General features: G+C 39.1%; 1 long non-coding RNA gene across 1 annotated transcript; it reads left to right on the top strand.

Moving 5' to 3' along the window:
- The first annotated feature begins 44,906 nt into the window (after positions 1–44,906).
- On the top strand, positions 44,907–143,954 carry LOC137096515 (uncharacterized). Its single transcript, XR_010909519.1, has 3 exons — positions 44,907–45,052; positions 105,772–105,858; positions 143,863–143,954. It is a non-coding gene; the product is annotated as an uncharacterized lncRNA (long non-coding RNA).
- The last annotated feature ends 225 nt before the right edge of the window (positions 143,955–144,179 follow it).

The following is a 144,179-nucleotide window of genomic DNA, read 5'->3' as shown; positions in this document are numbered from 1 at the left end:
GGCTTTCTCAACATCTGTTCTGGTAAGTTCATGAATGAAACATCCCAGCCAGTATACTATGAGATAGTATACTGTGCCAATTCTGACATCACAAATGGGATTTGAGCAACATCTTCCTAGTGTAATGTTGCTAAAAATAAATTCATAATTGATAAATGGCTTCAAGTGCATAGTTTGAGCAGATAAGCAGTAGACAGTTTGTACTGAAGGTATAGGTAAAACAATGCACACAGATATACATGCACACTTTTTAAAAATGTCTGATTCCAGAAAAAATATGTGAAGACTTATGTGACTTCCAAGGCCTCCCCTTCTGATTGAATCTGTGCTAGCTAAACATTTCTCATACATTTTGAAGACTGGTCAGAGGCAACCTCCATCAATACAGCACAAACTGCTGTGGTCAGGAAAACATGGAAGAAAACCTTGTGACTACATAGACAGAGACAGTGTGTTTCATGGTTCTCAGTCAGGATATCCTATCATTTGCTTTTTTCTTTTTCTTCTTTTTCTTCTTTTTGCATGGAATTTTGATAGTGCTGATCAGTAGGATAGCCAATTATATACTTTCCTAAAGGAAAGTATATAAAGGAAAGTATATAATTCCCCCGAAATTCTCATGGTGGTCTGCAAAAAGGCCTTACTGATACATTATTTAAACTGTTATGTTTATTCATATCATGATCTGATTACCATGCTCAATATATCCCATATGCATGGGGGTATTGGGGTAACGATACAAAAGGTTTGCTAGGGTAGACCCTCTTTCACTCAGACTCAGCCCCCCCGAATCAAACTTAGCCCCCCCCCCCAATTCAAAATCCTGGCTACGGGCCTGCCTCCAGCTGTTTTTGGATTACAACTCTCATTATCCTGCACCATTGGTGAAAGGGTTGAGAGAGTTTGCATTCTAACAACACAGAGGGAGCTGCACATTTCCCATGCCTGAAGCAGAGGAATTCTTAAAAAGTTTGTGTGTGTGTAGTTTTTCTGTTGTTGTGCTTATTTGAATGCCATATGCCGTGTAACTATAACAACCCCCCCCCCCCCCCAATTAGTATCTTGTGAAGCATCTTGTAGATACTCACTCATACTGGAATGCTTTGTAAAATTTGGAGCACATGAACAGGTGGTTGACAAAAAATTCCCCAGGGGCAGCAGGGAGGTGTAATTTATTACCTCCCTGCTATGTATTACCCCCACATCGATATCTTAGGGTACCGCATATTTAATCTACCAGCCACCAAATCCAAGAGCCTTGGCCGCCCCAAGGGTGGGTTGGCCATAGCCATCGCATCAAACATAGCTGCCTCCAGTCTAACAAACCTCCCACCATTGGCACAAGCAGTCCAGCTAACTCTCGCATCAAGAAAAATCGTTCTTGTCAACACCTACATCCCAAGCAGCTTGGGGAAAAATGAAACAGCCAACCACTGGGACAAACTAACATCCTTCATATTAGGCTTAAAGTCCGAGAATCCCTCTTGTGATTTTATTATTGCGGGCGACTTCAATGCTAGGGTGGGGGCTAGCCTGGAAAACCTGATGAGAGAGGAGGGCTTGGATGAAGACCCCTTCTACTCCTTACTAACTCCAGAAGCCCGACACTCTAAAGACCAAGTATGCAACCAAGCCGGGAAATGCTTGCTCAAAATGGCCACACAGCTTAACTTATTTTGGCTAAATGGGCTTATCCAATTTCCCAACGCGGACGAATATACCTTTGTGTCTTCAAGAGGTTCCAGTGTGATAGACTATCTTTTGATCTCACCCTCTTTGACAAGCAGCATTGACTCATTTGCTGTAGGAAACTATTTACTAAGTGATCATCTCCCCCTCCTCCTCACCCTGGATTTAGAGCAAGGTAATTTCCTTGCTCCCGAACAATCACATCAACAACATACTAGACTGAAGTGGAATGAAAGGACGAAGGAGATGTGCCCCAACTTATTAAGCTCTAACGAAGCGATGTCCATGGAAGCTAGGATTATCGAAAGCTCAGATTGCGAGGTGGCAATCATTGGGTATGAATCCCTTGTCAAATTTATCTCTTCGAAACTATATGACGGGCAAAGAACTTTGAAGCAACCTACCGCCAAACCAAAAAACTGGTTTGATAAAGAGTGCATAATGATAAATAAACAGATTCGCTCACTTTACAATGGCTATCGCACCACCTCAAACACCCTCCTTCTTATAACAATTAGAGAGTCTAAGCAACAGCTCCAGCTCCTTATGGGCCAAAAACAGAAGGCACGCATCATAGCTGACTGGAAGCAGCTGCTGGAGGCATCACAATCAAACGACACCAAGAAATTCTGGTCAATAGTAAACAAAACAAACTACCCCCAGGAACCACCCAGAGCAGATATCTCCCTAGAGAGATGGGGCGAGCACTTCTCGAAAGTGTTCGCTGGAATAAACCCTCCCCAAGAAAACGAGGACAGTGGAGAGCTAGTGGGTCCAAGCTGGGAGCCGGTTACATCTCAGGAAATCATCGATTTGATAAACAACCTAAAGACAAATAAGGCCCCAGGTAGCGATGCCATTATCCCTGAAATATTGAAGGCAAACCCACTGTGGTGGGCAAATCTACTAGCAATCCTCTTCACAAGGATCAACGAAACGGGGTACATGCCAAACGCATGGACCTCCTCTATAATGGTCCCAATATTTAAAAAAGGAGACCAAAACGATCCAACGAACTATCGGCCCATTAGCCTGCTCTCCATAATAGGGAAGATGTATGCCAAGCTCCTGAAAACCAAGCTAGAATCATGGGTCAACCAAAACAACATAATTGGCCCAGAACAAGCAGGATTCGCTAAGGGGAAATCAACATTAGACCAGACTCACATCTTGGCCCACCTAGCCAACAAATACTCAAAAAATTGCCCTAATAAGCTAAATGTGGCCTTCTTGGACCTGAAGGGGGCATTTGACTCTGTGAACAGAGAAAAGTTGTGGGAAAAACTAGCAGCCCTCAACATAGACCCAAGACTCCTCTTCTTGATTAAGAAATTGCACAACCAAAACCTCTGCCAGGTGAAAGACCACAAGGGATGCCTGTCAAAACCGATCCTGGTCCAAAAGGGAGTCAAACAAGGGTGTGTACTAGCCCCACTCCTCTTCAACATCTTTTTGCACGATCTCCCTACTGCCCTGGCTCAAGTTGACGGGCATAGCCCCAAGATTGGCCCAAAGCATGTCCCCCTCTTGCTATTTGCGGATGACGCAGCCCTATTATCCCTCTCTCATGTGGGCTTAAAAAGACTCCTGCATAAATTTGTTGACTTTTGCGAGGCGAACGAACTGCAGGTGAACTACGACAAAACCAAAATCTTGGCGTTTGGGAAAAGCAACAAAAGACAAGTCTGGAAGATAAAGGGCCACTATATTGAGCAAGTAAAACATTTCAAATACCTAGGTCTCTGGTTTAGCAACAACTTGTCATGGTCCACCCACTTAAAATATACACTGGCCCGGGCCAAATCGAGTGGCTGTGCGACCAGGAGGTTCTTCCACTCCAGGGGTAATCAATATATCCCCCTAGCTCTGCAAGTATTCAAAGCAAAGGCGATGTCACAACTTCTCTATGGAGCACCCATCTGGTTAACCCCCAATAACAGCGCCATCAGATCTTTTCATTCGAAATTCCTCCACAAACTATATGGTGCCCCCAACTGTGTCCCGTATGCAGTTCTTTGTCTTGAATCTGGGCAATATTCTATTGAGGCTACTATCTGGCTAATCGTCATTAAATTTTGGCTATCTATACACTATCAAAGTCCCAGAGACTCTCTGACTCAACTCACCTTGAGCGAACTCCACCACTCCAAATGGTGCTCAACTGTCCTAGCAAAGATCGGGGAATTGGGCTACGACAGCGATTTCCTGACCCTACTATCTTTTCCCGAGATTTTTACCCTCATCAAAAGGAGGCTGCTAGATAGGGACCACAACCAATTGTTGAGCTTGGCAAACAAATCCTGCTCACCTATTAACTTGGCAATTCCATACACACAGGGAAATCCAGCCTTTTACATCACAGAGCTCACCAACCCCTCTTACAGAAGAGCCTACATGCTGGCTAGATTTAACATCATGCCATCGCCGTTCCATAGAGGAAGACTCAATGGCCTCCCGAGCGACAAGAGGGTCTGCCTCTGCAGCACAGGACAGCTAGACTCCATACCGCATATTCTCCTGCACTGTCCACTCTACCAGGAGCTAAGATCCAGTCTGCTAACACAAGTTTTAGACTCACTGAAGAACCGTAGCGATTCTGACAAAGTGATTTTGCTTTTAAATTGCCAGGACTTTAGCTGCTGCCTTTCAGTGGCAAGATTCCTGAATGAAGTCTGCAAACTGAATGTGTAGCAAACGAGAAGCCCTTTTTTATTATGTGTACTATTTTTTATACTCTCTGCCATGTTATGCCAATAAAGGCTTATTGTATTGTTGTATTGTTGTTGTATTACCCCCACCCCCATCTTTTTTTTTTTGCCCTCCTATGCCTCAGGAGCACTGGTGTGAATCTTTCCAGGAATTGAAAAACTCTATACATCGCAATTTGAGGCCACCTTCCATGTTTAATGCAATCACTATCCTGAGTTCAAAACTGTTACAACCATGACAATCTAATCATCCATACAGCAAACCTGGTTTCTGCCTAACCTGTTCCAAACTGACCTAAGTGGTCAGTGTAAATGTGCCCTTAGTATATTCAGGACAGACACATATGGAATGTTTGAAGGGAACATGTGGTCAGACAGTTTATTATGCAACTGACATATAAAATATGTAAATGGTTTTGCTTTCCAGTGCAGCTGGTTCACATGATTAATTTCATAGAATCGCCTTCAGAATGCTAAACGGGTTCAACCAATGAAGCATCCTCTATAGATGTTGACAAATATCTGCAATGAAAAGGCTGCTAAGACTATCTTTAGCAGTAAGAGCTTGACATTTTATTATTTATAGCATGGATTGTGTTTCTTTAATATTTTACAATTCAAGGAAAACTTGGAGTTAAACTCCAATTAAAATATAAGCTTTCCAAGCATCAATGGCTTTGGCAACACTTTTTCCAAATTAAGGGATGGAAAATAAAATTTAAGCTTTTTTTCTTGGCATAACATTTCTTTTTTGGGGACCAGAGGAGAAAGGGAAGTCAAGCAGAGCATTGTGATCCAACAATTACACAAAAGGGATGCTGGGCTTAGATCCAATGCAAGATGTTCAGCCTCCCCCTTTTCTTTTTGGTTCATTCAACCCAGTTATAAATCTGGGTTAAGAGACAGCCTTATCAATAGTCACATCTTGCCCAGTTTTGTATGGATCCTTTGTGATGGTGGTTCAGTTTTTCCATATATCTAGTCACACAGTGCCACCGACATGTATTCTGGATGCAGGATGAAAGTATGCTTTTTGAAGCTATCATTCTGCCGTGCTACATCGAAAAATAGGGGCTGAAATATCAAAAACTTTATCATGGTTTGTTTTATTGTTATTATTATTTTCATATTTTATATAAAAAAATCTGTATTGTAGCTGTCACGCCTTAGGCAGGGGGTGCTGTTGTGGCTATTTACCAACTTGGGGGAGGGGGGAGGAGGGAGAAACCCCTTTATTTAATTTTAATTTTTGGTTATTTTTTGTTAGTTTTATAATTTTATATTGAGATTGTATTGTCGAAGACTTTCATGGTCAGAATCACTGGGTTGTTGTAGGTTTTTTCGGGCTATATGGGCATGTTCTAGAGGCATTCTCTCCTGACGTTTCGCCTGCATCTATGGCAAAAATCCTCAGAGGTAGTGAGGTCTGTTGGAACTAGGAAAATTGGGTTTATATATAAATATATATATATTGAGAATATATTGAGATTGTTTTATTCACTGTTTTGATTTGTTATTTGTTTGTTTTTGACACTTTGTTACTTTGCTGGAAAATGCCCTGAGTTCTCTGAGTTATAAATAAAGTATTATTATTATCATTATTATATAAAAACAGGCAGCACTGCAGATGTGAGGAGCACTGTTTTGTAGCTTTCTCCTTCTCTCTCTTGCTACAGCAGTTTCTCCCAGACCTGACAGCTGTTGTTGATAGAAGATAGGACGTTTTGGATGCATGTGATAAACTCATGAATGATTCCTTGCCCATGCAGTGTTAAGAACAAGACATATGCATTACTATATCATGTGTTATCCATGTGTTTAACATTGATGGGATACGTGCCAATAAACTATTTGAAAAAGCTAATAAAACAAAAAGAGCCAGTGGAAAGTTCCAATGAGAGTAGACCCATTACATCAAAATGTAAGACAATATGGATGTAAAGCTCATTGATGGCACACTAGTGGATACATTTCACACATGGAGCCTGCTTAATCTCAAAAGAGATGTCATTTCATATGGTGGAAAAGAAAAAGAACAATCTCCTCTATACTGTGACAATACAATAGATTCAAAGAACTCTAGAATTTGAAGGTACCCCAAATGTTTATTCCTGAAAATGTAGAATTCGACAACCGAACCATGCCCATAGATGGCTATTCAATCCCAGTTTGAAAGTCTCAAGACTGAAAGAGTGAATCTAACATCTTCTAAGGTAATTCATTACACTGTCAAACAGCTCTTTCTGCCAAGCCATTCTTCCTAATGTGTAGTCTAAATCTGTTGATTCAGGTTTTACCCTCTGGATCATAAAGCAAAATAACAGATTTCATCTTCAATCCCTGTACACACGTCAGACATACCTTTTAATCTGAATTCACACTGTGAAAAGATCCCAATGTAACCTTACTGCAAAATCAGATTAAAATATTTCAATGTTGCTTATGATAAGCAAATCAAACTAAAAAATAAATAAATAAAGGCAGTTCAAAAACAGATTTATGACATATTGTGATATACATTTGCTGATCAGTATGGCATGGCTTAATTTTAAGAAATCCATTGTTGCTGCTGCCGCCATTGTTTGTCTTCATGTAGTGACCCTAAGGTGATCTTGCAAGTATATAACTAGCCCAGGAGCATACAGTGGCTTTCCATGGCTGACCAGAAAATTGAATCCTGGTCTCCAGAATTGTAGTGCAATGCTCAAACCACTACACCATGCTGGTTTCCAGAATATCACAGAATTCTGTTCTAAATTCTCACTGACCAAATGTTTAATGATCTGTTCTAAGAACACTTCATAAGTTTTTGGCTTTACCCAGAAAGAAACGAGGTAGGAAGATGAAACTTTACACTTATTCCACATATTCTCCACTGATATCAACACACTTCTAACATTGGTATTCCAAGTTCCTTAAGCCTTGCAAAAATAAGGATTTTTGTTGTGCCTCAAACCAGTCATCCGTAGCAGCCATGGCATCAGAAATAGTGTGAAATTTGGTACCCTTGAGGTGTTTCTTCAGATTTGGAAACAGATGATAGTTGGAGGGAGCTAGATCCGATGAATAAGATGGGTGGTCAACCAGCTGGAAGCCTAGTTCCACCAGTTTTGCCATGGTTGCTTGTGCTGTGTGAGCGGAGGTGTTGTCTTGCAGGAACAAGATTCCTTTGGACAGCTTGCTGCGCCTTTTGGCCTTCAGAGCTACCTTCAATTGATCCAAAAGTTCAGTGTAATATCTTGCATTGATGGTGGAACCATTTTGAAGGTAGTACACTAGAAGCACACCCTCCTTATCCCAGAACACAGACGCCATCACCTTCATGGCTGAGTTTTGCACCCTGAACTTCTTTGGACAAGGAGAACCACTGTGCCTTCACTCTTTCAATTGTTTCTTGATTTCGGGGTCATACAAATAAATCCAGGTCTCATCCATAGAGACCAGCTGAACCAGAAAGTTCTTGTCAGTCTGGAAACACTGACAAATGGACTGGGAAGTTTTCACTCACATGCTTTTCTGATCTGTTGTCAAACATTTGGGGACCAACTTTGCAGAGAGAGTCTTCATGTTCAAATGTTCATGGATAATGACACGCACACATTCACAAGAAATCCCCATGATGTCTGCTATTCCTTTCACTGAAATTTGCTGATTCTCCAGTATGAGGTTGTGCACAGCATCAATGATCTCTGGAACAACCACTCGCGGTCACCCAGGATTGTTGCTAAAGTGGCCCATTTTACATTTGACAACCCAGTTCTTAACTGTAGAACGTGAAGGGCATTGATCCCCCAATGTCTGCAACATATCACAATGAATATCCTTTGCTGACTTTCCTTGCAGAAACAAGAATTTTATCACTCCTCTGCTTTCATTTGCTGTGAATATCGCCTTATACTCTGCCATTTTGTTTTCATAGAATCATAGAATCAAAGAGTTGGAAGAGACCTCATGGGCCATCCTCCTCCCTATGACTTCCAAGAAGCAGGAATATTGCATTCAAATCACCCCTGACAGATGGCCATCCAACCTCTGTTTAAAAGCTTCCAAAGAAGGAGCCTCCACCACACTCTGGGGCAGAGAGTTCCACAGCTGAACGGCTCTCAAAGTCAGGAAGTTCTTCCTCATGTTCAGATGGAATCTCCTTTCTTGTAGTTTGAAGCCATTGTTCTGCGTCCTAGTCTCCAGGGAAGCAGAAAACAAGCTTGCTCCCTCCTCCCTGTGGCTTTCTCTCACATATTTATACATTTAACTACAATCTCAGCTAAATGAATCTCTCATTCACAAACGGAGCCATATGATGGACATAATAGCTAATTGCTGGATGCTAGCAGGTTCTCAGTTCACTTGCCCCCATTTCATAAATATTTTTGATTTGGAAAACTTTGATTAAACAAAGAAGCTTGGTAATCCTTTGGTTTTACTGAATATGGATGAGTACACCGAGAAGAGGAAAGAGGTGTTGCATGCACTTTTAATTCAAGAAGTCTATATAAGCTCCAAGGAAAATGTAATTTAACCTACTAAAGGGAAATTTAATTGTAATTAACTTTACAAAGATTAATGAGAAGGACTTAAACTGTATAGTGAGAACCTGCCTGGCTGGGACAACGAGATTAGATATTGGTGGTAGAAGACTTACACTAATCACTGTGAACTGCTGTGAATGTGTTTAGGGACCAAGTTGCTTTAAGTCATATTTTTATCAGCAGTTACAAATGTCTTTTGTAAAGAAATACTACCATCCAGTGGACCAAATCTTTTAAAGTTTAGAAAGTATTTTAAAATCTCAAAGCCACCAAAACCAGAAACCCATTGAAGCCAGGAGATCATGAGTGGAGACATCATGTGAAAAGGCAACTGGAAATGGCTGAAATGATGGTTGAATAAAAAAAAACAGATAAAAAGGACACGATGAAATAGTTTGAGAAATAAAAAAATATCAAGACCTAAAACAAGAACTAAAGCTGGAAATATGGCAGTAAATTAGAAAATAAGGAAAAGAGATTAAGGAATCAATTGGTCTTAGGCTAGATGCCTAAAATGATAAGGGAAAAAGTGGAGATGCTGGAATCGAAGGTGAAAACATCACATAAAGAGGAAGAACAACAACTGGACAATATCCCCTTACTTGAGTTGGAGGAGAAGAAATATTGCCTATGAAATAGGTGTATATTTGATGACACAGCAGAAAGTATAAAAATGAAAATGATTGAAGCCGGGGTGAATCCATGGGCTTGCGGGAGAGGGCATGCAGAAGTTGCTGCCCCAGGCTCTGCATTTCCCACCTTACCTTCCTCCTCATCCAATGGGGAAAGCATTGCCAACCAGCTTCTTCCAATTGGAGGGAGGCAACACAAGGGTTCCATGTTGCTGCGGTGACAGCATGTGCTGCTTTACCTTTCTTTTTGGCATGGAGTCGAGTTGGAAGTCCCTTTATATCATGTGAAGGGCTCTGTGCCAAAAAGGGAGATGAAGAAGTGTCTGGCAGGCAAATCTGCCTGTCTGATGAGGTTGTTTGACTTTGTAGACCAAGGTCTGAATTGTTGGCCAGCCATTGAAACACACTGTCATACTCTTTCAGCCTCAAGGTAAGATCACTGCACACCCCCCCCCCCCAGCAAGAAACCCCTGTAAAAAGATTTCCTTGGGTCACCATAAGTAAGAAACAAATTAAAGGCACATAACAACAAGCTTTATTAAAGTTATGCATGCTTAGGTGTAGGGTCGCAGGCCAAATCATATTAAATGTATAAATGCATGAAGTATTTTTCATGTAAAAACTAGTGCATAAAGGAAAATAAAACAGTTAATGTTAACTGGTGAAAGAAATTCTCTTATAGTAAAATTTATAGCAACTTTATTATATTTGATAGTAGATACACTGCTCATAAAATGTTACTGGTGTAATGAAGGAAGGGTTTTCTAGAAATCTTGCTCCTCTCTGCTGCCTACTGTGGATTTCCACAGGTTTGAAGGAGACTCCTAGTCAAATTTCAAAGGGCACATGGTTGTAAAGAAATACTACCATCCAGTGGACCAAATCTTTTAAAGTTGTGTTTGGATAGGCAAGAGGTTGTTTTTTTCCCATTCTTCTGGCAGATGTTTTCCATTTCCACAATTAAACATAATAGATACTATGAGATTAATGAAAAAGCACAATACCTTAAAGTAGTCATTTATTTCCTAATTCTTTTCTTCTTGCTATCTCTTCTTCCTTCTTATATTATGCACTGCTGTTGAGACATTTGTTATTTTAGAGTCTAAAGACTAATAAGATTTCATTGGAGGTTTTTTTTTTTTAGCAAAAAGCTAATGAATGTGTATTGTTCACTGCAGAGCAAAAAAGCCAACAAAATAGGTCAGCCAACAGGACCATGGGTAAAAGTTAAGCTATTAGCTATGACATTTCATACACAACAACATCTGTAGCTCTTTGCTTTGTTCTCATTTTATTTGCCTTGGGGAGCTGCAACCACTTCTGAAACCTTGTGATGCTGGTGGTAATAATCATACCTGCACAGTTTAATGAATGTATGATCCACTTTTCATTCCAAAAAAGAAGTTGTCCAAGGTCACTTCAAAAATGTTAAAAAATGCATTAGAAACTCTAAAATCAGAGTTCTAAATTGTGCAGGGAGTCTCCATATGCATATTAAATGATCTCATTGTATGCAGTCATCCTCAACATTTGAAGAGAAATTAAAACAGACATTTTATTAATTTATCAATTAAAATCATAGAATCCTAGTATTGGAAGAGATCACAAGGGCCATCCAGTCCAATCCCTGTCATTCAGGAACACACAATCAAAGCAATCCTGACATCCAGGCCCTGTTTAAAAACAATCTGAGAGGAAACTCTATCACACTTTGAGGCAGCATATTCTACTATCAAATAGTTCTAACGGTCAGGAAGCTTTTCCTAATATTTGGGCATAATCTTTTCTGCAGTTTGAATCCATTCCTTCACATCCGAGCCCCTAAAGCAGTGCAAAACAAGCTTGTCCCCCTCCTCAATGTGACATCCTTTCAAATATCATAACCCCCCTCAACTTTCTCTTCTCTAAGCTAAACATACCTAGCTCCCTCAGCTGCTCCTTATAATATCCTCCTAATGGCTGACTGGACAGGGGGCAAACAGATCCCAACACTGTCCCTCCTTTAATAAGGAATTCACACCACTTTGGCACTTAGATAACACTTGAGGGGATGACTCTCTATTTAAACCTTCGCTGCCACCATAAGAATAACGGAACAGGAACCCTCTAGCTATTGAAGATGTTAAAAAAGGTTGTTTAAAACACCACCAAGTACTGTCTATTAAAAGGGCTTCTTTGTAGGAAAACAGATGAGGTTGAATTAAAAAGGAAAGGGACTAAATCCACAAATGGCACTTGACTCAGGCTTAAGTTTTAAAAATAACAAGGAAAATTTATTGAAGTAAAAGTTACAGAATGAAGAGAATGCAGTTTCATAAGCTTGGCTGTTACAATTAAAGTGTTCTTGTTCTTAAAAGCGTAACGGTTGCATGAGAGAATGGTTCTATCTTTGTTACAGTTCCTATACAAAACCCAGCTATTTCTACTCCAAAATAGCTGAAACCAGTCTGCCACAGCCTACTTTGCTGTGCAAACTTCAGGCAAGTTGCCTATTCCTAACAGGAACTCCTAAAAGCCTTCTATAATCTTGCTCTATCTCTAACATTAACCAGAACTGAACTGAACTGACTAAAAGCAGCTTCTTACTTTCCCTCCAACAGGCTAACTCCGCCCCCCTTTAACAAACCAATCCTGGCTGTTTCAGGGCTGGCCCAGGCCTAGGCCACTCCCCCTCTCTGAACTGGAGCTTTTCCCTAAACCAAAATGGCTCCTGCCGCTCCCTGCCAGGCCTTCTAAGCTGAAACTACCTAGCCTGTCTCTCCTAGGCCCTGCCACCCCGGCTGGCAAGGTAAGGGATCTTCACACTCCTCATAGGGCTTGGCTTTCAGACCTTTGACCATTGTGGTTGCTCTTCTCTGGACATGTTCTAGCTTCTCAATATCATTTTTGAATTGTGGTGCCCAGAACTGGACACAATATTCCAGGTACGGTCTGACCAAAGCGGAATAGAGTAGGAAAATGATTTCCATCAATCTAGACACTATACTGCAGCTTAGAGTCACATTGGGTTTTTTTAAGCTTCTGCATTACACTGTTGATTAAGTGGTGGTCTATAAGACATACATCCCTTTTTGGGTTCAGCTGGTTAACGAATTCCCAGTAGCATTGTCTTGCGCCCAAATTTTACTAGCCCTTTTGGAGATAATATCATGAACATTGGACATTGCCAAAGGCCTTACTGAAATCAAGATATCCACAGCACTCCCATCACCTGCCAAGCTTGTAACTCTATCACAAAAAGGAGAGAGATAAGGTTTGTCTAGCATGATTAGCTGACTTTTAGTGAGCATGACATACTGGTCTGTTTAATGATCTGCTCTAGAAGCCTTTCTGGTATAGATGTCAGGCTGACACAGCAGTAGTTGTTTGGGTCCTTCCCCCCAACCCATTTTAAGACCCTTCCCCCCTAACCCATTTGCCCTCCAGTTGCTGGAACTTCTGTTCTTCAGGAATTCTCAAAGATGATTGCCAGTGGTTCTGAAATTATGTCTGCCAGTTCTTTTAATACTCTGATGTAATTTATCTAGCCTTAGAGACTTGAATTCATTTAGAGTAGACAGTTGTTTCTGTACTGTCTCTTTACCTATTTTATGCTGTATTTCTCCTTCTGCATCATCTGCTCCATTATTCCCAACTTGAGTACTATTTAAATTTTGGGAGAAAAATAAGGCAAAGAAGGTATTGACACAAGTTATTTAGCCTTATTTTCCAAAGAGTGCTACTGTCTCATCACACCCCAAATCCCATGACTTCTCAGCATTCAACCATGGCCATTTAAATAATACCTAACTGCATTAATTCTACAGTGTAAATGTACCCCTAAGGCACATCTACATGACACTATAATGAAGCTTGGAATGGTTTTGGAGAAACTGGTTTTGCTGTGTGGGAGATTCAATTGCCATTCCTGGAACTGGTTTGAGGCAGGATGGTAATTATATTGAACACAGAATGTAGCTTCAAACCACTGTGCAGGGTTTGTATGGTTTTTTTAAAAAAAAAAAATCCTGCAGAAATGTGCATCCGCACTCCAGAGGCAGATTGGATTAAAATCAAAGAGGAAAGTGATAGTTAAGGGTGGATGTACTCAATTGGCCTTCCCAGAAGGTCTGTTAGTCCCCTGCTGCCCAGCCATAACTTTGGGGCATTTTTGGAAGCATCCAAAAAATGCTTCAGCAGGGGCAGGTCTTTACAATGCACTCCACATTTTGTGGAGCCAATTTTGCCCTAGATCATGGTTACACTGGGATCTGCTGCAGCACATTATTTAGCTTAACTTGGACCCTCCTGCAACTTCTAAAATATGCAGTAAGCATTGGAGGTGTACATTTTGTGGCCACTGCGGTTTTGAGTCATCTTGGAGTCACATTATGGTGTCAGTGTAGATGTGCCCCTAGTTAGCTAATGAACTAATTATTTTCAAAAGCTGGAAAGGATTCCCAATTAGTACATTTAAATGTGCTTACAAAGGTTTTTAACAGTGCCAGGGCGGGAGTTTGGTTGCATGTGAAATCATTATGAAAGAGATTCAAAACAGCTGACAATGCTAAAAACAACACAATGTACAACTTAAGACCTAAGACATATAAACACTAAAATAGAATTAAACAAAGGAATATTAAAATAAATAGTTAATATCAGTAAACCAATTAAAGACCTATTAAAATACATAAAACATTACACAGCACCCCTTCAGATACGTTTTAAAATCTGTCTTCTTTAAAAGCTGCCTAGAGTGGATAGGAAGCTTCTAGCCTGCTGCCAGAAGGCCAACAGGGATGGGGCCATTCCCTAGGGAAAGAGAGAGACCCAGACTTGAGGGGCTAATCACTGAGAAGGCCCTCTCTCATATCTCCCCCAACATGTTTGTAATGGCGGTGGGACTGAGAGAAAGACCTCTCTTGAGAATCTCAGTCCCTGAGCATGTTCATATTAGCCACCTAATCACATTTGCTGCAGGAATTGCCATGGATTGTGGTGAATCCAATGGTACTCCATGCCCTGCATCACTCACCTTACCCCTTAACCCATCCCACTGGGGGAAGCATCCACCACCTAGCTCCCCCCCCCCCCCCCGCAGTTGATCCTAATGCAACATGGGAAGCTTCTCATGTTGCCGCGTCATTATACGTCATACTCTCTCCTGACTGTGAGAGCCATTCAGCAGTGGAACTCTCTGCCCCAGAGTGTGGTGGAGGCTCCTTGTTTGGAAGCTTTTAAACAGAAGCTGGGTGGCCATCTGTCTTTTGAATGCAACATTCCTGCTTCTTGGCAGGGGGTTGGACTGGATGGCCCATGAGGTCTCTTCCAATTCTTTGATTATTTGATTCTATGATTCTATGATTCCTCTTTGGTTTTGCCATGGAGCCCCACCAGAAGTAGATGTATGTTATGAGATGGGAGCCAATGGGCTCTGTGACAAAACTGAAGATAAACCAGCATACACCACTGAATTTTGGACCCTCTGGTGAGGTTGCAGAAGATGCGATCTGCCAAATAGTGTGGGCATGAGCCATACTTGCTACTCATTTAGCAGTAAAAACACCAGCAACAATCATTTTGTTTGTTACCCACCTCTTCTCATGGCTTGAGGAAGGGCAAAGCATAGTTAAAATACATAGATAAAACTTGTACAAATGTTCAGTCCACTGAATAATAGAGGGAGAACATTTATTTTTCCTCTGGTGCAATACTCGTTTAAGTTGCTTAGCTACTGAAAGGCAACTAGGAATCTATTTCCACTACCTAACATTAATTTCCAGGATGCAGGCAACAGATTCAGAGCACGTGCAAAAGGTCAAATGTAAAATGAATTGGATTTGATAACCTTTGCTCAAAGGAAACTATCACTAGGGATTGCCTGTGTTGAGGATGCATATGGAGAACTACAGCACCAGCAATTAGCTAATGTATCCTAACTTATATTAAGTGAACATTATGAAATTCAATATATATGAAATATGAGTTTTTGCTGTATAAGTCAGAGTTAAAACCCAAAACTATATCAGGCACAGAAGCAAAATAGCCATGATCCATTGGTTAGACAAATTAGGGATAATTTATTATTTCATTAATTCATAATAACATCACTGGCACCTACCACTGAGCAATAATAACCTAATGTTTACTTATAGTTTTATATGGACTATAAATAGAGGATGTGTATTGCTTATGCTCCTTGACCAATCATCCGTTCAAGCCAGCAGCATCCAGCTTTCATGAACACTGTATCACACCTATCATCTTTATGGTCATGCTTTTTATTCAGGCTGTCAGGAAAGGTTTATGCCCTTGTATATGACAAGCTGGGTATACCACAATTATTAAGAGGAAATTATTATGCTTAATAAAGATATTCAAATTACAAGATATATCCCAATAGATTCATTAAGTCTTTTAATTTTTAATTTGCTCAAGCTTCAAGCCAGTTTTGGTAACACCCCCAGAATTTCATTATTGTATATTTTTGAGCACAAAAGCATTAGGATCAAAGATTTGGCCTCTTGTTTAAACATCTTAATATCATAGAGGAAACACAAGCAAAAAAGCTAAAAGAAGAATTTACTAGGAGGAAATCCTGAAAAAAGAACATTTCCTTTTTATTTTATACTAGCTTGGGGACCCAGCGGTGCCCAGATTACTTGAGAAAGGCATTGCTTGTTTTTCAAATCTGGTAATATCAGTTTGGTAATGTGTAATGCTATTTTTTTTTAGAAAAAGCCAGTCTTTCTTTTTGTTTTTTATGAATGTTCCCATTAGAAAATGCATAAGTATGTGGATGAACTACAGTTCCCAGAATCATGGACCAATCTATTCCCAAACCCTGCCATTATTCAAAGTTTGCCATGTTGGGTCTGTGTACCAAATTTGGTCCAAATACAATATCAGCTGGGTTCAGTGGTCTCTGGATAAGGGTGAACTACAACTCCCAGATTCCCAAAGCAATCACCCACAAACCCAGCCAGTGTTCACAGTTTCCCATGTTGGTTCTGTGTGTCAAATTTGGTCCAGATCTGTCATTGGCTTGGTTCAATGTTCTCTGGGTAAGGGTGAACTACAATGTCAATTCCCCCAAACCTGGTCATGAGAGTTCTATGTGCCAAATGTGGTCCAGGTCCATTATTGAAAGAAGTCACAGTTCTCTGCCTTGATGCAGGCTGAACTACAACTTCCATTCTGTTGAGTCCCCACCAAACTCCTCCAATCTGTTCAGTTGCTGATAAATTCCTCTGTGTTTGCTGTGTGTGCCATAGGAAAGGGTAGGAAAGGGTTAAGGGAGAGGCAGTGGGTGGGGTGATGCAAATTCCACACAAGGAACCCCGAGATGCCTGCTTGTGATGGAGGAAACATGACAAATCTAGGATGAAATTCTCCCCGAATGAAAGCATTCCTTGAGTGGTGGGCCACAGTGTTTGGGGAGCACAACAGCAGCGTTTGGCCTACATGTTCATGGCGCTCGCTATAACCTGCAATGTCAGTTGAGGGAGTGCCTTTGGAGGCTTCTCAGCACTTGGAACTCCAGTTTGTAGAGGCGGGAGGCTGTCTGTGTAAGTGGACACCTCCACCACCTACTCACATACACATGTATCACTTTTATTATGTGTATAGATGAACTCTGAACATTTCTAGCAAAATCAGCACTTTCAGTTTTGAAGGCAAGCACAATTGCTTCCCAAAATAAGTAGTCATAGAATCACAAAGTTAGAAGAGACCTCATGGGCCATCCTGTCCAACCACCTGCCAAGAAGCAGAAAAATTGCATTTAAAGCATTGCTGACAGATGGCCATAGTCATCTTCCTTTGCAAGGGATAATAGATTAGATACAGCCTGGATCGGCAGTGAAGATTTCTGATGTAAGCCCTTCATTGACTTTTCATTCATCTTTGAACTCCATTAAATGTTCATTCCTATTTCTATCTCCATTAAAAACTGGCTGCAATGATTCAGTTAGCTGTTTGGTGAAGCATGGCTGGGTAATGAACAATAGCTTTGCTTGGCTTGTGGAATGTTATGTCTGCAACTCAAGCGGTATGGCAAAAAGGTTTGCAGGTCTAGAAAAAATAAGCCAATTGTCTCAGTTAAAAATTGACATGAAAATAGGTTCTGAAAGAGCTGAAGATGGCTTAACAGACCCTCAGTCCTCCCCCCCCCCCCATTTTATTATTTATTTATTTATTTATTATTTGCATTTGTTAACCGCCACTCTCAGCCCATGGCGATTTTGCTACCAGCTTTGCTCAACAATATTTCAAGTTTTCAGTCCATTTCAGAAAATATCAGTAGGAAGAAAAGGAAGAATGCTACCAATGTTTCTTTTGTCAGAATGCCTTTAAAACAACAGTGCCATAAGAGAAGGGATAATTCTGCTCCTTTGGGCCAAGACGGAGTAAAATGAACAGTCTCCCTCACTCAAGCATAGCAGGACATGGCTACCTAATGTCAAAGTAAATGAACTAACATGTGTACGTCCCTTCAAGTCACCTGTCAGGTCACCTGTCAGGTGACTTATGGTGACCCCATGAATTTCATTATTGTCAATTTGACTTATGGCAACCATCTGAATCCTATCATCAACAGGCAGGTTCGGGTATTGCAGACTCAGAGGCAGGGATTCCTTGATCCATCTGGAATGTTGTCTTTTTCTACTGCCTTCTATCTTAACAAGCATGATTGTCTTTTCATGATATGGCCAACTTCATACATTACTATTTAAAGAGAGGAACCCTGAGAAATAATCATAAAGTCTGGAAAATCTAGATTTACAAAATGGATCAGAAGAAAGCAGAGGATGAGATGAAAGCAATAGTACCACTTTGGTCCTGATTACAACTGACAAGAGATGTCATGCTTGCCATGCGCGTGACCTCTACTATGAAAAGGGGCTGGACTGCTCCTTATAAATAATCAATGCCTTAATAAGGGAAAAATCTAGTACCCCTAGCCAAATCAGCCCAAGTGTAGAGGAGGAGATGGAGATATACTTATTGCAAGGTGGAGAACATGGTGGTGGCACTCCTCCCAATAGGAAGGCAAGGATTATCAACAGCCAAGGTCACCTCTGCTGAAGAGAAGCAACACCCAGTCACCAAATCTCCAGGGGCTCTGCTGGGATGGAGGAGTTATTCTCAGCATCTTCTGCTTGAGGCAACCACTCATTTGAGGCTACACGGAGGTATGTGAAGAAGCATTTTATTGCTTTAAATCAAACAAACTGTCCATAAATAGCCCTTTCTTGTTTTCACCCCCAAATCGCTGAGACTTTGCTCTAAATACAAAACTACTTTTACAATAGTTTAAAAAATAAAGTTTTTTTATTATTATTTTAAGGAAAATTATGATACAATGGTTTTAGTTAGTTACACACTATCATCTTAAATCTCACCCCACAAAATTTAACTGAGCTGAACCTTTTGTCATATAATATTCTTCCAAAGAGACAGGATATTTATTTTCATCTGTCCAACAAAAACCATAAAGAGCAATAAGCTGAAACAAGAAAGTATGTGCCCAATGCAGAAGGAGCTGGGTTGGAAAATATGATACTTCTCATGGGACACAAACATCTGATATTTAATGGGTCACTGAAATGGGCCGTTTGGGAATAAGATAGGGATTATTGTCTTCTGAACTTCCAGTCATGAGATGTCTTGGAACAGTCAGAGTGTGCTTTTGTTCCACACCCAATGGACTGTACACTTTTGTGTGATTTTCTTTGAGTATAAAATAGCATCACTAGGAAACCAATGGGAATCTCACATGAAAGCCACACTTGAGTCTCCAGTTGCAACAAACTGTGTTACAACACACAAAAGAACATCCTACTTGTTTTGTGCAGAGATTTATTACAAATAGCACCCCGAGATTCCTTGAACCCTGAATTCTCTTTGTATTTACCAGTTCAACAATACATTACTTCACGATGAGTACTGTCTCATTTTGCCCACCATGACATTGCCACTCTAATGAATGGCTAAGCCAAGCTGAAGCAGTTGGAAACATTGCAAATGTATAGGAAATATGGGACTAAATAAATACCAGTGGCTAAGATAATAGCAACTCACTTTTGAAGATGTTATTCTGTTCTGGTGGTGGTGGTGTGTGTAGATACATACATACATTCACAATATAGTTAAGCAAAATAGCAGAATAACACTTTTTTTCAGGCATAATCTGGATCCTCAAAGAATAAGATAATACCGAGATGTTTTTAAAGATTGTACACAATTTAGAATAAGAGTGATATGGCCTCAAGGGTTGGCTATAAACCATGATTTGGATATTTGGAATATCCAGTCAAAATCTTGGGGTCTGTGTGTTTGACCTTTACACTGGTTATGATTCATAACTCTGTCTTTCCCTTCTTGGGGAATGAAAAGAATAGAGAAGCATCAGTGATATAGGAGCAAAGCATGAATCTTTTAATAATTATAATTATAAATTATAGTTATAATCATTATTATTATTATTTATTTGTACCCTGCCACCATCTCCTCGAAGAGACTCGGGGCAGCTAACAAAGCACTTTTTTTGTCGTATCAAGAGTGGCTTGAGAAACTGGTGTGAGAGAATTGGCCATCTGCAAGGACGTTGCCCAGGGGACGCCCGGATGATTTGATGTTTTTATCATCCTTGTGGGAGGCTTCCCTCATGTCCCCGCATGAGGAGCTGGAGTTGATAGAGGGAGCTCATCCGCCTCTCCCCGGATTCAAACCTGTGACCTGTCGGTCATCAGTCCTGCCGGCACAGGAGTTTAACCCACTGTGCTACTGGGGGCTCCAAAAAAGCACTCAAGATGCCACATATAAAATACAATTACATATCATCAAAACAATACACAATTTGACTAAATATAATTAATGGATAACATCAATCGATAAAATTAAAAAAATAAAAACTTCTAAAACACAGTCATACCTGCAGGTCATTGAGTTTCTTCAAACATGAATCCCAATCCTGCTTTGACCCCTCCCCCACCCCCATTATTATTTGCAACTGTGACAGCGTTCTCTCTAATGTGAGACATTTAGTACCATCTGTCATTGGGCTTTAAAGCTGGTCCAGCTTTTGGCATGTCTGCCGCAAATGTCATGGGCATAAGGACAAAGCTTACAAAACTTATAAGAAGTTGCATGATTATGCTGTGAAAAGATACAAAGGATGCGGGAGAGTTGATTTGGGGACTCTTGTAGTTACGTATCATAGCTGCATCCCCCAATGCAACCTTGGAGATAGCTGCATTTTGAGCTGGGTAGGACCTTCACTTCTTATTGCCCTTGTTCAAACATCAATGATATCTCACTAAAATATAACTGAGTGTTAAGTCTTCTGGAATAAGTTGTGTTTAAATCATGGAAACTCACATCTTACTGAAATCTATTGCAAATGTCTGATTCTTCTGCACTGCACACTTTGATGTGAAAAGAATTGATTTATTTCACATGGACTTGGTTCAATCTACCCTTTGGCTTGTTCTTATCAATAGAACTGAGGCCAGTCTCGCCTTTGATTACAGGCAGATCAAGTGACCTGTTTTCCAAAGGTACATTTTTTCTCTTTTGTGTTTGCCTGGGTAATTATTAGCATCCCCGCTTTAGAATTACTTTGATTTAATTCAAGTAAACAAACTACAATTAGTGGTCTGAATCGTATTTACCTTCACTGGCTATTTGGTGATTTGCACTTCAGTGGGATTTTGGAGCTGCTGTCAATATGGATGAGTTTGTTTTTCACTTCTTTATATAAGCCCTGGAGAAGTTTCAAGTGGATGAATCAAGGGTAAGGTTACTTAATTATCTGCTGGTGGCACAACTGCTGATTGATTGACAACATTATTTCAATCCCAAGTATCCCATTACACGCATCAGGTACTGGCAGAGGCTGATCCAGAAGGAGAGACATAGGTTAATCCAAAGGCAAGGGAATGTGTGAATGGACTTTTAATTATGAAAAGTAGGGAATTAACAATTGTCAAGTTTTAAAACTGGTCTACTCCTGTGACTTTAACTAAAAGACTAACTTGCAGCACTTCGGCATGTGATATTTCTTTTCTGGCCTCCAAATAAAGCAGTGCTTGGAAAAAATGATTGTTGGACCTTAATTTTGGGGTGGTTGTTGGCTTTCATATCAATCCACTTCAGCTTTTAGTCAGCTATGCAGAGATGTTCTATCTAGGCAGAACTCTACTCCTCAAATCATTTCAAAACTTTGAAAGTTTCTTTAAAATTTGGAGAAAAACTTGGAGTAGATTCATCACTTCACTGATCGAAAAACCACCAAGCTGCACTGACTGCAAATCCACCAATCTACCTTTCAGATTCCCGGGCCAAGCTCAAAGAACTGTTTTTGGAGGTGTGGTTGGAGGATGTAGATATTCCTAGAAAGGTGTTTGCTTTAAAAATCTCTTGGTCCTCCAACAGCACTGAAGGAAGTTAACCATAGAATCACACTGAAGGTTGTAGAGATGTAGAGATTCCTAGAGTGAATACCTTTAATTAAATATATAACAGACCCTTGAAAAGTTTGATTGCTACATTTTGTAGGAGTTATAGATATAGACTACAGTGGTATTGCCACATCCTTTTATAGTACTGAAGTTCTAAAGAGAATTTAAATAAAACACATTGTAGTGAAGCATTGTGGAGACAGAGGAAGACCACATGAGTGTTGCAATGTATATGGAAACACATCTGTAGGCAATAGAGGAAGGGCTGTGAAGAACACACAAACCTCAAATGTCATAATCCTCATCACAACCAAGGCATTCAAAAACTATGCTGCTTTTAAAGTGTTTCTTTTTTTTAAAGTCAGGACAGTAGTTGTGTGGTAAAGTAACAAGAAATGTCAAGTCATGACCTTAAATTGTACAGCACATATTGGAATAATTTGCAATGAGCCCATAGTGTGATCTTATTAAGAGACCTAATAGGCAGAAAAAAATTTATATATATTTGGAATCATAGACCCTTACAGTTGGAAGAGCCTGCAAAGTCCATCTAGTACAACTCCCTGCCATGCAGAATTACAACTAAAGGACTCCTGAGAGATAGACACCCAACTTCTCTTTAAAGCCATCTAAAGGACACACACTGCCCAACAAGTAATTCTATTCCATTGTTGAAAACACTTAGACTCTGGTGGCTTTTCCTAATATTTAGATGAAATCTCTTTTGTGGTAATAAATTAGTGAGTGAATCAATAAAACAGCCTGTTCCTTCTGTCAGGGAATATTTCCATTAGAGCACAAGGGACAGGAAAGCAAGGGAGGGTTGGCAGCGTCGACTACCGCAAGGAGAGTCAAATAACCTCTTAGCAGTGATACCCAACCAGCCAGTTTTCTTTGGAAAAGCCAGTGGAGCAGGAGATATTGGCTAACACTTCTAGAAAATTGTCAGAATGTTCTAAAGCAGCACCCCAAAAGTATTCTACTTTATACACATCCCAATAATGAGAGACAGTTGGGTGGTACTTAGGTAAGGGGTGGAGAACATTTTCCAAACGCCTGTGAAAACAATGTCTGGGGGCTTTGGGGGGACTTTGGAAATATAGCTCTCTCAGTCTAACTTTATAGTGTTGTACAAGAGCTAGGAAGACCATAGGTCTTTCAAAGCACACTACAATTGCCATGGCTGCATCTTATGAGTTTCTGGGATTTGCTCTCTAGTTGAGAAGTCTAAAAACCTTACCACACAAACTCTTTCCTCTCACCCCCCGTGCCATTTCACCAACCTCCATGGTGAAATATCAGGGATGAGGAATGACTCTATTGCTCCATCTGCCACTTCATCATGTGATGCTTCCTCCTTCTCATGTGGGAAGCATCACCATCATTGGACTGGTGGGAAATCATCCTAGGATGCTAAAAAAAGTCCCATGTGATAAAGTCATTAGTATGCCTTTCTCTAACCTGCAAATTTTCAGGACTTTCTGGGAAGGAGCAATAACATTAAAATTGGAATCAAAGTGTTATAGTGCTGTAGCCTCTTCTAGCGTGCCTATTCTTCCTCATTAATAACTCTTTCTCTCTTAAACATACTCTGATGCCCTTGGTCACAGATGTCCAACCATCATCTGGGTAAACACCACCATCCCCAAAGTCTGAGTCTTCAATCATGAGGAGAGTATAAGAGAATCTCTCTTCTTTAGACTGGTCACTTTACAGAAAACCCAGCTATATTCTGTATGTATTTTAATCTATTGTTGATGTATGATGTTTTAGATTGTATTGTTAGCATTGAATCCTTGCTGTTAGCTGGTCTGAGTCCCTCTACGGAGATAGAGAAGATCAGGATATACAAGTTTTAAATCCATGCTATTGCTTACTAGAGTGAGGTCATCCCCCCCCCCCCTTCCATAGCCTTTCCAAACTCTACCAATGAGGAAGAAGTATCTTTAGTCAACAGACTATACTTTTTTTCTTTAGTGTTTTGCCTCTTGGTTCTCATGCAAGTTTTCACTAATCTGGTTTGTGCAGATATAGGATGAGATTGATTAGGAAAGGATATTGATAGTAGACCTTTTTTACTACTACTTTTTTTTCGGCAAAAGAGATTGTGTAAGTTGTTTTAGATATTACAGTGGTATTTATTTTATTTTGTGTCAAAAGCATTACATAAGTAAATAAGTATAAAACTGATAAAAATAAAGGGAGCACAAGCAGCTAAATAATTTTCAACCAAAACTGGGCAACAGTGACTGCATTGTCTGTAGCTTTAAACAGTGCATGAGGCAGGGCATTGTGGACCAGCATACAGATGCTGAGTTGTTTGATCTGCTCCACAATCACACAAGGTGGAGGATTCTTCTAGGTAGTGCAATTTTGCCAGGTTATCTGCCAACTCCACTTCTGAGTCTGTTCAGGGACTTCCAACTTTCTCATTCTTAGTGTGCCCTTGGAGTATAGTGGTATTATTTACAAGCTTTCCAGAGTAGGTAGTGAATTGAATTACATGTTGATTAGTTTCAAACAGCTTAACTACCATTCACCTCTGTCGTTTCCTCCCTTAAAACCAAGTGCTAATTACTTCAAGATAGTTTCCCTGCCATGACTTTTCCGATGCAGACGATAATAAAGTATTCCTTACTATCCAACATCTAGGTAATATTTTCCAAATGAGATAGAATTCAGATTATTTTTGAATCCTTGCATACTCCTAAAATTAATGCCAGGTGTTTTAACCTCATCATCATCATCATCATCATCATCATCATCATCATCATCATCATCATTATACCCTGCTTTATCTTGCCCAAAGGGGACTCAAAGCAACTTGACAGAAAATATAACAGCTTGGGGTGGCCCAGGACAGGTTTCTGCCTGAAACAAATGACAAAATATACTAGTATGAAGCTACAAAAGGTGGAATGGGAACATTGATAACCAAGTAAGAATCCTGTCCCTTGTAAAATTTTGGGACTTAAATTATAGTAATTAAAATTTAAATTGAGTATTTTGAAGTACAATTTTAGTATTCATAGAAAAGGGGAAGGTTATGTTGCCATGAGAATATGAACAAATATTTAATTCATAAATTCTAAATAAATATATAGAATGTGAATAAATATGATTGATTCTCCCTCTCAGAAATACCAGAAATTGGAGACTGAAGGAAAAATTCACATGTGTGGTCAGAATTCTTATTTGGGAGGCAATGTCTCATTTGTCTCCCTGCAGCCATGTCTCTGAAATGTAATCTGTCACATTTTATGGAGAAATGCTGACCAAACAGATAGCTGGTTTTTATTTTTCCACAGTACAGCTGAGGAAATCAGGGTAGCTTAGACCTCTGAGATATTCTGGAAAATTGGGCTCTTCATGAGGACCAATATATCAATCATAACACTACTAACTATGCCTTCACTAGTCCTAGGCCACCACCACCACCACCTTATAGCATCAGGTCTTAGACATCTAAGTCCTGCTTAGTTTAATGGTAGGTCCAACTTTATCAAGCTGCCTGGTTTATCTTTAATACTTTTTTCATCTTGCCAAATAAATGGTATGGAGGAAAGATAAATGTTTTCAGAAATGGAAGAATTGACTTCTTATGTCTATATCTCAGCAGTTGAAAGTGTAGATTTAAGATGTCTAGGGTGACTTATTGGAAGAAAGGAGGTATATATAGATTAAATAAATAAATAAATAAATAAATAACCTCACCATTACAAAGCACCTGGTCAAGTCAAATTGGTCTGTGACATTATGACATTGATATCTAACTAGATTCTCTTTCCTCATGAAAAAAACTGCTTTCTTTAGCATGCAGTCGAGGCCACATCTACACTGCCATATAATGCAGTTAGAATTCCGTTGGTGGCACTCATATAATTCAGACCGATCTGCATTGAACTGAATTATATGATTTTATATTGCCATATAATCCAGTTCAATGCTGTTAATCTGCATTCTGAAACTGCATTCTAAAGCAGTGTAGATGGGGCCATAGAGGGCCAGTGTCTTCTAGTGGTTTGGGCATTGGATTGCAACTTTGGCTACCAGGATCTGAATTCCCATTCAGCCAAGAAAATCCAGTTGGCTTTCTTGGACAAGTAACATTCTCTCAGCCTCAAAGGTAAACAAAGACAATCCTCCTCTGAAAGAAATCTTGCTAAGAAAATCCCATAGTAGAGTCACCTTGGGGTTGCCGTAAATCAGAAATGATTTGAAGGCACACAACAACAGTTGACATAGGGTTCTGGAATACCAAGATGTTGGCTCACAATTTAGTGACATTTTTCTCACATCTAATGACACACACCGGAAAAGTACTTCCAAGGGGTCTCTATGACAAAAGTGCCACCCCCTCCTCCCGCTGCTCTTGAACAATAACCATTGGCACATGATGGGAGGCTTCCCATCTTTCCATAGAGAAAGATGGGTTGAGCCATTTTCCTGAATGTGGATAAATATGGTTGAGTCTCACATGTGATGAGGTAGAGGAGAAGCCAGGAAGCTGAGATGGTGTGAGGCACAGTGTGACAAGTCCCTACTTAGCAATTCTGGCGACATGTGTGAGGAGGTCCTAAGAGGGCAAATATTCTATCATCACACTGTAAAAATGCCCTCACACAAGTAAAGAAAACCAGAAATGGCTAGCAGTCCACTCTGATTTTGAAATAATATGGGTGGAGAGGATATTAAACAATGCAGTGGAGTCTTCAGCCTATTTAACAGTTGAATTGTTGATGCTCTTGGGGGAGTGAAAAAAATCACAAACTATTATTTTTGATTTGACAAAAAGGACTGTTTGAAGGAACCTGGAATGTTTGCTTCATGAAGTTGAGGAGAATGCCTTACATATGTTTGCCATTTTTGTAAAGGTAAAAAAAGGTGACAAAGGTAGTAATTATTACAATAGGAAATAAGTTTCTGTCACATTGGGTTCTTTCACACAAATCAGTTACAGCATCTTGATTCCACTTTGATTGCATCCCATGGAATGCTAGAATTTGCAATTTTGGTTGTTATTGTTGACTTTCAGTAATTTCCAATTTACAGTGACCCTGTGGGGTTTCCTTTCTCAGCTAGAGAGAGTTCTTGTACCTCACCAGACTACAAACCCAGGCATTGCATAGGATCCAGCCATGGCAGTTAACTACCTCGATCCTGAGGAAGAATATGACTGCATGACTTATGTACCAGCTCAGTCTAGTACCCAAATGCTAGATGTTGATGACCATTTTCACCATCCATGTTTTTTTGTCTATAACTAGTCTTTGTCTGTAGAGCTCTTCCAATGGAAGATACTTCTGAGGATTGTCCTCAAACAGCCTATCAACTGAGGACTGTGCTTTGTAAAGTAGGACATATGGCCTCCCTATCTATCTCTAGGCCATCAGCCCAGATTATACAATAGGTCCTGTTCAGTGTAAGTATGTGTGAACATTGGCTCCAGCAGTTGCCAAGTTGTTCAATGAATATTTCTGGTTGGATTGTTAAACCACAGGGAGAGAGATGACTTTGTGGAGAAGATAGCTGGTACATTAGCTCTATATTTGTTTTGCTATGAACAGGTCAAATGAGGAGGTCTGAAAGCAAAGAAGGGAGTTATTCAATCAACATTTCTCCTCAGTTTCTTCTACAAAAACAGTTGGTTTAACCAAGGGGAGCTGACCTTTCTGTTTGCATTCCACAGATTGTTATACAATTGCCAAAATCTATTCTGCAGTGGAGATGCAAGAGGAGCAGGCTTTCTGATACAATCAATCAAAATGAAATTGAAAAGAAATGATTCTTAATGAACCTGAAAGGAATAAGACTATGTGGAGAGATAAACTTTTCTTTCTCCCCAATACATAATACTCAAATCTGAGGGTCACCTAATTTAATGGGTCATCAAATGGGCTCAGACCAGACAACAGCAACAATTAACTGCTAGACATACAACTCATAATTGTATTACAGATTTTGTAAAAATAACAAATGATTCTTTGGCATTTTAGAGAAAAGTCTAATATTGAATAAATCTTTGTTGCTGGAAGAAGAGATGTCATGACTTCATATGACTTTTTAAATGAGATCTTAATGGAACAGGACCAGAAATGCAAACATTCATAGAAAATGGTCTGTATTCTCAAAGAAAAATTGCCTGCTGCCTGTTGGTTAATCTTTTTCTTAAGCCAAAGAATATTCCTTTGAAATATAGCCAATAGTACCACCTGGTATTCTTTAGTGGTTCCCATTAATATCAAGAATATCTGAATTTGGTTAATTTTCAAAATAAGATAGGTTCTGATGAAACTGGAGTGTTCAGTTAGTTGTTAACAAACTACAAAAATGTAATTTCAAACTACCATGCACTGTTTTACACCTACATCACCTTCTTTTCCCTTTTGTGAGCTTAAGAGGGAAGACATTTTTGAAAATACAATTTCTCATTCTCCAATTCACCCATTTCATCTCCTTAAATGCAATTCCCTTATTATTTAATTTGCTGATTCCATGTAGATACTGTTGTCACTGGATTTTTCTGAGGCTGAAAGAGTGTGATTTGTCCAAGACCATCCACCTCATCACACAGGGTTTTTATTTGCCCTTTACCATGCTGGGGCTCCTCTTCAGCCATAGAGCCAGATGTATCCCATCCAATGATGCAGACTGTGGTCCCTCCTCATCAGTGGGAGAAATGGTGAGGAAGCATTGAAAGAAGCTTCCTCGTTACCACTGTGAGTTTCCAGTCTTTTGATTAACTCTGAGGGAGCTAGCATGAAGTTTTTATGCTTTACCATGTCTGATGGGGGAAGCACCAATGTGACTTGCTCCAATTCTGCCACCTTCCCCCATGTGATAGGGGAAAGAGGGTGGGAGGGCGTGAGGCTCCCCACAAGTCGCCATACCATCTTCTGTTTTGCAGGTGATTGCCAGTGAAAGAGGACTGGGAAAGGGGAGGGTATCAGTGTGATGAGATCCCATGTCTGAATATGGTTTTGAACCTGGACCTTCCAGAGTCTCAGCCCATCTTTCACACTATTATTGACCTGATCAGACAGGGCTTGGAAAGGGTGATAGGATGCTTCCCGCCAGTCCAGTAATGGATGTGCAGACTGCTCACCACTGTATGATGCTTCCCTCACTACATGGAAGCCTGCCCAACATGCATGATGGGGAAAGTGTCACCATGAAGAAGTGGCACATGGGGTGATGCTCCTCTGTTTCTTTGGTGAAGCAGGATGCTTTGCCTGGCTCATGTGATAAGGTCACTAAACATACTAGCTTATGGTTGTATTAGGAACAAATTCACAGCAGTAACACAGACCACATGCTGAAAAAAAATACAATTTTAAGATTGGTATATTGATAGCTTTCAAGCATAAATCTTAGGAGCCATAGGGGTGTAATGGGTTAAACCCTTTTGCCGGCTGAACTGCTGACCTGAAGACCTGAAGATCAGTGGTTTGAATCCACGAGATGGGGTGAACTCCCAACTGTCAGCCCCAGCTTCCCATGTGGGGACATGAGAGAAGCCTCTCAGAGGATGGAAACACATCTGGGCATCCCCAGGGCAACGTCTTTGCAGACGGCCAATATTCTCACACCAGAAATGACTTGCAGTATATTCTCAATTCTGACATGATTTTAAAAAAAGCATATATCTTGAGTCTTGGATATATTAAAATCTAAAGTGCCATTTTGTGATGTAGTAAAATTTGGCCAAGACCCAATAAAAGTAGAATGAAAAACTTTTGGGAAAGAATTTTTTCTTTCTCCTCTCCCTTCTGACATGATTGGGTGCTTGAAACTGTACTTTTTGCCATGCTTCCAAGCCTCAAGCAGATGCCATGGCACTTCTAATAAAGCTGTAGTCTCTAGATCTGCCAGGCTCAAATTCTGTTATCATCTTTATTGCATTTGAGCTTTAGTGGCATCATATGCTACATCTCAATATTGGATTTTAAACACATACATACACACAGCCTAGCTAGACTGTAATCTTTATTTGGTCTCTGTATGTAATGAAAAGGCCAAAGTCTCAAACACCTCAGAAGAAAGCAATCAGACAGACCAAAAGATAGCAGGAAAGATGAAAAAGTGAAATGAAAAGATGTTGTTTCATATGATTTTTAATTTTGCATTTTGGCACATGATAGCACTCTAACCGTTAGCTGCATTTAAATGTTACTGTTTTAGATTAAGGGTGCATGTTCAGTGTAGAGTTAATGCAGCCTGACACTACTCTCATTGTCATGGTTCAATGCTATGGGGCCATGAGAGTTGTAGATTAACAAGGTTTTTTAGTGTTCTCTGCTAGAGTATACTGCTGCCTCACTAAGCAAGAAATCCCTGGATTCCATCCACAGTCATACACAAGAAACATTTAGCTTTTAGAATCATTGGGGAAATCCTGGGAGTTGTAGTCTTGTGAGGCACCTGAACACTGAGGAGGCAGGAGGGAGCCCTTACCATCCAGCATGGATAGTGACTTGAATAGATTTGAGTGGTTTGACTAAGACCCTAGAAGACTAAGGTTCAAATGTCTGCTCAGCCATGGATATCCTTGAGCGAGTCACAATTGAGGCCTAGAAGGATGGCAATGGCAAAATTCCTCTGGTCAGATCTTGCATGAAAAATCCAAGATAAGGTTATCATAAGTCAGAGTGAACTTGAAGGCACATAACAAGAACAAACTAGCGATCTTAGTTAAACACTGTATGGCCCTCCAGGAATTATTGAACTACAACTCCCAGAAGCCTTAGCAAAGGCAATGGTTGAAAATTGCTGTTCAATGATATGTGGTGGGCTGTATGTTCTCTATCCCATCAAACATGAATTCTACTTGGTTGAGTTACATAATAATAGTTCCATGTTTGGAAGAACAATAAAGGACAAAGAACACAAAGCCACACACCAATGTAAATTGAAAATCAGATGACTATTCTATCATTCATGAACTCACATTCAATTGAGGGTGTGTGCTTTATTTTACAAAGAAAAACATTTTTGTTTAATCACTCTTCTGTTTGAAATGAAGATCACAACTCTTAAACTGTCTACTTTTATATTGAAGCCTGAATGTTGCCACATAACCTCTTACATAAATTACAAGAGCTAAATTTAAAGGTACTCTTCGAAGTTTCAAGACTTAATTTAGACATTTCATCATGTTTGCATTCATTTAAGCATCCCATTTTAAACATTTGTTTTATAGTGAATAATTATTTGTAACCCCTGAAAACTTTTGCATCAGTAAATTCCAGCTGATGAAATGCAACTTTCCTCTCTTGCTGTTTTCATTTTTAAACAATTCTTAGGCATGTGCTACCTTGTCTTTAATTTGAAATATTATGATGTGGAAGGAGCTCCCTCTGGTGGCATGTGACGGGCAGCTGTTCCCATTTGCCGTAAACATATTAGATGGTACACATTCTGAATCTTAGATTGCATTATTTTACCCATGTTTACTTGATTGTATGTTATGGTGATATTTATGGGAGTTTGCTATGAGTAGATGCAGAAAGAATTTGGCACTCTCCAGAGAATAAGTAAAGGTATGCAGTGCATTAAACAGCAATAAATGCTCTAAGTTTTAGGACTTCATTGCAACAACCCACTATTCCAGCACACTCAGGGATGTGCATTCAGGGTAAACCTTAACCTGTTTCATGTCCTGGTTTTTGGTGGTGGCCCTGATTCATTTTTTGGGAGCCTTCCAAAATTGGAGCGCAGATATCTGTTTTTGCTCTAGGATGCCGAAAGATCCATTTTCTATCAGCTCATTATGGGGGAGGGCTTCCCATGCTCCCCTTCCTGTCATTTTAGGAATTTATGCTATTCTACTCTAGAGGAGAGGCGTTCGGCTGCAGGCAGGCACCCACTTTCTCTCCTGGGTCTGTACACCACACACACTCTCTTTCCAAGGCATTTAAAGTAGGAAAGCAAGTTCTTAAAGCTGTTTCTTACTCTAGAGGGGAGTGCATGCCAGCAGCCATGCACTCTTTCTATTCTAAGACATTTAAAGGAGGTTTCCCACTTCCAGGTAAGGAAGAGCAATGACATCCTGGAAGAGGAGAGGTAATTGGTAGTAGTTTTCAGAGAATGAGGGTTTTATTTTTGTTTGCTGGGAGATTAATAAAAAGATTAAACTGTAATGCCAAAAAAGGAAAGGAGGAGCCGGGATCAGCTCCTGCTTACTTTCATGTTGAGCTGATTTTTGTACTGGGAGGAGTCTTCTCGTTACATACTCCCAAAGATAAAGAAAGTAATGAAAGAATGGATGAAACAAAGGAAAACGCTTCCACGCAGAACCCTAATACTCAAGTTAGTGTATGTAATGGAAATATATGATGTTGAGCATCTTCAATATTGCACTGCTCTTCATTAACCCATCAATACCTAGGAATGGTAGAATCACAAGGCAGAAGCAAACCAGCAGTGGATGAACACAGTGTTGTGTTCAGTTGCAAGGTTAGTTTTATTATTTCATGTGATTAAATCTTTAGGCTCAACTTCAAAGAAGCTATCCCAAGTCCTGCCCTTTTAGGCAAGGAGTTTTCAGATTCTTGGATACATCTCTTAAATTTCACACTGAAAAATCACAGCCAATTCATTATCCCACCGATATTGATGCAACCAGCCAAACATTGTTAGCAGTGTGGTTGCATTTGCACATTTGTATCTTTTAAACAGCAACTGTTTGCTGTGATTCAAATTGAGACCACAGTGGGTTCCATAACTATGTGAGGAAAGATGTGCTGATATTTTCTTAATCCTAGAAATAACATTTTTATTTGTTCTCACTAAGTTTAAAGCTGCCAGAAGTAAAAAAAAAAAGTAGTAATAAGGCGGGAAACTAATATCAAGAGAGGAATTGAATTCTCTAACTGACAGCTCTCCCCCAACAGTCCAATGTTGCCAGGTTTATTTTTTCTAGCCAGCACATTGGTTTTGTTCTCTTTCCTTTCAATGAGTTTTTTAATATTAGCCAAAGAAAAGACAATTTAAAATGCAATTAAATGCCTGTAACAATTTTCTTATTTTGCTCTTTCTTTTCAATTTTTGTTAATATCCAGCTGTGAACTTTTCAAAAGCAGTAAACTCCTTAAGGCACAGAGATAATTCTTCCAATATACAGATAATACTTTTCAAAATGAAATGTTCAATGCATTTTGCATGTTGTAGTTCAATTTTACTTTGGATATGGAAAACTAACATTGGGGTTTATTAGAAAGGTCCCACTGTCTGGACACACCAAAACCAGTTCACCTCTCTATACTGTTTGAAAAAAAAAACATGCCCAGTCTGGACCTCAATGGGAAAGAACAGAGTAAGATAGTCCCCTCTGCTTTCCCCCCATTCATGGGATGAGATGGGCTGATGAGAGTTTGGACTCCAGACACTTATTGAGAGCCCTGTGATTCCCACCCACAATGAATCAGGACTAAACCTGATACACATTCCATACACTTCATGATCCAACTTAAAATATACAACTTTTTTGGGGGGGGGGGAGTCCTGTCACATGGATAACCTAACAATGTATCAATTACTTAACAATGAGCAAGTAAGAACCAACCAACCACAGAAGACCATTAGAAGGTTCACATGGAAACCTATATCAGCAGGATGTAGTCACTACTTGAGGGAGAAAGAAAGTCCTGCTTTGTGTTTCAGGATAGTGATTGAATCATCCTACAATCATAAAACTAACATTTAGTTTTCTAATGAATAGCATTACAAAATGCAAGTCTGGGTCATGTTGGGGACATATACTAATAGAAGCATACAAATAAACTACCAATGTTCCCCCTTGTATGAAAAAAAAACCTAAGAGTTTTGTGTGCCCAAGTTCCAATGCACAGCATCTATACAAGTCATATGTGAGAAGTGTTATATCATACAGCTTCCCCCTATCTAGTACATTATCCATGCTAATTACATATCACTTTTACTCATCACAATGCAGGAGGCTATCCATTTTTGTTATCCAGTTTGACATTCACTATCTTCTGTGATAAACAGTTCTTCCCTCTTTTGGGCACTCTTAATTCTACATCTTATTGATTAGTTTTAGCAGCAGAACAGGGGGAGAAATCACTTCTTCTCTTATTAAAATTGTCTACTGAAGCAAGAGCATGATCTCAACAAACACCTCCCACAGAAAATGCCCTTGATAAACTGGGGTTTGAAAGTAGAATCAATATTGAAAATGGCAAAGAAAACAAGATGGTTCACTGCGCAATGTGACAGAATGCATTTTTGAAAAAAAAACTATTTTATAACACTGCAAACTGACTGTCTTCACACCACAGCAGTCTGCACAAGAGCTGAAGAAAACAGTTTCTGCTTATAAGTTTATAGGGTTGTTGTATCCCTGGAGCAAAGAGGAGATCTGTAATGACAAACATGTCTAGCACTTCCTTCATTCCCCCAGTCAACTATATTGGGTTCTGTTTTGTATTGTGACAGTGGAATGAACAGAGCTTGGAAAAGATGATGATGATGACGATGACGATGATGATGATGATGATTGTTGCTGTTGTTTTATTTGTTTATATCTACCTTTTCTCCAATAATGAGATTCAAGGCAGCTTGCTAATTATTTAAATGATTATTATAAATATTGTATAAAATTGCCTTTGGGTTACATGTATAAGCTGTATATGAAACATATATGAACTCATACCTAGACTTGGGTTATGTCTCCAAGATATGTCTTCATATATATATATATGGAAATACATCAGACTCTCAGATAACTAGCACCCAAGGTAAATGCCGGATATATATAGTTTTTGGTCCCTAATAGGCTTAATACTATAATTTTTACTATACTGTGAACTCTGTATTGGCTTCAGTATTGAAATACAGTAAGCAAAAGCAAGTAAGACAACTAAAACAAACCTAACTCAATGTAAAATAAAATAATATATGCTATGCAGTATTATTTTCTTGATTTCCTCCCATTACTTGAGAGTTTTGCTTGCTTGAGATCCAGAACCTCATCACCTGAAAGTGAGGAAAGTAGGGAAGAGTGGAGGGAAACATTTTCTTTCACTCTATTTTGCCTTTCCATCTTCAGGGATAGCAGCCACCCTACATCTTTCCCCCACTCTTTCCCACTTCTATCTGGGTTCTCTCCAACTACTGCTGTTGGGTAGCCCTTGACTCCTTGACTTTTCCCTCTGTTTCCCTGTATTGCTGCAATGGAGTCCCATGGTCAACCACCAGAAGTGATCATACGTCATGTGATGGCCTCTGTGGGATATATTTCAGCAGCACAGAGAAATTGAGAGAAGAATGCATGGGATGCATATTAACTAAAAGTCTAATATACAGATATTCCAAAATAAAAATTTAAAAATCCAAAATTCTGAACACTTATGGTCCCAGACATTACAGATAAAGGATACCTGTGTATCTATACCTAAATGTGAAGTTCCAAAAGGCACCAAAGAGAGAATGAAAGAAAGAAGATGGAGTAATTGGTGGCAGCACATTGTTGGCTGGATGTAGAATATTATGTACAGAACAATATTATCAAAATGTATCAAATTACTTTGCTATAGGAAAACTGCATTTTATAGCAAAAAATGTACATCCTCAGTATGTTTATTTCAGTTCTCATAAAATTTGTTCAGATGGATTTGTCACCTTTTGAAAACAAGCTCCACACATGTGAACTGAACAAATGTCATTTGCCATTGTAGAGAACTGTTATTTTTGTATGTTTCTAATAACCAGCATGATCATATGGGGAATTGTAGTTCAAAATTGAACTACAAATAATGAAGGTAAAAATTGTGTACTCATTGTGTGCCATTGTGGGAGATGGGATCAAGATGGGGTGGCCCTTAATTTCAAAAGATATTTGCAAAGAATAATTCAGTTCTCTGGCAAGAGCGATGAGTCCCTCCGGTACACTACTGAGTCGGAAGGAAGAAAAAGCAAGAGATATTAGAAGATGTAGGTAGAAAGGAATACATTTATATGTTTAATCTATGTGCACATATTTTATATCTTGTGTTTCTATTGACATTGAACCAAAGATGACTTATAACAATACAGATAACACCAAAGAATAGGATATGTCCATCTGCCTCATGTTTTTTTTTTTTATAAGACTGCATGTAGACCCTGGGAAAAGCAACTATTCCTAGGCTGTTGTTTTCTGGTGACATCTGGCTGTCTTCTAGGAACAAGAACATTTTGATCAGACAGGTCATTAGTCCAGACAGAGGAATCTGCCTTGGATCTAGTCGGAGCATTGGCCCAAACAGTTCACTAGTGTCTATACAAGGAGTGGAAACACAAAAGGTAAAGAAACACAAAGCAATAGATCAGGATTTAAAAAGCAGTACTGAAACCAAAAGTTTCAAAATTATGAAAAATAAAATATGTGTAATTGAAATGAAAGCTATACAAAATATGAGAGCCACATAATGTGTAAAAATTGATGTCTTAGAGCATCTCTCACACCAAAGAACCATGGAGAATGACAGAGCAGAATCTGGATGGGGAAGGGATAATAAGGGGCATTTTTTGCAGCCAAAAATTCAAATGCTGGAAAGAAGCAATATGTTTTGCAGCCAACATCTGATGGCCTGCTTCTAGCAGCATCTGTTGTCAATGGGGGTGGAGGTGAAAGAGGCAAAAATAGCCAAAGGCCTGCATGTTGTCAACCCCTAGGCTACACTGACTCATAGAGTTTCAGGTTGAGTCTTTCCTTGTGCTATCTGGAAATGTTAGGGAAAGGGAGCCTTTTCATGTCTAAAGCATTTTCTCAAAGACCAAATATGGCTCAGTTCTTGATGAATGTTTAGGTCCAGAAGACTGGTCATAACAAGTTAGCAGGTTTGATTACTATCTAGAGATTTTTGACTTCTTTTTTTAACAGAGTCTCGAATCTTTACTTGATTCCTAATCAACAGGAATTAGAGATATATATTTTTAGATAGTCAGTGTAGATTAATTGAGTATCGGGCTTGGGGCTTTATCAAATCAGCCTGTTGCCTCACACTAATCATAAAGCAAACAGAAACAAACTGTTGAAGTAAACAGAAACAAATTATTACACTTATTTGTTATTTTTATTTAAAACATTTATATTCCACCCTTCTCATGCTATATGGGACTCAGGGTGAGGCACAACATATATATGGCAAACATTCAATGCTGGGACATAAAACCGTAAATATATACAAACATTAAAATCACTTATATCCACTTTAAAACCAGTTGCTTAAAAACCATTTCAGGACACCATTCTATTATTGCCTCATTGCACTGCCCCAAAGGGTTGGTCCCACAGCTAGGTCTTCACCATCCTTCTGAAAGACAGGAGGGAGGGAGCTGATCTAATATTGCCAGGAAGGGAGTTCCACAATCACTGACAAGGCCCTAACTCTAGAATAATAGACTCATGGAGGTCTCAGTAATTGTGTTATGGTGCTGCTTCTGCATGACCTCACTAACCCCTCTTCCTTCTCATGGATGCTCTACACAGTTTTTGATTTTTTTTATTTACTTTTGTTGCAATTGCACAATTATGGCAAAATGACAATTTTTTCCCAAGGGAAGTTAATGTGTAAAAGAAAAATAGAGTAAAAACAACCTAACTCTGCTTGGAAATAGAAAGGAAGCAAGAAAGAAAATCATGCCATGTGATTGCTAAAATATCAGAACTGCAACAGAAGGGATTGATTGTACTAAATAATAATTATTATTATTATTATTATTATTATTATTATTATTATTATTATTATTTTATTCTTGTATCCCACCAGTATCTTCCCAAGGGGGCAGCTTACACATGGCACAAAGTGCCAAGAACAGAACTTAAAACACAATTTAAAAATACAGTTGAATAAAACATACAGGCATATTAAACAACAACTTAAAACTCAATTAAAACAGCACTCATCAACCAATGGCAATAAGCTACTGTAAACGTGGCCAGACTGTAAATGATCAGACAAGAAATGGGATAAGTGAAAAGCAGTAATCATGGGACGAGGGCATGGGATGAAGTGCAAGGCTGCATAACAATTGCATAGTTCAGCTAGGGAATGAAATGCAAAGCAGCAGTAGGAGAGACATGGAACCATGTGAAAAGTGGAAATCAAAGATGATATTATCCCGCTGTAATTGTGATTTCTAACCTTGGGAGATAAAGCCCTGGAACTTGGGGAGATAAGGGCCCAAATCCCCACAGAGCCATGGAAATGAACTGACTGACTTTGAGCATTGCCTTTCTCTGAGACTCCTCACAAGAAGACAATGGTAAACAAGTTCTGAACAAATCTTGCCAAGAAAACATGACAGGTTCCTTTTGCAGTTGCTATAAGCTAGAAATAATTCAAGGGCATGCATCAACAACTCCAAAGCTTAGAAAAGTGACATTTTGGATCACATGTTCCCCAAGCACCTGACCAACACACAGTTTTATTCCAAAACACACATAAACACACATTTGCCTAAACACTACTTCCCACCACCACCATCATTGCATCTTCCCATTTATAGCTCAGAAAAAAGGCAGAAGCACTCCTCTCTTACTTGCATCCCTTCCTTTTTTTTTCACAAGGTCAACTCAGAGTTCTATATATGAACCCAGTTGCTTCATGGCCCAATATATATACTAGCTACAAGGTTTGCTGTGATGGAACCACATTTGATCTGACACCTTAATTATCAAATTACAGGCTCACTCCTCTACCTGTCTCTGACAGCAAGTAATCAGAGCAAGCAAAGATGCACAAGGAAAGACATTGACAAGGATAATTTTATTTTCATGTGTCATTACAGAATATTTTTCAGAGACGTTCTATCTGTTGATCCTCATGCAAGGCACGGAACACTATCAAAATGCCAGTGCTGATTTGACAAACTGGTTCTATTAAAATACTGAATGACTTTTTCTTCACATTACTATGCAGGAAAGAACATGGCAAATAATGTACAGTACAACCAGTCCTCCACATTTAACTTTTGCAGCTTTATCTGTGAATTTGATTAAAGTGTTCTCTCTAGGAATCTCTAATCCTCCAGTGCAACTCTATGGTAACCTTATGCCAAAGACATGCTAGTAGACCTAAAGAGAACACTTCTCTAGACATTTGTAGGTTATCCAGTGTGATTCTATGGTCAGTCTTTCGTGGAAGTTGACTATACATTTATCTTATAGAATCGAGAGGTTCCTAAAGGGGTATTTTCTTAAGTAAAATAAAAAGTGTTTATTTTAATTGTGTGTTTTTTTCATGGGGGTCCTGTGCCCTTAACTCCAGTGAATGTCATAGGCCTGTTGTATATGCAAAAGAAAGGAGTATTGGAGCTACCCAAAGACCTTATTGCTCTTGCTAGACTTAACACACACACCACTCTTGTAGGCACTTCAAGCAAAGGCCATCTCAAAAATTGCTGTTGCTCTCCCAGTACTGTAATTGGAGCATTGAATAGCATTCTCCCCCCAAATGTTGTTTATTGAACATTTACTAGGAAAGTAGGGGATGGGGGGGGGGGGGGACAGGGAAGGAAAAATTGGGGGGGGGGGGGAGAATAGGTTAAATATTGGTTAGTTGCATCTTTACAGATGTCTATTATGTCATGAGGATTAAACAAGAAGGGTGAAGGCTTCTACGGAATTAGGAGTTCTTCTACAATATTATCATTGTTACAAGTTTTCATCTCTATTTCTTTAACACATATTACATAATATATTGAGGACTCTAACCATTTGAAAGCCATTAGTTGTATCTTCTTCTGTCTTCTCACCTGGTCTTCATATATTTCCAATTCTTCTTCAATGAAAATTAAACTGAATTTTTCATAGCATTTGAATAGCATTTCTTTTTCAGAAGCAATGACCATGAGAATTTCATTGCATAGCAACATAACTATTATCATCTTTTAAAACTCAGACAGAACTTGGAAAGTTATTTCTCCCTCTCCCTCCAAAAAGGAAATAAAATGAATACTTATTAAAAAATAGAAACTTCTTTAAGACTAATGAAACAGATAGAATGTCTACTAACTAATATGAGATACATTAAAAGCTTATATGAAGGGAAGATTAATACAGTTTCATACACAAGAAAAGAAACAAAATCAATGACAGATTAATCAAATTCAAGAAACAATTAAAGAAAAGAGATGGAAAGTAAAATTCAACCAATAAATATTAAAATGATTCAAGAGTTGAAACTGTAATACATTAAATGAACAAACTAAACAAAAAACACTTTGAATTTGCCAACAACAAACCATTTACAAGAAACTATATGTCATCAAAGAAAATTTCTATCAAATGATATACAGATGATATATAACACCAGGAAAGCTAGCAAAGATGTATAAAAGATATGACTTATGTTGGAAGTGTAACCAAAAGACTGAAACTTGCTACCATTTGTGGTGGACTTGTCCAAGAACAAAGCCATTCTGGACAAATATACATAGAGATACTGAAAATATTTTAAAGATGAAAATTCCACTGAAACCAGTTTTTTTTATTTAATACTGTTAAAACAAGTATTAAAACAACAGGAAATATATTTTTTCTTTACATGACAGCAGCAAGAATGGAATATATGCACAATTATGGCAACAGCAAAATATACCAATATCAGAAGAATGGATTACAAAAGTACTTGAAATGGCTTAAATGGATAAATTGATTTTAACTGTACAACAAACAAACGCCCCAAAATTTCAGGAAATGTTATGGAATTTACAAATAATCAAAAGAAAATGACAACAGAATTTGCTGAAGAAAGACATTCTTTTTTGCTCTCTTATTTTTTCATTAAAGTTGTTTTGTTTTCTTTTTTCTTTTCCTCTCATCACCAAAGAGACTTTGAAATCCTTTTGTGACATATTTCATATTTTACATGGTTCAATCTACTAACAATAACTCCTTTCTTTCTTTCTTTCTTTCTTTCTTTCTTTCCTTCCTCCTCCCTCCCTCCCTCCCTCCCTCCTTCCTTCCTTCCTTCCTTCCTTCCTTCCTTCCTTCCTTCCTTTTTTCCTTCCTTCTTTTTTCCCTTTCCTGCCTTTTTTTCTTTTTTGTTGTAAATTTTAAAAATTGTTTGAAGGAAAGTTATTTTTGAAAGTAATTCTTACAAATCTGTTATATTTTCACTCTGATGTTGCCTAACACTTCTAACCTGGTTACATAGTCTGCCCTGGGTTTATACATTTACATTCTCTTATTAGTATTGGGTGTCACTGTCAAAGGTCTATTATGAATTGTATAGAGATGTATGCTTCTAATCAATGGCTTCAGTGGCTTGATATATTAAGTTGTAAAGTGTGTTTTGGACTCTCTCTAGAAATCAAAATGGCTATCATACTTTGAACATAGAATGACATTTTTCTTGAGCCACAGTCCCCACTCCCCTGGGAATACCTACATTTTGCCTAGGGTGCCATAATAAATATATGATTTTTTAAAAAATCAAATCTTTCTTGAACTTTTGCGAGTTTGAAGAATCAGGAGCAGATCCCCCGCCCCAGGACTTTATTGTTCCAACTCTTTAAGAGATTATATCTATTTCTCTTTACTTTCTATGTAACTTGTATATTTATGTGTATTGTATCTATTTCTTATAGCTATAAAATGTATCAAGACATAGCCCAGAGATAGTCAAATCTCCATGACCCTATCAAGGTAATATATTGAGAATAGAACAATTGGACAAGCCCCCTTGTCATTTCCCAAGCCAGGTGCTCATCAGACCCATTGTTCATATATAGGTAAAATAGGTGATTTCCTATGTCAACCCAGAGAAGCCCAGTTATATAATTCATTTGAAGCTGAGAGATTTCTGCCTATGGAAACAGAAGCTCAGGGTATTACATTTGTTAAACCTCTTTATTGACAGCCCAGCACTTGATTGCCCAAGATCATCATCTTTTGTTTCAGGAACCTAGCACTTTTGTCTTCGGAAGCTCCTATCTTTGTCATGGAACTGCTCATTATCAAAAGCTCATTATAATTTCTTTGACATTGTCTTTATGGACTACGCTTCCTCCTGGGGGTGGGGGGCATCATGCCAGCTGACTGGTTCCTTGGCTGGCCAATTCCTAGCCATCAGTTCCCCATGAAAGGGAATCCCCATCTGGAAGTGGCTGTCAACAAAACTCTTGGCCAATTATGGTGCATATCTTGACCTGCCCCTCTTTTGACAAATTAGGGAAAGGAATGGCTTGTCTTCAAATTGGTGAGTTGTTTCTTTGTTCTGGCCCATTCAGTTTAGTATACTCTTGCCAGGAATGGATCCTCTTATCTGTGGTCCTAGCTTATCCACTACAACATGACACATCTCATTAAAAACAATGTAAAAGGCAGAAGAAAAAGGAAATCTACAGGTAGGGAAGATTCAATCAAGGTCACAAACCTGAATTTGCAAGGCATTAATAGCAATTGTAGAGGTCTCTCATTCATAGTGTAACCACAAGCTGAAGCCAACTAGATACTAATTAACCACAATTTTAATGACTAGTTAGAGGAGAAAAGTTTAAAAAAATATGCAAAATAAATATAGGGGGAGCATGAGGTGATCTGCTGCTTTCACTAATCTCCTGAACATTAAAGCCATTCTGCTCTCTGGTGTGGCCCATTCCTCATTTCCATGGTGATCATGATTTTTTTTCTTTCTTCATGTTAGATTTCTGGGTGTTAATGGGGTTTTCCATTAAAATCTGCCTGCTCACATGAGCACCTGGATTTATATTTTATGGATTTGCACAAAAGCAAAGAACAATTTGCTTTCCATTATTAAAATGTAGGAAGCTGACACAGAATTTATGATACTAGTCATGTCCCATTTTGCATTGTGTTGATTGTTTATGTCTTCCTTCTCTTGTTGTTCCACTTGCTTTTGGTGACCTTTGATCATGGTGCCCATGGCAACTCAGAGAAGAGGATGATGTGTTGGCAAGAAGATGTTTTGCTCTGCAAGAGATTCTGTAAGGTTTAATACATGGAAAACAAAAATCCCATTTATTAAGGGAATTGTAGGTGCTTGCAAACACTGAGACTCTGTGAACAAACATTCAAAAAACAATGAATATGACAGCAGACAATACAGATTCATGTCTAGCCTAGTACATAAATTATTGGTAGGATTACAATGGTACAGTCTGTAGGGTGATGATAGCAGCACAAACCATTTTATTCACCACTAATGACTTCTTGTCTGCAGCTCTAGAGGTGTGGACATGGAGCAATGGATTGAAACGCATACATACACACACACACACACACACACAGGCCATGGAATAATAAGCAATTAGAAGTAAACAACACACCAAACTAGCTTGCATTTATATCTATACCCTTGTTCAAAAATGTATTGCAGTCCTTTCTCTTGCTTTTCTATTGTGTTCTGTATTAATCAATATTGCCATAAAACTTACAAATAATTAGCAGCTATGGGTTTACTTAATTTAAAGTACTTTACACAAAAAATTATTTTGTGGAGTAAAATCTCTTCTCTAATTTGTTGACCAGTATAGCCAATTATGAACATACCATCTCATTTTGGCATTTTCTGGCACCTGATCCTGCCTTTCTGCAGGGAAACCATTTTTAGAACAATTTTTAGAGTGTAATCTGGGCAATTCCAATAGTCATTGTACATCATTCCATATCTATCTATTGCAGAAGTTCTCCAAAGGCTTGGTCACAGAGACACATTTTCACTCTCTTGAGATCATGAGGGAGGGGGCTCATCTAATATCCCTGGGGATGGCATTCCACGGCCGAGGGGCCACCACTGAGGGGCCACCATTGAGAAGGCCCTGTCTCCCGTCCCCACCAATTGCACCTGTGAAAGAGGTGGGACCGAGAGTAGGGCCTCCCCCGATGATCTTAAACTCCAAGACTTGCAGGAGAAGGGAGATAAATTTTAACAATAGTGGTCCCCAGATTGTAGGATTTTCCCCCTAAATATTTTAGTTGGCTCCCTATTGAGTACGAAAAATTGGGAAAGATCCCTCTTAACCCAGTTGTGCTTCTTAGCGTTTAACCTCTACCAGTGGCCAAATATTTTATACTGTATTTTTTTTTTTGTGTCAGGAGCGACTTGAGAAACTGCAAGTCACTTCTGGTGTGAGAGAATTGGCTGTCTGCAAGGACGTTGCACAGGGGACGCCTGGATGATTTGATGTTTTATCATCCTTGTGGGAGGCTTCTCTCATGTCCCCGCATGAAGAGCTGGAGCTGATAGAGGGAGCTCATCTGCCTCTCCCCGGATTCGAACCTGTGACCTGCCGGAGTCACAGGTTCTGCCGGAACAAGGGTTTAACCCACTGCGCCACCGGGGGCTCCTTTATACTGTATATAACTATTTAAAAAGTATAAAAATTTAATCAATAAAATTTTAGAATGCACCTTTTGCTCTTTTTTTGAACATTTATTGATGAAGTAATTCTTAATTGGAGAGAAGGTTAGTTATTGTCTTGGAAGCTGCCTTGGGAAGCCCTTTGGAGATTGAAAGTGGAGGCAGGAATTTTCCAGAACAAATAAATATTCTATGTCCATTCAAGCCAAAACATTAGCCTACCTCTTTCTCTTTAAAAATTGTGCATCATGTAAATACTCCTGAGGCACTTGTGCCAGAGAGCAGGACAGAAAGTGCTGTTTTGTCTGGCCAGTGGCTTCTTTCTATTTCATTCATTGTCTGAATGGGAGAAGAGGGGTTCTGTGCAAAGTCCTTGCTTTGCATGCATATAGGCACATAGGTTTGCTGCCAGAGATAATAGACCAACTGTGTTACAGAAAACATCTGTGCTCCAAAAGGCTCTGCTGTCCCAGCTCTCCTGGTGAGTCAGCTGTTTCCCCTGTGGTGCTCCCTTGTGATCTCTGGGCCATCTGCCACCTCGTGCCACTCAACAGCTTTGCTTTGCATACATGTCTCCTCTTCACTCAATATGTCTAATGAAACTGATGGGAATTCAGTGTTTCTGCTTGTTGATGCTTTTCTGTAGGAACATGAGATGTCTTGAATTTGAATTACCCTTTAAGTTGCACCATGGACTTCATCAAGGAATGTCACCACAGAGTAAGTGATTCTGGGAAAGTGGTTTAATTGCACCTGGAATCTGTTTTTTATGGAACCAACAAAGACAAATTCACAGTGATGTTTGGCATGTAATTTGCCTTTGAGAAGCTTGATTAAATTAAGAGAAAAAAAGTATTATTCCATCTGTAAGCGAATGATTGACCAAACTGCTGAACTTTGCAGAATTTGATAAATTGTATTGTTGAAGGCTTTCATGGCTGGAATCACTGGGTTGTTGTTGGTTTTTTCAGGCTATGTGGCCATGTTTTAGAGGCATTTCTCTCCTGATGTTTCGCCTGCATCTATGGCAAGCATCCTCAGAGGTAGTGAGGTCTGTTGGAACTAGGAAAATGGGTTTATATATCAGTGGAATGACCAGGGTGGGACAAAGAACTCTTGACTGTTGCAGCTGGTTGTGAATGTTTAAACTGACCACCTTGATTTGCATTTCTGTTGAAATTGTCCACATGCTTATGGATTTCAATGGCTTCTCTGTGTAGTCTGACATGGTGGTTGTTAGAGTGGTCCAGCATTTCCGTGTTCTCAAATAATATGCTGTGTCCAGGTTGGTTCATCAGGTGCTCTGCTATGGCTGACTTCTCTGGTTGAAGTAGTCTGCAGTGCCTTTCATGTTCCTTGATTTGTGTTTGGGTGCTGCGTTTGGTGGTCCCTATGTAGACTCGTCCACAGCTGCATGATACATGGTAGACTCCTGCAGAAGTGAGAGGATCCCTCTTGTCCTTTGCTGAATGTAGCATTTGTTGGATTTTCTTGATGGGTCTGTAGATATGTATGTTGTGTTTGTATGTTGTGTTTCCTCATCGGCTTCCCTATCAGCTTCAATCTGTGAAATCCAAATTCACATTTTTATTCTGCCATATGCTTAACCGTTGGCTTTTTCAACTTTAGTGTGAAACATACCTTTCCCTGAAGAAGAGTAGAGATGCATGCGTAATCAAAGAAGTATCAAAGAGAGTGCCATTATATGCAAATGTGATAAGTTACGGTGGATATGGGGTTATTCTTACTTTTTCATATCCCCTGTTTTTGTGAAGTGTCAAGACACTACAGTGAAAATGACAGGAAAGAAAAGCTCCTTGTTATGAAATTTGTGACAGCCTTTTAAAATCCACACCTCCACAAAACTAGGCACTATGGATGTGTGAAGGTGTATGTGTGTTCTCCTTGATTTTTCATTTTTTTAACCGTTTAAGGACAGCCACTGTTTTCTCATTTTAAGCAGTAATCAACCCAAATATTGGTCAGTTTAAATGAGCAGGCAAATGATATAGATCAATACACACATTTTATACAGAAGTATAGAAAAATATAGGAGATGCGGTATATGTTAGAGATGTAGGATTGCAGAACAGTGAATGAAGCTTGTGAACTCCAGTATAACCTTTGGCAACTGCCTTATGCAAAGTCAAAATATAGGTTCATCTACTTCAAGTTAAATATAGGTTTGTCTGTTTCAATAACAAAGACCACCATATTCATGGGGGAATATGTTCTGGCCAGACTGTGGTTATCAGAAACTGTGGATACAACAGCACACCATTAAAGTAGTTAATTCCAGTCTCAGCATACTGGAGATTTCCAAAGAGATATTATCTCTGTGTATTTCGTAGCTCCTTCAGTGCAAATCTGGTAACGTCTGGGGAAAACGTATCATAGAATCACCTAAATGATCTACCACATTTCGAGTGAAACATTGCAAGTAGGTGAAACCATGGGCATGGGTACTGCATTGTCTCCACTGGCTGGCATTGTATTGGTTAATCTCATACAAATTAGATCCATTCCTTTTAATCAATTGCTGAATGTTAAAAGAACACATAAATAAAACTCATTGATTCATTTGGTCTATTTTAATCAAGACTAAAACCAGAATTTAGGCCAATGAGTCACAACAATATTTTTCCAGATCCACATAAAGACATTGAGGATTGGAGTGGGACTGCTGCTTGCAAAGCATTTCCTTTGCTACTGAGCAGCAGTCATCTTTATCCTTCTTGTCTTATCAGTGAAGTCAAGCCCCATTGTTTAGCTATGACAAGTGATAAGACTGGAGACTTGAAAGTGGATTTCACATATACTGAGTACATTTTAAATGTACTTGGAACATCCTCAATTCTTTCCTAGGACTTCCAAAGGAACACATGCACATAATGTTTTGATGAGTTGTGAGTGACACATTCCACAGGCATTCTTTTCTTCTTACAGATACAGTGGAACCTCTACTTAATAGCATCCCAACAAGAGTGGTTTTAGTTAAGAGCTGTTGCTGAGGCTGCATTTTGCTTTGACATAAGAGTGGCATTTTGAGTTAAGAGCTAGTGCTAGAGGGAATGCTAGCGTCAGAGAACAGGGCTTTAGGGCATCAAGGGAGCAGCCTCCATGCTTCATGCTCTTGTCCGCTTTGGGAGATTGCTGTCCCCTTTGCTCTTATCTGCTTTGAGAAATTTTGGGTTAGTTGATTTTGTGTGGTTTTTATTCATGGCATGTTTGGCTTCATGAAGGGTGGGGGGGGGGGGGAGAGAGAGGCTGGAATGAATACAGGATCTACCTCATCAGCCTATGAAGAAAATGATGCTTCTGCTTCTTCACTTCGTGCTTTGTGCTTCCTTGCCACAACTTTATGTTTCCACCATTTTAAAGTTGATCTTTCTTTTTTGTTGTTCCATGTGAATGTACATTTACACATTTTTCTTATTTATAAATTGCATTTTCTTATTTAAAACATGTCTTTCAGGGGGGCAGAATGGATTAATAGTATTTCAATGCATTTCAATGTATTTAAGTCAAGGTATCACTGTACGTAAATACTTCTGCATTTGAGAAACAGCATTTTACATACTCACCATTTGGTTTCAAATGTAACACATTAAAAATAAGGTGTTGTTGTTGTTGTTCATTCATTCAGTCGACTCCGACTCCTCGTGACCTCATGGGCCAGCCCACGCCAGAGCTCCCTGTCAGCCGTTACCACCCCCAGCTCCCTCAAGGTCAGTCCAGTCACTTCAAGGATGCCATCCATCCATCTTGCCCTTGGTCGGCCCCTCTTCCTTTTGCCTTCCACTTTCCCCAGCATAATTGTCTTCTCTAGGCTTTCCTGTCTCCTCATGATGATAAGGTACATCTATACTATAAAATGAGTGCAGTTTGGTGCCACTTTAACTGCCATTGGCTCAGTGATATGGAATCATGGCAGTTATAGTTTGATGAGACACCAGTGCTCTTTTGTAGAGAAAGACTGTATAAAAATATAAATCCCAAACCTCCATAGCATTGAGTCATGGCTTTAATGTGGGGTCAAACGGCATTAATCCTACAGTATAGATGCATCCAAAAGTCACGATAAATATTTATATGAGGTGCAATTTGATACATAACAGTGTGAGAGGAAAGAGTTAATCTGATAACAAAGATAATTTAAGAATATTGTTTTTCCTCATATGGAACAGAGAAAAGTACATCATTAATCTGGCTATGTTCTTATTCTTTCAGCCTGAAAAAATAGACTAATGTTATCTGTTATTCACTGTTCTCTGTCACTTAAATTTATGACAGTGAGGAAAACAGCGAGTTTGGAGGAAAAAAAAATGAGTTAATGCACACAGATGGTTTGTTTCCAGCAGTCTACCCAAAGGCTTTGTGTGGGATTTTAATTCTCTGTGCTATAAATGAACTGCTTCTCTAGAGCTACCAATATATTTTGAAATATAACATATTGAAAAACACCAACAAGCACTCACTTTACAGGACTATCTGAAAAAGAGAGAAAGAGGGAGGAAGAGTAAAAATATAGACACTACCCAATCTGGCCTGGTTGATATTGCAAAGTATTTCTTAATAGAAGTATCTTACATATGGCTGTAGAAGCTTCAGCATTGGAAACGCAAGTGCCAATCGAAGTAGAAAAGGTAAGCAGTGTTTTTGCTTCTTTCCCTTTCTTCCTCGGTCTTTTTTTTTTTTTTAAATCCTCTAAAACCGACACAAATTTTCTTGGAGGTATGCCTAAGGACTTGGCATCTGACTCACTGGCATGGCTTTCCAGATTTCAATGTCAGAGTTCCAATGCTGGAGAAAAACCAGGTGCAAAGATTTCTATGGCAGCTGGGAGTGGGGTTCCAAGATCATCTGTCTCATAGAAAGAGGAAATCTCTTCTTCCATCCTTGGAGAGGGGAGCATAGGATTATAGACAAAGGGAAATTTATTTAACAGTAATTTCTTGTTATTTCTCTCATGTCTCTGTTGCAAGCCTGGTCTAAGGCATGGCACTGGAGGTAAAACAGAAGAGATTTGTCCCTAGCAGTTAATGTGGGTTATATGTGTGTGTGTGTCTGTGTCTGTGTGTCTGAGTCTGTGTCTTCAGGTTGTCTCTGACTTTTGTCAACTTTATCTCAGAATTTTCTTGGCAACATTTATTCATAGAAGATTCCCATTGCCTTTCCCTTAGGCTGAGCAATTTTCACTTGCCCATCATTACTCACTAGGTTTCCACTGGTGAAAAGTGGAAGAAGAAATGGAGAAGTCTCCACAAAATGAAACAAAATGATTAGCTTTTTTTCTGAGATTCTCCAGATTTTGTCATTTGGCAGTTGTAGTTGCTGGGATTTATAGTTCACCTACAATCAAAGATCATTCTGAACTTCACTAATTGTGGAATTGAACCAAACTTGGCACACAGAACTCCCATGACCAACAAAAAATGCTGAAATGGTTCGGTGGGCATTGACCTTGAATTTTGGAGTTGTAGTTCACCTACATCCAGAGAGCACTGTGGACTCAAACAATAATGGATCTGGGCCAAACTTGGCACGAATAGTTAATATGCCCAAATGTGATCACTGGTGGAGTTTGGGAAAAATAGACCTTTACATTTGGGAGTTGTAGTTGCAGGGATTTATAGTTCACTTACAATGAAAGAGCATTCTCAACCCCACAAACGATAGAATTGGGCAAAAACGTCCCACACAGAACCCCCATGACCAAAAGAAAATACTGTTTTCTCTGATGGTCTTTGACAACTTCTCTGACACCTCCCTCACAACCTCCCTGGGGTCTGAGAAACACTGGTCTAAAAGCCTCCAAAGATGAAGCTTCCACCATACTCCAAGGCATTCAGTTCCACTGCTGAACAGCTCTTTCAATCAGGAGGTTCTTCCTAATATTCAAGTGGAATCTCCTTTCCTGTAATTTCAACCCACTCCTCTGAGTCTTAGTCTCAAGGGCAGCATAAAACAAGCCTGCTCCCTCTTCCTTATGACATCCTTTCAAATATTTAAACATGGCAATCATGTCTCCCCTCAACCTTCTCTTCTGCAGTATAAACATTCCCAGCTCTTTAAACCTCTCTTCATAGGGCATAGCCTTCAGACCTATAATCATTTTAGTCGCCCTTCATTAGAGTCATTCCAGCTTAGCAATATCTCTCTTGAATTGTGGTGCCCAGCATTGGACACAGTATTCCAAGTGAGGTCTGACCAAAGCAGAATAGAGAGGCACCATAACTTCTATCAATCTAGACACTTTTGATGCAGCCCAAAATTACAATGGTTTTTTTTATCTGCTGCATCACATTGTTGGCTCATTTTTAACTTCTTGTCCTCTAAGATACCAAGATCTTTTTCATATGCACTGTTGTCGAGTCAGGCATCACCCATCCTATATCTTTGCATTTCATTTTTTCTGCCTAAGTATAGTATCTTACATTTCTCCTTGTTGAATTTCATTTTGTTAGTTTTGGCCCAACTCTCGAATCTGTTAAGTTTTATTTATTTATTTATTTACATTATTTATATCCCGCCCATATCAGCACGGAGGTGACTCAGGCACAATTCGGCACAATTCGATGCCATCAATACATACATTCAAAAAGCAAAAACAATTAAGTGCATTTAGACAAAAAAGGCAGTGCAATAACAATTTAAAAAGAGCTATATCCTCTCATTCCAATCCTCATCCATTTCATCGTCTTGGCCATTCCTGGGTCATTCTCCATCTCAAGCTTGACTATTTATTCTGGGGTTCCGAATGCTTGCTCGAAGAGCCGGGTTTTTACTCTCTTCTGAAAAGTCAGGAGGGAGGGGGCTGATCTAATATCCCTAGGCAGGGAGTTCCACAGCTGAGGGGCCACCACAGAGAAGGCCCTGTCCCTCGTCCCTGCCAAGCGTGCTTGCGAAGCAGACGGGATCGAGAGCAGGGCCTCCTCAGATGATCTTAACTTCCTGGAGGGTTCGTAGGAAGAGATGTGTTCGGATAGGCAGGCTGGGCCGGAACCATTTAGGGCTTTATAGTCTAAAGCCAGCACTTTGAATTGAGCCCGGTAGCAAACTGGCAGCCAGTGGAGCTGATGCAGCAGGGGAGTTGTGTGCTCCCTGAGCTCCGCTCCTGTTAGCAACCTGGCTGCCACACGCTGGACCATTTGAAGCTTCCGGGCCGTCTTCAAAGGCAACCCCACGTAGAGCACGTTGCGGTAATCTATGCGGGATGTAACCAGAGTGTGGACTACCATGGCCAAGTCAGACTTCCCAAGGTACGGGTGCAGCTGGCGCACAAGTTTTAGTTGTGTAAATGCTCCCCTGGTCACCGCCGAAACCTGGGGGTCCAGGCTGAGTGATGAATCCAGGATCACACCCAAGCTGCAAACCTGCGTCTTCAGGGGGAGTGTAACCCCATCTAACACAGGCAGTAACGCTATGTCCTGTTCGGCCTTTCGACTGACCAGGAGTGCCTCTGTCTTGTCTGGATTCAATTTCAATTTGTTAGCCCTCATCCAGTCCAATAAAGGGGCCAAGCACCGCTTCAGGACCTGAACAGCCTCCTTAATAGCAGGTGGGAAGGAGTGACAGAGTTGGACATCATCTGTGTACAGATAACACCGCACCCCGAAACTCCGGATTATCTCCCCCAGCAGCTTCATGTAGATGTTGTTTTGAATTTTGATAGTGTCCTCTTGAGTATTAGCTATCCCTCCTAATTTAGTGTCATCTGCAAACTTGATATGCACATCCTCTAAACCTTCATCCAAGTGATTAAAAAAGATGTTGAACAGAACTGGGCCCAGGACCAAAATCTGTGTCACTCCACTAGTCACTTCTTTCCAGGATGAAGAGGAACCGCTGGTGAGAACCCTTTGGGTTCGGCCACTTAACCAATTACAAATTTACCTAACAGAAGCTAACTCGCATTTTACCCATTTGTTTGAAAAAAGATAATGGGAGACCTCGTCAAAGGTCTTACTGAAATCAAGATATGTTATATCCACAGCATTCCCTCCATCTACCAAGCTTTTAACCTCCACAACAACCAAACCAGACATTGTTGCTCAGTGACATCAAATAGCTTCAGACTAATGGTGATCCTAAGATGAACCCATCACTGAGAAAGATTTGTTGCACTGTAGTTTGCCATTGCTTTCCTCTGAGGTTGAGACAGTATGACTTGGGGTCAAGATCACCCAGCAGTTTTCATTTGCTGAATAAAGATTTGAACTTTGGCTTTCTAGAATTCTGATCCAACCGCTAAATCACTACACAATGTCTACTCTGTTCCATAGAATTTCAGGCAATAGCTTAACAACAACAACAACAACAACAACAACAACATATTTCAGGTAAAAATATATTGCTCTTGGAGGCACCAATGATATCTATCTTCTTGGATGTTGGAGCTAATTCTCTGTAATGATGTAATTGGCCCGCTGGGCTACAATTACAGTGGTTGGGATGCAATTTATAAGAAGTGAAAGATGATCGCATCAGTGTGGTAAAGTTAGAGATTATACCTGAGTGCATCTATTTTCTGTCAACACAGTTTGATGGAGGTTTCATCTGAGTGAAATCAATTTGGCAAATCTCCATGCAAATGGATTAGATCAGAATTGTATGCAACGTTCTCCGTATTGGCCTTGTTTTTTCCCCTTAGAAAATGCTTCCAAACATGTTTTGGCTTTGCATTTATTTACTTCCAACCAAAAGCTATTTTCAAAAGTACTTAAGTTTAATTATTATTTATATGAGTTTCCTTTCTTTTAACACTCTCTACTGGACCCACTAATTGTCATATGTAGGTTAGATTTATTTCTATCAGAATAGAAAGAAGGAGTACAGCCTAAATCCATATGGCAAGCTGCCAAGCCAGCTTAGGCACTGGTAGGTGTCTTCATTGCATAAAAGCAAGGTGGCCCAGCTGGCATGATTCAGTAATACCAGAATCCTTCTCAATCTGAACAATGACTATTGGGCACAAATATGGTGGTCGTTGTCTCTCTGTGTCTGTTATGAAGCTAACGAGAACCGCTAAGTGATGTGGGGGGGGGGGGGGTAAGGAATCACTCTCTCTTTCCCCCTTCCTTCTTTGATCACTCCAGTGAGGATCATTACGAATGCAAAACAACTAACACCACCAGCTTTGTGCCCAGTGGTATCTGCAAAGCCCAGAATTACATGGAGAAGGTAAGAGCTATCCCTTGACCCTGGAGTGCCCGAGCCTGGAGAAAATGGCTGTGTGAGTATGTGTGGTCACTTCTGAATAGGAAACAGCCCAAATATTCACACTTCCAGAAAGTGACAATTTTCTAATGCAGAACAAGGCAGTACACTCCCACATTAAGGCAAATATTATTATTTATTTATTTATTATTTATTTATTTATTTATTATTTGCACTTGTTAACCGCCACTCTCAGCCCGAGGGCGACTCGTGGCGGTGTACAAAACATAGAACATAGAAAGACAACAGTTTACAATAGATCAAGACCATAACACAACATCTTACGAATACACAACTAATTAAACTAAAAATCCGCTTCGTCTTGTTTGGGGTCATAATCAATCTCATAGTCATAGTCCATTCCGGTGGTCATTCCAAAAACATAGCACTTAATTGAAGGCCTTTTCGAAGAGCCAGGTTTTCAGGCCCTTGCGGAAGGCCATGAGGGAAGGTGCCTGTCTGATTTCAGCAGGGAGGGAGTTCCATAGCCGGGGGGCCACCACCGAGAAGGCCCGCTCTCTCGTCCCCGCCAGGCGTGCCTGTGAGGCAGGCGGGACCGAGCGAAGGGCCTCCCCAGATGATCTCAAGGTCCTCGTGGGCTCGTAGGCCGAGATGCGGTTCTCAAGGTATTTTGGGCCGGAACCGTTTAGGGCTTTGTAGGATAACACCAGCACCTTAAATTGGGCCCGGTAGCAAATCGGCAGCCAGTGGAGCTGGGACAGCAAGGGCGTTGTATGCTCCCTGCGTCCCGCTCCGGTTAACAACATGGCTGCCGCGCGCTGGACTAGCTGGAGCTTCCGGGCCGTCTTCAAGGGCAGCCCCACGTAGAGAGCGTTGCAGTAGTCGAGGCGGGATGTGACCAAAGCGTGTACCACCGTGGCCAAGTCAGACTTCCCAAGATACGGGCGCAACTGGCGCACGAGCCGAAGCTGTGCAAATGCTCCCCTGGTCACCGCCGAAACCTGGGGATCCAGTGTGTCACGTGGATGCCACAGATAGACTCAGTGTGTCACGTGGATGCCACAGAATCCATTCATTGCTGCACTGGCTCAATAGGCCAATGTAGATGTGCCCTAGGTCAGCATTTGGTCTGCAGAGTGGCCAACCAGATGTCTACAGGGAGTCTAAAAGTAGGTCACAAATGAATACAATGGCCAAAAGGACTTAATGGCACACTATAGTGGATGGCAGGCAATGTTTGTAATTCCTAGGGAATCTCAACTACAATTATTATCTCAATGTTTTGTAGTGCCTGATCATTTAGAACAGTTCTGATTGATAACAACTGAGGAGACCCAACTGCCTAGGAGTCTTGGTGATCAAAATTTGCCAGATCATTTCATTGGTGTCTCCTGAGTAGTGGAGGCAGGAGTTTGTCTGTGTAAGTGGGTACTCCAGCCACACACACATATACATTTTCACTTTTATTATGTGTGTAGATATAGATATAGATTGTAGATGACTTTAACCATAACTCTGCACTGTTAGGGCTTCTGCAAGGGAACAGAATAAGGGATGTTCTTTTTTTATTACATATCCCAGTATCTGCAGGTAATAGGGCCGCAGTGGAAACTATCAATTGGTCAAAAAAAGCTGCATAGCTAGTGGGTGGTTTGAAAATTAAATAAAATACATTAACAAAGAAGGATGATCTAGAGAGATTTAGCAGCTATTTTTACACATGCACATACCCTCCCCAAAACTAAAAGCTTAAAAATGCAAACAGAACTGAAAATAATTCCATTTAATACATTACAGTGGTCTTTGTTGCCAATCAAAAACAAAAGTCACACGTTTTTGAGCACAGGTCTGTTCAGGTTACTCAACTGTTTTGCTTTAAACATCTGAATGTTTAATCTTCTGGGTTTTTTAATTCTATTTTTGCAGTTCTGTGTGAGCTATAAATGGCACCATCTGATGTGGGGGTGGCAGAAGAGCTTTCTAAATATAGCATCATCCACTGAGTTGAGACCTAAATTATTCATTAATTACTGCTGTACCAACATCTTCAAAGACAACGCGGCAAATGCCTGGGAGAACCACATGTGAACGTTTCCAGTGATTACTGTTAAAATGATCAACAACACTATTTTTCTCATATTTTTATATTTAATACCATCAAAGTTTTTAAATATCGCCTACAGGAGAATTCTGAACTGTTCTTTTACAGGTCAGAATATCTCAGCCTTGGAGAAGTACCCCTTCTCTTTCACAGATCTATGTACTCCTCAACTCATTTGCTTTCAAACCATATGGGTTCTGTGTAATTGCCACAAATTGTACCATTCAAGTACTTTTCAGAAAGCTTAACAAAAGACTTTCTAGAACAATACGCTAATGAAGAATAATGGATAGAAATTGTGGGACTGTTTAATCTTTTTTTATTGCGTTTGACGTAATGAATAATGAACAAAATGATGCACTGAGTGTTTTAAACAAAATAATGAATAGTTCTCAGGAAGGACATGGTATATAACAAGTTTATACTTGCTAGTTATTAGTTTGAAGACATTTCTATTTGATGAATGGAGTTGGTGAATAAAGAATCACAATCTCAGCATTGGATTAGATGTATGTTTTTGAGATTTAAGGAGGAACAGGTTATGAGAAGAACAAGTTTAAGGTTAATATGACACCAGCAAATGCAATGTTTCTAGATGAAAATAAGCAGTCTTTAGTGTGCAAATATGTTTTAAAAATTCCATGACATGTACTATAATGTCATGCACCAGGATCTGAAACAATGTTTCTCAACCTTCCTAATGCCAAGATCCCTTAATACAGTTTCTCATGTTGTGGTGATCCCCAAACATAAAATTATTTTCCTTGGTACTGTAATTTTGCTACCCTTACAAATCATAATGTAAATATCTGATATACAGAATGTATTTTCATTCACTGGACCAAATTTGGCACAAATAAAAAATTTGAAATGATCTGGCAAATTTGGATCACCAAGACCCCTAGGCAGTTGAGTCTCCTCAGATATTATGAATCAGAACTGTCCTAAATAATCAGGAACTACAAAATAAAGCCCAAATGTCAATACTGGTGGGGGTGGGGGGGGGGTTGATTTTGTCTTTTGGGAGTTGTAGTTGCTGGGATTTATAGTTCACCTTCAATCAAAGAGCATTCTGAACTCCACCAATGATGGAATTGAACCAAACTTGACACACAGAACACTCATGTCCAACAGAAAATACTGGAAAGATTTGGTGGGCATTAACCTTGAATTTTGGAATTGTAGTTCACCTACATCCAGAAAGCACTGTCGACTCAAACAATGATGGATCTGAACCAAACCTGGCACGAATAGTAAATATGCCCAAATGTGAACACTGGTGGAAAATTGACCTTCACATTTGGGAGTTGTAGTTTCTGGGATTTATAGTTCACCTACAATGAAAGAGCATTCTCAACTCACAAATGATAGAATTGGCCCAAACTTCCCACACAGAACCTCCATGACCAACAGAAAACGCTGTGTTTTCTGATGGTCTTTGGTGACCCCTCTGACATCCTCTCATGATCCCCCCCCCCCCCGGGGTCCTGATCCCCAGGTTGAGAAATGCTGATCTAGGAACTGGTTGTATATCTATGTAACATTCATCTGCTGGAAAATAAGAGCTTACTTCTGTGAAATGGGTACAATGATCTTCAATTGGACACAAATTCATATTTTAAGAAATTTGCCTACTGAATTTACCCCTAGATTACAGATTGAAAAAAATGCCAGTACAAATCATGAAAATGCTACACCAGGGGTCCTCAAACTTTTTAAACAGAGGTCCAGGTCACAGTCCCTCAAACTGTTGGAGGGTCGGATTATAATTTGAAAAAAATTGAATGAATTCCTATGCATATCTTATTTGTAGTTCAAAAAACACTTAAAACAATGCAATAATTAAAATGAAGAAGAATTTTAACAAATATAAACTTATTAGTATTTCAATGGCAAGTGTGGGCTTGCTTTTGGCTGATGAGATAAGATTGTTGTTGTTGTTGTGTGCTTTCAAGTCATTTCAGACTTAGATTGACCCTGAGCGAGAGCTGGGTAAATGACCTTGGAATTGGAGGGCCGTATCCGGCCCCCGGGCCATAGTTTGAGGACCCCTGTGCTACACACTGGAGTGGAGGATTATATGACATGCACCTTGGTAACAGAATTCACATGCACATATTTAAATCCTATTTTTTCATAAACTGTCTGCAAGCTACTTCCAAAGTGAGAGTGGCTTAAATGTGCCATGCCACAAATACCCACTTCCTGTTTTTTTAAAAAATGAATGTAAATATTCTACTTAACAAAATTTAGTTTAAAATATAGTGTTAGATCTCAATATTTTTTTGGCATTCCCTTCAAATCATCTTGGTTGTGTGATAATTTGTGCAAAAGTACAAAAAATAACACTTCATAGTGTGTTTTAAAAACATATTAAAGCAAGGTACATCAAAACCGGCTGAACCTATCAAGAGACTTGGTCTCTATCTGGAAGTCTGATCTGGGTTTTCTGGGAGGGAGGTGACTACATGCCATCTCAATTATAATCATGGTGACAATCAGTTACCCCAAAGCTCCCCAAATTCACCCAAAACTTACCTTGACACAATAACATTTCTCCTTGTGCCCTCCTGGCACAAGGAATTGTTGTGCCTGCTGCACTGAGCACTTCAAACATCATTTAAAAGAACTCTACGCCTTTTAACTAACATTCCAGCTTGGTCTTCTTTTGTTTAGTCTTATTTATTTATTTACTGCTCTTATATACCGCAATTCTCAGCTTCATACAAATATGAAGCAGGAGCAAAAGGAAGTGTAAGGTATCTACAATAAGACATTCTGACATCATGGTACCTAAATCAGAATATTATTGCATTTTCCACTGTGTTTGGCACTAATCAGTGTTAATATATTCAGTAGCAATTAAAGCAATACACTAGATTAGCAAGCCATGTGTTGGTGGTATTTCGTAGGAGATTGATGATTTAAGACATACTCAGAGAAGTTGTTCTAGCCCATGACCTAAATTGATTAGAGATATTAACTCTATCTTGTTCGCATGGCAACACAGTGCAGTTCTGAAATATTAAGTTATCTGCTTGATAAATTAATTTCTCTTAGGGCTTGTCCAATTACATGAAAGTCCTTGAAATGCTTAGTATATGTTCTGTTTGAGTTTTACACATGTACTTATTTGAATATGTAACTTTATGATTGTGTAATTGTTTAATTAAATTGATAGCTTAGGCCATTTTTGTTGTTGTGTCCCTTCAAACTATTTTCAACTTATGGTGAGTGAAAGGAAAACCTATCACAGGGCATTCTTTGCAAGATTTGCTCAAAAAGGGACTGCCTTTCTTTGAGAATGTGACATGTCTAGGGACAACCAGTGGGTTTTGAAAAACATGACATTTCACAACTGTGAAAATAAATAAAATATGGGATGGAAATGAATGAAAAATTCAGAATAGCAGCATTTCCAGAGATATTACCATTCCTCCCAGACAAATATTTTTTTTTCTGTTAAAAAAGAACAATTATCATGATGCTAGATAGATTTAAAGGCTTTTCACCGCTTGCCCAATTGCCATGTTCCACCCCAAAGCACAAATAAACACAATATTGCAATATTAGCCTTTGATTGCTTGTATTTTCATTTCCATTAGTGAGTTGTCTTTTACTTTCTGATTTACTGCTTTGATCTTAATCATTGATTTTCTACTTCATGGTGTTTTCTCTCTCTGTTACACACATGTCCCAGTTTTCATTTGTGAAATGTTTGAAAGAATGCCCTTGTTTTAAGTTAATGTCAGATTTCAAGCCACACTATTCCTAGTTTCTCCCAGGACACTTCCACACAGCACCAAAATCCATGCCCTCCCATCTCATGGCACTTTATATGGCAGCCAGGTATATTTAATTTAATTTAATAGGAGGACATTTAGAGTTTGGGTGAGTGGGTAGGTGCCCTCTTAGTCTTTTGGGCTTAATGAGCCTGAAATATTGAAATGGCTGTGTGACACAGTCCCCGGGTTGAATCTCCACAGGGCCCACACCTGGTAAGACTGGATCTTATCTTAAGATCCAAATCATACCAGGTATTTAGTTAGTTCATTTTTACCAGAGGTGTCATTTTGATGCTTCCAGTAAAAACCCAGACAGGTCTTAGGATATGGGCCTTCTGGATGAGCTCCCAAACATTTTCTCCTTCTTCTGCAACAAAAAAGTGTACAGTGGGCCCTTAGGATCCACCAGGATATAGTTGCAGGGCTTCCCTATGGATACCAAAATCTGTAGGTGGTAAAGTCTCTAACTGTGGACAGTGGAATCTGTGGGTGCACAAATGGAGGGCTGATTGTAGATCATTTCCCTTTACTTTCCGTGCATTGATCTCATGCTGTACTTGGAGGAAGCCTCCAATAACAGGCTCCAGTCAGAGCCACTGAGTGCTGGCAGTCCTGTCCGGGAAACAGATTGGACCATCTAAAACTTACTTATAAAAAGGAGGAGTTAGAAACTAAGGTACTTCATCATCAGGCATGTTTCAGACTACAGCAGTGAACGCACAAGTAAGGGAGTGGCCTGGCTCAAGAGGAAAAATGCTGGGGTAATGAAGTGAATTGTGCTGAGTTACAGCTGGCTCTTAAATTAGCACAGTCAAAATTTTGTCTGTGCTGCAGAACAACAGTTCTACTTTCTTTGGCATTATGGTGGCCCTTGCTCTAAAGTTTCCTAAACTTTGGGATGCTTTTTGGAGACTTCTCTTTGGTTACCCACTACTGGCTTTTGACTCTGCTTGGAGTGCTTGGCCACTTTGCAATTCTCATTGTATGATCCTGGACTGGTTTGGTTCCTCCTTTGTTTGTTACTCAAGCTACTCTCCTGGAAACTTGCCACCCTGAAACTGGATGATTCCAACTGCTGGGGGATTTGTTCCCCCGTAGCCAGGCTTGTCTAACCATTACATGATTTGTCCATTTCTATGGATTAAATCTGTAAAAACTATTTGTTTATTTAATGTATTGTATATCCTACCCTTCATAAGATTCAATACAGCTCTGAAGAATATTTTTTCAAAGGTATGCATAAATGGCAGTAAGTTAGAACACTAAAATACAACAAATCATCATAATAAAATGCAGTTTTTAAAGCAGACCCATAAGAAATAAAATAATCTCACTTGACACTATAAAGCCCTTCTTCAGCAGCCTGACAGTTGTCCATAGCTAGCCTGAATAAAAATATAGCAGGAGAACAAGAGAAAGCTAGACAGCCTAGCATCTTTGGAAGGGCTTTGATACCAATGTTTATAAGTTAACATGCCTAGGCAATTCATGAGACGACATTTCTAAAGCCGGAATTGGAAACAGGTCTTGACAGTGGCCAGGGGAGCTTTTGCACAGTTAAAACTTGTGCTCCAGCTGTGCCCGCACCTTGGGAAGTCTGACTTGGCCATGCTGGTCCACAGTCTGGTTACATCCCGTATAGACTACTGCAATGCTCTCTACATGGGGTTGCCTCTGAAGACTGCCCGGAAGCTGCAATTAGTCCAACATTCGGCAGCCAGGCTACTAATGGGAGCGGGATACAGGGAGCGCACAACTCCTTTGTTGCGCCAGCTCCATTGGCTGCCAATTAGCTTCCGAGCACAATTCAAAGTGCTGGTTTTAACCTACAAAACCCTGTATGGTTCCGGCCCAGTTTACCTGTCCGAACGTATTCTCCCCTATGAAACATCAAGGCTGTTAAGATCTTCTGGAGGGGCCCTGCTCTCGGTCCCGCCACTTTCACAATCATGTCTGATGGGAACGAGAGACAGGGCCTTCTCGGTGGTGGCCCCCTGGCTATGGAACTTCCTCCTGAATGAGATCAGATCTGCCCCCTCCCCCCTGACCTTCAGGAAGTTAGGGAAATCCTGGCTTTGGAACAAGGGATTCCCAGAATAATGGCTGAAACCGGCAATTGACCAAAATTATCAACCACATATGCGGATTTTGGCAAATTGGCTTATATGTAATTATTTTATATAATTTTAATCTCATTGTTGATATATGATGTTTTAGATTGTATTGTTAGCATTGAATCCTTGCTGTTAGCTGGTCTGAGTCCCTCTACAGAGAAGCGGGATACAAAGGTTTTAAATAAATAAACAAATAATTGTGGGATCTATGGGCTGAATATAGCCCTAATCATGAGTTCAATACAACTCTTGTGGCCTCCTTCTTATTTCATTCCCTCTTGTTCCTTGAATTGCCAAATTCATGGAATTTTCTATAATATTAAGCAAGATTTAAAAAAACAAACAAACAAACAAACAAAAACTGCTGATACTGAATGAGATCAGATTTAGGGATTTTATTTTGTATACCACCCTTCTCAGCCTATCGGCAACTGAAGGCGGTCTCTCTCTCTCTCTACACACACACACATTCTGAATCCATCTGCATTCCACAACCTAAAATTTCTACCAAATACATACATTTATTTCTCCATTCTCTCACACAACTGCAACATGAAGTGACTGTCACCATTTTGACAGGGACTGTTGAGGAAGACAGAGGTATTTGCCCTTATTATGGGGGCACAGCCTACCTGGAGGGGTTGGGGGAAACTGACCTTCCCCCTCATCCAGTTTACACAAAATCAGGTGCTGAATCTTGCCCTGTTCTGGTGCATGTCCACCCTTGATCTAAAATGTATTGGTATAACAGAATCGTATCACGGACAAGCAGTTCTTGAAAGTTCTTGCATTTGAATGATACTTTGTTAATTACTGCTTTATTTTCATACTGGAAGAATGTCGAGTAAGACTTTGGCACATAACTGGCAGTTTAGTAAATTAGTGATGGCAAGCAAACATTTCTGAGGCACAATGTTAAGAATGACCTCTGATAAATTTATTATAACTGTCTAGATTCTGCAGTAATGGCTGGTCCATTTATGCTGAAATCAAAACTTGCATATCTTGGCAGAAGTAAAGAAAAGATGTCTACATTTTATACTGAAGTTTTAAAAAACATTTGTATAGTAAACAAGACTTCAACTGCAGATTTGCTGTCTAACTATTTAAATTGCTTAGCTACAACTCCAACATAAAAAAATCACTATGCTAATTCAGGATTTTGTGAGTTTCTTGTGTCACAACAATGTGTGATTTGACTCAAAATTATGCGTAAATTAAACTGAGTCGTTTTCAGGTGAGAATAATTCTTTGAAACCTAATTGGGAACTTCATGTGTGTGTCCAGAGAAGGTAGGCCAAAGAAAATGCTCAAAACTAGAAACATCAAATGGTGAGCCTTGAATGGAACTTTAATATATGTATAATTGTGCAGATATGTTCCTTTTCTTTTAGAATTTGGATAGATGATAGATTAATAACATTTCCTACTGCTGCCAAGAATGCATTGTAGAGCAGGTCTTGTGCTTAGATTTCTTGGAATTCTGCAATGGACAAATATAATAGATAGCTACTTGATTTAGTTCAGCTTCTTTTCTCATCTCTTTTAATAGAGATAAAATTGAAATGTAGAAAGGAATGCTTTTAACAATGCCTCGCTTATTGAAAAGAGCTTCCCCTCCTGCTTTCTTCTAAGTGCCTCTACTAATATCTGGACGGTGCACTCACAATGACCAATAGCTCTTATGGAGCTCTACCATCATCAACGGCAGTAACACATGTCAACAATGGCAGTAACACATGGCAGTTCCATTTCTTTTTTCCTGCACTGTTGAGTGCAGGGGGGAAAGGATGTTGGTAGATGCACATGTAGACAGTGGGCTGGTCCAAATACCCTGAGATAAGCACTGGAAGTTGCAGAATGACATGAGGACAGCCAGGAGACTGTGGAGATTAGTCATAAACCTGATTTAATACAAATAAAGATTCATACCAGTGTTATTGATGTCCCCATTAAAAGTGCCATAGGGCAGTGGGAGGGATGGCAGCAAATAATCCACATATAGTCAAGTCCATGAAGGTTAAACCTATAAATGTGGAGGGATTGTTGCATGCTATATCAGTTACTTAATAATTTTTGTAGCCAAAAATTGCCCCCATCCCCCCATACCCCACACTTGCCATTTCCAATCTGATTGTAAGCAGAAAATATGTTCTTATTTCCATGCATCTGGTGCCCAGTAAAGTAGGGCATCTAACTTTGGTCTTTTAATTTGGTGAATGAATTGCTCTCTAGACTTCGAATGTCCCCAAGTCTGATGACTTTCAGTATATGCTCAAAGTTTCATTTCACATTATCAATATTTACCATTTTGTTGCACCATGTCTAGGCTTGTGAGGGGAGGATGAAAAGACATTTTTTTAAAAAAACTAAGAGTCCATCTATACTGCAATGTTGATGCAATTTTACACCACTTTATCTGCAATGAAATCATGGGCATAACTGTTTACAAGGTCTCTAGCCTTCTCTGCCGAAGAGTGCTGGTGCCTTACTAAAATACCATACATATCCTGGGATTCCATAGACTTGAGTCATTGAACTGGTGTCAATTGGCATTAATTCTACAGTGTAGATGCACCCATAGTGCCTGATCTTAACATTTTTATTTTGCCTCTCTAGTTCTTCACAATCTTTGCTTTACTCCAATGAGCTCACTGGAAGATGGAGTACATGGCTGTCCTCTGTCTCAATTTATTTTCCAAACAATCCTGACAGATAGGTCAACCTCAACAAGTGACTACTCCAGGGTCATCTGATGAATTTTCATGGCTCATTGGGGGTTTAATGCCAGGTCTCCCCCAAGTCTCAGCCCATTATTCTTACTGATGTACTCTAATGGCTCAGAAAGGCAACACAAACTTTTCTATTGCTACTAATACAGAACTACAGTTATGACAACAATGATAGCTTTCCTTGGAGCAAGGTGACAATCAAAGCTGCTGAAAAGTAGTGGGAGCACAGATGAAAATAATGCCATGTGGGGTACAGATGGCAGGCTAGTTATGTAGTACTTTCAGATGTACCTGAATCAATCCAAAGGAGCCTCATTTGCCTCAGACTTTTTTTTCATTCCAAAAAAAATGTACATCCCTAATTTTGAGCATCTGAGTTCAAATTTTATTTTTTACCCAAGTAATTATTTTCTATTGTACTGTTGTGTGGTTTTTCATAAAGGCAGGCTCTGCCCTGGGGTAGGATTTCAGACTAACAATGCATTACTATTTTCCCCTCTAGTTGCATTTTGTTTTTGTTTTTTGTTTTGTTTTTTGGTTTTTTCATGCATGGTGTCACAAGACTGCATAACACAATGACAGTTTCCATAGCAAGTTCTCTGGAGCTCAGATTTGGGTTTACCAATGTAAAAGTTTCCTAAATTGTACAAAGAAAACATCTAGAATATATGTTTTCTTTGTACAATTTAGGAAACCTTTACATTGGTAAACCCAAATCTGAGCTCCAGAGAACTTGCTATGGAAACTGTCATTGTGTTATGCAGTCTTGTCTAGAATATATTTAAAATATATCTAGAATATATTTTTTTGAAAAAGGAAAGTGTACCTGATGCAAAGTAACATAATGTAATCTCACATTTATTTTTGAGTTGCATCTCCCAAGTACAGATGTGAGATTTTTGACAGTCTTTCTCCAGGTACAATTATTCACATCTCTTTTCACCTTTGACACTGTTAAACTGAATAGAGGAAGATTTCAGGTTCAGACCTTGGCAGTATTATGTTATAGTAAATGATTGTTATAAGTAGCATTGCCAGGCTTTCAAAACAGGAATAAGAGACAGCTGATATTCATAACATGCAAGGTTACAATCAGAAAGTAGCTATTAATACATTTATTCTCTAGTGAAATATCAAATAAAGATATTGGTTTTAATTAATTTAGCCATTTGCTTCTCTATAAAGTTAATATATTTTCCAAATTCACAAATTATATGATGCACACATTTATGTTTATATGAGAGGCCCACCAACCAAGATACAGGGCTTTGGGCTCTTCTTCACTCTATATCAGCAGTTCCCAACCTGTGGTCTTAAATTAAAGTATGGTCTGCGGCCTCACCATCATTGCATTTTTGCAATGCCCCATGGATTACACCCCCTTCCTCGTGGCCATGCATCCATGGTGAGAAGGCAAGAGAAAGCCTTTAAGGACAGTGTTTTGAGTCTCATGTTCCATTTTTTCTATTTTTTTTTCAACCTCAGCCTCCCCCCCCCCCCCTTCTTTTTCTTTTACACGATTATTAACAAAATCCATGGAGAATAACACAGCCCAACCAAATAAATTATTGGTGTCTTTGTTTTTAAGGCCTGCTCCTGGGGTTATTTGGGGTGCTGATTCAGAAAATTGCATTGTATAGGCCACATCAGCTCTAGATGATTAAATATGATTTTCTGGGGTGAGCAGATGGTGATTACTGGATGGCATATGCTCCGTATCACAAAGCACAGCTAATGTGGTCTTTCCAATGCAGTTTTCCAAATCAGTACCCCAAATAACCAAACTGAATCTAAAGTTGACCAAAACCTGATTCATAACCCTTTTGGTATTAATGTCGGAAAGTGGTCCCTGGTCAAAAAAAGGTTGGAAACCACTGCTGTATATAGAATTTCAAACCCCTCAAACAAGGGACATCTTACAATGGAAATCAGCTTAAATTAAATAACTCTGTGGATGGTTAAATAGCTTTATTTTACCTCTCCTGTTGTCCAAGTAAGTTTGTTAACTGCAACTTAGTTTAAAGTTTATACTAGGTACAACTAGCAGAGAAATTTCATAAAACAACTGTAAATTTGCACTTTTGTTTCTAATGTATTGTCCATGTAGTAATTAATGAAACCTCTGTACTGCATTGCAAAAGTTAAATATTTTATAGATCTGCATCTAGAGAGACTGAAGCCTGCCTCCATGTTTACTGCTGGTATCACAGTCTTCTAATAGGACGTTTTACACTTAAAATTTCAAGTACATCACAAGAAAAGGTTATTTACTGCATGTGATTGGCACAATAAATGTATCTCTGACAACTTAATAACCGACTTCTACTCTGAATTTCTTTTGTAGACACACTACTATTGTCATCCATCACAATTTGCAACACGAAATAGTTATTGAATGGTTGGCTAGTTTTCTTGAGACAGTTTTGCATTGTGTTAACTGTCACTGAAAATCTTGTCAGAATTTGTAGCCTGTCCTGTCTTTACTGAACTGTTTCAAATGTTTCTGTAAAAACCAGAAAACAAATAATCTTTTCTTTAATCAGAACAATTGGCCACTTACAAAAAGCCAGATTATGGCTATGTACAAGGTTCTTCCAATAACTTATTTCAGAACTCAGGAACAGTGTTCTTTTTTTAAAAAAAACAAAAAAACAAAACAGAATAGAACAGTAGCCATTTTGGCAAAGGAATTCTGGGAGTTGAAATCTTTAAAAGTTACTTTCACAAGCTCCACAATTAATCATTGGAAGAGCTATGTGTGATGCTACTCTTATATACCTTCAAGTTAACCATGACGTTTGGCCACCCTATCCCAAGGTTTTCTACCATGGGGGTTTTCCATTGCTTTCTTTTCATGTTGTAGATTCATATGTCCAGTTAAAAGCAGATAATGTGGATTATCTGATTTGATAATTAGGATTATATAGCAGTATAGATCCAGTCTGAGAGAATGTGATTTGCCCAGGATTCCCCCATGGGTTTCCAGAGCTATGGAAAAATCTGAATCCTCGATCTGAATATATTAATAGCTATACTATGCTGGCTCCATCCTCATTACTTAACCACATACTATGGCACTATTTATTCTGAAGGTCTTCAGGACAACAAAAGATAAAGCAAAATCCTAATCCAAACAGAATCTGGTGGTTCTGATGTGTTGCTGCAAAACTCCAGAAATACTCAGGGCACTGTGTTTATCTCCGTTGTATTCAAAAGCTTCCTATCTAATATTACATTGTGATATTATTGTCATACTACACCTGCGTATGGCAATACAGGCATTCCCCAAGTTATGAACAAGGTACGTTCTGCAGGTTTGTTCTTAAGTTGAATTTTTATGTAAGTCAAAACAGGTACATTTTTAAGTGTGACCCCAGCCATATATGTGTGTGTGGAAGCGCACATATATGGCTGGAGTCACACTTTAAAAATGTACCTGTTTCGACTTGCATAAAAATTCAACTTAAAAACAAACCTGCAGAACCTATCTTGTTCATAACTTGGGGAATGCCTGTATTGTCATACGAAGTTGTAGTATGGCAATGATATCACAATATAATAACATAATAACATTGGATAACATAGGGAAGGGTTAACTCACTGTGGAATTTGTTTTGCTGTCGGTGCCCCATTTAGAACATTTTGCCTCACTTTCCATCCCTGTGGTAATTAGGTTATGAAAAAAAAATGGCTTGTTGCCGAAAAAAGGATTGGTGATTAAGCTACAAAAAGGATTGGTGAAAAAGAAGCACCTTTTTCCCCAGGATACAATTTTCAGGAGTTACTTTCCCTTCCTAGGGGTAGATTTCTTTAACTTCCTGGTGTCTCACCCCTGTGAGTCATTTGCAAGTCGGATGTTTGTAACTCAGATACTGCCTGTATATTGGAACTTGAATGAAATAGATGTTCAGTGAATCCTGGCTAGATGGGAACATGTTGCTAACTGATAAATTGGCCATAGAACGTTCAGTTAGTCCTGGAACAGACAGTACTTTTCCAAATCAGGCAGTGCTCATTTAGTTGTCGTTGTCATTTCAGGATCAGATAGCTTCTTTTATCAGCTGAGACTGACACATAGTCTTAGAGACATTACCATACATATAACTTGGTAAACTCTAATGAGAGCCAGCATGGACTACAATTCTAAAGTCCAGGGTTTGAATCCTCACTTGGCCATGAAACCCACTTATGAACTCATCACATGGGCTTCTGGCTCCATCCTAGGATGCTTCCAGGATGGAGCCCAATGGAGACCTTCACACAACACAGTGGCTACCTATGTTCTTTCTCATATCTTACAATGGGGGCAATGCAGGCAGAAGCTGGGTGGCAATGCTTTGCCCTGTGTGATGGGGGAGGCAGAGATGTGAAGCATGGGGTGATGGTTTTCCTCACTGCCCCACAGATTTACCACTCTACCCAGCAAATTCCCCCACTATCACCTGCGTTAGGGAGCTTAATGTGATGAGGTCCCTAGACAAATCACACTTTACCAGCCTTAAGAGGAAAGAAATTAAAACTTCTGAACAAAACCTGCAAAGACAACACTGTGATAGGATTACATACAGGATCACCTTGGCAAATCATTCTCCTGCAAGCTCTTTAACACCAACTTTTTACCATTTTGGTCCACGACTACACAAATCTTTTGTAGTTGCACTACATATGTTATCTTACATTGTATTAGTTATTACATTGTGGTAGTTATTTTTATAATTTCTGATTTGAGTAATATTTTGCATTAAAACTACAAGGAACAGATGCTGCACAATGGACAAGTGTTGGAAATAAGATAATAAACTTTTTTGACTGACAGATTCCAGTAAATGAGCCCCTAGAATTCAGATCAAATAGAAACTATTAGTTGTGGCAGTGTCAGAAAATTATATTTTGTTAGAGTTCTATTGCTGCACAGCCAAATCCATGAACTTTATGTGTTTAGTACTTTTACATTTGTTAGACTTTCAGAGTTTGGGGAAGCAGAGTTTTTGGGCTGTAGCCCCAAGAATTCTGCAGCCAACATGACTATAAGCTATTTTGGGAGGTATAATCCAAAAAAAGTCACAGTCTCAAGTTCAGGTGGGCTTTCTTTTCAACTTTAATATACAGAAAAGAAGTGAATGTACTCTTCCCTGAAATAATCTCTTTCCCTGATGTGTGTTAGTTAGCACAACAATTCTGTCCTAATCTGCTCTTACTGATTTTCTGTCTCTTCTTCCATTGCATTGTGTGATAAATGGGATCCTCATTATCCTCAGAGCTTTCTCTCTCTCTCTGCCTCCTACTTGCTTCTTTGATCACATCTCATTCATTTTTCTCCTACTTCCTGCAATCCATGATCTGCCTGCAAAGCTCAGTTTTGTGGCTTTATAAGAGGGGAAAAGAAGTCCTCAATTACACATAGTCATTTCTTGCCTTTGAAAAGGTTATTTGTGGAAATCTTGCAGAGTTTTGTCATGTTTCCTGTCCTGTAACAAAATGCCACATACCTGGATTCCAAGAATTCCTCCAATATACACAGAAGAGGAGAGCATGAAAAGTAGCAGACATAACACATAATGGATATGACATTCCACCAAAGTGGAATCCATCACCAAAAGCAAGTAATGAGTTATTGCTATAACTACGTTATTTTTTAGTTATTTAAATGGTAATACTTTGAGAATTCTGTAAGCTTTGCAGTGTATTACATGAGTTGTTTTTTAAAAGTAATGTTCCAAACTTTGACATCTGCACATTCGCATATCAAAGCACCTCCCAAACTAAAGAGCATTCACAAAGTATGGAATTTGAAAATGTTCACGCATGTGTTTGGGGAAATTTTAATAAAAATCTTTAACATTATTTCATTGAATGAAAGCTATGTAGCATAAAAATTGAATAAAATATCTGACAAAATCTGCAATCTACAGAAACAACACACAAAACCGCTTCAGATACAAAATAAAGTGAAAAGAAAAATTCAGAGCTTTCCCCATAAACAAACAAGCCTCAATTACCTAAACAGAAAACAAAAACAATGACTGTAGTTTTTTTTAAAAAATAATAATAAAGGCACTCTCTGCCAATTACTGGAACTAACTTATAGTCAGTATTCAAAAACTATATTTGTTTGTATTCCCCCCACCCCCTAGATTTACTTGGGTATCAAAGCTACATTAGCTTCTTTTTCAGGGATAGGAAGAGGGGCCGACCAAGGGCCAGATGGATGGATGGCATCCTTGAAGTGACTGGACTGACCTTGAAGGAGCTGGGGGTGGTGACGGCCAACAGGGAGCTCTGGCGTGGGCTGGTCCATGAGGTCACGAAGAGTCGGAGATGACTGAACGAATGAACAACAACAACAGTCCAGTTCTTAAAAGTGAATTCATTGTCTGCTGCAATGATATTAGCAGGTACTCTTCAAAGCATTTATAAAATGTCTGACTGCTCCTGAGTTAGGAGTGTAACACCTGCCTTATTTATAATATCATAGATTTCTCACGTAGAGCACAACTACTGCAATGCACTCCATGTGGGGCTGCCTTTGAAGACTGTTCAGAAGCTTCAAGTAGTCCAATGAGAAGCAGCCAGATTGCTCACTGGAGCAGCGTACAGGGAGCATACAATTCCCTTGTTATGTCAGATCTACTGGCTGCCAGTTTGCTACAAAGAACTATTCTAACTGCTGGCTTTAACCTATAAATCCCTAAATGGTTCTGGCCCAACTTACCTATCTGAATGTATATCCCCCTATGAACCAGCACAAGCGTCAAGATCTGCCAGGGAGGCCCTGCCCTCAGTCCCATCTCTGTGCGACTGGTGGGGATGAGAGATAGGACCTTCTCAATGGTGATCCCTCAGCTATGGAACTCCCCAGTGATATAAGATTGGCACCCTCCCTCCTAGTTTTCAGGAAAAAAACAGTCAAGACCTGGCTGTAGAACCAGGCATTTGGGGAGTAGTGCAATATGGAATCGACATAAATGTAGTAGCATATATGACGACTATGGGTCTAGGTGCTATGTTTTAACGGCTTTAATTGTCTTTATATGTTTATTTGATTTTATTGCTTAATATGTTGTATTTGTATATTTATATTGCAATGTGGCATTGAATGATTGCCAAAACTGTAAGCCATTCTGAGTCACCTTCGGAGTGAGATAGAGCAGGGTAGAAATATAGTAACTAAAAATAAATAAAATAAATACCATGAGAGGAGCATTTATATACTGTCACTGTTCTGTGATTCTAGGTGAATTTTGTTTAGTCATATATTTTTCCAATTTATCCACTAGAATTTCATGTCATTTATAGAGAGAGGAATAAAACTGGTGAAACACTTTCTGTATTTTCCCCATTAACAGTAATCATAGCAATATTCTCTTTTATACTCAAAATTGTTTTCTTGTCTCTCTCTCTCTTCACAATTTATATGCTAATACTCTCCCTGGTTTGTTTGCAAATTCAAAATTATTTTACTTTAGCAAATATTTGTAATTTATGGCATTGCTGATGAAACTGGGAGAGTAATAATTAGAACACCAGTAACCATAGCAGACATTTCTTGAAAACACAGCTATTGCTATGCTATTTGGAGCTTGAAGTCATGTTGCACATAGAATTGTAGAGGTGGTTTGTTGTAAGGTTGCAATTGTTGGGGTTCTACGAGTGACCCTATTTTAACCCATACAGTAATTCAAAAGTAAATCACTCCTGAGGGATAGGTACCCAATACCTATAGAAAAACCTTCAATGAAGGCGTGTCCTCCACCTTCCAAGATAGTCAATTCCACTCTGAATGGCTCTTCTACCATCAGGAATATGTTCTTCTTAATATATAGGCGGAATCTCTTTCTTTTTAGTTTGAATCCATTGATTCATGTTTCCAGAGCAGTACAAAATGCTCTTGTAACCGCCCTTCAGGTAAAGATAGCTATAATGCCACTTCTCAATTTTCTCTTCTCCAAATAATCAGACACAGCTTCCTACCTCATTTGTGATAGGACTTGGTTTCCAGACCTTTTCCCACCTTGATTGCCTTCCTCTGGAAATGTTCCAACTAGTTTATATCATTCTTAATTTGTAGTGTCCTCCTGTCCTAGAATAAGTATCCCAGGGAATGTACTGTGACTTTCCTGACTCTGGACACAATATGCTGCTTAGAAATGCATTTTCTTTTACTTCCACATCACATTTTTTACTCATGTGTCCCTTGTGGCTGCTAAATCCTCTAGATTCTTTTTAGTTGTCAATTCTATATTTGTGGATTTCATTTTTCCTGCCTAAATGTTGCACTTCTCATCCCCCCCCCCCCCCCCCCGCTGAAATCCATTTTGTTAGCTTTGGTCCAGCTCTCTAATTAGTTCTGGTCATTTTGAATCCTGTTCATGTTCTCTGTAGTATTAACTGCCCTTCATAATCTGGTGCCGTCTTCATATTCATAAACCACTCTTCTCTTCCATTTTCAAAGCTGTTTATAAATATGCTGTGACATGTACTTTGCTGAACCAAAGCTTTAATCTAGTTGTGAATATGAGATCCGATAGATCGACCCATCAGGCAGTTTATGAGTTAATACTGTTGCTAGTTCCATTAATTCAACAGGTGCTGTGTGGCTGGGACAAATATATGACATTAAGCCAGAGATAAGAATCGTATGACCTTCCAAGTATTGTTAGACTCCAAGTGCTTCACATTCTTATCTTGCCTAGGATAGCAAAGAGTTCCATTCGAGCAATATCTGGTGGGGTGAAATTTAGCTGAAGCTATCCAAGATGCCAAACCCTGTCTCCTAATAGGTTCAGCAGCCTCAATAGTTCCTTTAATATTCAGACTATAACACAGAGCAGATTCAGAATCTCAATAACATTAGAGTCTAAAGCTGACACTAATAGGTATATGCTGTTGAATAAGCAACAGTACCCTAGTTGAGCTCTTGCAAATCATCCAAATATCTACTGGTAAATTCAGATCAGTATTTATTGACCCCTGTGTTACATCAAGTAAATCTAAATCAACTGGTAGAAGTCAAAATTATTTGAGTAGATTAGCAATGATTTATGATTCTCAATTATGCAATAGCAGCAAAAATATCAACCTGATGAAACTGAAATGAAGCATTCTGGGAAGGAACTGGGATATGTCTGTATTTGTGCACAGAATTGTCAGTTCCATTGAGTTCTGGTTCTGAAAACAAATCCCTGGGCTCAGAATGTGTCATTTTTAAGTATATACCTTCTCCAATGGACTTAATTTTGAAAATTTTGGGATTCAAGAAAAATCAAAGATTGCACAAGCCTGATATATGCTCATCCCAGGTCAAGCTCTATACAGATATGCAATGTCTCTGCAGTAGTCATTTCCAGTATTATCTGGAATGGCAAAAAAATATTTCCATACAAACTATGTCCTAGATCATTGTGTTATGCTCTTTGCCCCTATTACAGGCATTGTAGAAATCTATCTGCAATTGTATCAAAGGCTTGAAAAGTTACATTTTGGCTTGCAATTCCCAGAATCCTTTAGTCAACATGATAGAATCCAAAAAGTATTTTTTCAAAACCACCCCTTGAGATTACAAAAAAACCAAATAAACGAAAAACCACAGATCACATATCAGAAGAAGGATATTAAGGCATTTACCTACATACTAGATCCATGCATAGTGCATACTATCGTTGTAAAATAAAGTTGAGAAAGGTCTTAAACCCTCCTTTCTAGTCTTAAATTTTATGAAGTATATGTATGATTATGCAAAGAGTGTGGTGTGATTTTAATAGCAAAAAGATTGGCCTGTGGGTTGAACCTGAGAACTTTGTCAGGCTGCCTTAATTAAAGTTGTTAACATGTCCATCATATTGAATAGACTACATGTGTTTATTTAATATGCTGCTAAACATATGTGGAGGTGAATCCACTTACAGTGACATCTAAATTGCCAGGTGCCATTTCTCAGCAATTAATTGTGCCATTTCCCAGCATAAATTATATCATATAGAACTGTGAAAATGCCAGCATAGTATTACTCACTTAGGGTGATCATAGTCATACCAGCCAAACTTAATGTTACACCAGAAAAAGAAACAGAAGATTCTCTTGCCTTTTACATATGTTTTGGGTAGAAATTAGGCATCTATATAACAAGTGTTTTGAAAAATTGCATCTATTCCATTTCTGCCTCTATGCATTTTCCTTCTTCTCTCACTTCCAGGGCAGGGCCCAATCTCAGATTGAATCACTAAGGGCCCTTCCACATAGGAGAAATTAGGAAATTTAATCTCAGTTTCTCCCAGGATTTAGTCCCCTCACCTCTCCCAAATGTCATGCTTTCCTCGGGAGTGGCGGAGGCTAAATGACCTCCCGGGTCAATCCTCCTTCTCCCATCCAACCTCCCAAGGCATCATTTGGATGCATCAGAAGCTGTCTTTGAGGGGGATGTGCTTGCAGCCAGTCCCCTCCTGTAAGAGACTGAGTAGAGGTGCCATTCCACTCCTTCAGGTTCTGAGAGCCTGAAGAACCGGGATGGCAATGGGGATTGATCCCTGGGATCTTGGAATGCAGTCCTAGAAGTCAATCCCAGAGCCACACCTGGAAAGATCCTTAAGGTCCAGATATTTATAGCTGTCAAATTAATTAATTCAAGTTTACCTGTGGCATGGTTCGGGCCTGTGTGGAAGGATCCCTCGTCAAATATTAGATGAATATAATTTGTGAACATATATGCAAAACTCTGCTGAGTTTTTTCTAACTTGTACAGCATGGAAATTAAGGTGTGTGTATTTTGACAAGTAATTTCAGAGCTCTTTGGAACACAGGTAAAGGTTGAGAGGGGACATGATAGCCATGTCATATGGAAGGTAGTGTTCCAGAGACACAAAACAATGAGTTCAAATGATAATAAAGGAGATTCCACATAAACATTAGGAAGAAGTTTCAGGTAATAGCTGTTGAACTGTGGAATACATGGCCTGGGAGTGTGGTGAAGTGTCTTTCTCATTAAAATAGGCTGGATGGCCATCTATCAGAGTATTTTGATTGTGTGTTTCTGCATGACAGAATTACATGATGGAATTATATCTTATCTTGATGCATGGCAGAATTATATCTTATCTTGAACCAAAGGATCTTTTGTCACCGTGTTTATTCTGATTGTAATATTTCCTTGAATATTATTGTAATCACAGTATTCAGGAATCCATCTTGAGATCTGATCCAGGCAGAAAAAAATGAACCCCCATCATGTTGGAATTTGTAATCCAGCCCAGAAAAATTATATAATGGTGATGCCTGGACATTTGTAATCATTTCTGTATGTTATTTTATTGATTCACTTAACTTTTCTCAGTTGGCTACTAAATATTTGGGAGAATTGTTTAAAAAGAAATGCAGTAAAGCATTTTTGTCAAAAGCATGAATAATTTTTCATAGCACTCTAGCCAAATTAACTTTGTGTATGAAGCACATCTTCCTAATTTTACAATGTATTTATTTTATAACCCCCTTTTCTTCTAATATGGGAGCCATCATACCTCTCAACATTGGTTAGAACAAAACATAGCTAAAAAGTAACTATAATTTAAAAACCTGTTAAAACTATCCTAATAACAACAGAGGTAGCGGAAAGCTATCAAAAAGGAAAGGGGATGGTATTTAGTCCACCAAACCTCTGTTCCCAAGGCAATAGGTGATGGAGCTACACTTAGAATCATAGAATCATACAATTGGAAGGAACCACAAGGGCTATCCAGTCCAATTCCATTCTGTCATGCAGAAACACGCAATCAAAATACTCTGATAGATGGCCATCCAGCCTATTTTAAAGAGAAAGACACTTCACCACACTCCAAGGCCATGTATTCCACAGTTCAACAGCTATTACCTGAAACTTATTCCTAATGTTTATGTGGAATCTCTTTTCTTATCATTTGAACCCATTGTTTTGTGTCTCTGGAACGCTACCTTCCATATGACATGGCTATTAGGCCTGGGTAACAACGCAAAAATGTGTTTCTAAAATCGATTTGTATTTGGGGTTTTTTTTTGTTTCGATATTTAAAATAATTACAAAATTTTCCTTTTAAAAAGTTCGATATTTACGAAATTTCGTAAATGGTAAAAAATTAACGAATCGATTTCCTAAACAATAACGAATCGATTCGTTAATGGTGGACGCGACCGCGAAATACGCTAAAAAACCTCCAAAAACTTCTGAAGCTTCCCTCTCCCTCTGTTCTTGACTGTTGGTGTGATATTATAATTTTTTTTCACTAATTAAACCATAAAACTGGCCCAGACATGTGGAAATAATAACGAAACGACCTCAGAACAATAACGAAACGAATACAATAACGAAATACAAAGCATTTACAAAACGTGTTTAAAAATTCGTTTTTTTAAATGATTGCTCCAGAATGGTTCATTATCGTTTTGTAATTGGAAAAATTAACGAATTATTAACGAATTACGAATTAACGAAACGAAACCGCCCAGGCCTAATGGCTATCATGTCCCCTCTCAACCATTTCTAAACATACCCAGATCTCTAAGCCACGCCTCCCTAAGCATTGTGGTGCAAGGATTTTGGATATTATGTTCCAGGTGAGATCTGACCAAAGCAGAACAGAATGGTACTAATACTTTCCTCAATCAAGATAGTATACTATTTATGCAGCCTTGAACCACAATGTATTTACTCATGTTCTGCTTATCATCTACTAAAACTTCTAGATACTTTCACATGTATTGTTATCAAGCCAAGTATTACCATCCTATTTCTCTGCATTTTATTTTGATTATTGCCTTAAGTGTAATACCTCATTTTTCTCCCTGTTGAAGTTCATTTTGTTAGCTTTGTCCCACCTCTCTAATCTGTTAATGTCATGTTGAATTCTTATCATCTCCTTAAGTATTCCTCCATCATCTTATCCATTCATCTTCAGGAAAATGGCTCAACGTTTGGAAAATACTTTTTGATCTCTGCACCACTTTAGTGACATTAGAAAGCCAGTTTCCCGAATGCTCTTAAATGCATCAAAGAGACATATCAGAGACGTGTGTACTGAAACTTTGGTATCATTGTGAGTGACATTGCAATAAACATGCCTAGCAGCAAATGAAACCACTGGGCCTCTGATGACAACAATTGTGAATGACAGAAATAAATGTGTCGTGTCATGCCAAATTGCAAAACATTAAGATTCTACCTGTAGCATTTGAGTGCCTTGAAATTGATGGACCTGTTACTTGTTCTGACACACTGTGCCACAACTGAGTACTTCTTCCTACCAGATACTGATAGATTTGTTCTCTGGGCAGATGCATTGAAAATTATGCAGCCAACAGCTGAAGCAGGTGGTAGAGAAATGCTGCTTTTGGGAGGTCTCTTTCTGAAGCTGCCAGACAGCCACCTCCGGCTCTCATTTTCTCTCTCTGCTTGATTCTTCTCTGAAGGAGGGGGCAAGGCTATGGAAAGGGCGAGGGTAGATGTGTTCCTCTTTTTGCTAAGGTATTCTCGGCATGATCTGGAGATATTGAAAAGGATATGCTCAAGATCAAGGAGGTAAGAAATGGAAGAAAAACATCAAAAATGAGAGAAGGATTCAAGAAGCTAGGCTTTTCTGAAATACTTTTAATGGTTGTGTAGAAGAGGGAATTTCAGTCGTCATTGCTTGTTACCTGACTATGTGACAAGTGACATCTGTAGAAATTCTATTCAGCAATTGAAGGTACACAACCTGTCAACAGCTTTTAAACTGTCAACCCCAGAAGAAATGGAAGAAGGGTGCATAAATGAAGAAAAGATGGGAAGAAATGGAAGAAAGTAGTAAAAGGAGAAAAGAAACAGAAGAAGACTAGGAAAAGGAGGGCAAAAGGAAAGAAAGATAACCGAAGAAATGACAGAAGAAAGAAATGGAAATATCTCCTCTCTGTATTGTAGGGAGTGAATAAAGGTGGTCTTTAGCTCCAACGTTCAGTCTGTAATGCCCAGTCTTTGGAGAATCCTGGGCAAATCAAAGATGGCCCAAATTTTTCTGCCTAAAAAACAAAATGGCACCCCCCATCTTTCCTTTCCATCCACAGAAGCCAAATGGATCCACAATAGCATCACAAAATATAACATAAGGACTTTATCATGAAAAAGCCACTATTCCCCAACAGTGGTGTGATCATTGATAGTGGATACATATTGGGTGAGCATCTTTGGTATCATGACACAATTATTAGAGCTGTGCAAATCTTCATTGGTAGCTCATTTGTTGCATCTAATTTGTTAGATTTGTACACACAAAGAGACATTAAGAAACACAAGGAGCAGCCACACAAAAAAACTTAAGATTCAAAACACTGTCCTATGACTTCCGGATGAGTTATGCAAGTTTTATAAATGGCTCCAGGTCTCCATCCAGGTCTCCTTCTCCCCCAAAAGGGCTGGCTTTGGTTCCCCCAAAGGGCACTAAGAAGGATGTTGAAGCTGGAGTGGAGGGAGAAGCCCTACTCTTTCCCCAAAGCAGGCAGCGAGGGGAGGAGGGAGAGATGCCTGGCTGGATGGCCGGGCAAGGAAGAGGCCCCTCCTGCACATTACCTGCCTAGGAAGAAAGAGACAGGCAGAGCAGAATTCTGGGAAATGTAGTTTAGAGTGGGACCTTTTGAATTATCTAGCATTACTGACATGGAGGCAATGGAGCACCTGTATTTTAAAAGTAACTTCTCCAACTCGGAGAGAGAGAAACCAATCCCTACTGACCTGGATGTAATGCAGCACCTGCATTTTAAAAGTAACTTCTCCAACTTGGAGAGGGAAAACACAAGCGCTTTAATGTGAGAAGCAAGCAGAATTCTGGGGAATGTAGTTTAGGGCAGGACCTTTTGGATTCTCTGCCACAGAGGTCCTTGCCTTCCCAAACTACATTTCCCAGAATTCGGCTTACTGCCTTGTGCCTCCTCCTCTTCTTCAAAATTTTAGTGGGGAAAAACTCATGCTCATTCTCTAAAGGAATTTTCAGATAAAAGGGGATTGTTGAGAGTTGAATCAAACCTGTGAGGTAGGCAAACTTGAGAGGCAGTAACTCCAAAATTTACCTAGTTGTTGTTTTTATTATTATTTCAAAGACCGGATGGGCATCTGTTGGGGGTGCTTTCACAGTACTTTTCCTGTCTAGCAGAAGGGGGTTGGACTGGATGACCCCTGTAGCCTTCCAGTGAAATAGTACTGTTAAGTTTATAAATTCGTTATACTGTTATAATTACAATACAGACCCCTAACAATATTTTAGAAACACTTTGCCACCACCCCCTAATTCAGTAATGAGTATTGAAACTTTTTTTATTGATCGCATAAGCCTAACAATCATACATCTATACTCACACAACCCCACCTTGCTGAATTTCTGCTAATCTGTAATTTTTTATTTCAATATTTTAGGGCAGTTTTACAGTCTCATGAAAAAAAAAGCAAATATAACTGTAAAATATGAAACAACCAGAGAACAGCTTTGAAACAGGAAGAGGAGAATCTCACTACCCGGTGCCACATTACTGCTGGCATGCTGGCAAAGGAATGGACCCATTGTAGGTGATGGGAACATTGTGGGGTTTGTCCATCAATAGCAAGGGATTGGTTAACCATGGTGAGGAGACAGACTGGTGGTGGGATGCACATAGCATCATGTAATAGCTTCAATGCCAGTTTCCTGCCATGTGCAATAAAGTCTTTATGCCAGTGAGGAGGAGAAAGGGGGCTTAGGACTTATCATATGGAGGTTTTCCTCCATTTCCTCCATTTCTACATGTTTCTACACATTTCTAAGAGACTCACACAGAACCCATCAAATGACACAGGACTGCTTCCAGTGGTTGCTTGTAGGACTCACTACTTCATCACACTAGAGAATGAATCCACTTTAAATCCAGTTCCTGCCTCTTGCAGAATTCTAGGGTTTGTAGTTTAGTGAGGCTGTAAAAGCCTCCTTCCTAAACTACAAACCCCAGAATTCTGCAGGAGGCAGCAACCAGATTTAAAGTAGATTCAATCTCTACTACTATTCATTCAGTTGTTCTTCTGGATTTTCAGTAAGGATTGTACCCATCTCCTTCTCATCTATAGTTTTATTAAAGGCAGTAAAAATAACTGTGGTGCATCTAGCAAACTTGGTCTTAAAAGTAGTTCAGATCCCTTAAGTAAGAACTAAATAGTTCATGGCCAACCTGTCAGCTTCCCAATTCAGTAGGGATATTCCCCTTGCTCTGGAGCTTAAAAATCTGTCAACTACATAACAATTACAGTCTGCTACACAGTCATTTTTCTCTTTGTTTTTATTCCCACAGAAAAGTTCTACTGCACTTTGAATCAGGCTTCTTTTTTCAACACTGCAGTTTAGCTCCAGTGGGAGTTAGCACAGTTCCCTTCTGAACTGAGCACTCTGAGCATATTGGAGGGATAGTTGCTTTCTCAGGAGACTAAGCAGAGTCACTTACCTAGAAATCTTAGCAGCTCATTTCTCAGAAACAGCGTTTTAAGTACTTCTCCTTTGCAGTTTTAAAGATTTCAGAGCAACAGTTTGCCACAGAGGCTAGCCACACATTTCTGAATTTCCTGTTGATTTTAGGAGATCAAATATTTATAAGCTGAAACTTAGAAATTTCAGAAAAGGCAGCACAGTATGTAATTATTTGTGACTACTGTAGATTTCCAACTATTATTTTGTTGGAATAATATGTCCAGAAATGCACTACACTTCAATATGATGCCTGCTGGCCTAATAAGTTAAGACAGACAAGTCATGAGGGGGATATAGAAAGACTTGATCATAACATCTTCCAAGAAAGGGCAACAGCTATATTTACCATTAAACATGCTGTTTGTTCATGGGAAATAATTTCAGTCATCCAAAAACTTTGAATGATTATTTATTTTCACTAATTAACTTACTTATTGGCTGCCTTTCCCCCAGGTATGCATGGAACTTTAAAAAACATCACTGAAATCCAATAAAACACAGCAAATACAAGCAAATGTTCAATAAGAAAGTATGCTATAGTGAAGCTCTTTTAAAAAAAGGATTCTTCTACTTGCCTAGGCCTCTTTTCCCTTCTAATCGTCTCTCTAACTGGAAGTTTATTAGCAACTGGCACTGAGAGGATGTTAAAGGAGGGCTAGAGAAACACAGGATCCATCTACACAGGCCACCCAGCTGGTCCAAACCCTGTGCTTTTGAAGGGGGTGGCTACACGTCTTCCCAGGTCAACCAGAGATTGACCCAGGAGGGCATCTGTGTTACTGCACCTACTCAGGGCCCTTCCAGGCAGGCCCTATATCCCAGGATCCGATTCCAGGTTTTCTGCTTTAAACTGGATTATATGAGTCTGCACTGCCAGATAATCTGGGATAATAGAAAATCTGGGATCAGATTCTAGGATATAGGCCCTGTCTGGAAGGGCCCTGAGCTATCTTGCAGCAATAGTAGGAGAAATAACTATTGATACTAGTAAGTAAGTACACATATATAGTTCTATCATGTAATTTGTAAATAAATACTGTGTGGTGATAAGCCTTTTTTTTTCTTTTAGGAGTGTAATCTTTTGGGGATGCATCATGGCAGAGAGTAGGACTAAAGGCCCTGATGGGAAGAGACAAAATCACTCAATTTTTCTCTTTTAATTACTGCTCCATTTAATTATAATTTCCCCAATCCCCTAAACCACATGGACAATGCCTTGTTGGCTGGGAGAGTGTGGGAATTGCAACACTAAAGTAATACCTCAGAATAATTTCTGAGAGTCACTGGAAATTGGAACATAAGCTTTCTGCAACCCTGGTTGAAGAATAAGAAGATATAAAAGGCAAGAAAGGAAACACAATTGGAAAACTAAGAAAAGGAAACATCAGTTGCCTGCAGCTCTCATAATTTGCCTTGTGTGTCTATATGTCTTCATGTCACTTGACAATTTATGGAGACCCCATGGATTCCATTAGGCTTTTCTGAGGCAAGGAATCCTCAGAGGTGGTTTTGCCAGTTCTTTCTACAGCTCCTAGTATTTCAGGTTTTGATAATAATGTACCACGGTTTGAAAACTGCTACCCGAGAGATTCTTTAAACATAAGAATGAGAAACAACGTGTTGCTAACAAAGCCTGGAGTTGTTAGTGCTTGTATATGTTATAGGATTCAATTAAAAATTAAACCTGAAATGCTCCTCATCTTTAAGATCCATATGGTAGGAAGAGAAAAACATGGTTATCTCTAGCCTGGAATTATTATAACCTTTCCAGTTTAGCTGGCATGAACTAAGAAGAAACTTTATTTCAGTTCATATTCAAAGGCTCTGCTAACATTTACATATTTTATTTGGGTGGTCCTTGTGGCCTCTTTTTAAAGTTAAATACTGAAAAAAATCAGTCTATTTTTATCCCTAGTATCCTTTTGACTGAAGAAACATCTCTGACAACTCTACCTTCTCCCACTAGAAATTTCCACCAATCTCTACCAGGAGATCAGAATGAGCATCCCTTTCACAAGTCTTCATTACACCAGATATCACAGACAGGACTGTGATGGAAATGTCAGTATGCTACACCACAACTGATACAATAACATACCTCCATTGTTCATATTGAGTGATTGGAGAACTAAGTGCCAATAGTATCACAATGATGAATATGTACAAAAAAATGGGTCATTTGGGGATGTATACTCTGGGTTACACATCCATAACTGCAATCGTATATTCTAGGCAATGTTTGTCAATGTATAAGAAGACTTTTTATTCAGAACTTCACTACTTAAAGGTTTAGACTTTTAAGCACACCTTAGTTCTAGAAGCATGCCACAGTCAAGAGAAAGCATTGTAGACTGCTTGCTGTGAGGAACTGTTGGATCCCTATCAGCTAAAAGGTAGAGATACTTTGCTCTGTCATGAAATATCTGCTGTATCTATTATTCATCAATAAACTTTATGTTGAACCAGTGACACATATTATTTCCAGGACCAAAACTATTTTTAAGAAGCTTGGCAATGGGTCCAGTTGTAATTTGGTTCAAATAATGGTTTTCATAATTATATCCACAGGTGTCTGCAGGTGTATACTTTCCTTTCATGCTTAATGGCATTTGTGGAAGCAGTAGGATGATGCAAATGCCCAGGAGCAGACTCTCTTGCTGTGTACAAATTGGTTCTAGGTGGTGATGGGATGTTTGTCCTTCAGTTTGATTAGTTGCTATTTTGAATTATCATCTGAATGCCTGGTGATTTTCAAAAGCTCTTGCTCATGGTAGGACCAGCTTGTCAGACACCAAGCTGGGCACTTAATAATGCACAGCTGAATAGATTAACAACTGTTCATCTCTGTTCTTGATAACAAATGTTCTTCAATTAAAGCAAATTAAATAGAAGTAAACTAACACAAAAGAAAGCTGGCAGCAGCTCTCACAAGATTAGCCTTTTGTAACAGTAATGGCTGTCAGTCAGTGGTATTTTTCTTTATTATTATAACTGTGTGGAACATTCAGTGAAGCAACTCATGAAAATAATGCTCTTGGAAATGCACAGCCTTTAACTATTGCATTGAACCACTGAGTTATTGGAGGTTGTAGGGGGTTATTATAGTTTCCCCTAGATCTGGATCTGTTCCAAGGGAGGTGTACAGCTTTGTGACAGAACAAATACAACAAATTATTAATGCATCTCCCAGGGAGTAAAAGTTTCCATCCTGTTTAAAAGAAGCAGTAGACCACTGCTGAAAAACCTTCCCTGGATTCCTGGGACCTTAATAATTACAGATCAGTGTCTAACTTTCCTATTTCGGGCAAGGTTATTGAGAAGGCAGAAAAGTCTCCAACTTTAGGTGGTCTTGGATTGCACACTTCCTTGGCCCTGTTCAAACTGGTTTCAGAGCAGAATACGGAGTTGAGACTGCGATGGTCACCTTGGTGGATGAGCTCCATCTCAGTGACCTTCAATAGCATCAACCATGGTGTCCTTCTGGAATGCTTGGAAGCGGGGCTGGGTATCAGAGGCACTATGCTGCAGTGGTTCCAGTCGTACCTCTCTGGCAGGTTCTAGATAGTTGCACTTGGGGACAGCTGCTCCTCATAAAAGGAGTTGCTATGGGGTGTCTCACAAGATGCCATTCTATCCCCAGTGCTCTTTAATATTTACATGAAGCCACTGGAAAGTAATGGGCTTGATGAGGAAAGCAAATTGAAACTGTGTTGTCAAAGGCTTTCATATCTAGAATCACTGAGTTGCTGTAAGTTTTACGGGCTTTATGGCTATGTTTCAGAAAAAACTAAAACATATTGAAACTGAATCCAGACAAAACAAAGGTGCTTCCCCTCAAGGGTTTTAATCTGGATTCAGACAATGTCTGTGTGTTTTAATTATTCTACAACCTGCCGTGAGTCACAATGAGAGGTGGGTAAGAATTAAAATTATTATTATTATTATTATTATTATTATTATTATTATGTAGAGACAAGTTATGAACAAGATAGGTTCTGTAGGTTTGTACTTAAGTTGAATTTGTTTGTAAGTCAGAACAGGTACATTTTTGAAGTTTAACTCCAGCCAAAAATATATGACTGTTATCTTTGGATAGCATAGAGAAGGGTTAACATAACTATGGTGTTTGATGGCTTGTTATGGAAACAAAGATTGGCGGTAAAGCTTCAGTGGAGACACCTTTTCCCCATGATAACTCTTTCAGAGGTGAATTTCCCTTCCTAGGGGTAGGTTTCTTTCACTTCCTGTTGTTTCACACACACACACCCCCCCCGTTCTTAACTATGAGTTGTTTGTAAGTCATGTGTTTGCAACTTGGGGATTGCCTGTACTTACCTTACAAAATGTTCATAGTATCTTAAGGGGGGGGGGGGGAGGATGAAAGCCCATTTCTGAAAGTCTGAATAATGGTTGCTAATCAGTGCAGATCTTAAGAGTTTGAAAGAATATCCAGTTTTATTCACCTCTCTCTCACACACACTCACTCACTCACTCTCTCCCCAACCCCATGGATTTTCCATCACTAAACACAATTGGGAAGAATAACACAGTATTGATAGTCATGAACTCTTTTTGTCCCTATTCATATATCTTGAAGTGTTTTGGAGAATTATTCTGGGTGAAAAGACAATTTTATTTGCATAAGAATGGCAGGAATGTGTGTAAAACAAACAAACAAACAAACAAAAATATCATTACCTCAGATCCTGTGTCTATGTTAACCCACAGCTTACCTTGTAAGCCAGGTAATATTCTCCTCGAACATTTCTGAGGCACTGCAGAACAGAATGATGATTATAGTGCTCTTCCATTTGCAGGATTTACTGAGATAAACAGCTGGAGGAATAGCTACAAATGCTTTGTTTCATGTACCCCATGATTGTGAGAGTGCTACAGGCATTACTTTCTAGTACCCCAAACTGCATTTGGAACACTGTCTGAATTACAAGGTAGACTTTTGTTATGATATCCAGTTATTAATGAAAGTAAACATGAATTCCAAATGTTATGAGTCTATCCTACAACTTTGTGAATATTGATCAGGATGCTGACCATTGTTTCAGAACAGCCACATTGGGGGATTTTTTTTGGCCAAGACAACTGTTTTTATTCAAAACCTAGCAAACTTGCACAACCAACCCCCCCCCCCCACACACACACACACATAAATATTGCACTAAACCCCAGCAATTGTGCTCAAGAAAAATCTTGCACAACAAAATTTCTACCAAAATCATCTTGTACAAAGCTTGCATACAATCTTGCATGCATACACAGACATGGTGTTGTTGCTTAAGATTTCCCATGTGTTTCCAGGAATAAGTATTATAGTTGAATCCAGATCTTCAGGAAGTAAAAGAAGCACAGTAAAACATGGAGAGAAGGTTGGACTCTAAGAACTTCCTCTCTTGCTGAGTGCTACTGCACCATCTTTGTTCCATGTATACCCAGTACTGGAGATTATTTGACTGTCCAGGAGAGACAATCTGTTTCAGTTGTGAAAGAGATCTCTCGTAGACAAGTGTGCTTTTTGCTTACACTTTTCACTTTCTTCAGTGTCCATCAGGCACAATTTTTCATTGGTTTCTCTTGCCTTGCTAAGCTTGCATTTTGCTGCTGGCTTCTAACACTGCAGTTGTTTTAGTTTTATTGCATTTTGAATAATGGTTCATTGATTTATGTCTAGGTTTTATGGATTTCATCTTTTGATGTTAGCCCCCTTGCAATTGCAAGGTAAAAAAAAATTGATTGGTATGAACTAATTAAATTAGAATGAATGAGAATGTAGTGGAATGGGTCCTAAGACACAGGAGAGGGTTACTGAGATGAATATATAGATTGAGTGGACTTCAGCCAATTGACAGTCTTCCAGTCCTTCATAGCCATCCTATGGAATTTGCAACCTCATCAGATGAGCTGAATTACCTGTAATATGCCGCTTTTTCTCCCCTTTTGCCATGGAGCCCGTTATATGATACACATCACCTTCCGGCCAGTGAAAGAGGAGAGAAAGTAGCATACGCTGCCATGGCAGCAACATGGGGGAGCTGGGCAGTGATGCTTCCCCCCGTGGGATGGGAGCCCAGTTAAGTTGGACGATATGGAGTGTGGAGCAACAGATTCTCCATGTTCCCTCCCCTCACCGAGACCACATGGAGTCATCATGATGTGTGGCAAATCCTCATTCTAATGTGATAAGTTCCATAGTCTATTTCCCTTTTCCAAGATTCTCATTTTTGAACATTAAATTTAATGTATTATCCTGAATATGCAGAAAACAGGGTGTCTTATGTTGTACTTTACAGAATATGGTCCTTTATTTTAAAGGTGGGGAACTTCTTCCATTTCAGGGTTGTTGTTGTTTTTGTTGTTATTGTTAATAGTAATAATAATAATAATAATACTTTTATTTATAGCCCACTTTTTCTCTCTGAGATGCAAAGCATCTCACAATGAAACCAATACAATACAATTAAAACCTAAAAATATTCAAACATTCAAATAGAGTTAAACATGAACAATGTTAAAAATAAATAGTTAAAAGCCTTAGAACCAATTAAAAATTTATTCATAGCTAAAATCACTGCTCTCCCTTACTTCATCTTAAAAACTACCTTCTTTAAGATGCAATATTGGTGATATTCTTGGAAAAATGTATCCCAGTAACAGACAGATATGAAGGGAAAGTGTGTCTGGCCATTTTGTATCAATATACATGGGTTTGATATTCACTGGATCCAGGGTGGTATAGTGACTTGAGTTCTGTACTAGCATTCAGGGCATCCAGGTTTCAAATCCATCTTGGGCCAGTTACTCTTTCTGCCTCAGAGGAGGACAATGTAGGGGCTGAGCCTGTGATTGTCTCTTTGCCTCAGGCTCTTAAGGAGAATGATCATGAGTCTGCAGAGGTTCCAATGTCTGAGTTAAATGGTCAGGTTTCTGCTGACTCTCAGGGGTTTATGAATGGAGATGATGGTCAAGAGAGTACAGTTAGCCAGAGTGAACCTGAGGGTTCTGGGATAGTTGGTTCATAAGGCAAAGATGCTTCGGTGCAGGCAGAGAAAGAGACCAAGGTTGAACAGTCAAGGCCAAATAGTGATAGCGAAAGGAGTGTACTAATTGGCAAACCGAGAGTGTCAAGCTTTGATCCAAAAGGCCAGATTTATCAGGATTAGGGAGGAGGCATTCCACAATATTGAGAGAAAAGAGAGGTCAGGGAGAGGTTTCCCAAGGGAAACGGAATGCTTTTGCTATGGCTTTCTGAATAAATATAGGGCCTGTGAATCTATAGTCTTCAGTGAGTCCAGCGTTTGGTTTTCATGTACATCCATGTCTTTTGCTTCATGCCTGATATCCATGCCTTCCTGTTCATGCTGAGATTTCTGTGTACTTCTGCCTTGAATTCATGTTCATGCTGGGATTTTTGTAAGCTGTTTGTCTTGGTTTCAAGCTTCTGCATTTGGATTTATTGGTTCATGTTTGCTTCAAAATGATCTTGACAGATTAGAGAGATGGGCCAAAACTAACAAAATGAAGTTCAACAGTGACAAATGCAAGATACTCCACTTTGGCAGGAAAAACGAAATGCAAAGATACAGAATGGGGGGTGCCTGGATTGAGAGCAGTACGTGTGAAAAAGATCTTGGAGTCCTCGTGGACAACAAGTTAAACATGAGCCAACAATGTGATGTGGCGGCAAAAAAAGCCAACAGGATTTTGGCCTGCATCAATAGGAGCATAGTGTCTAGGTCCAGGGAAGTAATGCTACCCCTCTCTTCTGCTTTGGTTAGACCACACCTGGAATATTGTGTCCAATTCTGGGCATCACAATTCAAGAGAGATATTGACAAGCTGGAAGGTGTCCAGAGGAGAGCGACTAAAATGATAAAGGGTCTGGAGAACAAGCCCTATGAGGAGCGGCTTAAGGAGCTGGGCATGCTTAGCCTGAAGAAGAGAAGGCTGAGAGGAGATATGATAGCCATGTATAAATATGTGAGAGGAAGCCACAGGGAGGAGGGAGCAAGCTTGTTTTCTGCTTCCTTGGAGACTAGGACGAGGAGCAATAGCTTCAAACTACAAGAGAGGAGATTCCATCTGAACATGAGAAAGAACTTCCTGACTGTGAGAGCCGTTCAGCAGTGGAACTCTCTGCCCCAGAGTGTGGTGGAGGCTCCTTCTTTGGAAGCTTTTAAACAGAGGCTGGATGGCCATCTGTCAGGGGTGCTTTGATTACAATTTTCCTGCTTCTTGGCAGGGGGTTGGACTGGATGGCCCATGAGGTCTCTTCCAACTCTTTGATTCTATGATTCTATGATTCTGTTTCTTTAAGGGACTTTGGTCTTTTGAACCCTTTTGGAACTGAAAGACTTTACTCTTATGGATTTGTTTACTAGATTTTGGGACCTTCCTGTTTCTTGACTTAGATATTGACTGGATTATATTACATTGCTCAACTGACTATATTGTGGACATTTCATTATTACTTGTTTGAATGCTTTTTACCTTTTTGGCTATTGCTATATTAATCTTCAATAAACTGCTTTGCTTATAAAGAACACTGGTGTGTTTACGGGTTCAAAGGGGCCAACCCCAGCCTTGGTGTGCAACAGACAAAAGGCAAACTCCTTCTCAAGAAATATTGCCAAGAAAACCCCATGATAGGCTCAACTTGTGGTCATCATACATACATTGAAAACAACTTGAGTGCACACAAGAGAAAGAAAATGTTCTGTGACTACATTTTATTCCTTCAGAAATATAAGGGTTTCAAAGGGATACAAAGGGAAAGTAAAATTATAGTGGTCCCTTGATATCTATTAGGGTTTGGTTTCTGGAACACACATAGATGCTGAAGACCTATTATATTCAATGCCATAGTAAAATGATATATTTTATATAAAATAGAAAAAAATAAAGGCTTGCTTTTTGGTTTGGGTTTTTTTTTTTTAAAAAAATACAAGATGTGGACAGTTAAATCTGTGGATAAAGAATATGTGGATAGATACAGATGGCCATCTGTCATTAGTTGGTATGAGAGCTGGAAGAAAGCTAGAAGTGGAAACCCAACTTCATTAAAATCATTAAATAGTTCTAATAACACTTGAACCTATAACTGTGTTTCTGAGGGCATATTGGGGATGATTATCAGTATTAGGATTTGAAGAAAAATAGGATTAAACAATATGAAGATATCCATTTATGCCAGGGGTCCTCAAACTTTTTAAACAGAGGGCCAGGTCACAATCTTTCAAACTGTTGGAGGGCCGGATTATAATTTGAAAAAAATATGAATGAATTCCTATGCACACTGCACATATCTTATTTGTAGTGCAAAAAAACACTTTAAACAATACAATAATTAAAATGAAGAACAATTTAAACAAATATAAACTTATTAGTATTTCAATGGGAAGTGTGGGCCTGCTTTTGCTGATGAGATAGGGTTGTTGTGTGTTTTCAAGTCATTTCAGACTTAGGTTGACCCTGAGCGAGGGCCAGGTAAATGACCTTGGAGGGCCGCATCCAGCCCCAGGGCCTTCGTTTGAGGACCCTTGATTTATGTTATATACTTAGAAAAAGTAGGATAAGTGGACATTTGCAATGATTAACTGGGAAGTTGAAAGTCATTTGTCTTTCACCCTTTGTTTCTTAGCTTTTTGTGTTGGAGTGTGTTGGTATAGTTTTGTAGTGAAGTTTTCTTGGTTGTAGTTGGAATTTTAGTCATCCTGTATCCTGTAATGTATTTTACTTATATGTTGTTTTATATCATTAACATTGATAATAACAATATTATAAAAAAGAAGGGGAAGCTGAGCTGAAGCAGAGCTTGAATTAAAGCTGATGTAGAAGTAGAAGATCAGAGTCATATTGATGGAGGTGGCCCAATGGTCCATCATTTGCAATCCCCTATCCAATATAGGATCTCCAGCTAAAGCATCCCCAGCAAGAAGCTATCTGCCATGTTTTTGACATATGGAAGAAGGGATGGCAGTGTGGGAGGGGAGTACGTTCAACAGAAACTGGCTCTTCTGCTCTCCCTCTGAGACCAGGGCAGAGACAGTTGGGATGGAAGTAGGACCTTCCATCTGCATCTGCACCTAGGAATTATACTTTGGGGGTACAATTGTGAACTTTAACAAAAGAAAAAAGGGGGATTGTTAGACTAGCAAATCTGAGTTGCCTTTGGGCTGAGAAAGGCGGGATAGAAATACCATAAATAAATAATAATAAATAAAATTTCTTAAAAGAACTTACTATTTCTGTTTACAGTTATTGGTTGATCACATCCTACATGCCTGTTTTAATCATTTAATTGGGATCGCAAGGCCAGCAGGTGATACAATGTTTAATATAGTAGGTCTTGCTAGTCACTATGCTCCTAAGAGTGAGTCTTCTTAAGATATTTACAGGTGATGCAGGGGTTTATGAATGGAGATGATGGTCAAGAGAATAAAGTTAGCCAGAGTGAACCTGAGACTTCTGGGATAGTTGGTTCACAAGGCAAAGATGCTTCGGTACAGGCAGAGAAAGAGACCGAGGTTGAACAGTCAAGGCCAAATAGTGATAGTGAAAGGAGAGTACAGCATTTTGATCTAGGACAAATATTAAAAAGCAAACCAATACTGTTGGTTTGCTTTTTCATCAGGCATGCACACACAACTTATTGCTAAAATAAGTTTGTCACCTTGAATAGCTCCATTAAAATTTGCACTAAACAAAGAGCCAATTCACCATCCCATGGGCAATCCAAGGATAGATGCATTAGGGCCAGTGCTAACTGTTCTGTTAAGAGCTCATGACGATACTCACCAGAATCTTATTTTAGCCCCAAAGTACATTGAGAGTACCATCAGTTACAAGTGTCAGTTGTGATGCAGAGGCTATTCTCTTTCATTCTGCCCTTTTCCCGAGAGCCCTTCCTTAGATTATAAAAAGTTTACCTGGAAGCAGCTCATCTATAATAAAGAGAACTCTTAAAGCACACTTGAATTTGCTGCTATTAATACTTTTCTCCTTCTCAGTCATCTCCTCTACTTCTTTTAGATTTTTAGAAGAAGAAAAAAACCTTTTATAGAGAGTTTTGACATTTCCTTTCCGCATCTCATCATCTTGTTTTTTGTTGGGTTTTTTTTGTTTTTTTGTTTGGTGCTTTAAAGAAGAAAACAGTGTCAGGCTATTGCTTGGTGGCTTAAACCATGAATTGCTTTTTGACTTATCTTTTGTTTGTGGGGTGGAAGAGAGGAAAAGCAAAGAAAGGATAACTTTCATGCTCTCCTGGTTGTATTTATTTTTTATTTCATGTACCTTTATAGATTCTGAAGTATTATACCATTTCAGTAAATGCTTTTTTGGTAGAAAAAAGTTCATTTTCCAGTGGACTTCAGATTCTTATATGAAAAAGTATGTAATTTCCTACACAATTTTATATCTTATTTGTCCGCTTTATAGTCTTAGAAGGATATTCTGGCCTTCTTGGTTTCTTCTGGACTATTAATTTGCAATAGGTATTCATAAGCAAAAAGTTAAGGTTAGCCACTAGAAATTACCATAATCCTATTTGGTTTCTTTGCAGCTCACTGCCACAGTACTATTTAAAATGGCAACTAGTCTCAACACCATAAAGGCATAATATACTTTTTGGAAGGCAAGTAGGGCCTTGGATGGGAACATCCAACATATAGGTATTGTGTGCTATGTTTCAGAGAAAGGAACTGGCAAAACCATATCTGACCTTTTCATGCCTAAGAAAATACCACGTAATTTACAGGGTTTCCATATGTCAACAGGCATATACCCACTCACAACTGCAACTGCCTAGGATAGTTGTTTCTACAGAAATCCACAGATTACAACAAATAATATGAAGATGCTTAGCTACAATTAGGACAGTGAATTATTTGGGATTTAGTTTGGATTTGTAGTCATTATTTAGCACTACAGCATCCAGTTATAGGAGCCCCTGGTGGCTCAGTGGGTTAAAGCACTGACCTGCTAAACTTGTTGACCGAAGAGTCACAGGTTCAAATCTGGAGAGCAGTGTGAGCTCCTGCTGTTAGCCCCAGCTTCTGCCAATCTAGCAGTTTGAAAATATGCAAATAGGAGTAGATCAATAGGTACCGCTCCAGCAGGAAGGTAATGGCGCTCCATGCAGTCATGCCAGCTACATGACCTTGGAGGTGACTACGGACAATGCCGGCTCTTCAGCTTAGAAATGGAGATGAGCACCAACCTCCAGAGTTGGACATGACTGGGCTTAATGAAAGGGGAAAACTTTTACCGTACATCCAGTATGGAGAATTCTGTAACTCAGTTCAAAACTTCAGATATGCCCGGAGAAACATATATCTTTGGTGGCAATGCGTATAATTATGGTAAAGGAAGTAAGCATTCAAAATGTCAAAAACCAAAAAACAGCAGGATAAAACAGTAACAAATTATCAAATGCTTAGTGAATGAATGAATATCATCATTAAAAAGTGGAAGAGCAAAAGGAAAGGTGATGACAATGATGATGATGAAAGATTAATGCATCCCTGGTGTTGTGTGTGGGGAAGCTTAAGTAGGTTACGGTCTACTTGATACAAAGGAGGTTCCAGGAAAATATTAGTAAAAACTTCCTGGTAGTAACAGCTATTCAGTATTGTAACAGGTTATCTGAGATGGTGAACCTTTGTTGAACATTTTAAGTAGAGGTTAGATGGTCTCTTCTCTGTGATTGCTTTAGCTGTTAACTCCTGCACTGGTAGGGGGTTAGACCAGATGGCACTTGGGCACCGTTCCAAATTGATTCCACAGGATCATAGGCTATACTACAATTGGTTTAGTAAGTAGAATATTAAACATTGATAGCAGAGGTCTCCATTCAAGTCTGCCATCAACTCCACATCTTGTCATAAGTAAAGATTTTCCCTTGACATGAAGTCTAGTCAAGTCAGACTCTGTGGGGTGGTGATCATCTCCATTTCAAAGCTGAAGAATGACCGTTGTCCATAGACACCTCCAAGGTGACTGCATGGAGCACCATTACCCTCCTGCCAAAGCAGGACCTATTTATCTACTCACATTTGCATATTTTCTAGCTACTAGTTTGGCAGAAGCTGATGCTAATACCAGGAGCTCACACCATCCACAGATTCAAACCACCAACCTTCTGGTCAGCAAGTTCTGCAACTTAGTGGTTAACCCACTGTACCACCACAGTCCCATATTGTCATGGCCATCTACAAACCTAAAGAGGCTTTCAGGATGGTTGTAAGGATTAAAGAGGCATGTACAAACATGACCTCATCAGATGGGCTGATTTGCCCATAGTATGCACTTGCTCTCCACTTTTGACATGGAGCCCATTATACGATACACAGGAACTTCTGGCCAGGCTCCATGTTGAAAGGGGAGAGCAAGTGGCACATACAAGAGACTTCCTGTGTTGCATTGGGAGCAATGCAGGGGAAGCCGGGCAGCGATGCTTGCCTGCGTGGAGTGGGGGTCAAGGTAAGGCAGGCGATATGGGCTGCTGAGTGATAGGTTCTCCATGTCCCCTGCTGGGACCCCATGGATTTTCCATGATGCATAATGAATCCATGGGCCATTGTGATGTGGTCCATAGAGTTACTCAAGATCCTTAAGAACCATAGAAATGCAATTAATGATATAACATACTTCTTTCCAATCACTCAAGGATATTATTCTTTGATCATGTCTCAGAGTTTGTATTTTGGTTCTTTTAATTTTCCTTCACAACTACAAGGGCTATAGATCTCCTTGGTTAAAAATTGAAAGCTTAAGCAGAAGTGCTAGAGGACATGAAAATACCTGGAATTAACCACCTACAACAGTAACTAAGATTTTTGAGAATATTGCATGCACGATAGCACTATATGAATAATCTCTTCTGATGTATTTGATCTCTCTTCTTGTTTTGGAACTGATCCCAGACTTAGTAAGACCAACCAAACTGCTTGCAACCATCTTTCTCCCTGTGTTAGAAACAGGCTGTTTTTCTGTGCTATGGGTTTCACATAATGGGAATGGAGAAAGGGGGGCAGCTGCTACGGAAATGTGAACAGAGATAAGTACAAAATCTCCTGCTGACAGAAATTGTGGCCAGCATAGGAGCTGATCTAAGTGGTATATTAAAAAAAAGCAAGCAAGCAAGGAAACAGTCTAATGATCCATTTCCTTTCAGTGATGTCAGTGCTATGTATTTGCTGTCGTCAATGTGTCTATAAGGCGTTGTATCTCATGGTCATGTTATATATTTTTTTAATTTTGTCTGCCTGCAGTAGTGGTTTTGAACAACAAAAAAGAGCTTGATTCCTTTCCCTTCTTTTACACTAGTTGCATAGAAACTAGCAAGTAAAACAGCTATGCTGTCAGCATGATCTGAAAGTGGATGTTGATAAATACCTAGCATGACAGATAAACCTATAGTAAAAATGACCTGTTCTGGTGTTTGGAGATAAATTGTTGTCTATTATTTAAGGCCAACAAATCAGTACAGAATTTGTGTTTAAACCACAATCTCTGCAAAACTTGGATAAGTTGTGGTTTTTTTTGGTGGCAAATCTCCAAGCTGGCATGACAGTGGGATTTTTAAAGCTGTATTCCATAAAAGGAATCACCTTAGTCCTGTTGTTGCCCTTTTGAACAAAAAACTGTTGTTACAAGAACTTTGATTTTAGTCACAAAAGAAATTGCGAAAGTGGAGTGGAAATCCAGGTTATCAAGTGTCACAAGTTGAGGATAACCAGATGTGTGAAGTGGGCAAGATGTGGGCAGGGAATACCTTTAAGACTAGGGTATGCAGATCTCAAAACATCATCTAGATCTCAGAGACTAAGGTTTCTTTTCTGGTTCTCAGGATGAAAACTCAGGACAATAGGGTTTCTTTGAAATGTGTGTGTGAGTTTTAAAACATTTGCATGTCTTACTCTATGGAAATGTGGAAGATGCATAACTTATCAGATTTAATGTCAATATCAGCACTTTCCTCTTTTAATACAGCCTTGTAACATTGTCAAAACCCATCACTGTGTCATTTAACTAGGAGTTGTCCCTAATGCTATGGATAGTCCCTACCTGGTAACCTTCTGATAGTAGAAGCCAGTGACACAGCAATAATGACCATAATTTATTTATTTATTTATTTATTTATTTATTGCAGTTACTTATACCCCGCCCTTCTCACTCCCGAGGGGGGACTCAGGGCGGCTTACAAACAAAGGCACAAATTCGATGCCTGTCAAAATATACAGCATATATAAAACAGTATAAACATTTAGCAGCATTAAAACATATCACTACATAATATAATAAAAACAATTTCATGCACAGTGAAATTCAGAGTTCCGAAATGTCCATTCATTCCAACAATTCCTGCTCATCAATGGGTCCTTATTTTAGCTGCCAGCATGTCCAAAAGCTTGGTCCCAGATCCAGGTCTTCAGTTTTTTTCTGAATGACAGAAGGGAGGTCGCTGATCTGATCTCCCCGGGGAGTGAGTTCCATAGGTGAGGGGCCACCACTGAGAAGGCCCTGCTCCTCGTCCCCGCCAGCCTCGCTTGAGATAGAGGCAGGTTATAAAATTATTATTAAATATGGGTTATTAAATATGGGTTATAAATAGCATAACTGAAATTACTGAAATCCAGATGTAGCATATCTGGATTTCAGTAAGGCCTTCAACAAGGTCTCCCATGACCTTCTGGCAAACAAACTAGTCAAGTGTGGGCTAGGCAAAACTATGGTTAGGTGAATCTGGTTAATGGAACAAACCTAGCGGGTGCTCACCAATGATTCCTCTTCATCCTGGAAAGAAGTGACAAGCAGAGTGCTGCAGGGTACCATCCTAGGCCCGGTCCTGTTCAACATCTTTATTCATGACTTAGATGAAGGATTAGAAGGCATAATCATCAAGTTTGCAGATGACACCAAATTGGGAGGGATAGCCAATACTCCAGAAGACAGGAGCAGAATTCAAAACGATCTTGACAGATTAGAGAGATGGGCCAAAACTAAGTAAATGAAGTTCAACAGTGACAAATGCAAAATAATCCACTTAGACAGAAAAAAAATAAAATGCAAAGATACAGAATCAGGGACAATGCCTGGCTCAAGATCAGTATGTGTGAAAAAGATCTTAGAGTCCTTGTGGACAACAAGTTAAACATGAGCCAACAATGTCATGCGGCGGTTAAAACAAAGCCAGTGGAATTTTGGCCTGCATCAATAGGAGTCTGGTGCCTAGATCCAGGGAAGTCATGCTATCCCTCTAATCTGCCTTGGTCAGACCACACCTAAAATACTGTGTCCAATTCTGGACACCACAATTTAAGGAAGGTGTTGACAAGCTGGAATGTGTCCAGAGGAGGGCAACTAAAATGATCAAGTGTCTGGAGAACAAGCCCTATGAGGAGTGGCTTCAAGAGCTGAGCATGTTTAGCCTTCAGAAGAGAAGACTGAGAGGAGACATGATGGCCATGTATAAATATGTGAGTGGATGTCATAGTGAGGAGGGAGCAAGCTTGTTTTCTGCTGCCCTGGGGACCAAGACACAGAACAATGGCTTCAAACTACAGGTAAAGAGATTTCACCTGAACATTAGGAAGAACTTCCTGACTGGGAGAGCTGATCAGCAGAGGAACTCTCTGCCCCAGAATGTGGTGGAGGCTCCTTCTTTGGAGGCTTTTAAGCAGAGGCTGGATGACCATCTGTCAGGGGTGCTTTGATTACAATTTTCCTCCTTCTTGGCAGGAGGTTGGACTGGATGGCCCATGAGGTCTCTTCCAACTCTATGATTCTATTCTAAGCTAGTACCAGTACCAGGAACCTATCAGGATCAACTACAGCTGAAATTTTAGTATCCTGGGCAGCAACAGAGGATACCCATTGACAGAGGGTTTGGTTTTATTTTTAAAAATATAAGATAGTTGCAGGCCCGTAGCCAGGATTTCGTTTTGGGGGGGGGGGCTAAAAAGATTTCGGGGGGGGGGGTTCGGGGGGGCTGAGTTTCGGGGGGGGGGGCTGAGTCTGAGTGAAAGAGGCCTAGCAAACCTTTTGTATCATTACCCCAATACCCCCATGCATATGGGATATATTGAGTATGGTGATCAGATCATGATATGAATAAACATAACAGTTTAAATAATGCACCAGTAAGGCCTTTTCGCAAACCACCATGAGAATTTCGGGGGGGGGGGGGCTGAAGCCCCTCAAGCCCCCCCCCCCCCACCCCCGGCTACATGCCTGGATAGTTGTAAAGTTGGGATACTGACCGACCTGTCTTTCTGGCATGTTTTGGTTTCTTCCTTGACCTCACAGCTTTGATTTCAGAGTTTTATGTGCTTCACTGCCTGGCAGGAAGGCAGAGCTGTGAAGATAGAGAAACGTGAAGATAGAGATGATACAAATATTTATGAAATTTGCCATTAAGCACTTCAAATGAACACAGTTTGATGCCAAATTCTTGTTTTGTCGTGGTCTTTTTTTTTAAAAAAAATACACAATAAAATCTGTTTTAGATTTTATTTTACGTATTTGCTTCTCTTTGTTTTCAGTTCGTAAAGCTTTTGAAGATGAAGTCTTATCAACTTGTCAAGTATTCCTTATCACTTCAAGTAATCTATTAAATGCCACAGACAGAAGCTGTGATTATACATCAGTTGTCAAACAGCATCTCATTATCACAGAACACGTTAGGGATTAAGTTTCAGACTTTGCTGTGTATCTTCCCATGACTGGCCACTCTCTCTCAAAACCACACAATAGGATCACCACTTTCACTGCCTTGGCTCAATGCTATGGAATCATGGGGGTTTGCTGAGGTACCTACACTCTTTGGCAGATAAGGCTATGGAACTTGTAAAACTACAGTTCCCATGATTTCATAGTATTGAGCCGTGGCAGTTAAAGTGGTGTCAAACTGCACTAATTCTACAGATGGACCCTGAATATGGTTCATATTCCACACTGTGTTCATTTATTCTGTCTGGCTGTGTCTCCCTAAATCTCCACAGCTAATTAAAATTCTGTTTTACACTTGTGAACTTACTTACTTTACTTAGGCGATCCCTCGTTGGACGAGTAAGATGGTCTTCCATTATGTATTTCCTTGTGGGTCCGCATGTGGCTGTGGAGCCCTATTCTTGACCCGCATCTTCTTCCGCAGTGAGGGCATTGGTTTCCAGGTGGAAGGTGGTCCCGGTTGGGGTTGGCTTGACGCGCCTTCCTCCTGGCACGTTTCACTCTTTCACCCTCCACTCGTGCCTCCTCAAATTCTGCAGCACTGCTGGTCACAGCTGTCCTCCAGCTGGAGCGCTCAAGGGCCAGGGCTTCCCAGTTCTCAGTGTCTATGCCAGAGTTTTTAAGGTTGGCTTTGAGCCCATCTTTAAATCTCTTTTCCTGTCCACCAACGTTCCGTTTTCCGTTCTTAAGTTCGGAGTAGAGCAACTGCTTTGGGAGACGGTGGTCAGGCATCCGGACAACGTGGCCAGCCCAGCGGAGTTGATGTTGGAGGACCATCGCTTCAATGCTGGTGGTCTTTGCTTCTTCCAGCACACTGACGTTTGTCCGCTTGTCTTCCCAGGAGATTTGCAGGATTTTCCGGAGGCAGCGCTGATGGAAACGTTCCAGGAGCTGCATGTGACGTCTGTAGACCGTCCACGTCTCACAGGCATAGAGCAGGGTTGGGAGGACAATAGCTTTATAGACAAGCACCTTGGTATCCCTACGGATGTCCCGGTCCTCAAACACTCTCTGCTTCATTCTGGAAAATGCTGCATTTGCAGAGCTCAGGCGGTGTTGTATTTCGGCGTCGATGTTGACTTTGGTGGAGAGGTGGCTGCCAAGGTAGCGGAAATGATCAACATTTTCTAATGTTACACTTGTGAACACAGCACAACTGGTCACTACAGGCTTATAGATCTCTCTTAGGGTGCATCTACACAGTAGAATTAATGCAATTTGACACCACTGCAATTGCCATGGGAGTTGTTGCTTTGTGAGGTACCAGCGCTCTTTGGCAGAATTGTAAAACCATAGCTCTCACAGTTCCATAGCATTGAGCCATAGCAGTTGAAATGGAGTTGAACTGCATTAATTCTACAGTGAAGATGCAGCCACAACTGCATATTTACAAAATATAGAGAAGATTCTGCACAAAGATAGAAAGAAATTGAAGGAGAAATAAACCACAATAATTTAAAAGTAAATTAGCTGGAGCATTATATTTTGTTGCCATTTAGCAGTAAAACATCTTAATTCCAACAGAGAAGTAATTACCCATTTAGCAGGAAAATATATCAATTCAAACCTTTTTTCAAGCAGATAAATACTTTATTTTTATCCCCCTCCAAGAAGCATTAGGCAATGACATGGTAGGTGATAGCTCATACATCACACACAAAGTCTGGGATAAGATCTAGATTCTGTTTGAATAATTATTGCATACTCTTTCATGTGGATTGATAGATATATTCTATATTATTTATGTTTTTCCAAGGAACATTAGCCTTGGCACCTCAGGCACCAAAGGTTTGGAGAGACTGGAAATAATGATGGCTCCCTGGTTGTTTCTTTCATTCTTCCATGGCTTCCTGTGGAAAGGAAGACCACATGGTACACAATAACCTTCCCTTTTATCTCAGACAGAAGTGTGTGTGCCATATGGCATGGCCTCCTTCTCTTAACCTATCCCTATGGTTTCTTGTGCAGAGGAAAACACAATTCCCTTATCAGGTTTGAAGTACGGTTCAACTGTTCATCCAGTCAAGTCCTGGAATAGAGTTGGTTGAGGAAGAACCAACTAGTTATTCCCTTTATACAACAGGATATCTGACTGTCAGAATTCTTTCCTTTTTTGTGTTATCACAATAATTCTGTCAGGTTCATTGGATTGTGAAACAGAATGAGCAAGACAAGAGCCCCATCTATGCTGGTGTATAACTGCATTCAAGTGCCTTATATGAGTCTACACTGACCATATGATTCAGTTTCAAACTGCATTACATGGCAGTGTAGATGGAGCCAAGATCACCACCAGATTTGGATAGACTGAGCCCCTCAAGTTATTTCTAGCTTGCAAGATCCTATAGCATTAATTTATTTTGTTCATTTATCTTCCAACTTTTTCCCAACAATGGAGTTCAAAGTAGCTAGCCACATATTCAAAATAATACAAAAGCAAAACAGAAATATAGATGTAAAATTAAAAAGCAATTAGATAGTTTGGAAATTAAAACAATAAACATTAAATGGTACTGTTCCATTATCCAGGCGGAGGACACCAGGGGGTGCTAGAGACAGAAGGATAGTCCGTTTTATGGGGGTGGAGGGTGGATTGAAGGAGGAAAACCATTTCCTCCTGTTTTCCTATTATCCCCCCCCCCCCCATGTCCCCGTTATGGAAACAATCCTCTTTTATGATATCGTAAGGGGGAATAACCAGGGAAAATGGGGAAAATGGTTTTCCTCCTTCAACTTCCCTCCTGTAAAATAGACTATCCTTCTCTCTCTAGTGTCCCCTGGTGGCCTCCGCTTGGATGATAGAACAGTACCCATTAAATATAACAACAACAACAACAACAACAACAACAAGGGACTCGGGGAGTTTTCCAAAGAATAACAAAAATGACAAACATTTAATGCCTAAAACAGACAAACAACAACCAAGACATAAACATGAAATAAAATGAATATATTAAAATATATATTAAGGAAACTACATAGCAACCCCTTTAAAATCTTCAAAATAGCACCATGCAGCATTAATGGCCCAGACCTCACTGATTTGTTTTAATTAATGGGTTTGAATGTTTATATTGCTTTTTAATTTGATGTTTTTAATGTATATGTTTATTTTATAATGTCTGATATGGCATCAAATTGTTGCCTGTTGTAACATCGCTCTGAGACCCGTTCGGGGTGAGAAGGACAGGGTATAAATACAGTAAATAAATAAATAAATCAGAAGTAGATCAAGGGTGGGGCCATCCTGGTCTTCCTAAGAAGAGAGTTCTGATGTCTGGGAGCAGCCATTGAGAAGACCCACTCTTGTTGCCACCAAATAGACCTGAGGTGGTGGTGGGACAGAGATAAGAGTCTCTCCAGATTATCTCAGAGCCCAAATGGACACATCAAGGGTAATATGGCATATTATTCTAACAGTTATGAGCAATATGAGAAAAATGGTGTATGTGTCTTTGATTCTGTATTTAGAGCACACACACACGCACTCCGCCCTGAACATGATGGTGAGCCATAAATCTGGCATATGGCCAAAATGGCTGAGTAGGAATTCAAATGTGCTTATTGCTAAGTGTTATGTAGCTCTTGAAGCTACTTTACCAAAACTTCACCAAACAAGCTACTGTGGGTAGTGATGGAGTTCCAAGAGCAGCTCAATGAAGATATGTTGTAGCTGCCTAGAGTAATAAACCAGTAACCCTCCAGATATTGTTAGACTGCAAATCTTAGCAGCCCTAACCAGTAAATACAATAAATTGTCACCAATGACATCTGGTGGCCTACACGGCCACCAGATATCTGATTTACAACAGTCTTTGAATATCAGTCATTGACTGGAGAAGTATTTTAACTACAGCACAAATAGGTTTTTGAATTAAAGATAATTTCCTTCTCAGAGCAGCAAGATAGGCATCTAAGCACTTGGATAGATGTTGGTTTTTATGCAAAAACAAGTCTCCTTAAATCTGGATAAGGTTTCCTGTGGAGGTGTTTTCAAACTGTATAATTTATGGTGGCCTTGCAGACGTGGTCCAGAATGCATTCCCCTCAGGAATAAAATACATTTTTGATTAAACACTCTGCAGTTTTCATTAGCATAGTGACCTTTTCTGTCTTGTTAATTCACACCTAACCGTAACTAAAGTATTTACCAGCTGTTTTTTTGAAAACAATAACCCACACACCAAAGATACCAAGAGGACATTAATATTCTGTGTTCAAGAAAAGCTTGCCTTTGTTTTTACCAGCATATTCTGATCAGTAGACAACATGACATGTATTTCCATAATTCTTCTAAGGATTTTATAAAGTTCTTGTTATTTGTGATATAAATCTGCTTGACAGTTTTTTCCTACATAACATCACTGTAGAAGTACTGTAGCTAGCTACCTAAAGTAATTGTTTTGAAAAGAACTTGTAATGACATGCTGCTCTGATGCAAATTACCTGTCTGAAATTAATTGGGTATTTATTTTGAATAATTTTAATTTTAAAAAATCCATTAAAATTGTGGATTGCATATTTTATCTTTCTGTATTTATAGGACAAAGCAGCCTTTGTTTCGTCTCATTGAACTTCCTTGTGAGATAAATCACATAAGGGAAGGTCCTCAAACTTCAATGTCTTCTCGGTTTATGCTGATAAACCATAATCTGCATTTATATTATTTATAACCCTGGTCATTCAACCAGCACAAGGCCTCTTTCATAATACATCCATCAATTTTTGCATCTTTTACCTGTAAGGCAAAATGGGACATGAATGGAGGAAGCAACACTGAACCGAAAGCCCAATAGGCTTTAAATAAACCTGCTTCCCAATTTATGAAGTCAATCAGTCATATGAATTGGAGTCAATTTGTCAACTTATTAGTTTCTTATATCTGCATGTATTAGATTTTTCACATGAATAAAACAAGAAAACAAGAAAAAGCATTTTTAATGATGCATGGCTGTGCTGTGGCAGACACCATTTAGATTTAGTTCTGCTATTAGGCAGAGTCAGGCAGGTCTGTTAGGCAGCAGACATCATATCAAATGGCTGCAAATTACTGGTTATTTATTTTGCTATCCATATATTTTTATTGTTAGAGAGGGAGAGAAGTGCTCAAGTGATTAGTTGTCTTCTGTGCTGGTTTGGGGTGCTGTATATCAAAACCAGTGGGAAAGGGAAATGGGCTATTTTCCCTCAGGCAGCAAAATATATTGGTATGCCTGTGGCTCTGTATTGGAAGGCGTCTTTCCTGTGAAGGGGTTTACCCTGACCTGCATGGCATTGGGATCACCTTGTGGAAAATGATTTAATCTAAATATTATGCCAGATTAATTAGTGTCACAGTTTAATTTACTATTAATTATTGAACATTAATAAAAAACTGTTTTATTTTAATGCATAGATTTGAATTTAATAAGTTACATTCATACAATTTAATTGTTACTATATTGTATTAATTTGTATCCTATATGTTAGAGATCATATAGATAGGGTTTACAAGTAGTGTGTGTATGTATATGCTGTCAGTATGTTTTACACACATAGGTAAAGTAAATGTTTCTCCTTGACATTAAGTCTAGTCAAGTCCAACTCGGGGGGGGGGGGTGCTCATTTCCATTTCTAAGCTGAAGAACCAGTGTTGTCCATAGACATCTCCAAGTTCATGTGGCCAGCATGACTGCTTGGAGCGGAGCTACCTTCCTGGTACCTATTGATCTTCTCTCATTTGTATGTTTTCAAACTGCTAGTTTGGCAGAAGCTGGGGCTAACAACGAGAGCTCAGCCTGTCCTGTGGATTCAAACCGCCAACCTTCTGGTCAGCAAGTTCTGTAGCTTAGCAGTTTAACCTACTATGCCACCACTGCTCCTAATACATTCAAATATATCATACAAATATATCAAAGTTATATAAAATTACATAAAATTTGAATACAAGTGATATTAAATCCAAATAAAGAATTAAATTTAATATGAAATATATCAACATGTTTTGAAATGGATTCATTGGCATTACTGTGAAATCCTAAGTTCTGAATCAATGGGTTTCCAAAAAGGCACCTCTTTTAGAGTATGTTTCCTCCTCCTCTGATGCATTCTCTTCATCTTCATTTCACTGTTGTCAACTATTGTTCCTGACCATTCCTCACTGTTGTAACCATTTCTTCAATTGTCAGCTGGACAGGCAAGTTGGGCAGGCATGGAGAAAACAAGCAAGGAAAGGCAACTGCTGATGCTCTTTTTTCATGTCATCTATTGATGCATTATATCCATTGATGTATTTCTACAGATAATGCCTCTCTGAAATATATGACATGGTTATGCCCTGTGGTGGCTTTCTTTCAACCAGATGTTATGACTCAGACTTTGTCTTAGAAAATGCCTTGATTATTCAGAGCTGTTAAGTTATATTCCTGTGATGTAGAGCCTAACAGATGGGCAGTGTAAATGGATTTTTCACACCCTTATGACTCCAAGGTTAGAAAGGATAAATATTCACCATTTATCATCCAATGGTCTGAGGATCTCACTGCCCTTTCCAAATTCAAATTAATGCCCTGTAGTTGTCACATATATTGGAATCTTCAAAGGACTGAAGCTCAAAATGCTGGATATATCAGAAAGAAATGTGATTTTACATGAACACATATTGTGCTTTGGCTCAATATTTTTGCAATGTGTGTTTAAAGAGATATGTATCATAGCTAATCAGAAAATTGACAATGATCCAGCAACAGGTCTCTTGGAGAATCAATGAGCTCATCCAGCATAAGAACTAACTGGATTTTTCTGTTTGGAAGCAAGATTAGGAATAGAATGTCACTGGAGAGATGCAAAGAACTTATTCCTCTCTGGTTAGAAAAAGAGATTTTGGACCCTGGTCTTTATGGAAAAGCTGACAATATACTCACATATTTTATTACAGTGTTCCCTTAAGGAATCTTGAGTTCTTCAGATATAACTTTATGGTCACTGGAGGAAATTTACCATACAATCATGCTAGAAGATCTAGAGTTTCCTAGAGAGGTGTTTTCTCAGGTAAGTAATTTTTTTAAAAAAAAATGTGCACAATTCCCATTTTATGGAGATCCTGTGTCTCTAACCCTTGCGAATTTGGAGGGATGACTGTGTTGATTTCCATTGACTTAGCCATGTGTTTCTCAGCAAAATTAAAATGTTGTCCACTTTCATAAATTACATGATGCACACTTTTTGTCTTTATAAGTAGACAAAGTGATTTGAGTATAAAAGAAATGATTTGTGTGTAAAAGAAAAAAAGCTTTCTAACCCTCCATAATTTTGTTATATCGTTTCAGCTTCCGCAAGAACCATGGGTCAGAACCTGAGTGTCAAGTTTCAAGAAGGTCAGATGAAAAACAGATGGGATGAAGCCAAAATCAGAGGTTTTATTTTTAATCATCAAATAGAATGTCAGCAGAGACAGTGCTCCAAAGAACTGACATACCACAATTGCGAACATACACATTTATTTATAGCACTCTGACAGCTATTCAAGACTACCACACGGGCTCTTGAAATGGTGCCAGCTAGGTTCCACCTCTTGATAAATCTGAGGTTCTATCTGATGTCATTGCTGGTTGGTCGTAGTCATGGTGGGAGATTTTAATAATCTATCATTGGAATTATTTTGAAGATTTCTGTCCATTTAATGATCCACTCAGGAGAGGGGCATGAGTGGACAGAAATGCAGTGGGCAAGAGATAATATACTAAATTGCTTTTGATATCCCAGCTCCAGTTAGCACAATGGCTGTCAGGTAGGTAAACAAAAGGTGCTCAGAGTGTTGGCAATTTCAATGGAAACTCAAGGGAGGGAGTCCAATTTTGGTGACAAAGATTTTGGCGAGGAAGCATTCTCATCAATAAATCACTTCAAATCAGGAAAAACAGGGAAAGACCCAGAGGTTCTTGCATAAATCCATTGTGTGTTCCATGGGTTTCAATGGGACATTATGAGGAGATAATGTTAATTAAGGTGTCACCATCCCCTGAGGTCTGAGGTGTATACAGTGTGTGTGCAACATTCGGGGGGGGGGGGGGTGTTAATGAAAATAACTATAAAACTAGGAATGAAGTCCACATGGGCTCCCTAATTCCATGTTCATAATTTGGGGTTTTTTGAAAACCATCTCACAGTTTATTATTATGGATACCTGCCAATCCTTTAAGGGACAAACTTTCAAATAACAGACTTCCCTTCTAAGGAGCCACCATAATGTATTCACTGGAACATTGGACTAATGTTCTGAGAGATTTCAGTCCTTGCCCCATCATGGAAACTCACTAGGTGATTTTGGGTAAGTCGCACTCCCAACCTCAGAGGAAGGCAAAGGCAACTCTCCTGTGACAAATCTTGCCAAGAAAAAAACAAGATAGGGTCACCTCTCTGGAAAAGACTTGAAGACACACAGTAAGAAACATTTATAATGAACCTAGAATATGGTGAAGCATGCCAACATTAATTCAAATGGCCCATTATGCCATTTGGAGCAAGGCAGGGAGTGGGAAGTTAATATAACAATTCATAGGAAAGTCAATATAAAAACCCCAGGGGTTGTTGTACCATAGTATAAATGGTGACAACTGCCACGGGTAGTGGTGGCATCCTTTCTAGACAATGAGAAACCATGTGTTTCCTTCACTCCTGGTTCTGGGTTGCAGTATTATGAAGTTAGTTGATATTTACACAAATGAAGGGCCCATTTACCGAGAATTACTTCACATCTATTCCCACAGTCACCTGACCAAGAAAAAGCTCGATCTTTGCCTGCCCTGTTTCTGTGGCACCACAAGGACTTGCCCACTATGATATGGCAAAAATCCACCTTGAGACATTATAAGTATACATCTCCAGTCTTACATTTTGGCCTTGAAATATCAGGGAATGGGTATTCAAAACATAGGAAATCTGCTGACCTTACTCATCTTCTCTCTATTTCCAGCTAGCACTCAAAGACTCACAAATTAGCTTTTCAGTAAAGGGTCTTTTAAGAATATTTAAAGTCAGAAAACACTGAGCTAGTAAATATGAAAAATACTGAAAACAGTATTCTCATAAAGTCTTTTCATCATAAGACTGAGCATGATGTGACATGAAGAAGAAAAATAATCAAAAATTGATCCAGAAGATACTAGGAGATGGAAATGAAACACATTTCTTTCCCCTGACACCTATATATCTATTTCACCAAAGCTATGATCCATCTTGGTTTTAATAGAAAGCAATCAAATGTTTATTTCAACCAAGAATAGCAACAAGTATAGGCTATTATTTATGTTTATTGTTATTCTCACTGGAAAAAAGACATTGATTTTCAGCAAATAAAAAAAATGTGCATCAGACTATGCATTTTTCATTCAAATTTGATATGCTATCAAACTGACATTTTGGGGGAAATGGTAGTTATTTCAATGGTAAACAATTTCACCAAGACAGGGAACAAATTTTTGTCAACAACACCCAACTTTATAACAATCAAAAATCACCTTGAGCAGAGGCTGTTAAAGCTTAGCATGCTAGCTAAGGAAAGTATTCTGCAGTCAAAATATCACTAATACCTCAATGGAGCTTAAAGCTCTGCCTACATATTTCAAGACCTTCCTTTTCCCTGGTTTTACAACAGCAGATTCACAGCACTGGGGAAAAAATCCTTTGCTCAGTCAGTGGTGGTGGTGATGGTGAGCTTCACCAACCTGGACCTTTAATATATCCAACTTTCAGTTCATTTCTCCAGTAATTGGGAGTCATTAGGGAAAAACTGGGGCTGGGAAGAGGCTTCGGAGAAGGATCTGGGCATTTCTAAAAGCATTCATGAGTATATGTGGCCTATGGGCAAAACTTTTCCAACCGTTGATTTATATTCTTATCATTGTTAGTAGTGCTGTTGTTAAAATGCCAAAAATTCATGTATCAAACTTGTTGCTATTGCTTTTACCTTATTATAAATGTCAATACTGCTTGATAGAGTAATCACTGTATTACTGTATATTGTAAAGTGGGCCTCTGACATCCATTGGAGTTGGTTCTAGTATCACTGAGGATTAACCGAAATTCATAGATGCTCAAGTTACTTTATATAAAATGGTGTACTAAAATGATGAACCTTATATAAAACGGCCAAATCAAGACTTTTTTTTGGGGTGGGGGGTTAATATTTTCAAACTTTGGGTGTAGAATCTGCATTGGATGTAAAATCCTTGGATATGGAGAGCCAATTCAATAATTTTCTTATTCTTGGTCCCCACAGCATGCCATATTCTTTTTCAGGTTGTCTTATTCCATCCAAGCCCATTTTCTGCCCTCAACTTTCCACATCCCACACCCCATAATCAGCATTCAATGTCCACAGAACGCATTCAGTCCTCATTGGGCTGTTATGGGGTGCCCTCCACCTTTATGTATTCTTCCATCAAAGAGTTTTTATTCCATATTCTATGACAGGGGTCCTCAAACTAAGGCCCGGGGGCCAGATGCGGCCCTCCAAGGTCATTTACCCGGCCCTCGCTCAGTGTCAACCTAAGTCTGAAACGACTTGAAAGCACATAACAACAACAACAATCCTATCTCATCAGCCAAAAGCAGGCCCACATTTCCAACTGAAATACTAATAAGTTTATATTTGTTAACATTGTTCCTCATTTTAATTATTGTATTGTTTTTAAGTGTTTATTACACCACAAATAAGATATGTGCAGCATGCACAGGAATTCATGTTTTATTTTTCAAATTATAATCCGGCCCTCCAACAGTTTGAGGGACTGTGACCTGGCCCTCTGCTTAAAAAGTTTGTGGACCCCTGTTCTATGACATGGAAGTTTTACAATGCCTCTCTGATCATTATTGCATACACAAGTACAGTGGGCCCTTAGCTGATCCCACATATAGTTTATGGTTCTTGAGGTTTTCAGCTCTGCACGTTGCTCAATTGCTGCCACAGAGATGGTTGAATTCTATTGAAGATAATGAGATTTTAAAGGCAAACCAATATAGGCTCTTCTTAATACAAAGAAATGAGCCTAAAGGAGCAAGGCATTAGGATGCATAACTGCATGCCGGCATATTTATAGACTGAACAATTTTGCTCCATGTTGATATTAAGTATCTTGGTTTAAATGCTGCTTGCATAATTTCTTTAAAGAGGGAAGTACTACATTTATGATTAATGAATTTTCCATTTCCTATACTGATGTGATATATAAACCAATGCACCAAAATTATAGGAAGCAATTTCTTTTAACTGTGCAATGAGTTATACAATGCCACTTCATGAAATGAGAGATGGCAGGCTGCATTCAACTGGGAATGTGTGTTCTCATATATTTATATTTCTTGCAACTATAAATTAAATTTTCATTCTGCTGTGAAGTAGAACAAGATTAGTTTTTAAGTTTACTGGGGTGTCATATTTAAGGATTAACTCAGTATAGATTTTGTAAACTCATAAAATGAAGCCACAATATTGCCTTAATATTCCTTACAGAGATTTTGGTAGGAGGTTAGAAAGGAAAGAAAAATTAGTAGCAAGAATTGGGAGGTATGGCATAAAAATATTGATTCAATATTAAATATCAAATAGCAGCAGAAGCCAAGTAGATTAATGAGTACCCAATGAGAAGAAAGGAAGAGAAAAGACTTGTGCTTGAAATTAAACTTTTTTGACCTTGAGATGATCAAGCTATTAAGGAAAGGGTAAAAGTTCCCACGGAATCTGCAGAAAGCCAAGTTGGAAGTGACTCCAAGTCAAGCTGAGGTGTCTAGATCTCCCAGGATCCTTTCTGATCATTACTGCATACACAAGTACAGTGGGCCCTTAGTAACTAACTGCTTCAGTTTGGCTCCAAGATCCCCATGGATAACACAGTCAATGAATGCTCAAACCCTATTGCATTCCAATAGTATAGTAAAAGGGTGTCTGGAAAAAGGTCAAGATTTACTTTTATTTTATTTTATTTTCATTTGTTTGCTTTTGAACATTTTCAAGCTGTGGATGGTTCAGTCATTGGATACAAAATCTATGCATACAGAGCATCAACTGTAACCTAAAAAGATGGGGTGGGAATCTTCACCTTTTTGTTTTTTCTGAATGTACTGCTTTTTTGTTCTTAGATTCTGTGGCTTTCCTTTCTTCTCTAAAGTTTAATTATTCTTGCCTTTTGAAGGAGAGAGACATATCTCCATGCCAAACTAGATATAATATTAATTATGCAATTGACCTCAAGATTGATTTTCATGTTTGATTTTCCATTATCAAGCACCAACAATTGTGTTTGTGTGTTGATTCTGATTTGCATCCATGACATCTGTATGGAGGGTTTGGGAAGAAATGGCATAGATTTGCCTTTTCTGTAATCTAAATCCAGATTGTACTCTCCTCCAGGCTGCTCTTTTTCCCAATGTATTTCATGAATGCATTTCTTTCCAATGCACTTCTTTTTTTTTTCTTTGTACTTCCTCACAATGCAAATACAATCTGTGGGGGTGGGGGTTATAAGCAAGTTTATCTGGATCAGAATCATAGCCAGAGATAAGTATAAAAGCTTCAACAGTACAACAGTCCTCCTAATTTGTGTTTGTTCTTTACTGCCTCCAAATTTGCATTTGTCTTTCACTGCCCACTAGTTCCAAAAAATGAAGGGAGAAATGCACAATCTGGTCATATGCATTTTGCTTGACCCTCCAGGAAGGGATAATCCAGAATTAGGGATGACTAGAGGCTCCAAAATATTTTGAAAATCCAAACAGGCAAGACTTTTGGTGGCTTCAACTATAGGCCAATTTACTATATTGATGACTAGTGTCCAATCCCCCCCCCCCCCAATATTAGAACAACTGTCTGAAGAAACATGTCATCTAATGATTTATGTTTAGAGGGAATGGGATCATAAAATCACAGAGCTGGAAGAGATCACAAGGCCACCTAGTCCAACCCCCTGCCATTCAGGGAAAGCACATTCAAAGCATCCCCATCAAATGGCCACCCAGCTTCTGTTTAAGAGCTTCCAAGGAAGGAGTTTCCATCACACTCTGAAGCAGAGAGATCCACTTCTGAACAACTCTTACAGCCCGAAAGTTCTTCCTAATACTCAGGTAGAAATGCCTTTCCTGTAATTTGAACCCATTACGCTGAGCCGTAGTCTACAAGGCAGCAGAAAACAAAGTTTCTCCCTCTTCCTTATGACATCCTTTCACATATTTATACATGGCTATCATGTCTCCTTTCAGCCTTTTCTTCTGCAGGTTAAACATAACCAGCTCTTTAAGACTCTCCTCATAGGGCATGGTCTCCAAACCTTTAATCATTTTAGTTGCCCTCTTTTGGACACGTTACAACTTGTCAATATCTTTTTAAAATTGTGGTGCAGAGGACTGGAGACAATATTCCAGGTGAGGTCTAACCAAAGCAGAATGGAGAGACATCATAGCTTCCCTCATTCTTGACACTATACCCCTGTTGCATCACACTGTTGGCTCATGTTCAACTTGTTGTCCACAAAGACTCCAAGATCTTTCCACATGGACTGTTGTCGAGCCAGGCATCATCCATTCTGTATCTTAGCATTTCATCTTTTGGCCTAAGTGTTATATTTGTCCTTGTTGAAATTAATCTAAAAGTCTTTCTGCTGATCTTGAATTTGTGAGAACACTTTGCTGTTATTAAGTTGTAAAAGAATTTGAATTGGATATTATTCTACCTGTGTTTACAATAAAAAAATTAAAAAGTTGTGAAAGAAATACACACTAGTTTCTCATATGGATTTTCATTTGAGATTGTGTCCTGACAGTACAAAATGGAAGTGATAATTGATTTAATTCTTATAAATTTTGAAAAAAAGTAAATTTCCTCACAAAGGGCAAGTTTGAAAAGAGCCCTGTTAAGAGGATTTCCTGGAGTTATAAGTTGGTGTGGACACAGGTTGTTAGGGGAATGTAGCAGCCATGTCACCTGAACAAACCATAAATGGGTGGGGTTATAGGGTTTGGAAGAAGACAAGATCTCATCAGTCTCACACAATTTGTAGGAAGAACTTCATACATGACCATCATGTACTTTCTGACTTATAATTCTTGGTGATACACATTGTTATGGATAAAAGTTCAAAAGGGGATGTAGTATCCATGTCAGCTCCTGAAATCATAAATGAGTGATTTACAAACTTTGGGGAAGACTGGTTCTGAACTGAAATGAAGTCTCTAAGGGAAAGATCAGTCTGGAGGAAGAACATCATACATGGTCATCACAAAAACATGGTTCATCACAGAAAATTCATTGGAAAATCAGCATTACCTTATATTCATATTGTTCCTTTCATCTAATGTGGTAAAATAGCATATACATGCATTCTATTCTACTCTCACATCAAAACCGATGGGTAGCCGAGGCTGAAAGAGAATGACTAGAGCAAGGTCTTCATAGTTGAACATAATGTAAACTTAACTCTCCCTCTTCTGTGCACTCCACACTATGCTTTTACTTGGACTGCACGCATTTATGTATGTGTGTGCATAGTGAGTTTTTCTTGAGGAAAAATGAGAGAGTTGTTGGATTTTTAACCTGTCCTATACTTACTTACTTACTTAAGTGATACCTCGCAGCTCAAGGATGATTGCCTTCCAGATATGGTGTCTTGGCAATGATTCCGTAGGTGGTTGTGGAGCCCTATTCTTAATCTGCATGTTCTCCCCCGTGAGGACATCAGTTTCCAGATAGAAGGCGGTCCCGGTCAGAGTTGGCTTGACATGCCTTCCTCTTGGCACATTTCTCCCTTTCACCCTCCATTTGTGCCTCTTTGAATTCTGCAGCACTGCTGGTCACAGGTGACCTCCAGTTAGAGCGCTCAAGTGCCATGGCTTCCCAGTTCTTGGTGTCTATGCCACAGTTTTTGAGGTTGGCTTTAAGCCCATCTTTAAATCTTTTTTCCTGACCACCAACATTCCATTTTCCATTCTTGAGTTGGGAGTATAGTAACTGCTTTGGAAGACAGTGACTGGGCATTCAGACAACATGGCCAGTCCAGCGAAGTTGCTGGTAGAGGAGCATCACTTCAGTGCTGGAGGTCTTTGCTTCTTCAAGCATGCTAACATTTGTCTGCCTGTTTCCCCAAGAGATTTGCAGGATTTTTCGGAGGCAGCTCTGATGGAATAGTTCCAGGAGTTGTGTATGACATCTGTAGACAGTCCACGTTTCGCAGGCATATATCAGGGTTGGTAGGACAATGGCTACGGATGTTCCGGTCCTCAAACACTCTCTGCTTCATTTGGAAAAATGCTGCACTCACAGAGCACAGGCAGTGTTGTATTTCGGTGTCAATGTTGACTTTTGTGGAGAGGTGGCTGCCAAAGTAGAGGAAATGGTCAACGTTTTTTTTAATGTTACACCATTAAGCTGTATTTCTGCCATTGGAGAGGGATTGGTTGGTGACTGCTGGAAGGGCACTGGTTTTCTTAATGTTCAGTGAGAGGCCAAGCTTCTTGTATGCTTCTGTGAAGATGTTTAGGGTGGCTTGTAGGTCATCTTCTTAATGCGCACAGATGATGATGTTGTCATCAGCATATTGGAGTTTTATAACAGATGTTGTAACCTTGGTTTTGGCTTTCAGTCTGCTGAGGTTAAATAGCTTGCCATCTGTCTGATAGATTATTTCCACTCTGGTGGGAAGCTTCTCATCAACAAGATAAAGTATCATAGCAATGAAGATGGAAAATAAGGTTGGGACAATAACACCTCACTATTTGACACCTGATTTCACCTTAAATGAGTCATTTTGGGAGCCATTGCTGTCCACGACTGTTGCCATCATGTCATCAGGTGTCCTGACTTTTCCTATACCATTAAGTAGAATCAAAAGCCAATGTCATGCCTGGCTACTTCAATGATCAGCAATCATAATGATGCACATATTGATGTGTACTCCACTGAGTACTTATTTATGAATGGCATCAATTACAGTAGGGAACTTTCATTACCTACAGATCATAATGAAATGCACTGATAACATGATGACATTTTCCCAATTTTGCATAGAATGCACCAAATTGTTGCATTCCCCCCATGGTGTTTCAGACCTGATTTGTTTCCTTTTCCTGCAGCATACACACAATTCTAAAACTCACCTGGCCAATATAGGAGCTTCTTGACATTTCTATATTTTTCAGCAAAAGTATCGTGTTCACAGTTCTAATCCATGACCCCAGGGTGATAGATTTGGAATTCAGTGTCCTTTCAATTGCCCTTTCAGCACAATGGCCCTATAGCACAACCTGATGTACATCTGCTCAGAAATATTCCCTGTTAGTGAATATGGAATGGTAGTCATAGCTGCTCAAATGTCAATTTCTATATCACACAAGGGGGAATATTTTGTTACAGAGTTCTCTGTGTTATCTTCTAAAAGTAACAAAATAGTAAAAATCAGCAGTAGCTAACAGTTTGGGCAGAAAGGAATGCCTTACCCCATGAATTCAGAGTGAGGCACCTCCTGCTGGTAGTTTGGCATAGGAAAATGACAAAATGAAAGTAAATGGTAATTAAAAATGTCCTTCACACACACCATCCTGAAAACAGGAACAGAAGTCAACATGAGGGCAATTAAGAAAGAGTATGCAAATGACAATTATAAAGCTGTGCTTCACTAATTAAAGTGGGGCAGTTAAAAAGCTCTTCATTAGTACTCCCTGAGCTAAAGGAAAGAACTACTATTGCGATATGAAACTCGTAATTAAAGATGGAAAGGATTCAGTTCTCACTATAGAAGGTTTTGTTTTGGCCATGGGGAAGGTTAAATGCTTTTTATGTAATGTGGAACCTTCATTTTAATTCCACCTCTGAGTAATTATGGGAAAGCAGTGGATCAGCAGCATGAAAGCATGGTAGCAATTTATGTACTGCAAAAGGTTGAACTGAAAGTTCTCATATATAAAACATTTGGCTGGAACGATGTGGAGCCGATGGGGCAAAGTTCTTCTCCAGGTAACCCCCAGCCTCCCTGTCTTGAAATCTTCACAGCAGGACATTTCAATACCTTGGTTGCTAATAGCCACCTTCCCAATGTGGCACTACCTTTCTGTGTCATCGGAATAGCATGCTTCTGTGAGTATTGCTGGTAGAATCTCTCATTTCATAGATGTATTTTCTGAAAAAGCAGGTGAAATGTGCCAAACCACTGGTGAAGATATTGAAAGCAGCAGTGTGTATTTGTGTGTGTGTGGTGGTGGCGGTAGTGGGGGGTATTATTAACACAGAATTTCTCAGAGACAATGACAGTGCCACCATATCTAATCATTATTAGTAGAGCATAGATGTTACTGCTCCTGAAATGATGTTCAGCTGTTGAAGTGCTCAGAGATGAAAGGAAAATCTGTAGCTGTACAACATATGTTATAAGTACATGGAATGTGAGAAACATGAATCAGGGAAGCTAGAAGACATGAAATAAGAAATGGGACATATATGTAATTCTACTACAAACATAGAATTATAAAATCATAGAATCATAGAACTGGAAGAGAATATGGGATCAAAGGCACTTTGGAGCATGAATTAAAAGAAAATATTATTAAAACAACAACAATAAGAACCCTGTAAAATAAACTTCAGGAAGTCTCCAAGTTCCGAACAAGATTGATTCTGTAGGTTTTTTTTTCTTAAGTTGAATTTGTTTGTAAGTTGGAACAGCTACCCCCCCCCCCCCTCTAAGCTTTGGATAGCACAGGGAAGAGTAACACCCCTGTGCTGTTTGTTTTGCTGTTCAGAAGGTTTCACCTCACTTTCTGTCCCTATGATAATTGGATTTTGGAAAAAAAAACTGCCTTTTCGTGGAAGCAAGGTCTGGTGATAAAGCTTTGGTAGATATGCCTTTTTCCCATGCTAATTTTTTCAGGAGTGAATTTTCCTTCCTAGCGGTAGATTTCTCTCACTTTCTGCTGTCTCACCCACATTCTTAACTATTAGTTGTTTGTAAGTCAGATGTTTGTAACCCGGGGACTGCCTGTATCCCATTAACAACAATGCTAAATGAAAACATTCTAAAAATATCAAAAACATAATATTGAAAATAAAAGTATGGTATCTCCTCTCATTTAAAGACTCCTATAACACTATGATTGTACTTTAATGGCCATGGCAATATTTTCTGGAAACAGCCTAGAAAGAAACTGGAGCTGACCAAATACCCATCTCAAAACTGCAAACCATGGCAGTTAAAGTGGAATAATTGTATACTGTGAAAGAGTCCCAGATATGAACCAAAGCATCTTACATAAAAAGACTTTAGCCTGTTGGCTTTCCTGTCTACTCTCACTTCCTAAAAGGCCCAATTTGGATTCCCGATGGTTCCCAACATTGGATTCACATTGTTGGGCTATAATTGCCAGAATCTCTGACCACTGACCAAGATGGCTGAGGCTTCTGAGAGATGAACAGTATCTTCCTAGTTAAGCTTTAAAAGAAATGTTCTGGAAGACTCAACAGCATATGGTTTCTTGCTTTACGGCTTTCCTGTGAGTTTTCAATGAGTTTGTTATTTTTGATCAAATTACTTTTCAGCTTTCTCTTTATGGGGAAAATGTATACATATTATTGTTCTGCTCTTAGAACTCTGTGCACCATTTCGGCATCCAGAGTGCTTTGAAGGTTTCATTTTAATGAAATGTCAGAGGAATCGATGGCTTTTGCTGGCCTTAGCTGCCATCTGCCATGTTCTCTCAAATCCCTGCCTTGCTTTTTGGTTCAAAGCTTTACAGCAGGGACAAAAACTGAGAATGGGGATTTCAGGAAAGTAGAGTGGACTGAATTATTTTTGTGCATTTTCATTTCAGAGCAATTTCACAACAAACTTGTCTATTGAAATGGTGTTGGGCATTAGTTCCCACAAGCAGTGGTTATTGACTCTGATGGGTATTCAAGCTCAATAGTATCAGGCAGACCATGAGTCTTCTTCCTATGCCCCCACCAAAGCTGGAGTTGGGTGGAGTTGCCCTTAGGGCTTCACAGTTGCCTTTTAAGAGTTAAGTCTTTGAGTTAGTCTGTCAAGTTCAATAGTAAGTGAAAGAATTGTATTGATTAAGGATGATGGAAGCACTTTGATTAAATATAATTTAAAGGAACACATTTTAAAGTGTTTTTTTTAAAAAAAGAAGCTATCTTAGTCCAGTAACAATGCTACACATTAAGTGGGTGCTCAGGAGAACAATAAATGTGAAGTATGCAAACGTTTACATGAAAATGATAAGAAAATATACCCTAATCAAATCTGAATCTATGAATAACTCATGAATTTTCCTATATCCAAAGCAACTGGGCTCTTCCAAAGAAGGGTATGCTACGAATGAAATGAAATCAAAATAAATAAATACATCTTTTAAAACTGCTGCATTGTTCTAAGTAGCGCATTTTCCTCTCTGCTTGGCATCTTTATCAGCACAAAGGGGATTCCTGATATAAGAAACATTGGCAATGTAACTTCTGTTGAGATTCTGTGAAAGAAAAGAACCCAGTTAAAATACTTGCAAATCATATTTTGAAATTCAAAGAATTCTCTTTAAGTTTCATATTAGTCCTTTACATTTAGCTGTATTAAGATGTTTTCTTCACCATGCTGGGGAAAAACAGTTATGGCCTCAACTGGCAGCTGCCAATACAGACTATTAACATTTCATTCTCACTACAGCAACTGCCAATAGTAACAACCAAGAAACAAGAATAGTAAATTCTGGGGGGAAACCCTCCACTTTTAAGGATGTAAATGGGCACTACAAATGAGGATTTGTCAATATGTATTGGAACATGTAGAACTGCACTAAATTGATACCTTCTGCTGATATCCCAGGATATCTAGAGATCCCTTTGTACTTAAAATATTTATGCAAAGTTCTCTGTTAAAACTGGACCATGGTATTCAGTTCCATAAATTAGGGTGGAAAACATATGTGTTTCAGAATACTAATACAGATTCCCAAAGGTGCATCTAAAGTCTAGAATGCATGCCTGACTATGCTTGGATTGCTCTTTTTGTTGTATAACACACTCCAGAAGAACATGGTCCCTCCCACGTAAGGATCCCATTTATTTCATCCAATTTATTAGTTTATCCCTGTTAATTAGAATCAGAATTAAAATAGCATCTTCCACATTCTGGACAATGAATTTTTTTGCAGGGCAAGAAAGGAATTTGTTGGGCCTGATATTCTTGGCAGAGTTTGGCTTCCAATAAATATCAGGATATTTGGAATTTCCCATTACTACCAAATCTTCCCTTTCTGAGTGTGTGATCATCTGGCTAGGAAGGCATCACTCAAGTTCCCAGTCATTGTTTGAGGTTCTGTTGTAGACTGTCGTGGGCTGTTGGAGCACAATCCTCTATCTGATGGGTTCTCCTACCCCACAGGTTCACCATTCAAAATCTGGTTCAAGGACAGAAATCTGTTAAGAGTTGAGGGAGGGTCTTGTACTTCCACCTTTGCCACATAGTCCAAGGTGGAAGTACAAGGGAATCCAGCCAGGTAACTGATCATTAGGGATGCAGCTCTATGATCATGGCCTCACATACTGTAATGAAGCGTATTTAAATACAACGTAAATTATAGTCGTGGGTCACTGTGAGTTTTCCAGGCTGTATGGCCACAACAACCCAGTGATTCCAGCCATGAAGCCTTCAATAACAAATTATAGTAGTGTTTATTTTATATAAATTTACATCTATGCATATAAATTAGTGTGTACACAGGTTTTATGCAAAAAATACATCCCTTTTTAATTCTCTTAGTTTGTAATGCATTGCATTTTCTCCTGATATTGCAGAAGTGCTGCCATATTTCCACCTGCACATTTGAATTGTATATGTTGATGACATTTTTCCCTTCCCAAAAGACACAAAATAAATATTCAAAAGATTTCCTTTCTTTTTTTTTCTTTGCTTTTTTTTTAATCCAAAGAAGTTTCAAGGATTCTTTTGGGAGTTATCTGTGTACAACTCAATAAGCACAATGCTTAGACATAGGAAAAATAGCTTCTAATTTGCCCAATGTGGATGTACATATGAGGGTGTGTGCAAAGAAATGCCACTGAGTTTTATAACATGGAGATATATGGGTGCATACAGAAAGACCCCAATATTTTTAGGAAATACATTCCTGACAAGACCACAGTTACCTAAAACTATGGACATGACCAAATGCCATTAAAATTTCTTCCTTTTAGAATGCCATAAAGTTGCACTGGAGGATTTAAATATTCCTAAAGATGTATCTTCTGCAGAAATGTCTCTGTTTTCAACCATCTCTATTCAATCACTACAAGAGCACTAGTGAAAGATTTTAGACTAACAAAAAATACTTCATGGGGCCTTAATACACAGTACTGCAATGTCACCAACAAAATATTTATTTTTAACTAGCTGTCCCTGCCACAACTTGCTGTGGCCCAGTCTGTGTTTTTGTGTGTTTATGTGAGTATATATTTGTGTATATATATATGTGGTTTTGCGCATGCATTGTAATGTATTTTTATTTTTTTTATTTTTAAAATCTATAAAAAAAATTGGGTGTTTTTATGAGTGATGGTCACTTATTGGCCTGATAGGTGTATTATGTCCAAATTTGGCATCAATTCATCCAGTGGTTTTTGAGTTATGTTACTCCCACAAACTAACATTACATTTTTATTTGTATAGATAACGTAAGTATGCTGAAACTTATCACTTAGGAAACACATGAAGCATTTTCCCCCAGAAGTGGCCACAGAGTACATCCTTTGAGTATTTCTACATCTCACTGTTTGCAACACATAGGATAGTCTGGTCTCCTAACACTCACTTAGAGCTCTTCACACTTTTATACTTGATGCTTCCAATTATTTGATACAAGAAAAAAAGACATTCCCTCTCCATTTTTTGACATATTTTAAAATATTGTTGTAGTAATTTTAAGCTTTCCAGGTGCAGCTTCTGTTCTGCCGTTGCCCTGTCAAATTCGATAAATTTTACAGGGTAGGGGAAGAGTTCGATGAGAATACTCGTGGTGATGCAACACTGAGGTGACAGAGGGAAAAGGCTATGTATGTATTTTGTCAGCTATTGTAGAAGGAAGTATCACATGTCTCCTTGAACAATACATTCTCTAGGCTACATTTGTCAGTCTCAAGGACTGTGGGCTGAATCTGGCATGCCATATCATTTTAGGTGGCTCTTCAGATGCTGGGCTCCAACTCCTGTATTCCTCATCGCTAGACATCATGGCTAGAGCTAATGGGAGCTGTGATGCAGTCACATTTGTAAGGCTGACATTTCTTCTGTTTAGTTGGGAGAGTGATCTTTGAATGTAGATACAAGGCTTGTGGATATGATATCTGACTTTAAAATCTCTTTTAACCTTTCCTGAATCTCAGACCACAAGTACTGTTGGGTTGTAGTTCCCATTATTTCCAGTCCACATGGCAGATAATAAAGGGTGATGGAAGTTGTCATTCAATAATACCTGGGGAACCAAACTGGGTGAAAATGAAGTGCACAGAGCCACTATGTAAAAAACAAACAAACTATAGTTGGTCTTCTTTATCCACAGATTCTCTGTTCATGGAGTCAACGGCACTTTGGAGGCAACCTTAAGGCTGATGTGGCCCTCCATGAATGTGGGTTTGACACTCCTGTCCTAGGCTATGAAATCATGTAGACTTTGTTCTACATAAATGGCTGCTGATTGGCTAGAGTGTGCTAGGAAAGGCCCATTGCACTTCACTGTCCTTGCCAGAATTCCTGCATAACTATGCTTATAGCACAAGGGATCTATATTTGAAAACTTCCTAAGGGCAGGATTAGATAGTAGACCTCACCTGGTAGCATAGTGAAATCCAGGGGATCAGGAGAGACTGGTTTTTCTCCTTCCACCCCAGTTCCTGAGGTGTTCCACAATCATTATGGAACCAATTTTATAGGAATGTGGAGGACTGATTGGAAGAAAGAAAGATAGAGAAGAAGGGAGGAAGTAGCTTATATTTCCACTGACGGAAAGTTTGGTTTGGTTTTATTATTATTTATTTATTAATATTATTTATACCCTACATTTTCTCTCCAAATAATAGACTCAAGTGGGCTTACAGTAAAATGGATACAGTGCAATTTAAAACCCGAAAAACCTACAAATGTTAAAATAGAATTAAGTATTAATGGCATTAAAAATAAACAGACAAAATCCTTAAAACTGATTAAAAACCTATTCATAGCTAAAAACCACAGCATCCCCTGACTTGATCCTAAAACCCCCGAATCTTCACCCCCAAAAAAATAACAAAAGATCAATTCACCTATCTTGTGTAATGGCAAATAAATAGCTATGACAAACACAGACTACTAAATATACAGAAAGCACAAACATATGATACTAGAAATGCTATTAAGCAGTCCAGATAATGAATCAGAGTAGAGCCATATTTTACTCATTGACTTCAGTTAATTGGAATATGCTTTTAGGACCATGTGTTCATTTTGTGATTTATTAATGCCTGGTCCTTGAAAACTTACCAAATTGAAACAAGTGTGGTCCCAGTTGGTATGTATGCATTTATTCCATTTCTCTTGAAGTCAGAGGAGGTCAGCTTGACATTGCAATGGGGCAGAGGGAGCAGATAATGAAATTGACAATGTAAATAGTCTGTTTTTTAATTCAAACACATTTCAGCCTTTTTTTTTACAGGCAAGAGCTGCTATTCATACTCACTAAAAGAGGAGAAACATAAAAAGAGAGGAAGTTATGCAAAATTATTGCATGTCTTAATTTATATAAACAGATGCAAAGATTACAAATTACTTCTTTATTGTAAGAGCTATTCAGCAGAGCAATAGATTGCCTCAAAAAAGTAGTGGAATCTCTCTTTCAGAGTGTTTTTTTTAAATAAAAAAGAGACATTTGATAACCATCTCTTGGAAGCATTTTAAGCATGTATTCCTGCATGGAAAGATGTTGGACAAGATGGTCCTTCCGATCCTTTCAAACTCTTAAGTTTTTATCAAATTTAAAAAAAATTACTGAAATGTAATAGAATGAAAATACATTTCACCATAGCAGTGATTGTGGGCCTGGTGCTCTGTGCTGATGGGCAACTTCAAGCTTTCTTCTCTCACTTCTTATGGTTCTTTATTTTTATTATATGTTTAAAGCCGACTTGGTCTGGCCAGTCATTCAAACAGAGGACAACTTCAAATAGAGAAATGTCAGATGTGGGAAAGGACATAAGGCCAACTTTTTTTTAGCCTGAAATCTATTGCTCATTGGAACCAATTGGCAGTGGTAAGGGGAGAAGATGTAGGAAAGTACAAAGGGGAGATTCAGAGATCTGCTCTTGAGCTGTTCTTTCAGTTTTTGAAGATGTATGCAGTTCCAACTTACAATTTCTTTGAGTTTTTAAAGGTCATTGTCCGTATTCCTTTACATTTCCTTTTTCCTTAGTAAGAACTAAAAAAATAACTGTTTGAAATTAATTTAAGTACAAGTTTAGATATTCCATGCAGTAACATATGGATTCCAGGGTGAATTGGTAGGACTACTGCTATCCCTACATGCAACATCTGTTTTCTGAGATTATCCTCTCATTTTCTGCATAGTGGCAAGACACCAAATTTGAATATGCCTACTGCCTACATACTGGCACAATCCAGCAAAGCTGATCATATTACATATCTGTCATCTATTTTCCCAGTAGAATTGGTGGCATTACCCAAAGTATTAACAACTGAATAGCAAGACTGTAAAGAGGGCGATTGTATAATTTTACACTCATAGTTATAGCTCAATTCTGTTATGCCACTGTTACTGAACTGTAGCATTGCACAACCAAACATGCATTGAGCATCAATACTCATTGTGAAACATGCAATCATGTACAATTACACAGTGAAAGCATATTGTGACATGTTACACAATGTCAAATACACAAAATATAATGCCATTCAAATGTATCATTTGTGTAATTCTATTTTTGCTACTTCAACTGAATGAGCACATTACACATCAGCCAAAAACATACATTCATATGTTTACATAAGACACCCAGAAGTGCCAACCAATATCTGAAATAAAAGCAAAAACATATCATTTTAACTTTTTCATTTTTGCAGTCAATTTGGATTTAAACCATTCAACCGATAGTCCTTTTTATGAATCCCTAGTTCACAGCAGATAGAGAGCTATGATTATGGGGATGGCAGTGAATTTGGTGGTCATTTCTGTAAGATTAGAAAAAGTATTCAAAAATATTTGTAAAATGATTTTGAAAACTGTTTCTTGAATGTTAGGAGACTCTGACAAGGATAATCTAGGACTAATAGTAATCTCCATAGGTAGGGCAAAATAAGCATATGGGTTTTGTGTTTGTGTGTGTGTATACACATGCATAGAAAAACAACATTTTCTATTCATATACAATTCTGTTTCTTGAATATTGGTTGCTTTTTGTACAAAAAGAAATCATGCACGAATTTAGCATAGAGAAAGCCCGGAACTAAAAATAGTCTTTGAAAACTGCAAATTTTGAAGATGTTCTTGTAGCAGGAAGAAAATTGCTAGACTTATTCATTGTTTACTTCATAAACTACATTGATGAAGAATTGCCTCTCTCCATTTCAGTAGGGACTTCACTGCATTTCCACAAACAAGTTTATTTTTAATTTAACATCCAATTCAAATTAAAAACTTGGAATTCACCTAATGTAATATTTTGCTGTGCTTCTTACAAATGGGTTTCTTCTGACTGTGTAGATCTAAGTCATTCATTTGCTTAGTTTGATTCTCAAGTTAAATGGTGAAATAATGTATATTCTTTTGCTGAGATGAGGCAGGATTCCAAATTTAAATAAGTTCTCTCTTGTCTGAGAGAAGTTCTTTAAGGACTGCACAGGAGAAGGGAATAATTATACTTCAAAAATATTATAATTCAACTTGACAGTATAAAGATAGAGTTCTCATCTCAGTTTAACACACAAACTAAAAAAAGTTTTTTAAAAGTAATAATTTAAGCCTGTCTGCAACACGCTGTTCATACAGAGAGCTGATATTTTTGACAACTTGTCCCTTATCCATGACTGAGGTGTTACTTTTCTGCTTCTCTCCCTCTTTTCTTTACAAGTGTGGAAGGAAACAATGAGCAAAATTCTTCTCTTGGATACAGCTCTTTGAAAGACACATTGCACAGTCCAATGTTACATGTTTCTACTGGGAAGTAAGGCCCTTTGAGTAAGTGTGCACGAGACTATAGACAATGCATATTACATGCAGATTTTAGAACCGGTTATTTTGAGAAAAACAGTTCAATTTCAATGTGCATAACATCTTCAGTTACCTTCAGTGATTCCATGTGACTTTTCCTCCCATTTTCTTTCAATATGGTCTCCCTCGAAACAGGGGAGAAAAATAAGGACCTTGTACTACTCATAGCCATAGTTCATCTCCTCAAAATGAACATTGAATCTGCAAATTATTAATTTGCATTCTAAATATGCAAATTTACTGAGGTTGTATATTTTTCTACAGGCGGCTCTCCACATCTGCAGGTTTAATTTTGTGAATGTGATTATTTGTGGATTTATTACATACATAAGAATGTCAATTCTGCTGTCAACTTCTGCCCAATGTCTGTGGGAAGTTGACCATAGAGTTGCACTGGAAGAGATAGAGATTCCCAGGGAGAACAGTTCTCTAGACATTTGTAAGTGCTCCAGTGTGGCTCTGTGGTCAACTTCCGATGGAGGGTGACCATTCAGTAGTGCTGAGGGACCTATGTTATAGTTTCCTAGAGTAGTGTTTCTCAACCTGTGGGTTCCCAGATGTTTTGGCCTTCAACTCTTAGAAATCCTAACATCTGGTAAACTGGCTGGAATTTCTGGGAATTGTAGACAAAAACACCTGGGGATCCACAGGTTGAGAAACGTTGTCCTACAGAAATGTTCTCAATAAAATAATTTATAACTTTTTTTACTCATTTTATTTTATTATTTACTATATTTTTACCCTGCCCTTCTCACCCCCGAGGGGGGACTCAGGGTGGCCCCATAAAAGCATCATAGGATGCCGACATCATAAAAACAATCAACAATCAGAAATACATTAAAATATTAAAAACAGTAATTAAAAACACGCCTGTTAAAATCAGAATCCAAAATCCAGAGTCTAAAGGTCATTTCCCCATTTTTGCAGGGGTACTGCACCCTGACCCCCAGTGAAGGTTGACTATGCCCTGTTTCAGCCTTTTTAGTGTTTTTAAAAGTATTTTTTTTCTTCTGAGAGGAAAAGCAGTGCTTATATTACTGAACTTGAAATAGAGAGACCTAGATTCAAATCCCTGCTTGATCATGGAATTGGTCATGTAAACCAGGGCCATCATTACCTCTCAACTATTAAAACTTACAAGAGTATGCATCTTCTTAGTTTGGCCATTGTAACAATAAGTCTAGCAAGAACACATTGACATGTACCAAAACCTGTGATGCTATTCTCCTCAGATCAAAATAGGGGTTTTCCTTCCTATCGGTTTTAAGGTGGATGGCAAAAAGTTAACCTCTCTGAAAATACCACAGGGAGCCCTTGAGAGCCATTACCATCTGAGTCACAGCAGGAAGTATAGAGGAAAATAAAGTCAAATGTGTAAAACACAGCTCATTACTTTGCACTTTCGTTCACCTTGTGCCCACTTTTTGTTCCTTTTACTTTCCTACTGAACTTTTCATTCTCTCTTCTCTCCTTCATGAGGATTTTTCCCTTACTTTGTTGCTCTCCTTTCTTGTCCCAACTTGCATCTTTGCCAATGGTCCCCCTCCCTTGATTCTTGCACACTGACCTTTGCATCTTCCTCCTTCCCTCCCTTCCTTGTGTCTTCTGACACTATGTCCATATTCTAGCTCCTGGCATCTTACCATGGCCTCTCCCAACCTCTCTTGCATCCTCTCCTCCTTTAATTTTGTCATTTGGGAGTTGTAGTTTCTAGCATTTATAGTTTACCTACAATCAAAGAGCATTCTGAACTCCACCACTGATGAAATTGAAGCAAACTAAACTTGGCACAAGAACTCCCATGATCAACATAAAATATTGGAAAGGTTTTGGTGGGCATTACTTTAAGTTTTGGAGTTGTAGTACATCTACATGCAGAGAGCACTATGGACTCAAACAATGATGGTCCTGGACCAAACTTGGCACCAATATTCAACATGCCCAAATGTGAACGCTGGTGGAGTTTGGAGAACATAGACCTTGATTTGAGAGTTGTACTTGGTAGGATTTATAGTTAACCTACAATCACAGCAGGAGGAGGGCTTTTGGTGGGAAGCAGGCATGTAGCCGGGGGGGGGGGGGTGCTTGGGGGGCTTCAGCCCCCCCCCCCCGAAATTCTCATGGTGGTTCGCGAAAAGGCCTTACTGGTGCATTATTTAAACTGTTATGTTTATTCATATCATGATCTGATCACCATGCTCAATATAACCCATATGCATGGGGGTATTGGGGTAATGATACAAAAGGTTTGCTAGGCTAGACCCTCTTTCACTCAGACTCAGCCCCCCTGAAACTCAGCCCCCCCGACCCACCCACCCCCCAAAAATTTTTTAGCCCCCCCCCCCCCCCTGAAACAAAATCTTGCCTACGGGCCTGGTGGGAAGATTCGCTGTCTGTTTCCAAAAAGGAAGAGAAGGACAGGTGGAGAGATCTTCAGCCTTCTCAGCTAAAGGGGTTCCTAAGACTATTGGAAAAACCCCTTGCAACTCCCCCAGGGGTCTTGACCCCCAGGTTGAGAAGCACTGCTATATGCTGTATTCACTCTTGCCATTTATTTATTAATGCCATGATTTTAATTACTTTACACTATTTTGAAATTCTTCCTTAACTTACACTCTTTTGACAGTACATCATTGTAGAAACCCTCAGAAGTGAGACAGGCAGATTCTTCAGTCAAGCATGAAATCCAGTTAGTAGCTGATAAGGCGCTCCAATACGCATGATTATTTTCTTCTCTTATCCTCTTAGTGCAAATGTGTTTGTATCCAAGCCGAGCGCCTTGATTCGCTCATGCACCTTTCTGACCTTTAATCTTGTTTATTCCCATTAGAAAATCAGAAAGGCTGACAGAAATAACATGTTTTCCCCTCATAAAGCTGTTCTAGAAAAGAAGCACAGTGATTAGTGAAAATGATCTCAGGAATGTTTGGGTTTTGATATTTTACAGAGGACATTTTTGTAGCTTTAAAGAAAGCAAATCATCCCTTATCAAAGGCGCCCAGATACCAATTAAAAGCACTTTCCCCCTGAAAGCAGTTATACCAAATGATTGCACTATTTTGTGTAATGCTTACTATTTGTTCCTGTCTCTCCCATTCAGAAATGGCTGGGGCTCAATGGCCACAGACTGTGTTGAACACACCTTTGTTATTAAAACAAACTTTAAAATTCCGAATCCATCTACACTATAATGTTAATGCAGAATGCAGAGAATTCCACAGACGGGAAGCCACTGTTGAGAAGGCCCTGTCTCTCGTCTTCACCAATTGTGTTTGCGATGGCAGTGGGATTGAGTGCAGGGCCTCTCCAGATGATCTTAAACTTCATCATTATCATCATCATCATCATCATCATCATCATCATCATCATCATCATCCTTTAATTACTTATTAATCACCCTTCATCCAAGATGCTCTAGGCAATTTACAAGCTAAATTGTAAAGGATAAAAATACATACATACAGATATTGATAAAATTAACATAAATCAAAAGCTCTAGTAAAAAGCCAGTAAAAACTTCATGATGATTCGTAGGAGATATGTTCGGACACGTAGACATGTAGTCTGGGCAGTGTGGACTCAGATAACTCAGTTCAAAGCAAATATTGTGGATTATCTGCCTTGATAATCCCGATAATCCCTCCTGATATTTTGTAAAAAAGTCAAAACCTGGCTCTTCGAGCAAGCTTTTGCAAATGCAGCATAACAGGTAAATATGGAATGACGGAATGACTGGACAATGCGATTGGAAAATGATTTTAGTAAGGAGACGCTGATGATTTATGTTTTTATTGGTTTTGTATGGTTTTTATATTATATACTAAATGTTTTAAATTGTATTTTATATCTGTTGGGGCACTGGATTGTTGCTGACTGGGCTGAGAAATGTGGTATACAAATATGGTAAAAAAATACAGTAAATAAATAAATTGATATTCTGGGTTATCTGGCTGTGTGGAAGTGCCTTCTCAAACCAGTATACAACTGTTTAGACAAGCAATAGATGTTAGTTTTAAGAACAAAATTTTATGGCTCCTCCAACACATGGATTTTGAATGTGCAACCATATCTACCAAGACTCTAGGGGTTTACCTTAAAAGCAGACATGCCTAAGTGTACCAGTAGCTGTAGATTCAGGATGGATCTACACTGCCCTAAAATCCAGTTTCAGAATGTGGGTTAACTGCATTGAGCTGAATTATATCGGTTTACACTGCCCTATATTCCAGATCAATGCAGTTAATCCACATTCTGAAACTGGATTTTAGGGCAGTGTAGATCCAGCTTCACTGGAATGAGGCAAGCACATTATATCCATTCCAGTCCTGCTACCTGCTTAAGCTCAAGTCTTCCATGTTTTGGGCAATGGTTGTTCTAATGTTTCAGACACTGCATACATTTTTTAGAATTATAGAACAGATTGACACACTTGCCTGGATTTTTTTGTGTCTTTAGGGAATACCTACCTAGTTTTCTTTGTCATAAGCTGATGCAGTCTGTAATGAGAAGCACATAAGCTTTCAGATTTATCCCATAATGGTGCTGATAATACTCTGCCACATCTAGAAAACTGATGGGGACATTAGCTTAAAAATGCCATGCTCTGTGGTCTAATTGTGCCTCAGAAGAAGGATTCATCACTTTCTTCTTTCCCCAGAGATAATTGATTTACACTTCATGAAACAGGGGGAACTGCTGCAGAAATGCAGAATATGTGGTGGCCATTAATATTTTGACAGTGTTGGACTTGTTAACCTTACAAAGCTAAACTATATTTGTTCATTTCAAGCACAAAGCCTATAATATTTTAATAATGTAAAAGAAATTGTTCTACTTGCTGGTTGAAATATTTCTTTAATTATTATAAGGCTGATTTCTAAACAATGATAACATGTACTAATGGGAAAATGCCCACAAAAAATTATATATGCGTATATTCAAAAACAAGGCAGAAGCTTAAAGCTCTAGGGTACTTTTTATATTTGTTTTTAAGTGGCAACTCAATTCTCTGCAAACAGAAGTGGATGACGCAAATACAAATCTGAAAGATGTATAGATGCATAGCGGCATTAAAAGAAAGTGCCAAATCACTCGGGAGCTGACACAGATGAAAATAGTGAGGCTCAAGTAAACAGAGGGAGTCAAATAAGGATTTTCACAGAAATAGCATCTGAATATTTACAAAATAAAATCCCTCACTGTCAATTAACATTCAAGATTTAAATTCAAGATTCTCCCTGCTTCAACTCTCAGAGTTGCCTGGAAACCAGTTCAAGGGGGTTTCCCAGTTGTGTTGTGCGAATTTTGGAGTGTAGAAAGTGTTTAAAATTAGCCAGGAAAATTGTCCCCTTCCTGATTATGATTTGCCTGTTTTGATGATAGAAGGTCATCATGGGATAATTTCCAATGAAATTGACTGAACATCAGTGTAGGATAATTTTATATCTTTCATCACTGCATAGATGGAAACAGGGAGCAGTGACATCACTGGAGGGGTTTGGGGAGATGATCCATGTTGGGTGACTCCATCAAAGAGAGTGACACCAAAATGACTGTCTATAAAAATTTTGTGCAGTGTTTTAGCAGGATTTTTTTTTGTATTAAAATGCCCCTATAGTTAGATAAAACACAACAAAAATAATACCATGCAGTGGACAAGTCTACATAAGGACCACCAAACGCAGCGCCCAAACAAGAATCAAGGAACATGAAAGGCACTGCAGACTACTCCGACCAGAGAAATCAGCCATAGCAGAGCACCTGATGAACCAACCTGGAAACAGCATTTTATTTGAGAACACAAAAATGTTGGACCACTCTCACAACCACCATGTCAGACTACACAGAGGAGCCATTGAAATCCACAAACATGTGGACAATTTCAACAGAAAGGAAGAAACCATGAAAATGAACAAAATCTGGCTACCAGTATTAAAAAATTCTAAAATTGCAACAGCAAAAACAGCAGAGAGAAAAACAGTCAGGGACATCTAATCACCTTTCAAGAAGAGTTTTGCTCCGGGCACAGTCAGCCCATTGTATGCTAATCAAGGTGGTCAGCTGAAAGATTCACACCCAGCCCAACTTACAAAAGCCCTTTGTCTCACCCTGGGCATTCCCCAGCTCCAGCAGACCTCACCTCTGAGGATGCTTGCCATAGATGCAGGCGAAACGTCAGGAGAAATGCCTCTAGAACATGGCCATATAGCCCGAAAAAACCCACAAGAACTGAGTGATTCCAGCCATGAAAGCCTTCGACGATACAACAAATATAATTTTTATTGATACGACATAAGAAATAGGGAGAGGTACTGGAATAGATATAGATGAGCCCCCGGTGGCGCAGTGGGTTAAAGCACTGAGCTGCTGAGCTTGTTGATCAAAAGGTCGCAGGTTTGATTCCGGGGAACGGCGTGAGCTTCCGCTGTCAGCCCTAGCTTCTGCCAACCTAGCAGTTCGAAAACATGCAAATGTGAGTAGATCAATAGGTACCGCTCCAGCGGGAAGGTAACGACTCTCCATGCAGTCATGCCGGCCACATGACCTTGGAAGTGTCTACGGACAATGCTGGCTCTTCAGCTTAGAAATGGAGATGAGCACCACACCCCAGAGTCAGACATGACTGGACTAAATGTCAGGGTACTACCTTTACCTTTACCTTTTAGATACTTTTTAAAAAACATATCGGCTTCTTCTATCATTATCTAATACAAAGAAAGGTTACTATGATGTTTAAAAAAGGAGAGAAAAAAGAAGAAAAAAATCATTTTTTGCCTTAATCCAAAACAAAGGAATAGAAAAGCAGGTATAGGATATGTAGAAACATAGAAGATAGGAAAGTTAAGAACTAGAAAACAGAGAGCCCTAACACTTCCTGCCCTATGATGAAATGATTCATCAGATAATTGGCATCCCAACTATAATTTACTATCAGCTCCTGCACTTTATCACTGTCCCCTGCCCTACAGATCTGGTGTTCCAAATGACATTGCCCATCTAGCCCTAATTTATTATCGGCTCCTGCACTTTTCCATCACCGCCTGTCTTGAAACTCTGTATAATGCACAAGTTCCTACCCTCCGAGTTCAGTATGTATTACTGCTCAGGCTATTTGATGTTTTATGATGCTGTTTTATGTTATTATGATGTTGTTTTATTTTATTGCGATGTGTTTTTAATCTATGCCTGTTCGGGTTTGTCCCCATGTATGTTGCCCCGAGTCTCTTTGGGGAGACAGAGGCAGGATACAAAAATAAAGTTATTATTATTTTATAACATTATTGCCTTCTTCATAATCAAAATATCTATCTTTTTTACTTCTGGTAGATTAATTTTTCAGGATCCCTTGTCGCTAACTCCCATTTTCTTCTTCTTTTTTGTTAATCTTACAATCTTATATTTCTGTAATAGTGATACTCTCATTATTGTGTAAAACCCAATATTTTTATTCTCTTCTTTAAAATAGTCAAGAAAATGCTGCCACTCCGCTTCAGTTAGTACCTACAGGATGTTAGTAATGATTTGTAGCCAAAACCAGATTATTACAGTATTAGATTTCTTCTTCAAATTTGGGAGGGTCTGACAATTGTATAAATCTCATCAATGTGTCAATTTCTGCCAGATCCATCATTTTTGTAATCCATAACTTGAGTGGGAATTTCTTCTTGTTTCCAGTAACTGCAAATAATGTAAGGTTTTTCTCCTCTTGTTCAGCAAATGTAGTCCATTTAAATTTGCAGAAAGTATCTTTGGGGTCCTGATTCTTGTGATAGTAGAGGATCATCCAATTCTTCTTCATTATGTGGAGTGGCCTGTTGCTGTTTTTGAAGATCCTCCTCATCCAGGATCCATTGAGGTTGCTATCTCTTCCTTCCTTATTGAATGTTCTCTTTCTCTTTTGTCTTCTGATTTTTCTTTTGAATTTTCTTTTGAAGGTCTTAGGAATTTAGACCTTCAAGACTGGTGTTAACATTTCTGCATTACAAGTGTTCAGAAAGGGGTGTGTGCATGGGATAATGTCCTAAGATTCTGAGTATCTTGGTCAGGTATAAGTCATCTGAAAGAGCACTGCAGTGAAATCATCCTCTGAGGTACTAGCATGTTTCACCAACCACTGGTCTTACGCAGCTCCAAAAATGGCATAGAAGGGTTTATTTTCCACAAGATAGTACATTTCAGAATCATTTCAATATGAATCCACTGTCTTCCATTATAGAATTTCAAAACATACATGGCCTCACCTTTTGACCAAATCATGAGAGGCATGAGGAGGTAGCAATTTGGATCTAGAAGGGGAACTCTCTTTTTTAAATCATCTGTGGCATTCTATATAAACACCTACTTGTGCTCACACCTTGGACCTTTCCCCATGGTGGAAAATGGGTACATATTCTGGGGGACACTGTTGATTAGTGCACAATCATTCTTGCCATGGGGAGTCTGTCTGCCTTCAGATGGAGAGGTGTTTTTTTCAATGAAAATAAATGCTGCATCCATACATCTACTTTAACACCAGTTATTTTTTCTGATTGTAATAATTCTCAAACTCTCATTATTTTACATATGTTTTCTCCTCTATTTTCCTCTTAACTGACTTGGATTACCTAGGGAGAATTGTAGCACAGCACTTTAATTGCCATGGCTCCATCCCATGGAATCCTGGGATTATAGCTTGTTTACAGAGATGAGTAAATCTATCAGAAAACTACAAATACCAGAGACATGGAAATTAATGTGGTGTCAAACTGCTAGAATCCTGAAGTATACTCGCAATAAGAACTAACAGAGTGTTAGCAGAGTGTCTAAGAAATATAAATTCATGGAAACTTACCTTCCATTGATATAACTGAAAAAAGGGGGGAAAAAAGAAGAGACAGGGAATACTACTTGGGAGAGAAATCTAAAGTGTATGTCACAGAAATGTACAATTACATAGTTGCCTGAGGAAGATTAGAAAGCCGAAACCGGTCGTGTGCTCTACAGACTCTTCAACTGACTGACTTCACAAGCAGCAAATTTATGTTTAGTTTGTTATTCATTTTGATGTACAGAGCATCAACATTATACTTGTAAATTTGTACTTGTTTATCCAATATAAGTTTATATTTCATACCTGTTTATTGATTATTGGCCTATATATACTGTTGTATTTGTGTGTATATATTACTTTGGTGTATAATCAGGAACCCATTTAATTTATATAAGTCTGACTTGGCCACAGTAATCCATGCTCCTGTAACATCCCGAATAGGTTACTGCAATGCACTCTACCTTTGAAGACGGTTCAGAAGCTTCAACTAGTCCAGCAAGCAGCAGCCAGGTTGCTCACCGGAGCAGCACACAGAGAGCATACAACCCCTCTGTTACACCAGCAGTACTGGCTGCCAGTCTGCTACCGAGCACAATTCAAAATACTTGGTTTAGCCTATAAAGCCCCAAACAATTTCAGCCCAGTTTACCTGTCCAAACTTATCTCCCACTACAAACTGCCATGAAGGTTAAGATAATCGGGGATGCCCTGCTCTCGGTCCCACCATCCTCACAAATGCAACTGGTGGGGATGAGAGACAGGGTTTTCTCAGTGGTGGCCCCTCATCTGTGGAACTCCCTTCCCAGTGTCATCAGTTCAGCCACCTCCCTCCTATCCTTTAGAAAACAACTTAAAACATGGTTGTGGGGTCAAGCACTCAAACAATAGATGCAGCAATTGAGATTGATACTGGCCCTATGTTACTGACAATTGGTTTGATCTGGACTATGATTTGAATTTGCATGATTTTAAATTAATGCTTTAATAATTTAAAGTTTTAATTACTGTTTTAATTTCAATTGTTATTTATGAATCTGTTTGATGGAATCAAATGGTTGCCTGTTGTAAGCCAACCTGAGTCCTCTCTCGGGGTTGAGAAAGATGGGATACAAATATGCGTAATTAATAAATAAATAAATAAATAAATAAATAAATAAATGTTAAGTTGCCTTAAATCTTAGCAGCATATTATTTTAATGGTCCCTCTTGTTTTTTTCAGTGTTCTTTGTTTTAGGTGATTTGCTGGCATATCTATTTTCCTCTTTGTACACTGCTTTGGAAAGCTATGTGAAACATAAGAAAGGATTGTTTAATGAAAGGAATAAATGAATGAACTCATGGTCATATGGTTTGTAATGACATAAATAACCAGAAACCTTCTGTTAGCCATGAGTATAGATGCTGGACTCCAAACATTTACTCCATAGCTATGAAAATTGTAGCGTGGCAAATATGGAAATCCCATTGATCTACTATTCTGTTAGAATGGATAAAATGAGTGCACAGTAAGGAAGTACCTTGGCAACCAATCAAAATGACTGTTCCAGACTGATTAGATCACTGTTGTTCATATGTTGGCAACATTCCTACTAATTAAATCTAAAGGAGGAAGGGATAATTACTGTGCTAAAATAAGGTGAGTTGGGCTGCCATCCTCCAGCCAATATCCCATAATAATTCTATTTAATTAATAGCTTACAAACTGTGATGTAAATGGCATACCTTTTTTTAGATTCTATATCAGTAGCATTCACTGGGGAACATATTCAGCCTGGATGATGAAAAAGCTTTTTAAAAAATAAAATGGAGCATTGTTTTAATATATTATCATATTGATCAATGATTTGATTGTTTAGTTGACAAAGTGATTGATCCATTGATTGATCAACTATGATAGTTGATCTGGAAATGAATAAACAGCACATTTCACAAGTTTGTTCTGGTTCCCATAAGCATGCAATTAGTCACAATGAGAGTGATTTCTTTAAGAAAACCGAACTTAATTGTTCAGTTATTAAGCCAAATGCCCTCTTCAGTTGCTTAAAATAAAAATGAGTTTGTAGCCAAGGAAGCAATTTAGAACACTCAATTTTTAATAATCTTAAATGAATGATGTATTATCCTCTAATTTGGGTCTATGTGGTATTAAAGTCTATGGTTCCAGAAATTTTCCTTTTTCTCTAAAATACGTGACTGACAGCCTCATCATAAAGACCACCTGGCATCTGGGAGGAAAGAGGGAGCAGCGGGGCAAATCTGTCACCCTGGACACAGCTCCCTCTCCATGGCTCTTTCCCCATCACACGGGGAAAGTGTCACCATACTGGTGAGCCAGCACAACACAGTGTCACCATTGGAGCCAGCAGAACACAGGAAACCTCCCGTGTTGGGGGAAAACATCCAATGATGCTTTCTCCCCAGTTGGGGGCAGAGTCTCAGCTGGAACTCACACAACATTGTGTGATGTCCAGTGTCCAATGTAGGGCTCTGTCCTCTAGATGGGGTTAAAGCAGAGCCCAGTGATCACTGTCATAGTGACAATTGATAGCTAAGGAAACTGTGACCATCCAGTGAGGCTGAAATGGGTTTAACACAACTGGTCAGAATAGGCAGGGGGGAGGGGGGAGCCAGTCCAGCTTGTCAATGATCTGGGTCTGAGCCCAGTCCTAGCTTCCCTGCCCAGATAGTTTTTATGTGTTGTGGTTCAGTCTGAGCCTGAGCTTTCTGAACCTGAGTTTCCTCAGGACGAGGAGGATGATGGGTTACAGATTTCTGAACATGTTCCGGTTAATGAGGCAGCTGAAGCAGACAGTGTTGATTCTGAAGAAGAGACAGCATTTCTGTTTCCCAGAGAAAAGAATGTGGCTTTAGATAAAAATAGTGAAACTTCAGAGCTCAAAGTGGAGGCTCCTTCTGGGAGCTCTGAGTCTCTTGTTTCCCAGGGTGATCAGGCCTGGCAGGGTGAAGATAATGAGCTAACTGGCCTTGAAGATAGTGGAGGTTTGATTAGAGAAGGCCGTTTGGAGTTAAGAGTTCGGAGAAGTGCACACCTTGCCAACAAGCGTGAAGCTAGAGATCAACGTAATGCTTTCATGTTGGGGAAACTTATTTAATGATCTGGTCGAAGGGCATTCTCTGTCAGTCCAGTGTTGCTTTTACTCTGTTAACTTCTGTGGAATTACCTTGGCTTTTGCGGAAAGCTTCTGGCTCTTTGGAACTTTGATTTGATCCTGATTTTTGGAGACTTTGTCTTGCTTCCATGGACTCTTGCTTAACCAATGCTAAAGGGCTATGGTTCATGTTATTTGCCTTTGGAACCTGGGAACTTTGCCTTTGCATTTAAGCATCCTCACAGTTTTCCTGCTAATTTAGCCCAGCAAACCATGGGACTACTATCTGGACTGCCCCCTCAAAAGCCCAGAACTTTTGAGGGAGCACTCCTGACAGTGGAAGTAGCAAGTTTATCCTGCACCTGGGTTTTCCTTGTTTGTGGCAAATTAATTCGTGTTTGCCTAGGACATCATCAGAACTCCCACATTAAAGGGTGGTCTGGAAGCACCCTCAGGGATTTAGGGTCCTTTGCTATTTGCCCTTTCCAATAGGTTCAGAGAAAAATATGTAAACTGCTGCAGCATCCCTTAGCTTGTATATTCTTTTTTGTTACTAACTCTTGTCATATTGACCAAACTCTGATGTTGCTTTGCTATATGGGTTTCCGTTTTCATCTGTTAAATATTTAAGGATATATTCTAATAAGATATCCTTTGTAAATTCATGAGAGCTGATGTGCTGCAATTCTTTGAAAATGAAAATTATTTAGCATCACTGAGCATGCACTCTAAAATCACAGTTAGTGCAACTTGGTGTCTTAGACCTTCTTTTCCAATATTCTTACTTTTTGTAAAATACCAACAACTTCATATCATTCATATCAATTTACAGAGGTGGCCAAACCAAAATCATCTGGAGAAAAGTCTATAGAATTATCGTTTTAATAACTATAGTCATTGGTAATGAGTTTGGGTAATAAGAATTGGTAATAAGAAACCTGTGCAACAAAGTTAAGTGTGTATTTTCAAATTATTTGGGTAATATGCTTTTAAAATGCAAATTGAAAACAATTTAGAAACCAATGCAATTGAGTTCTATAATGTTACATAACCTTTATTGAAATCTAAGCTGGAGCATTTGAAACCAAAGTGTAAAGAATTGCCATCTGCCAATTCCATGTTACATTTAAACATTACATTTTATTGCATGTACACACCCAATGATTTCCTCTAATAGAATCATAGAATCATAGAATCAAAGAGTTGGAAGAGACCTCATGGGCCATCCAGTCCAACCCCCTGCCAAGAAGCAGGAATATTGCATTCAAATCACCCCTGACAAATGGCCATCCAGCCTCTGCTTAAAAGCTTCCAAAGAAGGAGCCTCCACCACACTCCGGGGCAGAGAGTTCCACTGCTGAACGGCTCTCACAGTCAGGAAGTTCTTCCTAATGTTCAGATGGAATCTCCTCTCTTGTAGTTTGAAGCCATTGTTCCGCGTCCTAGTCTCCAAGGAAGCAGAAAACAAGCTTGCTCCCTCCTCCCTGTGGCTTCCTCTCACATATTTATACATGGCTATCATATCTCCTCTCAGCCTTCTCTTCTTCAGGCTAAACATGCCCAGTTCCCTAAGCCGCTCCTCATAGGGCTTGTTCTCCAGACCCTTGATCATTTTAGTCGCCCTCCTCTGGACACATTCCAGCTTGTCAATATCTCTCCTGAATTGTGGTGCCCAGAATTGGACACAATATTCCAGATGTGGTCTAACCAAAGCAGCATAGAGGGGTAGCATTACTTCCTTAGATCTAGACACTATGCTCCTATTGATGCAGGCCAAAATCCCGTTGGCTTTTTTTGCCGCCACATCACATTGTTGGCTCATGTTTAACTTGTTGTCCACGAGGACTCCAAGATCTTTTTCACACATATACTGTATATTGTTGGATGATTAAAAAAATTAGGGTCAACGGAGCCTTGTGACTGCTCCCTCTACTGCCGCACCATCAGGCTTTTACCTTACACCCAAGTGATGCCCTCTTACCTGTCATGGCCTCTCATCCTTTCCAGAACTTTTTCTGATGCAGTACTCTCTGTGTCTCTGCTGTGATAGCAGAAAAGAGCCATTTTCACCCCTCATCTTCTGAAGGTAATCTTCATTGGTCTTTCTTGTGCCATGCTCTGCAACAGTATATCCAAGTTCACTGGCTTATGTTCATATCCTAATGACTTGAAGCAAACTTTTTGATTCTGAGCTGTTCCTGCACTAATTGAAAGGCATGAATGTAAATACCCAGTTGATACTGTCCCACATGGATCAGTGTAATGTCACTGATGCTCAGCCTGGCCTCTGGTCTTATGTTTAGTACCTCTTTATTCCTACCTGCAGGGCTGCCAATTCAGGACCAGAAGTTTCTGGGACAAAACCCTAGTGATGTCATTAAATGTTATGCATTATGCCCCAATATCAGTTCCTCATAAGTTGTCATTGAAAGAGAGAAAGAGAGCAAATATTTTACTGTCAGGGAATTAAGACAGAAAGCATCCAAAGTGATTGTTCCCAGATTAAGGTGACATCAAGGAATTATTCTTTTCCACTTATTTAGGGAAATTGAATAAAGGAAATTCAATATTGTGAAATTTTGGCTCTGCCTTTTTCTCTCCTCTGCTTTAGTTCCCCCTGTTCATAGATTTTTCCCAATAGTGTAGATACCTTGCTTTGTATTAGTTTTTGGGTGGAGCATAACACACCTCAGAGGCCAGCCTTAGTTGGTCTATTCCATTTCCCTGTATAGATCTTCTTGCTGGACCCCTCCCTCTTTTCTACAGCAGAGCTACTGTGGCTAAGGCTTGAGGTTGTCTGGTAATCGTAGGCCCAAGCAGTTCAAACAGGCATCCTTAGCACCTTAATTCAGCATTATTTTATACCATCAGTCCAAAGGACAACAGAAGCTTATGACCAGCTTATGCTTCACAAGAAATAAGATTGAGACAGTTTATAACAATCGCTTTGCACTAGAGGCAAAAGAATCCTGAGTGATGACTACAGCCAGTAAAGGCTCCTTTTGTAATGTATTTTTTAAGTTTCCTTATTATAGGCTGGAGTTAACCCTTTATTCATCTTGTTTGGAGTAAACTCATTTTGGTTACCTTTTCATCTTGCCTAAAGTGCCTTTGTATGTTAAAGGGTCTTAATCTTAACAGAAGCTACACAGATAGCCTGAGTAAAGCCAGACACTATAGTTTTCCCATAGGCTTGGGCGTGCCATCATAAATATAGTCTACCCAAATATCCTAAAGACACCACATCCTTTCTGATCTTGTTCTCTGAGCACAGACAATACTAATTAATCAGCATACCTGGAATGTGAAATACAAGAGAAGACAATATGACAAGTTGAATGCGGGGGATTTGAAAAATAGGTTCTTTTCCAATGTCTTCCCATGCCTTCACACACAGACACACATACAATTCTGGTTAAAACTGCAGCACCTTTTCCTGATCATCAGTAGTTCTGTTATAAAGCCATAACAGCTTCCATCTTTCAAAGTGAGTGCTAAAAAACTGGCTGCTTTTGCTCAAGGTTACACACCAATTAACAGTTCTCATCTTATTAACATACATCTCACCACCCACACGTTAATTCTGTTCTCACCTAAGAAACAACATCTGCTTCTTAAAAGCCTTTCTTTATTCTTTGAAGGTAACAAAGAGGCTTTCTTGTCTTTTCTTTTTGAAGAGTAATACAGAAAGGAATTGATGTTATCAATATATGAAAGTTCATTTTTGCTTATTAAAAAACAGCAATGATCCAATGTTGGTGATACAAAGGGTGACCCATGGGTTAATTGTGGAAAACCTATTTTTCTAAAACAGACATAATATTTTAATTTTAACCCTTTGATATTATGTATGATTGGTCTCTTTTCAAAATATGCTGACCCTGCCCCCAAATCCAGATAAGTTAAAGTGCTCATATTAGCTACCTAAATTTTAAAATCCCTTTTATACTGCTGGGGGTTTATCACTGCTTTTCTCTATGGCAGAGAGGCTGTAGGTTTCTATGGCTGAGTGGAGGTTCAAACCCAGAGCCCTAGTTCAACATTTATACCATTCCACTATGCTAGTTACAACTAATGTGTGCATCTGTGCTCTCAAGTCACCTGTCAACTTATAGTGATCCTATGAATTTCAGAGTATTTGTTAGGTATGGAATACTCATAGGTGGTTTGCTATTCCCTCCTCTGAAATATAGTCTACAGTACCTGGCATTCATTGACTGTCTCCCATCAAAACACTAAACGGCATTGATCCTGATTAAACTCCAAAAACAGATAGAATCTGGTTGCATTTATGATCCGTATTTAGACTCCATCAGTTAAGATCCTGTTACGAATGCTAGATATACTTTGGCACCACATTGGTTTCCACAAGAATCCAATTGATGGTAGCTCTGCAACACCCTTTGTTTGGCTCATTTTTATTGTGTTCAACCTGCCAATGTTTAATGTTGTTGACGAAACTATTGCTGTTATCTCTGCAGGAATTGCTATGGATTCTGTCTCATGTGAAACATATATTATGCCATATTTGTGAAGTGGAGGATATTTGGATTTAGATTTAATACCTTTATTGGATATTCTATGTTGACATTGATTTGGAAATAGTCATTGGGACAAAGAAAAAAAACATTTATTGAAAGCACAACTCTGACTGGCATAATCCATTGTCTATAAAGTAGACAAAAATATTACAGAACCACTTTGCCCTCATAATAGCATATAAGAATCAACAAATTGCATTCAGTGACCAAACCAAAGCATATCAAGGCCACCATTCTGTTTCCAGATGCTTTCAGTTCCTACGCTCTTAATTTGTTCATGAAATACAGATCCACTCAGCTTTGGAGACAAGATGCTGTCTTTAGAACTCAATTAAATACTACCATGGCTTGTCAAGAAAGGAAGGACAAAACAGCTACGTATGAAATTAAACTAGATCTCCAGGGCTTTTTTTACAATTGACAATTATAATCAAGCATATGATGCACTTATGAATAAATGACCCAAGAACATTGTTTGTTATGTAGCAGGCATTGTTATTTAATATAATGGAGCATAATGGTTTCTGTGAGAGTTTTCAAGGTCTCTGGGAAATATTCATTTTATACTGTTTCCTGCACTGTATTTAGATAATGATGACTTAATTGTAAAAGTTATATTTCTAATGCAGTGACTCTGACTGTTTTTAAACTTAATTTTTCTTTGGTTTTCTCCCATAATCACAAGGATTGCAGTCCTTGTGTAAGAAAATGACACAATCTATACTCATGTGGAGAGGAACCAAACAAGAAGACTTGCAGAATGCAAAACATCTGTTATTGTTATTGTGAGCTTTTGCGTAATTTCCATACAACTTTTGACCTGAGAGAAAGTTAATGGCAACCCCTTCTGAATAAGTCTTGCCAAGAAAACTCCATTATTGGAACTTGAAATTACACAACAATGTAACCAAATGTAATACTATCCATTGAAAGACAGGGTTTTTTTTTTCATATTCACCATTTTGTAAAGAAGAAATACCTTACCTTATCAGATGGGCAGTGGTAAAGCAGGGGTTGGAGGGGGAAATTGTGGGGCAGTGGAGGGAACTGTCAGGGTCTGTTCCCTACCATCAGGGTCTATGGTCTTTGTTTCCATGTCTGTGCCCAGTTCATCTTCGGTTCATCTTCTGTTCTTCTGTGAGGAGATAGGTGTACACCCGACTCCTCTGGGCTCTGCTGCTGGCATGGAGCCACATGAAGTCCTGTCAGAAGAAGCCCTGCATCATGCATCAGGTCACATGGGACTCTGTGCAAGCAGCAGAGAGAAGCGGGAAAAAGACGCTCCTCTCCCTGTGCCTGATAAGGTTTAAACCCTGTACCTAAGCCCAAGGGAGAGATGATGATAAATGTAGTTTTGCATTTAATGTGCACATTAAAAATCTACACAAGCAGCCACTACGAGTGGGAAATTATGGTCAGTGTACAAAAGAACTTTAATTCGTTCATTTCTTGTTGCACTCTTGCAATAAACTGCTCACTAATTGTGGTATATCTCTAGGTTCTAGTAGATATAGACATGGGAGAGGATTTTATCCAGTATTGCTTGCAGATAATGGAATGGATCCCTTTAGGACAGGGATCACTTCCTGTTCTTGTTGCTTTGGGAAGACCGTTGTGAAGACACTGACCTGTTCTGATACCCTTGATTATGACAATAATTTTAATGGCTTTCATGCTGGTATTGCCTGATTTGATTTAATTGTATTTTAATTGCTATTTGGGATCCTTGTTAGTTACTCTGGATGCTTCTTTTCTTTTTGTGAAAAGGCAGGATAGAAATGAAATTAAAAAATGAAGGACTTTATCAAATGGGTTTAAGGGTTTGTCTCCATGTACTTCAGAAACAGAGCCCCACCGGAGTCCCACAGAGGCCATCACATGTAAGGGTACTTCTGGTGGGATTTTGTGGAGCTCTGTTTCTGCAGCACACAGGAATTGAGTCCTATACCCCTCTTTAGGAATTATTACTTGATTGAAAAATTGAAAAGTGGGGTAAAGATGGGCATTGATGCAGTAAGGACATGAGATGACTGGCCATTTCACAAGATCAGGAAAGACAGAAGTAAACGGGTTAAGATGGTTTCTTCTGCTTTCCCTCATTTTCTCACACAGCTCATGAGATGAAGTCTTTAATCCTTGATTTAGATAGAAAACTTCCAACAGCATCAATAGGCACTTTCCTCTGAGTTCTGGCTTAAGCCTCACTGCAGTTATCCAAACTTCTAGAACCCATTATATTAAAATGTTCTCTGAAGTATAGGGAGATCTTCGTTTGGAGTGTTGGATTTTGACAAGCAAAATACTGACACAAGCTTATCCTTACATATCACAAATGAACTCTTTTCTGTTCCTCTCTTAACTCATTTAGGAAACATTTCTGCTTTGGTAATAAGCCAAGCTCATATCACATCCATTGTGTGGTCCATTTATTAAAACTTTTTAAAAGTCAGTTTAAGTCACGTTCAGGAAGAAAAGTGGCTTTAAAATTGAACTGAATAAATGAATGAATAAAATGTCAATGCACAACAATGATGCAGACTGGAACGCTGCAGCTCCTATTATAATTGCCAAATATCTCTGGAAGTAGTGGTGGAGTCTTTAAGCTTCTATGAAACTGTCTGACAAAGTTCTTGAAGGGGGTGAACTGAGTTCAATTTCTTTCTTTTTCTTTAACAGAACTGTGATAAGGCAAAAGAAAGAGTCAAGAGTTCCCCAGGCATACAGAGCTGGCTGCACACTCCACTGGATTTACAAGATTCTGTCAACGCACGTTGGTAAGCCCTGTTCGTTTCCAGCTTATGGGCCACAAAAGATGAAATTATTTAAACATCACATTCTCCAGAGAGTTCCCTCACCTACATAAAAGGAGAAAGGATGGTTTCACCCATGACTGACAACACTTTCAGATTCAGCTAAATGAACAAATGCTATCGATGACACCATCAAACTTTAGTGAGGAAGTGTACAAATTGAGGGCACCCAATTAAATGTTT

This window comes from Anolis sagrei, chromosome 3 (genome assembly GCF_037176765.1).
Source record: "Anolis sagrei isolate rAnoSag1 chromosome 3, rAnoSag1.mat, whole genome shotgun sequence".
Lineage (NCBI taxonomy): Eukaryota > Metazoa > Chordata > Lepidosauria > Squamata > Dactyloidae > Anolis > Anolis sagrei.
The sequence above is the reverse complement of the archived record's forward strand: the minus strand, read 5'-3'. Positions and strand labels throughout refer to the sequence as shown.